This window comes from Quercus suber, unplaced genomic scaffold (assembly GCF_002906115.3).
Source record: "Quercus suber isolate HL8 unplaced genomic scaffold, Cork oak 2.0 scaffold_240, whole genome shotgun sequence".
Taxonomy (NCBI): domain Eukaryota; kingdom Viridiplantae; phylum Streptophyta; class Magnoliopsida; order Fagales; family Fagaceae; genus Quercus; species Quercus suber.
The window spans coordinates 356,096-465,618 of NW_027069697.1; the positions used below are offsets into that span (position 1 = coordinate 356,096).

A 109,523-nucleotide genomic window follows, 5' to 3' on the forward strand; every position below is an offset into this window, starting at 1 on the left:
CAGATATTCCTTCCCCCCCCCCCCCCCCCTCTACACAATTACAGCTTATAAATGTCTTCCAATTAGTCACAAACAACCCACCACTCACTAAAGTCTTAACTTTAGTATTAATCCTATCCCACTCACTCATAATAGCCCACATTACTCCATTCATGCCTTATGCACACATACTCACAAAAATCTTAGTTTAATACTTGCTGCACTGAGCTGGGATCTCTCTCTCCTTTCATATCATGCCAAATAACTCATTTTTCATCACTATGCAACCACTAATATTTACTTATTGTTTTACTATGAGATGCTATAATGTGTTTGAGACTTTTTTGGAATTTTTTCTTCATATTAATGTAATGATGGCTGCGAGTACTGTGGACCCGATTGAACAAATACACAAGAATCTCCTCAAGTTAATGTTTTATTAAATTTATTTAATAATTGAATATAGTTTACCCTATTGCAATTACTCTACTATTGGAGGACTGATTTGAACTATGATGCTGTAAGAAGACTAATAATATAACAAACTAACAACAGTAACATGTTTATTGGGCTTTATTGTTGTCTTCTTGTCAAGATGCAGCCTTTATCTCTTGTTTGGGCAGGCTTACACGACACTGAAAGCCTTTGGGCTTTATTTCAAGAGCCCATTATCGAGTTTCTGCTTGGCTACCTCATATTCTATTTGAAAACATCAAAATTTTACCCTCAACAACATACAATCTTATTGGTTGAAGGCAGCAAAGACAACATAATAGATAGGTGGAGGAAGTGAGGAACTGCATTTCAATTTAAGAATAGAAGTGGTGTAATATTTTAGCTAGCAAGTGATGCCTAAAAGCACTACATATGTATTGCCATCCATGAAGTTCTCTTTTCGCTTAAATCATTTAGGTTAATTGTTGTGATCACTATCACTAGTAGTGAGGAGGTTGCCAATTGCTAAGAAGTGAAAAATGGGTTAAAGCATGGCAATTGGGGCATGGAACTTGTGCTAGACTATTATAACTAAACTAAGGGTTTGTTTGAGAACAATTTATTTAACTTCAGCAGTAGTGCCTAGCCGTAGAAATATCTCTACATTTTCTGGTGGCCTTGCTAGTTTTATTATTTTCTACTTTTTGAATAATTTACAACCTCCTTTTTTCCCTTTTGCTTTTGTATCTGTATTTGTCTATAGAATAAAAAAGAATATGCTTTATTTTACCCAGCAACACCAAATAGTCAGCCTCTGTCAGCATCTTAATCCAAATTGTGGACTTAAGTAGCATAAGTTGAAAAATTAGCTTTTAATAATCAAATTGAAGAATAAGAGTGTCCAGAATGACTAAAATCAAACTTGGGTTAAAATTTGGTAAGAAAAAAACGAAAGGCTGAAACTTGATATAGCAATCATTCAATATTTTGTTTGGATTTACCATCAGACAATTTTCAAGCTTACAAACTGGCATGTTGCATGGCTGAGTGGCAAAATTAATCACCCTTACAAAAAATTCACTCTACACTACAAACAGTTGTAGTATGCATAGTGATAAAATCATTAGATAAATCATACTATTAAGTTACAGATAATACAAAAAACATAATGAAACGTCGTTTTGCAAATTTTTTCATGGGTGCATCAGTTTAACCGATCAGTTAAACTGATGCACCCATGAAAAATTTGCAAAACGATGTTGGGGAATTAAAAAAAAAAAATTAGATAAAATTCGAATCTAGTAGAAAATTAGAAATTGATCGAGCTCTATCTGGGTGGTACTTTTTGTTTTCAAAGAGAGAGAAATTGAGTGGTAAGTTTCCCTTGCCCGCACCATTTGTAAACTATGAATGAGAATATTTGAAGGACCTATCAAATGATGACTTCTCTCTCTCACTCTCTTTGTGAAGGGAATTTTAGATGCAAACTGTGAAGAACGCACAATTTTATGTGCAATTTTGATCCGGTGAACTCAAGCATTTTTTATTCTAAAAATTTTCGTGCTTGTTAGCTCAAACTTAAAAAGGAGTTAAGGCTTACCACAAATTTCACATAAGTGATTTAATTTGATTATTCAATAAATGATTACAATTTAAAATTTGGTATGGTATTCCAATTTCATCAAAATTAACTTTCAAAAACCAAAAAATTAAACTAACTAATTCAAATTAAATCTCAAAATCTAAAATAAAGCATTCAATTAATATAAAATACAAAAAATTTAAATTATTAATAATACTATAAGTTAGTATTTTTCTTTGTAATTCAATCATTATTGGATATTTGAGACCATATTGTTTTTTTTTTTTTTTTTTTTTTTATAGATTTGATAAAATTTTAATCTATAGCACCCATTCTATGATGATTGCTTTTATCATTAAACTAAAAACACTCATCAATTTTTTGTGAAAATGGAATTCAAACACCAAATGTACCAAATCTCTTATTTTACAAAGAATTCCACAATGATTGTTTTTATTATCATGCTAAAACACTCATAAATTTTGTGTGTACGAAATTCCAACTCCAAGCGTGCCAAATATCTTATTTTTACAAAGAAGATGAGGTAATGCTAGTAAACTTCAACCGTGTTCACTGTGCGATAGTTCTAAATTCTAAGGATATGTTTGGATTAGAAAGAATGAGAGGGAAGAAGGGAAAAGAAGCAAAATTGGAGTGAAAACATTTTCGTGGGGCCTAGTTGTTTGCTATTAGACAAAATTAGGCGGAAAGTGAGAGAGATATCATAGGACTTTTGACATTTATATCATCAAAATTACTAATATGCCCCCCTCATATTTTTCTCATTTTCTTCTTTCCTTTTTATATTCAAACACACCAAAGAGAAATATTTTCTTCTCTCTCTCTCTCTTTTTTTTTTTTTTTTTTTTTTTTTTTTGTGTGTGTTCCATCAAACATGTGCAAGTGTTTAGGAAAAAACAAAATGCAAATGTGCAGCCCATAGAAACAGTTTTTGGTAATCACGGGAAAATGGCCTGCACCGCACTGGTATACAAGCGACGCATGGAGTGTTTTCTGTGGCAATCTCGAAAAAGATATATATATATACGTGGCATGCTGATGCTGATCAGGAATTATTATTATTATTATTTTTATACAAGATAAAAATTTCACCCTACCTTAATTTAATTTAAATGTATATAATTGAACTTAAATTCTAGACTTTATGTTCACACCTCACAAAAATATTATATTTATATTATTTTTTTATCTACTGGTAACAATTAATAACAATTTATCAACTATAAATTATTATTAACTCCAAATTTTGTTTACAATTTCAAGTTTTCAACAGTATTTTCAAGTCATTTTCGGTATTTAATCAAATTTTTATTCATTTTTACTAACTGGCCCACAATAACTCGCTTTCTTGCAATGCTTGTTGACATTCCCATAGATAATTACCATTTGCGAACTCGCCTATTCAGTAGCTGCTCCGTGAACTAATCAGTGTTTGGGCAAAATCATTTGACAGACAGTGAGAGAAAGAGAGAGAAAAGATGACGCTGGGTCTGATCAATGCGAACCCCGTGGTTCACGCTAAGAAAGAAAGAGTCGCTCGCACCGAAGATCCTCACGGCGACGACGCCGTTGATCCACTAGAAATCTATGATATCCTTCTTCTTCTTCTTTTTTTATTTTTTCTTGTTTTCAATAATACCATACTATATAGTCTTCTATCTAGGTTCCTTTCTTTCTATACCTCAGCTAAGCTAAAGCTATTTACACTTCGTATTTTGAGATCAGTTTAGTATCTTGGTGCTGATTATTATTTATATATATATTATATTTAATAAAAGAAATTGGTATCTTTGACTCGTATTGGTAAATTTCGTGAGGGATATAAGAGATCCGGAGCATCCGTACTCTTTGGAACAGCTCAGTGTTCTTTCCGAGGAATCAATCACCGTTGATGAAAAGCTCGGTCGTATTCTGTGAGTAGTTCTAATCCATCACCTCCGATTTCATTTCTTTAGCTTCTTCATCAGTTTCAGTACAATTGAAATTAACTAACTTGTCGTTTAGTATTCAGATGCATGAATCATGATCCAGTATTCAATTTTTATTATTATTATTTTTACTGTTTATTAGGAATATTATATTTTTCATTTTGCAGTACTAAAATTTCATATATTTTCTTAATAGGATAACTTTCACGCCAACCATCCAGCACTGCAGTATGGCAACGGTAATTGGTCTGTGCCTGAGAGTGAAATTAAAACATTGTTTTCCTCCTCATTATAAGGTCAGTTTCTGAATTAAATTCTTCATTCAAACTCAAAATTTTTCTGTTGCTTTTGTTGGGTACTGTTTTACCAATGTTATATTTTAAAGTTTTAAACACCGACTAACAAACTCGTTGGTAAACCCATTTTCACATGGAAAAAGTTTGGCTCCAAATGGGCTCGAACCTAGTTATGCTGCAATTAAAGAGACCATTCATTAGTCAAATGACTCTTTTGATGAGTGATTGATTGTTCCAACGAGTTATGTGACTTGTTTAAATAATACACATAGATAGTCTAGCTCCAAAAAATGTTTGGAGCCAAACTTTGTCCTTTTCACATTATACCCAAAAGCTAATATTTTAGTGGATTAACTTATCAAAAAAATAAAAAAAATAGTGGATTGATTCATGGTGCTAGAATATACATGATCAAAATTGAGTCGTCTACTTCAAAGTTCTTAGAGAAGTACTTCTTTACGAAATGATAGTGTGAGGGAAAGTAATTAAAGGCGCTTTTTGAAATATATATCCTCATTAGCATGAGCAAATTGATTGCAACTCTAAAGTGGAAACTCTCTCATACCTGTCCTTAAGTTTCAAAAGAAGTAGGTGGTTTCCTAGTATTTGTTTAAAAAATAAAATAAAAAAGAAATAGGATAGCTAATAGTATCATAAACGTGTAGCCATTGGAATATTATTCAATACTCGAAGGGTACAATGACATGGTAGTGTGAGACTCCCTCCTACATAATAGTGTGTCCTACTAATTAAATTTATGGTAGGATTTACCATTCATATGGGAGGATGGAGTATCATGTTCGTGTTCCCGAATTATCTAATAATTTTTGAAGTGATTGAATATATAAGGATATTGCCATAAATGTGTAGACTATGCTTTTGTAGAATACCATGGGTTACTGTGGTTTGAAGGTTATCATACAAAGCCTAATGTATTCCTACATTGACCAGAAGACTGAGACTGTGCAGAGACAGGAGCCATGGGTTGGACACTCTCAATGTTAGCAACTGTAGCAGCAGAAGTAGAAACAGCTGATTTGTTGCGCTGATAGCAAGTCTCAATATTATGGCCAAAACGTTTGCAAAATTTGCAAAAACGTTTGATGGAATGGCAGCGACGATTGTTGCAATAAGAAGAAGACCTGTCCTTATTCTTCATTTAGAAGCAAAATATGCAAAAATGGACTGCAAAAATGAAATCTACGCGAAAAACTGGGTAAGGAGCACCTGAATTGCAAAAGTCAACTCTGGCAAAAAGTCAACGGTCAACTCGGGTCAAAGTCAACGGTCAACGGTGGCTAAGTCAACAGATGACGTCAGCAGGCTGACTGTGAGATGACGTCAGCTGATGACAAGGCGCAGACGTCAGCTAGGGCTGACGTGGAGAGCAGTAACGCGCATGAGGCGCGTGGCGCGCGTGAGTGAGCAGACACGGCGCGTGAGAGCGCGTGAGGACGCGTGGCACTGTAGGGTCGGCGCGTGGGGGCGCGTGAGGAGGAACCCAGCTATGCAGTGGCGCGTGGGAGGCGCGTGGAGTGCGTGCGTAGCGACGCAGAACCTTTGAGTGGCGCGTGGGGGCGCGTGCCGTCTCCGATGGCTTCGAGGCTTCCACGAGTGTGTAGATCGGTGCAAGAGGATCTCTGTGGTGCCTTCACAAACTTTATCGGAGCAATATTGCGGCGGTGATGCAACAGGCAGTGGTCTTTGTAGCGCAAGACTCCTCAACAACGGCGGCTGCAGGTCCGGAATCCAAAGATGACGGCTGGAAGACGTCGGAGATTCAACGGCGAAAGGCTGCGGCGGCTGCTATGATGGCGGAAGCGATGCTAAGAATGGAGTCACCAATAAAGACAAGACTGCTAAGAAAATGTCAGAGCAGTGGCTCTGATACCATGATAGAAATACTGAATAATTGTATTGTATTTCTTGATAAAAGAATGTACATAGGTGCCTTTATATAGGAGGCATATGTGTGCAGTACAAGTAAATATGTGTGCTATACAAGTAACCTAACTGGGCCTAAAGCCCACAACACTATATACATTAACAAACAGGAACGACAAAAGCCTTCCCAGATTATTACCTGCCACCTGGATGTTGGGGGCCACATCAAGAGAAATGCTAGCAACGGAAACACAAATGTATTGATAAATAACAAGGAGATAACAAAAGAAGAGCTTTGGATGCTAAAGGTTGGTGTGCTCAATTCAGTCGGGTTGTTTTGGATTGTAATGCGCTTTTTAAACATGTAAGATCGATGCTGTTCTTATAAATGTTTACAGTCGGCTGGGGTGCCGTGTGAAGGAAAGCCTCACTTTTCGGTGAGAGAAGACGGGACATGCCAGGAAGAGGGGCTGATTGAAAAGGGTAAAATATGGGACATGGTAAATTTGCATACTGATGCACATTCACATGCTTGTTTTACCCAGTTCATCTTATTACACTTAAATAATTGTGCAAATACTCTCTTTACAGACTAGAACAAAGCTATTTTGTGCAGTCTTGTCTCTGCCAGTTCCTCCTCGTTCTGAGAATCCTTCTCGGAAAGAAGTGAATGGAGAAATCCGCGACAACCTTGCACAGAAATCTATTCATAAATTTCTTTTAGTTGGTTATGACAAATCTGGCACAAGTACGATATATAAACAGGTAAAATATTCATATACGGTAAATTAAACTTTAGTGAACATCTCGTAGCTTAGTTCTTTATCCTCAATACAATAATACTCAACCAATTTTATAATTATGTTGAAATCCTTGTGAAATGTGATGGCAAAGGTTAGATTAGCGTATTGTGGCAGTAATTTATTTCTCCCTATTTGAGGATTATATGTTACCATAAACTAGATTAAAACTTATTATGTTTTATTCATATTCTTTTTGTGTATACTATTCCATCAAAGTCAATTAACTAATGCAGGGAAACATTGATGATAACCAACAATTTCTCTAGTGGTGTTAAAAACACCAATACTGAAAATGTGGTTTTGATACAGTTAAACCTTTACATTCATTTGTATTGTTAAATGGTGTTTTAATTTTTGGTGACAATGGAAACACTGTTTTTGCTTATATTAGGCCAAGATTATGCATGGTATTCCTTTCTCCGAAGATGAGCGCCAAACTATCAAGTTTTCGATCCAAAGAAAGTTATTTGGATATCTCGCTATACTTCTTGAGGGACGAGAACAATTTGAAGAAGAAAGTTTGCTTGAGAAAAGGAAAAGTTGTGTTATTGATAGGTCTGGACCTTCAGGTATGATAAGAGTTGATTCTACTTAATTTTCTTTTTTATAGAGCTTAAATGCTAATACATGGGAGTTTTTAATTCCCCCCTAAGCAGGGTCCAATACATGGGAGTTTTTAATTTTTGAATGGGAGAAAGAGTGGAGACAAGATTCAAACTCATGATCACCTACTATGATACAATGATAAACTAACTCTTGTCCAAAAGCTTAAGTTGTTTGGAAATTATAAATTTGGGCACATAACTATCATTCTAGCAGTTACCATAAAAGCATTTAAGTCCTTCCACCTGTTCTTCTAGAGTTCTGTCTCACAGAGCTTTTCCAGGAATAAAGAGGAAACAACTTGTTTATTATTAATTATTATTTTTATTTGGGATATTTATTTTCCCCTACTGTTTCTGTTACAATTTCTCCATTTAACAACATGACTAGTGGGAAATATTTGCATAGCTACATGAATTGGATTCTTTGAATCCCCAATTTAACAGAACCACATCTTGACCATCCTGTACACTATAGAAGCCGAGTGGTTGATCACTGGACTTTTTCAATTATTCCAAAAAAAAATCTTATTCTTTGTTTTCTCATTCTTCCAACTTGAGAAAGTACATAGAGTACATGTCAAGGATGGACTCAAGAATATCTTGAGATAGCTATCTATTTGAATTTCTCTGTGATCCTTAATTACTTGGCAATCGGGGAGTAGTTGAACACTTTGGTGATAGTCTAGGATCCAGCAACAGGGAGGTTTGTATCTTAGTAGCATGTGTACTTTCCCTCTAGTAAATAACCAGAGGGAAATTGGGTACGTCTTGAACAATTTAAGGGAAATAAAGGTCAAATGCAAAATTTGTGTTTAGATTACCTTTTACCGCATGTAGCTGACAAATTTCTAATGCCTTTGTTGTGATTTTTATGCGTATAATACTGATCACTAGAGGTTTCCAAAATAATCTGTCCAAATGGCTAATTATTTAAACAGCTCAAAACCAGTTCTATTGTGGTGGATTAGCGCCATGCTCTTTACAAATACTTTTGATGTTCCTATTGGTTCGAAATCCTTTCCTTTCCTGTCATGTGAAGTTATGGTGTACCTTTTGTTGATCAAATTACATTATTATATTACTGTTAAGATTTTCCTTCAGGAGTTTATTGTAAAAAACTGAGGGAAATCTAAATAGAATTGAGAGGATTTCATTGATTGAGAGAGAATTACAAGAAATGGAATGAATGAATCAATACATACTATGCTCTGTTTTATATACACAGAAAAATATAACTAACTCCCTAAAGGCGCAAAAAGCAGTTATTTGAAACTTCTAGAAACTGTACATGTGTCAATCTTTGAGCAACCACCTCCTAGATTCACGGAACTAACTTCTTCAATGATCTTGGATGAAGAATTCATGATGTGGCATTGCCTCAATTAGTTCCAGGACTTCTATGCTATTCAAGGCCTTTGATGCAAGCCTCATGGTCTGAGCAATGCACTCCTCATCTGCAAATGCTGCTCTGAGTGCTACCCTTGTGGCTTGACCAGTTCTTCTATCATCAGCAACTGCTGCACTGCCTGCTACCCTTGTGGCGTGGCTAGTGCATCCCTCATCAGCAGCTGCTGCACCACCTGCTACCTCTGTGGCTTGGGTTATGCAACTCTGCTGTGGGATGTTGCTTGCACTTTTAACACTTATCTAGAGTATAGTCTAAATTATTCTATTCTCAACAGGTGACACAATTCAGATTGATGATACAACAATCTATTCCATCAGGGCAAGAGTGAGAGCTTTCTCAGATTGGCTCCTCCAAGTTTTGCAGTCAAATAATTCGGAAGCCATATTCCAGCTGCTGCTTGTGAATATGCACCTTTTATTGAGGAGATGTGGAAGGATGCAGCCATTCAAGCCACATACAACCGGAGGACTGAATTACAGATGCTACCTAGAGTAGCTACTTATTTCCTAGATCGGGTGAGATTATTCTCTGTGCCCTCTCTCTCTCTCTTTCTTTCATTTCTAAGACAAAACCTCCAATAAGTGTTTTTTTTTTTTTTTTTTTCCTTCTTTTTTAATTATTTAAATCCCCTATGATGAGTTATTGATGATTTCTGGTTGAATTTACCAATCTTCACAATTATAGCTTGTTTCACAGTGATAAGTAGAATAACAGTATAAATTCTCTTGTATCAGTTTAAATTATTTTGTTACTTTAAAGTGCATCATCCTTCAGCTTTTAGATGTAGCTGCTGCATTAGTAATCTTGGGGTGTGCTAATTCTTGCCAGCCATTCTTGATTGTTTCAAGGGTCATTAATGTTTTCTTGTATCCCTTGTTCCTAATATTGGGTATGAATCATGTGTTTGGAATAAGGATTTTATTGTACATCATAAGTTCTGCAGTTGTAGCAGAATTTTTTGGGAAAGGGAGAGGATGCTGTGTGGGGTTTGGGTTTTCTTGTTGGTTTGAAATGAAAATTAGAGGGGATATAGAGATGAACTTGAAAGCATTAGTTCTGCTTTTTTGTTAAAAATTTGAAAGCATTGATTGTACTTCTCTTTTAGTACACCAGCGGTGTACTAGGTATTTTTTATTTCTAATGAAAATATTTCTTTACTTATTACAAAAAATAAAACTTGAACAAGGCACCCAGTTTGACTGAATTGATCCAGTCATGTTTAGAATTAGATATCGAGGTTATGTGAATCCAATTAATGCAAGAAATTCTTGTTTATTTCTGAAGCTTAGATTTATACAATTAACAGTGTTCTAGTGGTCATTTTAATATTGACTATGACATTCAGATTGTGCATTTTGATGGGAATATGGCAAGTGTATCAACTATGATTACTAAGAAAAAATTTTGTAATTATTCTTTTTCTAAATAAGTCTTCCAAATGCAGGCTGTTGAGATTTCTAGGACAGATTACGAACCCTCTGACATGGACATCTTGTATGCTGATGGGATTACCTCATCCAATAGCCCTACTTGCATGAAATTTTCATTTCCCAAGTCAACACAAGATGATTCACTGGATCCTGCTTATCGGCATGATAGTTCACTGAGGTCGGTTCTCCCATTTTTTTCATTGATTATTTTATGTATGAACAAAAACGCCTTGATCCTTATCAAGATTGATTGACTATGGTAAAAATCTCCTCATGACTGTTTTTAACCATATTTCTGTTAAAAATGTTTTGGGCAATGCAGTTTTAGTCAGCTTCAACCAAGAACTAGTCATCAACCATAGAATCGAAGACATGGTCAAGATTGAAACTTCTTAAATATTGGAAGATATATATTTTTTTGTGCCCATTTGGTGCAGTTTAATTTTCAGCCTTTTAAAAATGGGGTTATTTGAAAAAGCTGTACCTAACAGGCACAAGTCTTTATGATCTGTTCTGCCATTACAGAGGAAACTATAAGAATGAAAATTCTGTTCTTACTTGTATTGATGCTACTTGATTCATAAAACGTTAAACACAAGGAACTGCAACTTCAGCCTTCCATATCATGATCTTCATTTCAGTTTATCCTTGCCCTTGCATTCTCATAGTTCTTGAAAATAAAAGGCTCTAGTTTTGATGTCAAATACTTAAACTTCGTGAGTGGTCGAATGTTGAAACACAAAAAAACCTGGTTCAATTTTAGTTTCGTTTGTCTTAGTTCATTTTTATTTTTTCTTAAACAGAAACTTAGAGGATATTCCTGGAAACAAAATATCAATTAATTATCCCACTAAACTATGTATGTTTTAGTTGCATTGAGAATGGAATACACAGTGCTTTATTTACTTACAAAGTGCTATGTTATCCCTTTTTTTATAGGTGATGAATATTGTTTGTCATTTATTTTCTTGAGCTTTTTTCATGATTTATCTTACCATAGTTTTTCTAAGAATTTTCAGGTACCAACTAATTAGAGTGCATCCCAGAAGCCTCGGAGAACACTACAAGTGGTTGGACATGTTTGATGACACTTATATTGTCCTGTTTTGTGTTGCCTTGACTGACTATGACGAATATTCTGTTGACCGTAATGGAGTTTTAACCAACAAGATGTTGGCAAGCAAAGAGCTCTTCGAAAGCATAGTCACTCATCCAACATTTGAGAACAAGAACTTCCTTTTGATTCTCAACGAGTTTGACCTGCTTGTGGAAAAGATCGAACAGGTCCCTCTCACACATTGTGAATGGTTTCATGACTTCAAGCCTTTTGTCGGCCAGAATAGTCCCAACAGCACTAATCCCTCGTTAGCTCAACGGGCCTTCCACTACATAGGAATGAAGTTCAAGACACTTTTCCGTTCTCTTACAATGAAAAAGTTGTTTGTTTCACTAGTGATCGGGTTGGAAAATCACACAGTAGATGAAGCTCTTAGATATGCAAGGGAGAATATCATGTGGGATGAATAAGAGGAACCCTACTTAAATAACGAGTTGTTTTCTACTCAGTGAGGCAAGCTCATGTTTTTTGCTCGAAAATGACTTGGTAGTCTAGTAACATTTTTTCGCACAATTTTGTACGTACTCACACAAAACATGTATAGGAGAATAAAATAAAATCTGTTTAGATATTTTTGACATGTATGAAAGTTAGATTTTTTTTTTTTTTTTTTTTTTTTTTCAGAAAGTTAGAATTGAACTATATTTTTGACATGTATGAAAGTTAGATTTTTTTTTTTTTTTTTTTTTTTTTTCAGAAAGTTAGAATTGAACTCTTGTAGGACCTTGCAGATTTAACAACTAAAAGAATCTGTTCTTATATGTCCTTAATGCTGACCCTTTGATATTTTAGAATGGTCACAAATATCTATAGGAATCTTCAATATTGTACGCATACGTCTTGCTTGTGATGATTTCGCATTATGGAGGCAACGTTTGTCCTTATGTATGCTTTCACAATCTTCCAATCTACGCACACAAAACACTAGTAGAAGAAAAAGGAGGAAAAGCTAATGAACAAAATTGAAGAAGAATTTGTCCCGTTACTTATTCACTCATCTGGATGATTTTATAGAGGATCCATAGATGAATTGCCAAGCACATTAGGGTGGGCATAAAAGTTACAAGGGTGAAAGAAAGAAGAAAATCCAATAAGAACTAGTGCCGTAAGCATTTCCAATATCATGGAATCTTCATTCTGCCTAAGCAAATTCTTTTCCACCGGCTGTTTAGAAAGCATGGGTATTTCAAATTAGTGACCATATATTTATAAAATACTTCAAACTAACATTTCATATGTTTAATGATTTTTATTTAGAGATTAATTAGTTGAATAATCTTTCAAGAATTGATATATCACTGACCTATCAACCAAAAAAAAAAAAAAAATTTGACATATCACTCTGACCTTGTCATGTAGTATCATTTATCCTGTATCCATATTGGCACTTCCATATACTAGGAGGTCTATTAGTATTAACACCAAGCTCAAAGGTAAAAAATTATCCTACATTAATACAATCTAAACAATTTTATAATAAAAAAATAATTTCAGAAAATCACTTTTGATCACACAAATAGACCAATTTAACTATCAACTTAGCAGTTTCCTATTTAATAATACAACAACAACATTCTATTGAATAATACTACAACAACGGCCACTACTACTTAAGCCTTAATCCTCATATTTTGAAATTGATAATGAACCTTCATCAAACTAATCGTGCATGACTGGTCATATGTATTCTTTTACTATCATTTTATTCTATTCTAAGTTATATACACGGTAATTTCCTTAATTGAAATTTCATCTTTTGTTACTTCTACAATTCTACTATTGCTAATTTAAAGTCTTTCTTTAACATTTTTTTATTCTATCAACTTGAATTAATTCACTCTTCCTCACTGATGAACTAATTGTTCTCCTTTGTACACTTGCACCCATTTTAACCGACTCTCTTTTTCTCATCTTTTCCTTCGCAATAATGATAAAATGGTTTGAACACATCTTTAAAATTGAAAAAGAAGTCACGGGTACCAGAAAATCAATGATTTCATCAAAAGTAATCCATTCTACATGGCCCAAGAAGAAACTTATGAACAAAATCTAAACTATTAGTACATACAAGCCAAAACAAGATCATTCAAAATCCATGAAACAAAAAAGCATATGGATTAAAAATATATAATTCCGATCTTGGTTCTTCTCATCCTTTGCTAGCAACCTCTCCTTGGTATACCTCACTTTCATGATCAGCCTCACCAAGGAGTAAACCTGTCCATAAGCAAACAAACTGTGGTTTCTGACAACATGTTTTCTCTTTGAACCATTCTTGCTTCCTTGGTAGCACCTTCCTTTTCTTCTACAGCTTCTTCTTTGGCTTTTGCAAATAATGGCTTCTGGCCCTTAACCATAACCTTCTCTTTAAGCTTTGCTAGCTCCCCTATCCACGTTTCCACCACTGCAGCCATGCTAGTTTCGAGTACTTTAATCACGTAGAGAACAACTTTCTTTGTATGAAATAACTTTTTCTTGTGTTTTGACTTGAGTGAATGAGTTTGTGAAGCAGAGCATGTGGGTTTATATAGAATGACAAGAGGGAGAGAGGCTGTGGTTTTTGTTACAAGCAAATGGTTCACTTTTGTTTTGGTTTTGTGTTCAAAATCGAGGTGCGGCCGTGTTGTGTGGGCGCACCTTGGATTTACGTGGTAGCACACAGTATATAATGTAGGATATTCTTTGGGAGTCTACAACTGGCTGTGCGTTCTTTTGTACAAAGTTAGAAAGATTCCTTACCTGTGGGTGCACTTTGTTTAATTATACATGTGGTGATTAGGAGGGTTCTATCTATAATTCTTAAAATAACTCCCAGTTTTCTAAAACATTATTCATCGTCCATTTTGTAATGATGTTTTGTTTAGAAAATACTTCTAGAAACATTTTATGAGAAAGGAAAAAAACAACTAATTTTTTTTTCAATTTTTTATACTTCCCGTAAGAGGAGTATCAAAAATTTTCTAAATAATAATTCATAATTTCATTAACAAATAATTTTAAAACACCTGACTCTTTTTAAAAGGGTACTTGATTTTGCCACATCATTAATGAATTTCTTTAAGTCAAAGTTTGGCAATAAACTTAGTTGTAGCCTAAGGCTACAACTCCACTCTTAAATGTAAATTTTGACAAATCAATTAATAAATTATATTTTCTTCTTATATCCTTAATATTTGTAAAATTATCAAATATTAATAGTTATGTCATCAATTAAATGTTTAAATTTTAAATTTTTGTCATCTAAAACTATGCATAAAAAATAAGTTTATAGAGTGTATAGTAAATAACATCCGATTGGTAAGAAATTTGAAATGTGCATTAAGAACATAAAAAACGTGCAATTCAACAATTAGTTTTAAAATTATGTAGTCATGTTAATTTTATTAGTGGGAATTGTAGCATTAGACTACAAGCAAGGTTATAGCCAAACTTTTTACTTATTTTATATTAAATAATTGAATTTTTTTTAAAAAAAATAAAAGAGAGAGATGTGAATCCTTATGTTGGGAATATTAAAAAATGTTAGTTTAGTTGCAAGATTTTTGATGGCATCATTGATAGTTACAATGGTTATAGGATTTTAAAAATTATTTAAATATTGATGAAGTGATAAAATTTAATGTATTTTTTAAAAATATATTAATAGGATTTTAAAATCTAAAATAATACTAATTTTTATGGGAAAAAACAAACTTCTAAAAAGGATAACCATTGACTTCTAGGCCGATTTGCATTCACGTCAATTCTTCTTTATATGTGAGTTCACATTCAAAATCCGTTGGGATAAAATCCCCCCTTTATGTAAATAAATATATAAGAGTAGAATTAGTGGGATCAAATCAATCCACTTATGACTTATCCCTTTGGTTCACTTATTTAATGAAAGAGAAAGGGACTCCAATATTATGTGATATAGTCACACAAATGATAATGAGTTGATTGTAATGGTATATTTATATATTGTCTGTAGATTATCATAATCATCATCATCATCATTATTTTCTTTTGAGTTCAAAGAGTTTCAACCTACAGCGTATTCTTCTGATAATTGTGCTCTTTATCGTCAAAATACAGCGTCAGACCAAAATACAGCGTTTCAACCTACGCCTTGATATGAGCAAGGCATATGACCGTGTTGAATAGGTGTGCTTGGAGAAGATTATGGAGAAACTAGGGTTTGATTTTAGATGGAGGAGTTTGATTATGAGATGTGTGACTATAGTTTCATATTCTTTCCTAATTAATGGGAAGATTAGCAAGTCCATTCAGCCTTCAAGGGGACTTCGCCAAGGTGATCCTTTATCACCTTATCTTTTCCTCATTGTGGCTGAAGGTCTATCTGCTTTGATTAAGAAGTCAGTGGAGGAAGGGGTTCTAGAGGGTTTTTCGGTATGCAGGAGGGGTCCTACACTTTCACACTTGTTCTTTGCCGATGATAGCCTTATTTTTTGCAAGGCCACCCTATCCAATTGTGGTTCTTTACAACAGATTTTCCAAGTGTATGAAAAGGCATCAGGTCAACATCTCAATCGTGCTAAGACGTCTCTATTTTTTAGCACCAACACCTCAAGAGAGATTCAGGAGGAAATCAAGAACAGGTTTGGAGCACAAGTTATTAAGCAACATGAAAAATACTTAGGATTGCCATCCCTAGTAGGGAGAAATAAAAGAGCCAGTTTTAATGATATAAAAGATAAACTTTCCAAGAAGTTGGCCGGTTGGAAAGGTAAACTACTTTCAAAGGCAGGAAAGGAGGTATTGATTAAAGTGGTGGCCCAAGCCATCCCAACGTATACCATGAGTTGTTTCAAGATCCTGGATTCTCTTTGTGATGAGCTTACTAGTATGATTAGGCAATTTTGGTGGGGGCAACGAGGAGAGGAAAAGAAGATGGCTTGGTTGAGTTGGGATAAGTTGTGTGAACCGAAGAAGTGTGGTGGGATGGGTTTCAAAGATTTAAAATTTTTCAACTTGGCCTTGCTAGCTAAACAAGGCTGGCGGCTTCAAAGTGGCCACAATTCTCTTCTATTCTGGGTCCTCAATGCTAAATATTTTCCTAATGGTGACTTTTTGAACGCTACTCTTGGCAGCAACCCCTCTTATACTTGGCGTGGTATTTTTTCGGCTCAATACATTGTCAAGCAGGGTGTTCGTTGGAGGGTTGGAAATGGTAAGGATATCCGTATTTGGGGGGATAAATGGTTGCCTCAGGGATCAAGTTATGAAGTTATTTCCCCCAGAATTTTCCTTCACCAGGATACCAGGGTAAGTGAGCTTATCCATTCAGTGAGGAAAACATGGAACGAAGAGGTGATTCGCCAAATCTTTTTACCGGTTGATGCCGATACTATTTTGGGTATTCCGCTGAGTATCAGATTGCCTGGGGATCGTATTATTTGGGTGGAAACTAATAATGGCTGCTTTACAGTTCGTAGTGCCTATTGGGTGGCCATGAAGAGCCATCGTAGTGCCCAGAATGCTACAGTTTCATCAGACAGTTTGCATCGGAGTTTTTGGAGAAAATTATGGCGTCTTCCCATCCCTCACAAGGTTCGCCACTTCGCGTGGAGGGCTTGCCATAATATTCTTCCTACAAAAGACATGTTGTTTCTACGTAAGGTACTCACGAATAATCGTTGTGACGAATGTGGTTCTGCTACCGAATCAACGGGTCACCTGTTTTGGTCTTGTCCTAGAGCACAGTTGGTCTGGAGTTGCTCGAAGCTTCCTAGTTCACTCAGGTCGGGCCAGTTTCATTCTTTTTTTTGATCTGTTGTGGTTCTTGTTGATGATTGAAGCGTTTGAGGAAGAGAAGGTGGCTTTGGTGGTCACGATCGCCTGGTCGTTGTGGAGTAACCATAACTTGGTTCGACATAGGGGTCTTAGGAAAACTCCTGAAGCTATTGTTCAATGGGCTTCTCATTATCTGCAAGATTATGCAGCAGCGACGGATTCCTTACCAGTCATACTTGAGTCTGTTTCGGTCACTTGGTCCCCACCACCACCATCTGTGGTTAAGATTAACGTGGATGGCGCCTTAGCCAAGTCCAGATGCTCCGCGAGAATTGGAGTTGTGATAAGGGATGAGGCTGGGCATATCGCGGCAGCTATGGGCAAACAGTGTCATGTTCCTTTAGGCCCACTAGAAGTTGAGGCAAAAGCTTTTGAAACTGGCCTTCAACTAGCGTGGGATTTGGGTCTTCAAAATGTGATTTTGGAAGGAGACTCTTTGGTGATGGTACGTGCCCTCTGTGGCCAGTCCGTCCCCCCCTCATCTGTTGACTCTTTTTGCCTTGGGATCCAGATGATCAGCTCGGAATTTCATTCGGTTAATGTTTCTCATGTTCGAAAGCAGGGGAATCGACCTGCCCATTTTTTAGCTAAGTTTGCACTTAACTTAGATGACTTATGTGTCTGGATTGGAGAGCCTCCTTTTTGTATTGTACAAGAGCTCATCCAAGATTCTATCACTGTTTCTCTTGTTTAAATAAAAGTGATGTCTTCTTATCAAAAAAAAAAAAAATACCAATTGTTTTTTTGTTTTTAATTTAAGCGAGGATTGAACCTCAGATTTCTTATTCAACCATTAGAGACTTTACTAATTAAGCTAACTGGAACCCACATCATCATCATTATTATCACATTAAAACCAAAGAAATGTTAACTAAGAACATTGGTTTAGGAATTATTTTTAGATACATTTTATAAAAAAATGATAAAGTAATTAATTTTACTAACAGCTTTTTATATTTCTCATAAAAGTAATGTCAAAACTTTCCTAATATGGTTTATTAATAAATACCCTAAGGCACCCATTAATGTAACCCTTAAAATTAACATTTTAGCTAAGGAATCAAAAACAAAATGATAGCTGTCAAAAACTCTTGAAATTGATAGGATGTTACTAATCAAGAAAACTACAATTGAAAAAGATAGAATTCGTTGTAATATTGAAATGCAAGCATTGAAGGTCAGGAGTAACTAAGGGTCTGTTTAGATACTGTTTATTGTTGAAAACTAAAAACTGAAAACACTGTAACAAAATAATTTTTAAATATGTAAATAGTGCCGTGGAACTCAGTTTTAATAAAAATTTTGCTGAATTCCGTACTTGTGTGTCCCATAAACAATGCACAGGACCCACTGTTTAAAACGCAAACACGCTAAATTTTCTTTTCAGCGCAATCCAAACTAACACTAATTAAAAATTCGACAGGGGTGTGAATTTTTTAATTCCTCAACTCTACTAAGCTAACATATACATATATTATCTACAATAAATATTTTGCAAAGAGACATTACACATTCTCAAATCTCAATTATTTATGGTGTAGACATACGTACTAAAACACAATAATAATCACGTCTTAATCCCAAATTTTTTTAAAGTCAATTATAGATCTTCAAATGACTAATCAAGATTGATCACATGCATGGACACACATATTGAAAAACAAACCATAAATTTATGTTTAAAATTAAACCAATAGCTATTATGAAAATTCGAAGATTCTTGTTTAAAACACTCAAAATCAAACCATTCAAAATCATCCAATGGGTTGTTAATATTGTTTTGGCATTTAGTTATGGAAGACTAGTGTACATTGTTGTGTGTCTTCCTAATTGCCATCGTGGTATAATAGAAGCCCAGTCTTTGAGCGCACAAAGGAGACTGCCAAAGTTTGAGGTGTACTTGTAAACCGCGTGGTGCTATTATTTTCTCTTTCAACTTGCCCGGTGTAGATTCATCCCAAAAAAGTTCAAAAAGACAAGAATGCTATTTGGTCCACAAACCATATCAAACATTTTAAGCCTTCAATAAGATCCTTGTTTTTTTTGTCCAATGGTTTTTGCTATTTGGTAAGGATATTCTCTTCCTCTCCCATTTGTCCATCAAGATAACATTCTCGTGCAATCACGTGGATGCCACCACTAAAAATGTGACACTTCATACTTGCAAAGTAAACTGGGTGAAGGGCTGGCCCAATGTGTCATCGAGAAAAATTGGGCAACAATTTGGCACTATCTTCCAAAACTCTCATCAAAGCTCCGATACTTACATTTGGAGAACTATGATTTTAAAAATTAGAACGGTTAAAGAACACATTTTAATTAAGCCTAGCCGTATCAGTAGGCTTTGATTAGGCCTAAGCATGTCAAGTATGAGACAGATTTTTTTATAGATCCAAACTTGGAATCAAAACTTTTTTCCTTAAACTAATCCCAAGTAATGAAGCCTTTTTTTTTAATGCAATTTAAGTGAGAGAAAAAAGATTAAATCCCTAAACATCTTTGTTGGAAGGACTAACACTAACAAGTAACAATTAACAAATACTATCATTTGACCTAAGATCATTAGCACTTATGACCATAAATCTTGCCTTTTTTTGTTTTGGTAAAAAAAAATCTTGCCTTTTTAACCAAACTGACGGGCCATGGACAAAAAAGAGGAAAAGAAAAAAAATACAATGTGGCATTACATATCAATTCTCAAGCACTCAAGCACTCAAGCATAGAGACTGAAACCTCAGAATACAACACCACAGGCGAGTTGACTCGCATGAACCGGCTAAAAGCTGGGACCAACCCATTTGAGCTCTCTTGCTTGGCTTGAACCCTCTGGCTAGACTCAGCATTAGTAAGGCTCGAGCCATTAGAAAACATGGCTTGATCTTTTTCTCTCAGCTTGGCCATCTCCCTAGTCCACATATCCACCAGGCCAGACATGACTAAAAAATCTTTCTTAGTATTAGCAAAAACAGACAAATCGAAGGAGGAGAAGTTGTAAAAAGTGCCTTGAAGATATTTGAAGGTTGTGAATGGATGATATATTGAGATGTGAAGTAAAGTTTATATAGTAGAAGGGTTTTAATAATTGATGGATTTTACTAACTAAGGGCACACCATATTATACCATTTTTGGAATAAAATTTTTCCTAAAACGAATTTGTTAAACCGGACCCATAATTGATATACAAAGCGCACAACTTCTTGTTTATCCGTGCGCTTCGTAATAGACACGTTAAGGCTGGTTTTAGTCTATCTTCTTTGTCCCCACAGCCACAGGAAGTTCCAAAACCACAGCAAGCCAGTGGTATATTTATGTACTTTTATGTTAAAATAATGTTGAATCTCCAAGTTCTGTGCATATCTGATAAGGTTCAGCATACGACTATTATATAAAAAAGAGAAAGAAATAAAAAGGGCAAAACTAGGGTCAAGAGCTCCACTGGACCGTTAATACAGTGACATGTCTACTTTTGAAGCATCATCATCCTAATAAGTTCAGCTCAAGTCTAAAATATTAAAACCTAATGATTCTTGCGGTTTTGAAAAAATAACTAAATAAATTAAGTGTTAATTTTAAATTCATCAATTAAATTCAAACACCCGACTATTGACTTTTGCAGTGCAAACAACTTTATCTATTTCCACAATAATTAAATTTAAAAATGTAGTAATTTATTGACCAACTTAACTATACATTTGAATTTAATTGAAGATTTGTACATAAGTTTTATCGATAAATAAATAAAAGAAAATGTTATCTTCACAATACTTTTATAACAAATCCTAAATAATAGGTTGTTACAGATTGATATTGATAGAGCAAATTAAAAAGTCATTTCAGTAGTATATTCAAATTAAAACCAATTACAATTAACTATCTATAATTTATTGTAAAAATATTGTAAATATATCATTTATCATAAATAAAACACATCTTCTATAAATATCCTAGAATTACCTTATATTTCGAGGAAAAAAAAAAAAAAAGGCTAAGACCATGTAAACAAGAAAATACAATTTGTCAAAACCGTTATCTAATAGCCGGAGCCTTGTAGCTCCAAGGGCATCTTGATGTTTTCAATGTAAATATTCATGATTCAAATCCCATCTTTCCATTTTAGCTATCTAATTTATCAAATTCTCGTAAAGCTATTATCCAGCAGCTGCAGATGGCAGAAACACCATATATGCCAATTGATATATTGAACCACCATTAATAATTAAATGTTGTGTATTGAATAACTACATATGAGCATATGGCAATAGGATAACATGGTACTCGTCAATAATTAACTGCCTCTGCAGATACTGTAAATTTACCAAAACGCGAGAATGTTACACTATGGTAGAAAGCAGTACACTGTACATTTCATTGTATTTTCTCCTTCAGCTATCAAGACAATAGTGAAACATAGTACAATATCATTCAAAATCCATGAAACAAAAAAAAAAAAGCGCATGTGGATTCATATATAATTTCAATCCTGTTTCTTCTCTTCCTTTGATTGCATCTCTCCTTGGTATACTACACTTTCATGATCAGCCTCACCAAGGTGCAAACCGTTCCATAAGCAAACAAATTGTGGTTTCTGACAACATGTTTTCTCTTTGAACCATTCTTGCTTCCTTGGTAGCACCTTCCTTTTCTTCTTCAGCTTCTTCTTTGGCTTTTGAAAAGAGTGGCTTCTGGGTCTTAACCTTAACCTTCTCTTTAAGCTTTGCTAGCTCCCCCATCCAGGTTTCTACCACTGCAGCCATGTTAGCTTCAACTTTTTTTTGTGTTTTGAGTGAATGAGTTTATGAAGCAAAGTAGGTGGGTTTATATAGAATGAAAAAAGGAGAGAGGTTGTGGTTTTCTTTAGAAGCAAATGGTTCACTTTTGTTTTGGTTTTGTGTTGAAAATCGGGGTGTGGCCGTGTTGTGTGGGCGCACCTTGGATTTACGTGGTAGCACACAGTATATAATGTAGGATATTCTTTTCTTTTCTTTTCTTTTTATAAGAATGTAGGATATTCTTTGAGAGTGTACTACTGGATGTGCTTTATTTTGTACAAACTTGGAAACTTGGAAAAATTCCTTAAAATAATTTATTGCCAAACTGTGGGTGCACTTTGTAATAATACATGTGGTAATTAATTAGGAGGATTCTCTATGATTTTTAAAATAATTCCCAATTTTCTAAAATGTTATTCATCAATTATATTATTGGATGTCCTAGTATCATTTTTTTATGAAATATTTTTAGACATTTTTTATAATTAAAAAAAAAAATTGATTTTTTTGACAATTTTTTTTATATTGATATCAAAACTTTTCTAAAATAATTTATTAACAAATATCCTAAAACCACTTTACCCTTTTTTTAAAGGAGTACTTGATTTTGCTACTTTATTAATCATTTTATATATAAAAAATAATTAGACTGATTTTATTATTATATAGAAGAGAGTGACTTGAATCTTTACGTTGGAAACTTTTTTTTATACAAAATAAAATTCTATTATAATTTAATCTAAGTGTATATGTGTATAAATCTTCCTCTTAAAACTTAAATCTTAACATTTGTTCCCACACTTTACAAGCATTTATATAAAATTTTTAATTGCATCATTAATAGTTACAATAGTTATACCGCTGTTGGATTTTAAAAGTCATTTAAATATTGATAACGTGATAAAATTTAATATATTTATTTTAAAATACATTAATAGAATTTTAGAAACAAAAATAATGGAGTACCAATTTTATGGGGAAAAAAAATAGGAAAAAAAATGGAGAGACTTCTAAAAAGAATAACCGTTGACTTCTAAGTCAATTGGCACGTCCAATTCTTCTTAAAAAGTAGTGGGATCAATTCACTTATGCTTTAGTTCACAGAAATATTATCTGTAGATTGTCATACATCATCATCATCGTTATTATCCCTTTAACATCCAATCTTTGGGCTAAGGAATAAAAAATAAAAAACAAAACAAAAACTAAATGACAGCGGTCAAAAAAAAAAAAAAAAAAACTCTTGAAATTGACAGGATGTTACTAATCAAGAAAACTACAATTGAAAAGGGTAGAATTCAATCAATTCATTGTAATATTGAAATGCAAGCTTTTAAGTCAGGTACTAATTAACACATTCTCAATACTTTATGGTATGGCATACATGCTAAAACACAATAACAATCAAGTCTAAATCTCAAAAAATTTTAAGCCAGTTTTAGATCTTAAAATGACTAATCAGTGACATAGACACACATATGAAAATACAAACCATAAATTCATTAGCAATTATGAAAATTCAAAGATTCTTGTTTAGAATACTCAAATCAAACCATTCAAAATCACCCATTGGATATTAATATTGTTTTGGCATTTACTTATGGAAGACTAGTGTACATTGTTGTGTATCTTCCTAATTGCCCTCGTGGTATAACAGAAGACTAGTCTTTGAGCACACCAAGGAAACCGCCACAGTTTGAGGAGTAATTGTAAACCGCGTGGTGCTATTACTTTGTCTTTTTTCAACTTGCCCGGTGTAGATTCATTCCAGAAAGTTCAAAAAGACAAGAACACTATTTGGTCCCCAAACCCTATCAAACAGCCTTCAATATGATCCTTGTTTTTTTTTTTTTTTTTTTTTGTCCAATGGTTTTTGCTATTTGGTAAGGATATTCTCTTCCTCACCCATTTGTCCATCTAGATAACCATCCTTATGCAATCACGTGGAAGCCACCATTTAGAATGTGACACTTCATACTTGTGAAGTGGTGAAGGGCTGGTCTAATGTGTCATCAAGACAAATTGGGCAATATTATTAGGCACTATCTTCTAAACCTCTCATAAAAGCCTGGTCCATTTACATTTGTAGAACACGTTTAGATTGAACCTACCCAATTCATATCTTTAGGCTTGATTGTTTAGGCCTAAGCGTGCCAAGCATGAGACAGATTTTTCTATAGATCCAAACTAAACTTTTTTCTTTAAACTATGCCTCAGCACTTAGCAGTGAGGGTTTATACATATATATATATATATATATATAATAAAAGTTGGGCTTAAACGTCATAGTTGCGCCAAGTGTCTTCACCAAATTGCAAAAAATTTATTAAATTTTTAGATTTTTAAAGAACTAAAAATTCATTCTTATCATTAAGCAGTTTATCTCATGAGGATTCTAATTAATTCTAGATAAGCTCATTTTTCTTTTTGTTCATATCAAGTTATTTTCTTCCCAAATCCTAGATCTACTAATATTCCTATACACTAAGCTATTTAGTACTCCTATCATTATGTGAGCTCATCTCCACAAAAAAGCTGATTAACTTCGTCCATCACAAAAAATCTAGAAAATGCAATGCAATGGCTTAAAAAAGTAATCAACTCGAAGAACAAGAATACATTGACAGAGAATAGTGGTGGTGGGATTATGAGCATTAAAACCTTTGAATCTTTGATTCTCTAAACCAATTTTCGGATATAGAATTTCACCATATGAGTCAGGTATACCCACCCTTCTTTTGTTTTGTTTTATTTATTTATTAATTTTGGGTGTGAGGATGAGGTAAAGAAAAAAATATATATTTGCATTCGAAAAAGAGTACAAATAAGCCGAGTTTGATTTTTTTTTTTTTTTAATGAACTCAAGTAGTTCCCAATATAAACAATGCAACACAATCGCCACAAGCTTGATCCAATGACTAGGAGGAAGAACAAGATGAGGAAGAGGACCATTAAATGGTAGCATCAAGGTATTAATCATTACCAATTTTTTTCAAATATAAATGTAATAATGATCTTAAAATAAATAAACTTATATAATTTTCTTTGACTATATCTAATTATATATAATGATTTAATTAAGTAAATAAATCTATTTATTTACTATTTCTTAAGTTTAAATATTACTAAAAAAAAAATACTAAATGATGTAAGCGGAAAATTTTTAATTCTCTTGAACGGTTTAAGACCCCTTAAACAACCAGATTGCGTAGCCTAGATTAATTAGCCAAGTTGTTACTTAGTCAAATTAAGCAATTCTAGGTTAAAACAATCCAAACAATCATATCAAGAATATAAAGCAGCGGAAAATAAATAACACAAGATATGATCACCCAGGAAACCACACGGTAAAAACCTGGAGAGGATTTGACCCACCGATCCTCAAGGCTAACCTGAATTCACTATGAAAGAATTGAAGTTCGTACAAAAGGACTACAAACTCCCTGCTCGACTTCCTAATACTACCCACCAGTAGAACTTCCTGACACAACCACACGCAGGCTCCGAATCCACGGACTACTTCTTTCTTGAATTCCTCAATCAGCTACAAGCTCCCCGCTTGCTTTTCTTTTAAGTTCCAAAGGTTGCAACAGTAATGATCTTCAAGATGTTGAAATCATCTCTACCATGAAAACCCTAAGTTTTGTGTAAAGGAAAGCTCCTCAAAGATCTCACAAGAGATTCACACAAAACAGCAATGTATGAGCAACAATACAATATGGACAACCATCAAAAACGTGGCTAGGGTTTTGTTTATATACCTAGGGTAAAAACATAAAACCCTAAACGTTTAATGAAGTAGGGCTGAGTTGGAAATTCTGCAGAAAATTCAACCTGTGCGATTTTCGATCGATCGAGCCAGGCCGAAAGTCCCAAGTACTTCTGCAGCCACTCGATTCCAACTTTACAATATTAAACCAACTTTGAGCAAGTCTAAATAAGACTAAATACAATGTTTTGATCATGGTTTGCCAACATTACAAATTAGAGTTCTAAATACATAAAATCCTAAGACCTTAGAACCTAACATCTCTAATTTAATGAAATTAATTAGGTTAGAGAGAAAATCTCGTTGGAACCATATAAAATATTTAAATGAAATAAGATTTTTCAATTTTAGATTTATAGATAAACATTTTGTTATAATTTTTTTAATTGAATCTTTTACTAAACCATGTTTTAAATTATTTTATAGATTGCATTTATATATTCAATCTTAGGCATTTTCATTTATATCTGTGTGTATATTGTGGTTTTTTATGTTTTAACTTAAACTAAAAGAGTACTTCACTTCCAAAAAAAAAAGTAAAAGAATAATTTATTTTTATTATCTATTTTATTATTTAATTTCAATGAAACTAAGAAATATTTTCTTATTTCAGTTTACATGCAATTCTTGATTAAGCCCTATGCATCGTACGAAAATTTTTGTACTTTCTTTTATTGAAAAAAAAGATATAATTTTTTTTTCTTATCTTCTTCTCCTATAATTTCTAAGTTGATAAATTGGATTACAATCCAAATTCTTCATCTAATTCTTTTATTATTAAGAGTAAATAAAATCCTATCTCCAAAATAAATGGATTGCAACGCCATCATTTTGTTTAGTTGATATTTTTTTGAAGCCAACCCCATCGTTAATATATAATTAACTTCACAAAAAAAAAATTTATGAATTGTATTAATCTCATTTTGGATAATAATAATAATATTATTATTATTGTGGGGGGAAAAGCCCAAAACTACTCAACGGGCCCAAAACCCACTGATTAAGGGCCATGGTGTCTCCGAGAATTAATAGATAGTTCGGGCGGCCCACCTAAAGCAGGAAGCCCTGAAGCAGAGGGGGAGTGTCGTCTGAGGAGGCCACCATTTGTCCGAGGATGTCTTTCTCCTCGGCTATGATGAGCTTTGATCAAACGAATGTGTGAAAAGTCCGACTAACCTCCCCAACGATCCCAACGGTGATGATGGACTCTGGGTGGATCTGGAAATGATCAAAACTAGAAAATATATGAAGGAAAGGCTGGTACCACCGCATTTAATACGCTACAACAACTTTTCTGACCGCATTTATGTGGAGAAGACCCCTGAATAGTGCAACCTCAGCTACCGCCACTCACAAAGAATTAAAGTAGACACACGACATGACATGCACTCGAGTGGACGCGTGGATGAAGAACAAGTGGACGATGGAGATTATAGGAAGGGATGCTATATAAAGAAGAAGGGTCTCTGATAATAGAGAGGAGAAGAAAGAGAGAGAGGGAGAGAGAGAAAAGCTTTATTGTAACTCTAAGCGTTGTAATCGCTGTTTATTCAATAAAACACCTCTTCGGACATTCATTCATGGAGTTATCCGATCTTTAGTTCACGCTATCATTGTTGCACGTGACCCAGCTGACTGTTCTGTGCTTCATAACTAGCCCAGCTCTTTCGCCCACTCTCTACAAATTCATTGTTCTGGGTTCGTTGGGCCCGCAACCCATATCCTTTGGGCTTGGGTGACAAAAACTGACCCTACAATTATTATTTTAGTCTCACATAATACACATTCATTATATAACTTAAAAGAAAAATATTAATTTATTTTTATTTTCTATTTTATTATTTAATTTTAAGTAAATTAATTATAAATTATCTACATATAAATTTTGATTAAGCCGTGCATCGCACGAACATAATGCTAGTATATAATACAATTAAAGTGAGAGAGAAAAGATTCAAATAATAAGGGCATGTTTGGTTTAAAGCTGCTTTGGATTATATCATTCAAAACTCATAACTAAGTTATCAAAATATGTGAGACCTACACAAATTTTGTTGTTTGGCTTGATTTTCACATTGTATTTTCATCACTCAAAACTCAAAAATTTTGAATTAGAGTGATGAGTGATGAAAATAGAAAACAAGAATCAAGTGTTTTCAAAAACTGAGATACATAACTCAGTGACACCATTGTAAATTTTCAGACTCTGTGGAGCCCACAGCTTTTGTGTTGTCAACTCCACTGGCTTCCTCTTTTCTTTTTCTTTTTTTGCTTTTCTCTACTTCTTTCCTTTTTCTTCATACCCACTCCACCACCAACAACTTTTTTGTCTTCTTCTTCTTCATTCTTTCTTTTTTTTTTCTTTTCTTTCATCTTCTACAAACTTCCACCGGCTTCCTTTTTTTTCTTTTTTCTTTTTTTCATATCGTGAGGTGGGGGTTGCCCAAAAAAAAAAAAAAAAAACTCCTCTTCTTCTTGGTTTTGTCTTTCTTTCTTTTCTTCTTTTTCTTTCTTTCTTTCTTCTTCAGACCCACTCACCATGTTCATCCACGCATAAATATATACCCAAAAACAAAAACCCACTCCTCATTTTCATGATTTTGGTCTTCGATCTAAGGATTCCTAGGTTTGGATTTGGGTCTTCTGTGTTTGTGGGTTTGAGTTGGCAATTTTGGATCACCGATTTGAAGATTTTGTGTTGGTGTGTTTGGGTTTTTTGTGTTTGTAGTTGTGGTTTGAAGCTTGGGCTGTGATGGAGGTGGGTTTGTGTGGTTGGTGGTGGTATTGATGATTGGAAATTTTTTCTTTTTGTGGCTGTAGCTGATGGTTGGATTTTCTTTTGGTTGAGTTTTTTTTTTTTTTGGCCGTTGGAGGTGTTGACAGTGGTGGGTGCTAAGTTTGTCATTGTATATGTGGTTTTCGGTCTGTGGGTAAGAGGAAAAAAGAAAAAAAAAATCTAAAATTTGGAATAGGGAAGAGGGAAAATATGTGCTATAAGTAAGAGAAAAAATTCATGGAGAAACAGTGCTGGAAGTGAGAGGGAACCAGTCTCTTGCTGGGTTATGTAAAATGGATTTTGTGGTGTACAGATGCGTGAAATCAGTTGCTAGGTTTTGTAATGGGAAGGAAGAGCAATAAAATGAGGAGAGAGAATGTCGGGTAACCATATGACGGTTCTGTGTAGTGTCAGTGGGGGGTTCTACGGTTTTAAGGAAAAATTGTAGAGACATGTAACTAAGAATTAAGTTCAAACATGTATTTTGCAATCTTTGAGTGAAGGTTTGAGTAAGTAGTAATGAGTTTTGGGTTTGAGTTTTGAGTTTTGAGTTTTGGAAACTGAGAGTTATAAAAATTGAGTTAGCTTTAAACCAAACAAGCCTTTAAAAAGTATCTTTATTGGAACTAAAAATAGATCTAATTTGATCCAAAGTTTATTAGCATAAGCTGCATAACTAGTAAAATATCTTATTATCAAATAATAGATTTGTACTCCAATTTCCGTTAACACTAAGAAACCAATTAGAGTCTTGCTTTAATAATATTAATAAAAAAAGCAATTATCAACAGCCGATTAATCTTTCCTTCTTTTGAGCATGCGGTTGAGAAGCCATACTTCCATTTCAAAGCGTAGGTTTTTTTTTTTTATTATTATTAAAATATTAACACCGACATTTTTACACATCTTTTTGGCCCACATAGACTCATTTCACTACTGAAGGGCCAAAGACAAAAAAGAGGAAAGGAAAAAAAGACAAAGTGGCATTAAATTTCAATTCTCAAGCACTCAAACACTCAAGCATAGAAACTGAAGCCTCAGAATATAACACAACAGGCGAGCTGACTCGCGTGAACCGGCTAAAAGCTGGGAACAACCCAGTTGAGCTCTCTTCCTTATCCTTGGCCTGAACCCTCTGGCTAGACTCAGCATTAGTAAGGCTCGAACCATTAGAAAACATGGTTTGACCCTTTTCTCTCAGCTTGGCCATCTCTCTAGTCCACATATCCACCAGCCCAGACATGACTAAAAAATATTTCCTAGTAACAAAAACAGACAAATTGTGAAAGGAGGAAAAGTTGTTATGAGTTCCTTGAAGATATTTGAAGCGTTTGGATGGATGATATTTTTGAGATGTGGAGTCAAGTTTATATAAGAAGGCTGAGAATTGTAGAAGGGTTGTAATAATTGATATAAAAAGCACACATCTTGTTATCTGTGTGCTTTAGTGCATATAGACACATTTTGGCCGGTTGATTTTAGCCTATCTTCTTTGTCCCCACAGCCACAGGAAGCTCCAAAACCACAGCAAGCCTGTGGTATATTTATGTACTTCTATGTTAAAATAATGTTGAATCTCCAAGTTCAATGCATATCTGATAAGGTTCAGCATACATCAACTTTATATTGTTAAAAAAGAGCAAGAAATAGAAAGAACAAAGTTTGTCAAGAGCTCCACTGGTCGGTTACCATGGTGACATGTCTACTTTTGACGCGTCATCATCTTAATAGTTGTTCGTTCAATGCACTAGAGAACTAGACCTAGTTCAAGTTTAAAATATTAACTTAATGATTTAGAGAACTAGAGAACTAGACCTAGTTCAAGTTTTAAATATTAACTTAATGATTCTTGGGGTTTTGAAAAAACAACTAAATAAATTAAGTGTTTAGTTTAAATTCTTCAATTAAACTCAATCACATGACTATATTGACTTTTGCCGTGTAAACAATTTTATCTATTTCCAAAATAATTAAATTTACAAATGTAGTAATTTATTGACCAACTCAACCATATGTTTGAATTTAATTGAGGATATATGCCTAAATTTATTAATAAATAAATAAAGAGAAATATTTTATCCAATCATAAGTGGCAAATTGTTACACGACAAAAAAGTTCTTTCAGTGATAGGTTCAAATTAGAACTAACTACAACTAACCACCAATGATTTATTTTTTGTTATGAAAATATTATAAACGTAACACTTCGCATAAATAGAACACGTCTTTTATGAATATCCTAGAATTGTCTTATAAGTTAGAAAAATTGAAGGAGAAAGGTGAAGAAAAGTGGAAAAAGACGGAAAAGCTAAGACCATGTAAACAAGAAAATATGGTTCGTCAAAACTCTTATCTAGCTAGCATCCGAAGCCTTATAACTTAACTAATATCTTGTTTCACAAGTCAAATCCCATCTTCCCCATTTTAACTATCTAATTTGTGAGCGTTTGGATTTAGCGTTTTTTGCTGAATCCTGCGGCACGTTTCTTCCCTTTTTTTTTTTTTTTTTTTTTTTTTTTCACGTGGGTCAAAGACAGAAGTTACTGTGTAGTTACTGTTTATGAGAAAAAATACTGTTCACGCACTGTTTTGATACTGTTCACGCACTGTTTATGGGACCCACAGCCACTTTATTCAGAAAAAAAAATATTAAAAATGGGTCCCGCAATACTATTCATACATTTAAAAATTATTTTGCTACAGTGTTTTCAGCAACAATCAGTTTTCAGCAACTTTCAACAATAATAAGTTATATCCAAACGGACCCTTTATCAAATTCTCATAAAACCGTTATCCAGCAGCTGCAGATGGCAAAAGCATCATATATGCCAATTGATATATTGAACCACCTCCACCTTTAATAAATAATTAAACGTTGTATAAGGAATAACTACATATGAGTATATCTGTATATGGCAATAGGAAAACATGGTATTCGTCAATATTTAACTGCCTCTGCAGATACAGTAAATTTACCAAAACGAGAGAATGTTTCACTATGGTAGAAAGGTACGCGAACTAAAATCCTCCTTGACAGTACATTAATTCATGGTATTCTCTCTTTCCGCCATCAGATAATAGTGAAATATAGTACAAGATCATTCAAAATCCATGAAACAAAAAGGCATATGGATTAAAATTATATAACTCCAATCTTGTTTCTTCTCTTCCTTTGCTAGCAACCTCTCCTTCGTATACCATACTTTCATGATCAGCCTCCCTCACCAAGGTGAAAACCGATCCAAAAGCAAACAAACTGTGGCTTCTGACATGTTTTCTCTTTGAACCATTCTTGCTTCCTTGGTAGCACCTTCCTTTTCTTCTTCAACTTCTGCTTTGGCTTTTGAAAATAATGGCTTCTGGGTCTTAACCTTCTCTTTAAGCTTTGCTAGCTTCCCTATCCACGTTTCCGCCACTGCAGCCATGCTAGTTTCGAGTACTTTAATCACGTAGAGAACAACTTTCTTTGTATGTAATAACTTTTTGCGTTTTGAGTGAATGAGTTTGTGAAGCAAGGCATGCGTGGGTTTATATAGAATTAAAAAAAGGGAGAGAGGTTGTGGTTTTTTTAGAAGCAAAGGGTTCACTTTACCTTGGATTAACGTGGTAGCACACAGTATATAATGTATGATATTCTTTGAGAGTGTACGACTGGTTGTGCATTATTTTGTACAAACTTGGAATAATTCCTTACCTGTGGCCTGTGGATGCACTTTGTTTAATAATACATGTGGTGATTAGGAGGATTCTATGTGATTCTTAAAATAACTCCCAATTTTATAAAATGTTATTCATCTTATATTATTAGATGTCTTAGGAACATTTGTTTTTAATAAATACTTTTAAATACTTCTTATTGGAAAAAATATGGACAAAGTTTAGCTACAAAATCAATTGTAACCTTAGGCTACAAACTCACTTAATAAAATAAATATTACTGCATATTTTGAAAATCTAACCATTGAATTACATGTTCTTTACGCTCTTAATGCACATGTCAATTTTTGTATCAATCAGATATCATTTATTATATAAACTATAATATTATATTTTATGTATAATTTTAAATTACAAAAACTTACAATTTAAAAATTTATTGATAACATAACTATTGATCTTTAATTTTCTTGAAATTTTGCAAACATGGAGGATATAAGAAAAAGATGCAATCCAATGGTAGATTTGTCAAAATTCACCTCCAATAAAAAGATATTGAGTGAGTTTGTAGCCTAAGGCTAAAATCGATTTTGTAACTAAACTTTGTCCAAAAAACATTTAATTTTTTTGAATTTTTTTTTTTGGTAAAAGTGACATCAAAACTTTTTAAAAAATAGATCATTAATAAATATTTTAAAAGTACCTGGCCCTCTTTTTAAAAGGCCCTAGCACTTTCTCACATAAACAATAAGAATAGAAATTGACTACCTCTCTTTTCTCTATTTTCTCTTATGCGGCTGCACTACTAGGTTAATAGAATTCTTGATCTTTTTTTTTTTTTTTTTGAGAGTTTCAATCTGTGGTGTCCGCTCTAAACCTCAAATCTCTTATACAACTATCAGAAATTTTACCAATTAAGTTAACTGAAACTCAAAATATCTCTATTATTTATGCCGTTTGACACAAACGTAATATATATATATATATATATATATATGTTATAGGTCGGCAATTACTAGGAATTATATTCCTAATTGTATTCGGTCATACTTAACCGACATACAAATAGTGGGCTTGTGGGCTCCAGTGGCAATTCAAGCCACCCACGTCAACACATTCAAAATCTGTGATGAAAGAGATAATGATCGACTACAGTATTATGTGATGATATAGTCACAGAAGTGATAATGAGTTGATTGTAATGGTATATAATTATCTATAGATTATCATCATCGTCATTATTATCACTTCAAAATCTAATCTTTAAGCTAAGGAATCAAAAAGACAAAAACTAAATGACAGCGGTCAAAAACTCGACATTGACAGTATGTTACTAATCAAGAAAACAACAATTGAATAGGGAAGAATTCAATCAGTTCATTGTAATATTGAAATGCAAGCTTTAAATTCAGGTACTAATTAAGTAATTCAAAATGCAAAAGGGGTGTGAAATTTTTGACTCCTCAACTCTACTAAGTTATTTGAATACAAATGTCATTTTGGACATACATCACTGTAAATTTCTTTAAAAAACATTCTCTCATTTCTCTGTGTATGTGTTAAAAATACTTAGTATTCTAAAAAAAAAATATTTATTTGAATATATATACATACGTGTGTGTATATATATATAGTCTATTTTCCATAAATATTTTGCAAAAAGTCATTACACATTCTCAATACTTTATGATGTGTCATACGTACTAAAACACAATAATAATTAAGTCTTAATACCAAAAAATTTTATGTCAGTTATAGACTCTCAAATGACTAATCAAAATTGATCACGTGCATAAACATACGTATTGACATACAAACCATAAATTCGTTAGCAATTGTGAAAATTCGAAGATTCTTGTTTAAAACACTCAAATCAAACCAATCAAAATCAACCATTGGGTGTTAATATTGTTTTGGCATTTAATTATGGAAGACTAGTGTATATTGTTGTGTCTTTCTAATTGCCACCGTGGTATAATAGAAGACTAGTCTTTGAGCACACAAAGGAAACTGCCACTGCCACAGTTTGAGGTGTAATTGTAAACCGCGTGGTGCTATTACTTTCTCTCTTTCAACTTGCTCGGTGCAGATTCATCCCTAAAAGTTCAAAAAGACAAGAATGCTATTTGGTCCACAAAACCCATCAAAAATTTTAAGCCTTCAATAAGATCCTTGTTTTTTTTTGGTCCAGTGGTTTTTGCTATTTGGTAAGGATATTCTCTTCCTCTCTCCCATTTGTCCATCTAGATAACCATCCTCATTTGCACGCGGAAGCCACCACTAAGAAGGGGACACTTCATACTTGCAAAGTGAAGTGGTGAAGGGCTGGTGGTCTAATGTGTCATCAAGACAAATTGGGCGATATTATTAGGCACTATCTTCCAAACCTCTTATAAAAGCTTGGCCCATTATTTTTGTAGAACACCTTTTGATTGAACCTACCCAATTCATATCTTTAGGCTTGATTATGCCTAGGCATGCCAAGCATGAGACAGATTTTTCTATAGATCCAAACTTTAGAGTTTAAACTTTTTTTCTTTAAACTATGACTAAGGACTTTTGTTATTGAAAAGTTTTAGGAAAGTTGTAATATTATTTTCCTAGAAAATATAAAAAAGTTGTCAAAAAAGTCAATTACTTTTTTAGTCCATAAAATTTATAAAAATTAAAAAATTAAAAAAATTAAAAAAAAAAATTCTGAACCAGTGTCAATATCTATTTAACTTTTCTCTTTTTTTTAATACAATTTAAGTGAGAATGAGAAAATTGGAACCCTATATATCTTCATTTGAAACCCTAACAAATATTATTTCACCTAAAGGTCGTTAGCACTTAATGAAGCCATAAATCTTTAACTTTTTAACTATGCGATTGAGAAGCCATACCTTCTATTTCAAAGCATAGATTTTTTTTTTTTTTAATTAAAATTTCAAGACCGACATTTTTACACATCTTTTTGGCCCGCATAGACTCATTTCACAACTGAAGGGCCAAGGACGAAAAGGAGGAAAAGAAAAAAAGATGTGTAAGGCTCGAACACTCAAGCACTTGAACACTCAAGTATAGAAACTGAAGCCTCAGAATACAACATCACAGGCAAGTTGACTCGCATGAACCGGCTAAAAGCTGGGACCAACCCAGTTGAGCTCTCTTCCTTTTCCTTGGTTTGAACCCTCTGGCTAGACTCAGCATTAGTAAGGCTCGAACCATTAGAAAACATGGTTTGACCCTTTTCTCTCAGCTTGGCCATCTCACTAGTCCACTTATCCACCAGCCCAGACATGACTAAAAAAATCTTTCTTAGTAACAAAAACAGACAAATTGTGAGAGGAAAAGTTTTTAGAAGTTCCTGGAAGATATTTGAAGCTTTTGGATGGATGATATTTTGAGATGTGAAGTCAAGTTTATATAAAAAGGCTGGGAAGTGGTGTAGAAAGGTCGTAATAATTGATATACAAACCGCACACCTTGTTTATCTGTGTGCTTTACTGCTTTGTAAAATAGACACATTTTGGCCGGTTTTAGTCTATCTTCTTTGTCCCCACAGCCACAGGAAGTTCCAAAACCACAGCAAGCCATTGGTATATTTTTGTACTTTATGTTAAAAAAAATGTTGAATCTCCAAGTTCTATGCATAATTGCATACCTGATAAGGTTCAGCATATATTACACTGACTATTATATTGTTTTAAAAAGAGCAAGAAATGACAACTCTACTTTTGATGTGTCGTCATCCTAACTATTCAATACACTAAAACACTGGACCAGCCAAGTCCAAAATATTAAAACCCCATTTGGTAATGATTCTTGGGGTATTGAAAAAATAACTAAATAAATTCAGTGTTTAGCTTAAATTTTCCAATTAAATTCAATGACTTAACTATTTTGACTTTTGCAATACAAATAATTTTATCTATTTCCACAATAATTAAATTTAAAAGATGTTGTAATTTATTGACCAACTCAACCACATGTTTGAATTTAATTGAGAAATTGTATCTAAGTTTTATCAATAAATAAATAAAACATAGCTTGCATGAATATACTAGAATTATCTTATTATATTCAAGACAGTTAAGAAGAAGGGAAAAAAAAGTGTAAAAAGACTAGAAATCTATGACCATGTAAACAAGAAAATATAGTTTGTCAAAGCCATTATCTGGCAGCCAAGAGCCTTGTAGCTCATTTAATTCCTTAATATTTCCAACAGAGACGTCTAGGATTCAAAATCACTTCACGGCGTGGGCAGCAGTTATGCAAAGTCATCACGTCAACATAAAGGCCTTTTACGCATTGGAAGGTCGCCAAGCAAGTCCCTTGTGAAGCTGCGAAACAGAGCTCATTTAAGACTTGAGTCTGTTGTGCGGGTGACGAGCAAATCTTGCAAGGGACTTCGTGATAACATGATATGTCTTGGAGAGGATTGGTATATGTCCTGTGCTTGAAGAACTCTGACCCCTTGGAAGGGAGGCTCGGGCAAAACAGAGCAGCACCATCCAAGGGAGCTCTTTGTAATTCATGGCAAATCTCTTGCTGATGATGCCCATGGCTCCCTCTCTCTGTGAGTAAAAAACAGCGGGTTCTGAAGCCAAATACTGGGCTTGCTCAAGCAATATAGGTCAGGAGGGAAGCAAGAGATGTGAAGCCAAACATGGGGCTAGCTGACGTAACATCAAAATAGGTGCAACGACTTCATTGTAGGTAGGCAAATTTTAAAGACCCCAAGTGTCTGTCTTTTTGCATAAGTGAGTAAAAAAACCCCTGACATGCCTGACATTGTATCTTGAACAAGGTAATTTGAGATCATAGCTTGTATCTATAGCACATAGGCTCCACAAGTTCAAATCCATGGTGTCCAACCCTCATACATGTTGCACAGATTATCTATGCTTGTGGCTTGCCTAAGTAGATAATCCACTTGCTCAGCAATACTAATATCCCTGGAAGTCCAACAAAGGTGAACTGTTAATAAGGATTATAACTCAAAACCCATTAAAGAGTTCCAAATAAAGCAAATACCTGTTGTCACCAACATCTCGACCGTCTAGTTTCATCTCAATTCGCCTCAAAACGGACAATGCATAAGCATTTTTACCTAGCAATGGCAAAAAATACAAATAAGAAAGTGACAACTTGGTCCTCTTTTCCCAATTTTTTCTCAGGTAAAAATTAACACCCAACAATCAAAATACTGTTAAAGACTTCAGTAAGCAGCAGAGAAAAGCCCACAGATAATGAAATGCAGAAATAATTTTATTTCCCGGGTGACTGAATGCGTGAATCTTATAGAAGAAAAAATGTCTTGCTCTAGTAATAATTTGGGCATAGGGAGGGATGAGTTAAAGTTTCAACAGAGACCTTGTTTAGTTTTCCATACTATATAGATTTTACTCAGAAAGACGAGCAACAAGGAAACAAGTTATATGAATAATTTGATAGGATAAACTTTGTACTTACCCTGACCTACTCGACTACCACCATGCATATTAGGCACAGGAGCGTCACGATCTTCATCTTCAGTCTTAACTTTATTTGATGCAAATATCTCATCCTTAACACCAGCCTTCTCATCTGAGTTCTCATTCAAAGAATGCAAACTGTAAGAAGGGACAGTTTCAGATTCATTGCTTGGTGATGTCCCAACTTTGAGACTTTCATTTGGCTCATTCACTACTGACTTTCCAGAAACTGTATCAACAACATTAACCTCCACATACTTGGATTCTAATTGCCCAAAATGTGAGATTTCTCGGAAGTCAGTTTGAGAAAATGGAGCAGTATTTTGACCTGTGGCACTAGACCCATGTAAAAGTTGTCCCATATCTTCAGCCAGCTTATTTAAGCAATCTGGAACAATTTCTTCAGCTGGGTCAAGACAAGATTCTGAGATGCTACTGCAGATGCTATCTGGTGGAGATATCCATCCTTTATCTTGCAAAGAAAGTACAGTAACACCAAGAAAATTCTCAGTGCTTCCACTGTCAGATATGGAGAGGCTTCCACCCTCCTTGTCAGCAAATTCAGTAGCATCACCAGCAAGATCTGACCTCGATGAATTAATTCCCTGTGATTTTACTTCCTGGCTCTCTCCTAGTCCTTCAAGAGCCTGTCCAAGAGAGAGAATATACTCACGTTCATTAATCTTGCTATTCTCAAGATATAGTAATAATAACATATAACCGACATAATTAATCTAAAAAAGGTTACAATACTTTGTGAAGATTGCCAGCATGTAGACTTGCAGTTCGCGCAAGCCTGGTCAACATGGAATAGAGTCCCTTCACAGAGGATGTTAGTGATGGTACCAAGGGTTTAAAGGTCTGACAAGCCTCCCTAATTCTTAAAAAGTAAGACTGGTATATGGCCTGTCCATGAATGGGAGGTATCTCTTTACTGCTCTCCTGTTCCCTAAACATAGCACCAGTCATTGCAGCTACATCTATAGACAGAACCGCTTCGAGTGGAAGAAGGATAGCATTTGCCTGCACAGGAAATTAGAAAATCAAAATATATTGTTGACTTGAAACCAGACCTAGATCAGCAAAGTTCCTAAAATGATAGGTTAAATTTGGTGATATCTGGAAAGTGAGTCGCATGTAACAACCTATTTACTTACAAAAGCATGAAATTAGTGACAATGCAAACTAATGAAATCTTTTTTTTTTTTAATTGAGAATGGTAAATAATAAACAAATTGAGAGACAAAGAAAACCTTAGAAAGATCTTCCATAAGAGAGTGGTGTACTGCAGCAGACTCCTTTCCCAGACTATGAACATCCTGGAGATCGTCTGTTATAGCAAGGACCTAAAAAGTACGAAGCATTAGTGACATACAAAAAGCAACAAGATAAAAATGTTGGTTATCTTTGAATTACAATTCATAACTGGCCCTGAAAAATCAAATATTGCAAAAGAATAGGAAAGAAACATAATAGAATAGATATAAGGGCCAATAAGAGAAATGACTGATGTGCCAAGAGCCTTGTATCTCAACTAGTTGGTAGCTTTTGGTGTTTCCAACGAAGACATCCAAGATTCAAATCCCCCCTCCCATTGTAACTATTAAATTATCAAGGAAAAAAAAAAAAAAAAAAAAGGAACAATTTTTCTGTCATTATTTAACTCCAAAAAGCTAATAGAATGATATAGTTTAAAGCATCCATAAAAAATAAAATGCTTAATTAAAAATTTGGATATATTCATTTAATCATTAGACTTTTTTTTTTTATATTAGAAGTTAAATTATGGGTTGAGGTAGAAAAATTAGTAGGGTCTGCCAGATATCCACACTTGATCAAAACTAAAATATTATCATTCTTCTAGTTCACTGTTTTATTAAAAACAAAAATTTCTTCAGTGCATATCTTTGTTCCTTTGTTTTAAACTTGATAACCTAAAATTTTTCTAATGAAGATAAGAAGTACATGAGGAACATAGCTGGCTCAAAAATATTGATAAGCTGTCAATATCAGACTAAGGATATTAGATGAATCAGATTACTATTTGATTTTGCTGGATCACATGAATAAATTGCATTTTTTCACCTTTAATTAAAGTTGAACCAAAGTACATCTATGCCCCCACACTCCAAAAGAAGCCCCCCCCCCCCCCCCCCCCAGGTATGAATAAAGTAAGGAAAAGTACATAAACAGTGATACAAAATTTTCAATACAGGAACTTAATCTTAGGCCACCCACTGTAAAAGCAATAAGCCTACAAAGCTTCTCAGCAAACTCTTGTCTTCCCCTTTTGACATGTTGCAAATTTCAGAATGGTTAATGATAGAATTTCTTTTACTGCACGAAGTAATTAGTAAATGAAAAAATTAATCATAATAAACTTAGCAATCCCAGGTCAGGAATATATTAAGCTACTCGACGGTAAAAGACTCTGCTCTGAAGGACATGATTCACTCATTACCCTTTTAGGAATTTACTGTGAAAATCAGGCCTAAAACAATTCAGAAAACCCAAAAACTGCCATGTGTCATTATGCCTGAGGAAAGCTATGAACCACACAACTTCAGGAGGCCCAATCTCATATGCTCATGCATCCAATGATATGTGAGAACATATCTATAGCAGCATATCCTCAATCATGTAATTCAGAATAAAAAAAGTTGAAATCATATTCCACATGACAGTATATATAGACACATGGTAAAAAGAGAAAGAATCATCACAAGAAATTCAATTGGCATCAATTATCATAAAGGCCACACCTCTTCAAGCATGGAACCACATTCAGAAGTCAAAGCAGTATGGGTCTTTGAAACACGACAAAATGCAGATAATGCAACACTGGCTTCATATGCACAATCCCTCATAGCAAGAACAGTGCTATGCAGGTCACCTGTAAATGCAAGAAATCAGAAAGTTTTACATAATTGGTGTAGCAGTGATGAAGGTGAGTGTCTGTGTGTGAGTGTGTGTGTGTGTGTGTGTGTGTGTGTTAAAATCAATGAATGCATCTATGCCACATATGAGACGTGCATAAATATGTTTGTAATGAAGTGATGTTAACATAAGCTTGGTAACCTGAAGCTGACTTTGCTTTGAGAGAGGCAATGCAGAGTTCATTAGTTGCAGAATATAAGCCATTTGAAGCAGCTTCCATGGTGCGTTGTGCAAGTTTCCATTCTTGTTCAGAACCTAACATGAGAAACAAGAAAGGATAAATTTATCACTCATATGGAACTGCAATTAATGAAAAAAAATAAAAATAAAGCTCTGAGGAATATTTTAAACTCACGCATAAAAGAATGATAATTCTCCTCCAATTTTTCAAGCGCATTCAAGTAAGCTTCCTGCCATGTCCTGCCATCCCCGCCAGGCCTATAAGCGTAAATCTCTCCTGGAAACCGGAAAATGCCATCTCTTGATGCTTCAAAATCCAATAATGACATGCAAATTTTCATAATATCCGATGCCTTTTCTTTAGTTTCCCATAGCAGTTGCCGTCGCTTCATCAGATGGTCATGGAACTCAGGAGGAATTCCTGAACTCTTGGCTGAAGCATTTCCAGTTGCACTAGAATTTGGGCCACCACAAGCCCACCCCATTGCTCTCTCAAGCTGTGCTTCTGCTGTGACAGAATTTCGTTCACAAGCCTGCAGGCCCTCCTTTGATCTAGCTATCTTTGACACAGCAGATTGCATACTCTCCAGCAATTTAGCTCTGCTGAGATTTGAAATGATAGGATAAAGGTTATCATCACTAGGAAGGAACTTCTGGAATGTGACCCTAGTATTGTGGGAGGATGTCAATGTAATATCATGCATCCATTCCATCTGAACAATCTCTAGGCCAGTCTTACGAAGAGCCTCTCTGAGTTCATTCACCTGCCTCTTCATAAGGGAAGCCGCTGATCTTGCTGCTCTAGCTGTTTCATGAGCATTGCAGTATTCCTCCAGCATGAGTTGAACCCTTCTCACAGCCCCAACATCTCTTTTTGCTTGATCAAAAGCAACATTCTTTGTTGCCTCTGTTAATTGCTTCAGATGATCATTTTCTCTCTCTAACAAAGCCACTAAAGCAGGAACAACTCGTTCCTTCAGGTACTGGCCAATATGTTCCTGAAGTTGGGCCTCTAGCTTTTTCTTTACAACATTGAAGAGCTGGTCAAATCCTAAATTTTGATCAACATATGAAGCTACATCATGTATGCATGAATCAAGAAAAGAATCCACAAGAACTATTTTCCAAATGAAAAAAGAATGGCTATCCAACAAGCCCCCAAACTTCCAGATATATTCAGACATTGGGTCTCCAGAACTCATCAAATCCACCAAATTAGGAATGTCCTTTGAGTGAGAAGTAGCAGAAACACCAAATGAAGACAAAGATTTATCCATAGATTCCAATTCAGAGAAGGGCTTAACTAGTGTGGATAATAGCATTTTTATTGTCACATTATGCTGCTCCCTCTCCTCATCAACAGAAATTAGAGACTGGAAATGGCGTTCTGAAGAAACCAAAGCATGTTTTATGTCAGCTTCTCTTTTTATGAGTGAAGAAGTGCGTACATCCCTCTGGCTCCAAGTTCGATGCAGTTGGTCCAGCTGTGCCCTACAAGCCTCTTCCTGGGATGCAAGCTCCTCTGCCTCCTCCCAAGAGAGATGATCCCTGCCTTTCACAGCAGCTTCTTCAAGAGCCAACTGCTGCTCAGTAATGTGGCCAACCTTAATAAAGTAGTTCTGCTCCAGTTCAACCAAAGATGCCCTCTCCATTTCAAGCTCAAGGAGTTGCTCTAGTGCCATGTCAACAGAACCCCGAATTTGTGAGATTAACCCAAATGCATCCATGACTTCAGAATTAAATGAAACAGCAGATCTTATAACATCTGGTAGAACAACTTCAGTCATTTGCCCAAGTAGACTCTTACAGGAATGTAAACTGGTTCCAAAGATAGAAACCCAATTTCTTTCAGAAAAATATTTTGAATGGCCTTTGTCTGCATCAATGCTAGGTATCTCCCTACTGATGATATGTTGTATTTCATTAACAAACCCTGCCAAGAGAGCACATTTCTCAACTTGCTCTTCGAGCTCAGAGAAAATAGTTCCGAAATCATACTGCATTCTACTGTTTACACTTCTTCCTTTTGTGGAATCCCTAAACATGTTTAATATCCTACTTTTAACATCAATGTACAAAGAACTTAGAGCTGTATTCAAAATAGATAACACCTTCTCCTTCTTCTCTTCTAGCTCCCCTCGCAATCTTGCATCCCTTGTCCCATCATATTTAGACTGTCCTGATTGAATAGAAGACATGGAATCTTCCTTCCTTACCAGACCAGCAGCCTGCATGTATCTCATAAAAGCAGACAGAACCCGATCCTTAGCTTTAGATTCAGTTTCTGAGCCAATTGAGTTGACTAACTCAGCACACTCTTCTTCGACTCTCTCTATCTCTACTGCATACTTCTCCACTTTAAGGCACAAATCGCCATGACTGTTTTTGACAGAATCAGGATTATCCCCATTTACTTTCTCCATCAGTTCTGAAGCCTGTCTTAGGGCAAGAGAGAGGATATCAGAGGATAGTGCATTAACTGCAAGTTGCAGAACTTGTGCCCAGCCATGCACTGCACTAGTTGAAAGGTAATTTAGGGGGAGGATTCTTTGCAAAGCCAAAGAATATGCTTGGAGTGCAGTTCTGGCAGAAGAGAGTCCATCATCTAATTCAGCTATGAGCTGAAAAACTTCCCTATCTATATCATGACATTGTACTTGTGTGGGCTCAGGAACAATAGTTAATGGAACCCCTGCCACCAGAACAGCAGATGTAAGAGAAAAATCTTCTTCCATGCCACTCAGATTTATGGAAACATTTATTTCAGTAATCAAATTGCTGCGTAAAGCATCAATGATCCTTCCATGCTGCTCCATCCAAGTTGCTGCCTCTTGAGCTTTTTCAGCAACCCTAGCTTTTGATTGGGCGAATTCTTGAGCCTTACTTTCAAAGGATGCACGAGTATTTTCTGAATTTAAAGTTGCATCAGAAACAATTGACTTTGCTGATGTCTCATGCAGAATAAGCTTAGATCTCTCTTGATCCGCTTGAGAAAAAAGAGCAGAGACACTCTCATATCGATTTAGAACATCAGCAAATCTCTGGTACACAAATCATCAAAGTCAAAATAAAATAAAAGGCTCAAAGGTTGTAAGCAGTTAAAATTTGTTGGTTTTATAAGTGCTCATACCTCAAGGGAAGATTCAATGGCTGGTAGGGTGGCCAATAAAAGATCATGATGTTCCTGGTCACAATTGAAGAACAATAAGAAATTTTGAAGTTCCAGATAAAGATATGACTGACAGAATAATAAACATGTCGCATGCAAAGTGATAAATACCATATTTGCTGTTATCAAAATAAATGCAGACTCTACAACTTCATGATAACGCACAAAATATGAATAATTCAATACAGTCTATCACAAAGACATTGCAATGAATGTGTAAGATGTGTTCCAGGCCCATCCACCAGGATTGAAAAGGAAAAAGAAAACAATGAGTCCATAAAATAATTTTTTGCACAGTTTCTATTTTCTTTTTTCAATGAATTTCAGTACTTAAAAAAAATGTTTACACAGTTTACAAGAACATACTTTGAATTTTCTTCACACAGAGGAATATACAAGCCCCAGTTTTCAAATGATACATACCTGCAAGGGAACACGAATTTCCTGCACTCGCGAGGCAAATAAACTCAAGCTGACAGCCAACTCCATGCCCTTTCTTTCTTCACCACCAATCGCTGCATCATCATGAAAATCTCCCCGAGTCCATTCTTCCAATGGATCCCAGACAAACACTTCTAGTAACATCAAGAGTACATCTTTATTCTTTCTAAGAACATCAACAACTGCTTCACAACTTGATCTAAAGGTGCCTTCTATTCCAGTCAGCCCTAAAGCTGCTTCTATTGTCTGGGTAAGGCGGAAAGGAACAATCTCTGGAACTTTTAGTCTTTGCCCTTTATCGAAACAAACATTGTAATCAATATGTACTATATCCCCTTTAGAGAAATCTATAAGAATATTATCCAAATGTCTATCCCCCAGACCCAAAATGTGGCCCACCATGCTCATGGCTGCAACACTTCCAGAATACCTAAAATTCAAAATCACAATTAATAGTTGAAATATTTCACAATTTATGATATATATAAATGGAGAAATTCAAGACCCACTGAGTGCGTGTAACTTACCAATAAAAACTCTATAAAATGAGATATTAATTCCATAAAAAAAAATCACAGTAGAAATTATTAGTGCAAAGTTTATTACCCAACTTCCAAAAAATTTCATCTCTTCCATGAGTTAGCCTATTAAAACAAGGAATTTAGATGAAAATCACAAGCTCAGTAGCCTAGAAGCACATGGGATGTCTCTATGGGGAAGCCCAAGACATTTTGGACTTGATTGAGAGAAGAGAGAGCAGCTATGGTTGACATTGGAATGACAATTAACCACAATCTAATGGACATAGTCAGACCATTTATTAAAGATGCAACCACAAACACAAAATAATGATGTGCTCAAATGGTACAATGTCGCAATAAGTATATGTGACATCAGATGCTTTAGTGATCCACCATCCCTAATAAATTAGGTATCAAGGTGTAAATCATCTCTAAATCTGTTGTCCAACCTTGGTTATTAGATATGTAAAACTCAAGCATAGTTTATTTATTCAAATAAGATGAGGAAAAAAATGGAAATAATTATTCAGAAACCAATTGGAATATTGGATTGTGAAAAATCATAGCTAAACTTAATGACGAGTTTCCTCTTCCGCAGAGAGTTCAAAGCAAGAGCATTCATTTATTTATTTATTTTTGATGACATAGTCGGCAAACCCATTAAGGTTTGCTTGATTAATACCCAAAAGAAGAGATATTGCAGGCATTTTATGTATAGATCTTTCAAGACTTCAAGAAGGCATTCTTCAACCCCAATAATGAATTATGAAGAGAGGATGATCTGGACCATCATTAGAACCACAGGCAGAAGGTAAATGTGGGAGCCAATGAAAAGGGAATTGAGAAAAATGCTTTTCCCCTTGTTATCTCTAATTATTTTCTCTGATGGGAAAACAAACTCCAGCATGACATAGGACCAAATGTGTTACTCCAAGAGGACCATTGGAGTTCTATTTCTTTCTTTTTCCCCCAATTACGTTCCTCATCTCTCCTGATATCAGTAAGGTCTATATTTTGAGCCAAGATGTTCATCGAATGGATTCCTTTATCTCTAATAACCAATGGCTACAATCATATATTGTAAGAATTGGGATTGTACTTTTGAACAAAAAGTTCAGGATCAGGGGCATGAACTCCAATTAGTAACTGTAGGAATTTATTTGAAGGAAAAATCACTGATAATTACAAATAAAAAAGACCATGCATAAATTCATGTTATGCAGATACGTATTCATATGTAAATAACATATATGTCAATTTAGACCATGCATAAACATATCAGCACATTTGGATTTACTCACAATGACTATTATTTACTGGAAATTGTGTAATTAATATAGACCATGCGTCAATGACATGTTATTTACTGACAGATTACACAAATTACAGGTACATATGTCAATATTATTTACTCACGGTACCTATGTACCTGTAATGAATAAATTATTACATGTGTGATTTAAAATCAAATTGTCACATTTGGGCTCTATTAGGCAAACTTTGGGTTTTTTATTGATTTATAAGAGGTTTCCTTTCAAGTAACCATGAGTTAGGCTTATCATAATCTTTCACACAGCCAGTCTAAATGATACACTGCCGATGTAAAACATAATGGCACACCTTGTGCACGTCTATATGGAAGAATCTGCATGCTTTGTGGTACTCAATGTAGGCAATGAAGAAACATATTCAAATGGTAATGTAGTCATGATAAGGATGTTGAAATTGATGATTCAGCAACATGCATGCCTGGTGTGGTATTATCTTGAATTGTATGTGTTTGTGTGTGGATTTGGATTCGGAGGTGTTGGCCCTGTTGGGTGGACACGAGCTAAACCCCACATCAAATGTTTACTAGGTTGATCTAGGCTACAAGAGCAATTATGTGCGGCTCCAATTGGAAGTTGTGACTGGTACTGTTGATTTAAAGCACATGCAACAAATGCTTTCCTTGGGTCATGACAGGTATGGATAAGTAATTGATTCAAGTTCACGAGGCCAAAGGCAAAAGAGGAAGGCCAAGAGAACATATGACTCAAGGCAAGGACGAATGACATGATGACCATGATTTTAGAGTATATTGCATTAAATAAAACTTCATGGCAAAAAAGGTATTCCATCAATGGACCCCAAGTGATGGGGTTAAAGCTTTAGTTCAATTAGGTCAAGTATATAGATTTAATGAATTAAAGCTTTCGAAAAATCAAAGGGCTTCTATGTATTCCTTGGAAGATACCTCTTCAATTTTGAGCTAAAAGCTTTGAATCCTTCACTTGCACACCATAGTTCTTGATGAAGAAGCTGTCTGGGAGCCTCCTTCATAAGATCCAGAAGAACTTTACGCTTGACTTCATGAGGCCAGTCTCTTCGTGAAATTACTCTCCTAATGCCTTTTTCTTTGAGTGCTGGTATGATTTTACCATAGAACATATCACTTGGTCGGGGAACGGGTGGAGGAACTGAATTTGTTGCATTTCCAGCAGCCAGTGCTGAGAGCTGGGCCAGCTGGACACGATTTTGCCAAGACTTAAAAACACTGTATATGCTTATTACATTGTCCACCCACTGGATTAGACCAGCACGACCACTAATTGGAGTCACAGAATAATATCTAATGCCAAGAGAATGACTACGAGTTGCAGGAGTTGAATGTAGAAACCCATTAATAGCTTGCAAAAGTTGCATGATTCTAGCATCAAGGCGCAGATCTTCTCTCCCTTTCAAAAGGTATGTATACTTTTGACCATCTGAACCCAGTATAACAAGCTTCTTAGGTTTGGTCTTGGTTGACAAGATTGCCACTTGTTCAGAGAAAGAAGCAATTGTAACAATTCCTTGGAGACTATTAGTGAGACCTATGTCAGATTCAGAAAGTGTGACATGCTTCTCAAGACCAGGCATTGGCACATCAGAAGATGATAAAAGAGCCAGTTGCGGAGCAACTTCCTTTAAAGAAACTGACAATTTCCTCTGGTATGATGCTAAGGATGCAGCAATATTATCGAATGGTCTCCACACATCTCCAAGTGCTGCGGCAGAGGCAGGAGGAGTCTTAAAGATCACAATGGCTGATTTTATTTGTTCTTTATACTCCTCATGGAACCATAATTCATGAGGTGTTTCAGGTTTTCGAGAAGTTGAAGCTAGACGACGTTCCAATGCAACTACAATGGGAGCCATCATGGCTGAGTATTTAGCAGCATTAATCTTGTTCTTCTCACTCTGGCTAAGAGTGACATTTTCTGCAATACGGGCAGCTTCTTCTTTCAATACATTTATGCGCCTCATTACATCTGCAAGAAAGTTTTGTGAGACAGTACAGACCAATATGCTGTGTGTGTTTAGGGGGGGACAAAAAAAATATTAGCTAAACAGCAGTAGGTGTGAGCAAAAACCCCAAAGTCATGGGTGCTAGTAACATTTGCAATTATGAGATCATGATTTTGCAATAATTTCTGGTTGTGATATAAGAGTTAAAAACCCTAGTTAAATTAAAGAGTTAAAAATATCCTAAAAAGTACAGATCGATGAGTTAAAACATCCCAAGACAACCACCCTCATTAAAAGTTAAAGTCATGTTGAAAACACCAACACATTTGTCTGGTGTACACACCTTCAAGTTTCAACACACACATTGCAGTTCATTTTGGGTTGAATTTCACATATTAGACACCATGAGCATATTTAAGTTACATGATGCATAAATACAATAATTTTACCTTGTAAAGACTTCAATACATAGGATCATGAAAGAAAAATGAAAAAGAAATGTGTCCAAATTAAATGGCATGAGGCAAGGATACCTGTGTGAAGATCCTGAAGTGTGCTGAGCCATAGTTCCTCCCAAAGAACAGTCATGTTTCCCAGCTCATTAATCATCAGTTGAACATCTTGAATCAACCTTGGATAGAGCTCTGTCTGCGTGAAATAAAATTATGTTTTAATCATCCCATGATCCAGATAAACCAGGACACAATGAATTACATGAAAAAAGTATAGGATTATCAAGCCCAAGATTTCCAAAAATTCTTTAAGTTCAAAACATAAGGCAAAATCAAATGAAAGAAAAGATGAATAGCTATAATAAAGTATTGGAAAATTGATGTTAGATGGAGCACTTACACACACAAAACAGTAAATTGTATTTCATTTGGTACTTTAGATCATAAAAATAATGGGATGAAGAAATTAACGATACTTCTTTATCTTTTGACTTTACTTGATCTAGGATGTGTGATGTATATGCCATTCCTTGCCATTATTAATTCTGTCTAATTGAAGACATTTAACACTGTAGGGATTTCCAATTCTGACTGATTAGGGGGGCTTAAGGAAATTCAACAAATTTGGAGGGGAGTTAAATCGCTACATTGTGGAAATTAATAATGGCAGATGGCTATTTGCAATTATGAGTGAAGCTAGGGGGTCGATTGCTAAATTCTTTGGAAATAGAAAGTTCCACCTAGAGTTGCTTTCTTTTCTTGGACTGCTGCTATGGGTAGAATTCTCACTGTGGATAATTTACGTAAAAGACAAATTATTGTAACAGAGTGGTGCTATATGTGTAAGAACTCTAGGGAGTCCATGGATCACCTTCTGCTTCACTGCCCTCTAGCTACAGAATTGTGGAGTGGTTTTCAGAATGTTTGGGTTTCAGTTGGTTATGCTGCTAAGAGTTTTTGGATATGTACTCTTCTTGGTGAGGTTGTTTTGGGCATCATTGAAATAGAAGAATATGGGAAACAGTCCCTCATTGCATTATATGGTGCCTATGGTGTGAACGAAATGCTAGAAGGCTAGAAGCTTTGAGGACCAAGAAAGAACTATTCCAAAACTAAAGATGATTTTCCTTACTTATCTTTTTGCTAGGCTGCCTTCATTGGCTTTTTATTCTTTTTCTTCTCTTTTAGATTTCATTGATCATTGTACTCTACACAATGATTGATGGTCTCTAGTATACGTCTTGTATACATTATTTTTTTTTCTTTCAATAAATTACGTTATTTATAAATAAATAAATAAACAAAAATTATTATGCATATATCATAAGCACTTCAAAACTAAAAGGCATGTGTGACGCAAGACCAAACCAAAACAGATGCAACAACAAAATTAAAGAACAGAAAATAAAAAGATAGATAACCTCAGGGTCAGTACCAAGCAAGAGAGAACAAACCTAGGAGTCAACACCTAGGGTTGACTATAGTCAACACTAGACCATTGGAAAAAACTCCAAGAGAAATTTTATTATTAATCAAACCTGTCTCCAAAGGTATACAATAGCACACTTATATGGACTACTAAAACCATACCCTAATTCTAATTGACTGAGGAAAGACAAATTATTGAATTACAAAAATACCCTTGACTCAAGAAAATTTAAATAAAATACTGATAACCTAATTAACTACCAAGACTTAATATCAAATAGACCAATAAAATACATTTGACCACGAAAATTAAACAAGAATAAACTGGAATAATATTTTCTTCGTGCATCCTGCATCAATGTGAGAAGCCACATGCATGGGAAACACCACATACACAATACACCCTACCACTATTGAAAATTATATTTAGTTCCATCTTCCAATGAACTTCATCCTTCTTAAAAGCAATCCAAGAACCATAAAATGAGCACAATGTAAATGAAAAATGGTTGTTCTCCAATAAGAAACAAAAGGGCAATAATGGCAATGGCTTAGAATATGAACAAGAATTTAAGAAAATTAGCACACCATAGAGTAAAGCAGCAAGTGCTTATCGAGTCAAAAAATTATCCCAACCAAACAGCTAAAATGAGATACTTGGTGAGTTCTGAAGCCACCACAAAAAACTGACATTTTCAATGATAAAGTGACTATCATTACAAGAAAAATATATGGACAGACCAGAATCACAAACCGTGCTGTTACAAACTCTGCATTCAAACATGCCATATTATAACCTCGATGGTATAAAAAATGCACACAAAGGCACACAACTAGTGTCAGCGGTACGAACGAAAGAGGGTTGGATTAGTTATAGGTTTATTAGTATAAGGACAATCTTGAATACTTTTATGCCCAATCGCCAAATGATGGATTAAAAAAATATTTATATTAGACATATTGCAATGAACCAAATGCACAAAAGTTTTAAGCAAATAAAGGAAAGTAAGTTTCATTACCAAACAACCCATTATGTGCTGAAGTTCCTCTGAAGGCTTCTCAGCATAAGCATTTACGTCAACTAATGTTGGGTACACTATGGACCAAGGAGATTGTTTGGCAAGCATCATCAATAATCCCTCTAACTGCTTCCGGACCACTTGCTCAGGATGAGAACTTAAACGTGCAAATAGTTGGGGTGTTACTTCCTACAAAATAAGATTGTGATCAGAATGCCACAGTGCCACTGAATAATCTTCTACCAAAAAAGAATAAAATAAGAAAAATAACGCAAAAGCAACATCCCACCTGCCATGGCCACAAAGGAATCGTCAAAAGAGCAGGTACAAGAGTATCCTTTAACTCCACTCCATAATTGAGAAGAATATGTAGGACATATAATATAGCCCTCAGGGTATAGCTGCCAGTTTTTTGTTTTAAAGACTCACAATCAAAGCCAGTCAACTGACCATGGCAAAGCTTAGCAGAAGAAAATGACAAATACTGTATAAAACCATGAGCTGCATGCCCAAAGAGGGACACTCTTCTCGTCCTCAAAGACAACCAAACATCAAGTAAATCATCAACTATAGATAATATGTCAGTTTCATCCAAGCCAACATTTGCACATAAGAAGAAAAACTTCAACTGAGAAGCTATTGTAGCAGAAAGGCATTCACCACTAGAATTTTCAGCACCTGGTGCCCCAGCTGCAGCTTCAATAATATTTACTGCTTGCTGCACCAAAGCCCTTACAGGACTGTCATTGCTTAAATTAAGTTCAGGAGAATCAATTGAAATATTCTGTTCTCTCTGTTCATCTGCAAAACCTTCTGCATCACCCTTATTCTGGAAAAGCTGCAAAATCAAAGATTTGACTCTTACAATCTCAACGTCATTTAACTTAAATCTCTCAGGCAGAATTTCTGTAACCAGAGCAGGAGAAAACGAGCATGAGTGAAGGATTGGTTCATGTGGGTTAAAAAGAGAGTCTTTGGCTTGATTAAAACACCAAGAGGCATATGAAATCCATGACTTGCCCATAGTGGGGCAAAGATGAGTGGACAATTTCATAGCTGTACCCACAATTTCTTCAATAATAGGACCCAGCTTAGGTCTAGACGCTAGGTCCTCATTGCTACAAGAGGATCCATCTTGGCCAAGAAAAGAGCTATCAGCCATGTCAAAATCTGCTCGCATCTTGAGAACAAAGATATCCAGATTCACATCTGAATGATCCCATCTCAGCCAATTAGCGAGCTTCAAGCAAGCCTTGGCCTTCAGAATATTATCATCAGCATTAGAAACTATAGATGCAGAAGAAACCATGAAAGGCCGCACAAATGACCAAAGATTTGTAAAAGCATCTTCAAACTTGTTTTCAGCATGCATGAGCAGGATGCCCTCATACTGCAAATTCAAGATAAGGAAATCACGCAAACTCTCCTCAGGGTAACTCAACACATGATCTCTGAGAACACTGTTTAGACGGTTAGCCAACATTAGGTTTCCTTGTTTACGGGTCAAACTCAACAAATTCAAACAGATTTTAAGAGTAACCAGTGAAGTTGGGAAAATGGTTTGATAAACCCGAAGAAGTTTTAACCATGAATTACAATCTTGATGAACTCTACTAATTGGAGATTGCAACGATTGGACATACGAACTTAATATTGACTGAAGCTGTTTGGGCTTGTCTTGGCTGCCTTTAAGCTTGTAACCTTCTTCAAAAGCAAAGATGCAGTGCAGTTGAGTAGCGTGTGCTGCTGCCTCTGCTAGATCATCAAGTGGGAGAACTGATAACATTTCCTCTAGCATTGACTTGGCCTTCTGCAATTCATGTGGAATCTTGTCTATTTTTCCCTCATTTTGGAAGAGCATTGCCTGCAAAAGCATCTGTTCACTCCTTTGCAAGGCCAGTTTGGGATCAAGAGTCAGTTCGCTGCTACTTTTAGGTGTTAAATCAAGGTATGACCATGCTGCCGGAAAATCACCCTCATCAAATCGTGCCAAGGCATGAATTGCATTAATTTCATTGCCTGCTGTAGTTAGAGCACCAGAATAACTCCTCCCAGCATGCTTAGCACGAAGTGTTTGCAACTCTAATAGCCAGGATTCTAGAGACTTCCAATCAGATACAGCAGTATAGCTCTCAATGATACGCGCAATGGCAAATTGTACACCGTCAGAACCCATAGTACTTAGTGATTCATCACTCTGAAGCAAGTGAATAAAATGAGCAGCAGCCTTTTCATATTGACCTTGAGCCTGATATACAAGGCCAGTGATCCAAATAAAAGGTCCCATTTCCCCACTTTGACTATGAGTCTGGTTTTCCTCCATGAACAAGGAAGAAAATGCCATTGAAACCCATTTTTGTAGGCCAATTAAAGCATCTGCTTCATGATTCTTACACAGAGCCAGTGCCATATTCCGTAAGACCCGCAAAATGTCTCCAGAAAATCTAGCCCTACTATTATGGAGGCTCTCTGCCAATTGGGTCCTAGATTGGTCCTTCAAAGCTGAAGCCACAAGATTCTTGAGATCCTGTAAGCGCAGAGAACAATATTGAATTATAGCATCTTGGCATTGTAGTGCCAATCCAGCATTCATCATTGGTTCACAAATACGAGAAAACCACTCCTCACAGACTTTTTTGTTTGCCCGAAAGAACAAGGAACTCTGGCGAGTAGCTGATGGTAAAACAGCAGACCCCTCATATGCATTATATACATTTTTCTTTAGGGCCTCAACAAAATCCAATAATAACCTCATTGGTAGCAAGTGAGCACCAGAAGACCCTATCATACTTAAGTTCCCATCAATTTGCTCACTATCAAGCTGTAGCAGGTGTGCAATGTCCAAAAGCATTCGCTCTAATGCTGCAAAAGTCTGGGTGGGCCCACCAAGGTTTGTCCTAAGGCGCATAGCAATACAAAACCTAGCCGCTTCATGTACAGCCCACCAGGCACCAGCCAGATTATTAACAGAACAACTTCTTTCAAGAATATCTTCATCCACTTTGATGTCCAACCATACACCAGTGGAACCAAAGTTTCCTGCTTCCTCAGTTTGATTAAAAACAAGGTCCTTTGACCTCCGACAATTATGAATGAGCCGTTGGATCCAAGAGGAAAGAGGCACCTTCCATCTTTGAGAAATGTAACTCAAAATGGAAACAAGTTGTTGTGAGTGAAGTTGCTGACGCAGCTGCTTCAGGGCAAACACTTGCTTCCAGTGCAAGTTAGAACTACTGCCTAACCTAAGAATGCCGGGATTAGATGTGGTAGGTATCCCATAGTTGTGTAGACCACATGAATATATTGTAGTAGGAAGGACATGGGCAAAAAGCCTCACAAATGTGTATTTTATATCAGAATCTGGATCACCAAGTTTTTCTAGGACCATTTCAGCAATAGGATAAAAATACATGGGATCCACCAGTCTTGCTTGCAGAAGCAACTCCAAAACTAATGCAACACGCAACCTCACTTTTGGTTCCCTGTCAGACACAGCATCTAAAATTGAGAAAACAATATTCCCAACAATACCAGCATATTCAAATGCTTCATAGGAATAAGTCTTCGTGTTTGAGTTCTCATAAGTAGCCATAATATTCTCACAAAATTTTTGCATCCAATCTAAAGCTACCTCTTTAACTGCAAGAGGAGAAGAAACATGGAGAGCTTTGACAAGGAGTAGATTGTACTTTCTAAGATGATCAGTTATAACAGATGAAAGCCCATCCCTGTGATTGTCTGCTGGGACTTTTTCAGCAGCAACATCCAAGGAAGTTTTCCCATTACTCTGATATCTTAAGGAGCACTTGCTTAAAAATTCAACGGTAGTTAGTGTTTCCAATGTCTTAATAATATTGACCTGCATCTCCACAAAGGCCTGAATGCATGAGTCAAAAGGATTCAGTTTCTCAATAATAAAAGACACCAAATTCTCTGACCTCTTAAGATACAAGGTGGCAGTGTCTGGTTGGCCAACCAAACTGCCACGCCCACCTAAGGAAACACAGGTCAACAAAACTTTCAAATCAAATTTAATCAATGCAAATAACTCATTTTTTGAATAAGATTTAGTGTCTAAAATACTATTGACCCCATCTCCATGACCCAAAGTTTTTCCCAGCATGCCCTTTAACAGCTCCAGCTCCTCACTCAATGAGGCCACTGCCTGTTGAACAACTTCATTATTCCCATGTTGAAGCAAGAAAATATAAGTGGCAGCAGAACTTCCAGTGACCAAGTGATTTGGATGCAACCGCATCTGAGATACTGGAGCATCAAATTGCAGTACCTTTTGCACAGATGATGCAAGGAGGCCAAGCTTTTGAAGAGATAATAACTGAAGATTAGTTTTTAGAACCCCATGAACTTGAAAGGAGGTGATCTTCCCTGGGCCCATCAATTGGTTAGGATGATTCATTTCTAGGCTTTGAAATAAGATGTCAACTGCAAGAGGATAAAAGGGGGAAAATCGTTCACATAATATTTCTGCCAAGAGAGTCAAACACTTCCATGAATCCCCAATCCATTCTGACCATCCAAATTTGCGTCCTACCATAGCTAAACATCCCAATAACCTTGGAAGCATTCTGCTTAAGGGTTCAGTTATTTGTTGAAGTAGATTAATTTCCAGCAACCCAGAAGCAGCAGACTGCAAAACTGTTGAGAAACAAGAAAGCAATGCAAGCAACCTTCGAAATTGTTGCGGTGTTCCAGGACTCCCATCCTGAAGCAATACATCCATGTCACCCAAGAACTTTGACAAAAGCCCCAACGAGAACTGCAAATTACCCACCCAATGTTTCTGAAACTGCAAGAAACTGTCCATAATAACACGTCTATCTGACTCTGAAAGGTCTGGTACCAATGCCCACCCAAGAAGCAGATCAACAATGTCAAGAAAATGGGGTTGAAAGCATCTACTAAACTTCGAAGAAATCAAAGTCAACACACCCAGAAGCCGGTGTAACAAACTCAAGGAAGTTCTCTCATCCTCAAGAAGTACTTGGCATGCTTTGAGAATCGGCAAAGCATATCTCTCAATTCCACCAACATCTCCAACATTAAGAAACTCCCGTAAGCTTTCCAATGCCAATTCTGTAGTCCCATCAGCACCACTGAAATTGTTAAGCAACGGCAATGCCCAACCAATGAACCGCTCAACCATACTTCCAAGTATAACATGATTCTGTCTCCCATTCGAAGTTATAGGAATTGAACACACCACTGCACAAAGTGCCCCATATGCTATTGCTGCTGCTTGTCGCACTGTATATGATCTGAGCCACAAATTTCCCAAAAAAAAAAAATGAAATTCTGAAACTAAAATTGATTTTGATTTTGCTAAATGGAAAATGAAATTCACTAGTCTCCTAAGACAAACACTTGATTAGGCAAGTAGAGTGGACCTCATTGCATTGTTTTCTCACATCAATTTCAATCATTTGTTTTGAAATTGAACTTGTTTTCTCAGAATTCAATCATTTTGCTTTCTCAACAACCAAACAGATTATAAAACAAAATCAAAACTAATCTACTACTTCACACATAAACCACCAAACCCTATATTTACGTAAAATTCAAACTCAGAGAGAGAGAAGCATCAGTATTACTTGTTAGAGAGGAGCTGAGAGAAGCCCTGGGCGAGGAAAGTAGCGGAGTGAGTGACGAGCAGCGAGTTCGGCGGGTAAAGAATCGCGCGGTGGAGTGAGTTGATAGCGCCGAGCCGAGCCGAGTCGTCTCCCTCTCCTCCTCCGTCCGATGCTGCGGCGGCGGTGGAGGCAGCGGCGGCGGCGGCGGCGGAGGAGGAGGAGGAAGAAGAGGAAGTGGAATCGTCCTTTGGTAGCGCGACGGAGAGGAGCGCCGCCAGTTGCTGCTGTTGGTGATGAAGCCCTTGCTGCATCATAAGTACTGTTGATATCTCTACTTTCTTTGTTGTTGTTATCGCTGTGAATTCGGATTTCTTCTGCTCTCTCTTTCTTTCATTGTTACCAGTTGTAACTTTTTCTTGTTTTGCTCTTGCTTGACCATTATTTGATATTTTCTTTCTGCTACTGCGAAAAAGATTTTCCACTCTGTTTGCCCGGGAATGCAAATTCCTGGGGTAAACGAAGTACTGGAGGAGAACTTTGTTGAAGGAGGGGAATAAAATGAAAAGGGAAAAACGCTGCGTTTTGAGCAGACGATAATTTTGATTCTTGGTGTTTTATAGTGGTGATATGTATCGACTTAGAAACAGGTAAAAATGAGAGTTACGAAAAACCATCTCATTGTTTTTTTTTTTTTTCACTAAAATATATATGTAAAGTGATTTGGATTATATATGGAAGTTGAATTAAAAATCTATTAGATTCTAGATTAGATACTAATTGCACTTCAAATTTATACAAATGTTTTTTTAATTGAACTAGAATTTGATGATAGACAACAACTTAAATTTTTTTTTTTTTTTTTTGAGTAGGCATGAAGTATGTGTATTGGTATTAGCACTATATCATGCAATTTCAAGTTTGCAAACACATATGGTATAATGAAATTACTATAAATAAAATAATAAAGATTACAAATTTTTACAAGTAAAATTATTGAAATATTTTTATTTACAAATGTGCCAACCAAATGAGCTCTCTTTGAAATATTTGACTGGGGTAACGGATACTTCTATCTGTCAAAGCTCAATATGTTTGTTTATTTGGTGTTAATTTGTTTTTTTTTTTTAGGCCCTGTTATGACCAAATTCACATTTGCTTTTAGAGAAATTGGACATACAAGGAAACTCTTCGATCACAGGTAGTAATTCTTGTGTGTTTGTTAGTATTGTTGTTATTGTTTCTCTTCTTACCCCAGTTCTGTACTGTAATTTTGTGTTGCTTACTGACCATTTGGACAACATTTGGGAAGCAATCTTGATGCTGTTTCATTGTTTCTAGCTTCTACCATCTTCCATATATCATTAATTACAGAACATTATATGCCTTGTTTTATGGAATCATTTTTTTTTTTTTTTTTTTTGGGATAGGGAATGCATAAACTTTTCTTTACTAAGAAAACATAAAATTTACATCATGGATGAGGGCTTGCTTAGCAAAGCAAGGATCCTCTTCAACCCATGTCATTAATACTACTATAACCATTTTTTGCTACTAAATGAGCTGGCATATTCTCTTGCCTCTTGACATGAGAAAACTGAATTTGTGTAAACCCCATACATAACTCTATGACACCTTGAATAACAAAAGCCACAGCTGAGGCAGGAGATGAAGAACCCCCCGCCAAAGCATTTACCAATACTTGTGAATGTCCCTCCAGCACCACATTAGTAAAACCACAGCTCAGGGCAAACAAAATTTTTGCTTCAAATGCCTTTGATTCAACTTTAAGTGGATTGAGAGGAGCTTCCAATTTTTTGCATAAATCCGCTGCAACCTGCCCCAAGCTGTCACGGATTACAATCCCAATACCCGTTGATCTTATATCCTTGAAAGTGGCAGCATCAACATTTACTTTGCATAATCTCGGTGGAGGTGGAGACAATTCATCTTCTAGACTGTAGTGCTAGAAAGCTCGTCACCCTCATTAGCCGCAAGAAACTCAGCCTAGTACTGCATTGCGCCAAACACCAACAACTTCCCAGATTTCATCACACCATTAAGACGCCATTCATTTCGACTGTGCCATAACTTCCATGCTACCATAACCAGCCGAGAAACACAATCCAAATTCACATTTTCAGCCAACAGCATCTGCCACAAGATGTCCAAAAAAGAGAAATCATCCCTTCTATCTAAGCTTAGGACCAACTTAGAACACTCCCACACCTCTTGTGCTTTCGGACAACCCCACAAAATATGACCAGCAGTTTTGGGCTTCACTTTACACCATTCACATGAATCATCTGTCAAAACCTTCCTTCTCTTTAGATTTACTTTTGTAGGTAACGCTTCTCTACATGCTCTTCATGCAAAATGCCTAACCTTATGGGGAATAGGAAGCCTCCAAAGACTTCTCCAAAACCTTCTCATCAAGCTACAATCTGAAGCACTCCCTCTATTTTTCGAAAATGATATTCTCACAGCCAAATGATAAGCACTTTTGATAGTAAACTTACCATTAGCCGTTTCAGCCCATAGCAATTTATCTGAAGGGAAACAGACACTCAAAGTGATACTTTTGATTGCTTTCGAACAACTTAATTGAACTCTAATTTGATGATACAAAGTATCCCTCCAATTATTTATAATTAGTTGAATTTCTGCATGATGTGCGATGTAACTTATTATTAGTTTTCTCCAATATTTCGATAAATTTTGCCAAAAATCTTATACCTCAACTGATTGGCACCTCAATTTCCAATAGAAACATTCAGGATTCAGATCCTCACCCCTAAATATCGATATATAAAAAAGATATTTCAATAAATTTCATTGTAAAAATTTGTAATTTTAGTTATTTTATATATAGACAAAATAGGAATATAGTAAGAGTAGTATAGTGATTTGATCATACTATATATGTATATATATATGTGTGTGTGTGTGTGTGTGTGTGTGTATATATATACAAATTGAAAATTGCATGATATAGTAGTTTCATGCCTACTAAAAATTGCATATATCTTTCTTTCTTTTTTTCATTCTTGATTGTGTTACTAAAAAAAATTTCCCCTTTTTGTTGGACATGGTTTCACTTGTTGTAAAAATAACTAAATTTGAGTAAAAATGCCATATTTCAAATCAATTTTTTCTCACATTAAAAAAAAAAAAAAAAACTATTAGAGAAATGATATTAAAATTTCATTGTGCTAAAAATAATTAATATAACAAAATAAACATATTTATTATATTAGTAATTTTTCTAATTACATAGAATGCATACTATCGTGTTAGTTTCACACAAACACATGTGTTTGCGCACACACACAAAGGAGTTATGAAACTTAAAGGATTAATATTAATTTTAGTGAATTCACAAATATTTAATTTTACAATTAAATATAAGTAAGAATGTCATATTCTAAATTTATTATTATTATTCCAACTAAAAATTATTTTCTATATAGAGTTTATAAAAATAATTTAAAAAATTGATCTAAATATAAAAAATTAATGCACAACAATTGATAATTAATATATACATTTACTCTATTGGTTAATTCAATGAACTAATACTTTAATATAAATGCAAATTTTGTTGAAGTAGAAAACTAAATAAAGAGAACTTCACAAAATGCACCACATGGCACAACCTCATACTCTCTAACATAAGGTTTCTACTTTTATATATATATATATATATATATTGATATTGATTGATGATTGATTGATTTTGTATCAATTATATATCATATGCAAATTCATGCATCTAAACTTAAAAATATAAAGATACTTAATTTGAATTTATTATGTTTTTATGTAATACTATAAATTTATTGCTTGCTAGTCAAAAACAAAATGGCATAAGTAGTAATAAGTTATATTCTTTTTGGCACAAAAGATTGAGACTATTGGAAGTTACCATTAAAACCATAGTTTTAAAAATTAGATCGAACTAACTGTTTCAATTGGGTACTGAACCTTTAACCTGCCAAATAAAACTCGTAAAAATCAATGGTTCCACATAAATAAATAAAAAATAAAATACCATCAAACCATATTACGGTTCTTTGATCGTTCCTTTTTTTAAAACCACAATTATAACCAATTATTATAATTATATAGTTTTGTTTGTATCGTAGTTTGAATTTTAAGTGTGACTTGAAACTTAGGTGTTTGAAATATGTTATTTTATTCAAATTTTTTTACAATTAAAAAAAAAATTATTGGAATTAATGTGTTGAGATTAAAAGCTTTGTAGTTTAATGGCTCTGCGTAATTCAAATAGTCAACTACAATTAGTCTAATTCTATTTGGGAGTGCTTGAAATAATTTGATTTAACCGAATGTTTATGTTAGTGTTAATAAGCCATTTCGTTGCATGAGCGGTAAGTTGGATTAAAAACCCCTCAGACACATACCCCTACCAATGACACTATTGCTTTCTTCACCCGAAAAAAAAAAAAAAAAAAAAAAAAAAAAAAAACTATTGCTTTGAAGATATCGTTAGGAGTGCAATCCACAATTCTTGTGCATAATGCAACATGGATGTTCAGTTGTTAATCTCTTCACTATATATTAAGAGGATTAAGAAAGTTAGTTACAGTTTCAAAAAATGTCAAAAATATCTCTAATCTAATTAGATAATCTTTATTCTTAAAAAATAAAAAATAGGGTTAAAATTGTAATTCAACAAAATTGGAAAAAAAAAAAAAACTACTAGATAAACTTTTTTTTCTTACAAATTAGTGTGAGAGACTGCAACTTCTTGAGATGGTGCTCTCAAAAAATAGATTTGGGTGCTTTGAAGGTCACTTCTCTTTTAGGGTAAGTGGTGTGGAGTCGCTAGTTATTTTTTATACTAAAAAATAAGAAAAAAATTAAGTACAAATTTACATGACTGAATTGTTCCATTCTCATTGATTGAATAAAAAAAAATACAAACTTGATAAATTGAGTATTACATGGCTTTCGGTCCTAGTTACAAACTACCAAAGATACATGACTTTTTGTCCTAGTTACAATCTACCCAAAAAAATATTTAAAAAAAAAACAAAGATGAAGCCTAGGTCTACCTGTCCAAAGATACTAAATTCAAAAGCTAGGTTACGGAATGGAAAGGTGTTAGTCACCCATTCCGCCCAGACAGAGTCTGGTCTTCTAAACTCTCATGACCAATGTACCCATTTATGCATGCTATGAATGATATGTTGTACACATGAAACACTTTAACCAAACTTAAGTCTCATGAGTCTATTTATGAGTGTATCCTCTTCTTTGTTTAGAAAAATTCCAAATCCATTTTTGTGAATAAAAAAAAAAATTGATTTGATTCATTAAAAAAAAATAAAAATAAAAATAAAAAAAAATCAGATCTGTTTGGGTATAAAAAACATAGCTTTGGTGAAGAAAAAATCAAATCTGTTTTGTTAAAAAATGGTCTTCTGCTTAAAAAATATCAGATTTGTTTTGGAACAAAATAAAAATTGTTTTTTGGTTTATATGAAAAAAAACAGATCTGTTTTGTAATAAATAATAATAAAAAAAATCTAGATTTGTAGAAAGCTTCTAAAAAATCATATCTGTTTTGTTATGTGAAATAAAAATAAAAATCTTTTTTTCTTTTTTAAGAAGAGAACTACAATCATGAAATAAACCTACGCTACTTGTATCAAACAAAACAAGCATGACATTACTACTCCTTACTATCTTTTTTATTTCAAAATCTACTTTGTTTAAAAATTAAGAACTATATCTTAAAGAAAATATAGATCAGTTTTTAAATAAAAAAATTCAGATTTGCATCTAGGGAATATACAAATCTGCTTTTGATTTAAAAAAAGAAGATCTGCATCTAAGGAAGATGCAGATCCGTTTTTATTTTGAAAAATTCAGATTTGCATATAAGGAAGATATAAATAAGTTTTTATGTAAAAAAATTCATATTTGCATCTAAGGAAGATGCAAATCAGTTATTGTGTTAGAAAAAATTCAGATCTACATCTAAGGAAGATGCAAATCAGTTTTTATGTTAGAAAAAATTCAGATTTACATCTAAGGAAGATGCAAATAAGTTTTTGTGTTAGAAAAAATTCAAATTTACATCTAAGGAAGATGCAAATAAGTTTTTGTGTTAGAAAAAATTCAAATTTACATCTAAGGAAGATGTAAATCAGTTTTTGTGTTAGAAAAAATTCATCTAAGGAAGATGCAAATCAGTTTTTATGTTAGAAAAAATTCAGACCTGCATCTAAAGAAGATGCAAATTTGTTTTTGTATTAGAAAAAATTCAGATTTGCATCTAAGGAAGACATATTTATTTTTATGTTAGAAAAATTCAGATCTGCATCTAAGGTAGATACAAATCTGATTTTTTGGTTTTGAAAAAGATTTGTTAATGAGCTGATTTTTGAAATTCAAAAGAAAAATCATAACAACAAAAGAATTAAGAGCATGTTTTCAAGGAAAAATTTAACAATACATGGCATCCACATTAGAAATTAAAAAAACATCCTAAATCTATTCATGCATCGCAAATCAAAATTAATAAAGAAGATTAAAAAAATAAATAAATTCACTACCTCTTGCATGTGTGCTCTTTGTTGTGAATGGATATTTTAGGATTCAAATAAATTTATTCAATTATCTTTGAAGCCTAAAATATTTTGCTTACAATAAAGAAATTCCTAAGGCAAGAGCCTCCAGAACATCTCTAACGTAAGAGAGAAAATGAAAGAATCAGAAAGAAGGGAAATCTCAGAGCCTAAAAAAGTATGCTGAATTTTGAGATCCAGTCTCTATTTATAGAGGTTGGGAGGCTCGAAAAAAATAGCTAGTTGATCAAAATACGAACTAGGACGCGTCCTTATCTCTAAAAAATCGAAAATGATGTAATTCAGTTTAATCCAAATGCCCTCAAGTCGGGGCTTGATTTTATGCCATTCCAAGTGCCGTTCGGCATTCCAAAAGTGCCGACTTTTTGGGTGCCAAGCCCGCTTTCGAGTTTCAGTCTGTTTTGGACTCATTTTTTGAGATTTTTTGAACCGGGACTTGCACTTAGATGCGTTTTTAATCCATATTCTAAAAATTAAACTCTTTTCTGGATAATTCAGGTCTTTTTAGCAACAATTATCTTGTAGATAAATACTCTAAAAAAAAATCTTGATTATCCTCAATTTTGTAATTATCTGATTATCCCCTTTATTCCCATGCAAACAAGCCTATTTTTGACACTAACTAACAACCAATCACAAAATCATTTGATTAATTTAAATTGTTTAACCAATCAGAATTAATTTAAATTAATTATGCATGGTTGATTTTACCTAGACACAATGTATGCTAACCATGCAAACTTAATCATGCAATATCTTTCAATCTGACTGTTCGATTTGGAAATCGGACATACCGTCACGACTGTTAGAATTTCAAGATCATTTTTATGATATGTAATGAACAAATTAATGCATGTAATGCAATAATGAATTTTGGGTACATGAATGGTCATTCTAGTTATCTTCCTTAATTAAATAATGGGTGCAAAATTGAGTGTCTACAATTAGCACTCTTTTTATTTGAATATATCTCACACACGTTTAATACATTTTTTTCCTAAAAAGTAGCACGCATTAAATCTAGCAGTTTACTTACTTTCAAATCCTAAATTTTAATTTCTTAAAAATTCTTTCCTATGTAATCTCACTAAGTTACTTATTTTCAAATCCTAAATTTTAATTTCTTAAAAATTCATTCATGTGTAATCTCACTAACTATAGATAATTTCAATTTGAAAACTTACATTAAACTCAAAATAAAAAATTAAAAAAGCCCCATCACACTCACAAAGCACATGCGATGAGGTTAGTAAGAAATTAATATACTACATTGCAAAAATTAAACTGCATGCTTATTGTATTTTGCATCACAAGTATGCAATGACATATGAGTCATATTAAAGTAAAAGATTTGCAAAGTCACATGCAAAAATTGACCCCTACAAATTAAATAGCATACCTCAACTATGTTTCATGTTCACACTCCTCCATTCAAGAGAGGAGATGAATTTCACTTGATAACATCTTTTTTATTAAAAAAAATATGTTTGATTTGAAAAGTACACAGGCGGGGAGTTTAATTCTTAAGTGACATAATTTGGGTCTCAATTAACCTAACTAGTAAAATTTATTATCTCCTACAAGTACAATAATTTTTTTTTTGGTTCTAAAAAAAATTAGTATTTTTTTAATATTTATTTTTTATAAAATTAATTGGTGTTTTATACTAAAGAGAAATTATCACCAAGGATTTTATAAAAGACAAAGTTTAGCTACAAAATTAGTTGTAGCTTAACACTATAACTTTACTCAATAAAATAAATATTATTACATATTTTGAAAATTTAACCGTTGAATTGCATGTTATTTATACTTTTAATACACATGTCAAAGTTTTGTATTAATCGGATATTATTTATTATATGATCTATAAGCTTATATTTTATACATAACTCTAAACTATAAAAGTTTGCAATTAAAACAATTTATTGATGACATAACTATTGATTTTTAATTTTCTATAAAATTTTTGCAAATATAAAAGATATAAGAAGAAAATATAATCTAATAGTAAATTTATCAAAATTTATTTAAAAAAAAAAAAAAGGATATTGTGCAAAATTGTTGCTTAAGACTTCGTGCTTTCACAAATCATTCTATCCTTACTTAAAATATTATCCTATTTAAAGAATAGGAAAAAACCGACATATAAATAACAGTCCTCGTGTTAGGAAGGGGTAAATCCGGAACCCTAACCGCCCTCTCGGAGTATTGACGCCAACACAGAGAGCGAGAGTTTCTTAAAAAAAAAAAAAAAATCACAGAGAGCGAGAGGGCACGCAAGGAGAAGAGAAGGAAGAAACGATGTCGTACGACGACGTAGAGATCGAGGACATGGAGTGGAACTCCGAGCTACAGGCTTACACGTATCCATGCCCTTGCGGGGACCTGTTTCAGATCACAAAGGACGAGCTCAAACTCGGCGAAGAGATCGCTCGGTGCCCTAGCTGCTCTCTCTACATCACCGTCATCTACAACCTCGATGACTTTCTCGCCGATTCCAAAACCAACAATAACAGCAACAACAACACTCCTAACCAACCTATCGCCGTTGCTTAATAAGTAAGCGATTCTCTCACTTTTATCAAATTTTCTGATTCTTTGTGGAAGCTTTTGATTTTCTGTTCAATTTAATTTGTGGGAAATTTGTGAATCGTTAAAACGTAATATGAGGAAAATCAGTGTTGCTTGCCTTTGCAATTTGTAGTTTTTTAATTATTTGAATCAGTCAAAACTTGCGTGCTCTGTGTTTGTAAAAAGGCCTGAAAGTGAGTGTGGGTATTTGGGTTGATAAGTTACACACGCACCCAGGGGTCTTGAATCCACAGCCTCACCCACAATCCCATCATTTATCATTATGGGTGGAGGAAGGTGCCAGTTTATCTATAGTTCATTGGCTGGTGTGGTGTGGTGCGTTCCTGAGAATTTGCATTACATTTATTAATAGCAAAGAGGATTTTTGTGTATTAACTCATGCCTAATCACTGTTATTACAAGTTTTGTTTGCTTGAGATTCATGGTGGTTGTATTGTTGCTCAAAGTGGTAGAATGGAAGATATTTACTTTGATCATTGAAGACACATTTGCTCATGACTTCAATGCTTGTGTGTTGCAGATTGTCTGAGCTGTGTGGGTGAAAAGTGCTAGAGAGGAATGAGGATATTCTTTCACAACTAAGTTTTGTCCGGGCTTGACAAATCATAAGGTGTACAATTGATGAGTGAGGATTTTTGGTATTCTACCTGAGAGTTTGTTGACTTTGAAATTATAGCACATTTATAGAAATTGTTGTTAGTGTCATCAGGGAGAAGTCCTTTTGAATTATGACATCTTTTCCTGGTTTTGACTGACACTTATATACACGTAACATAATTTGTGTGATGATCTCTCTGTTGATGTATGACAATGTGAAATCCTTGAACGGTTGAATGTCAATGTTTATGCATGTGGTTTGGGGCCTTTGGGCGGGCTCCATGTGACTTCCATATTTCCATTACAAAGGATCTCCTCCCATTTAAACCCTCCAATTTCCTCCACTAATCTAGATCTAAGACACCTGACATTAAAAAAAAGCCCAAGTAAACCATGCAAAATCAAATAAATGTCATGTCTCTCACATTTTGCTAAAAATTGGAGGGTTTAAAATAGGAGATGGTGCTACTATCCCTTCTATGAGAATGTTATCATCCCAAATTCTTAAAGTTACAACAACTTGTTGAATGTTATGTTGAGAATGAATCTAATGTATGCCAGGGGTTTCATATTGATGGACAATACACTGGTCGCTTAATGGATTTAATCATTTAATGTCCATCTTGTTTATTTTAGGAAATGTGGTGAAAACCACAAGTCCAGCCACATATTGTTTTAGACCGTGATTATTTAGATGAGGCAGAAGAAACGGTGATGGCAGAGTTTTTTCGGTGTTGGTTTCATTCAATTAGTTGTGCGGCATTCTTATTCGTTCTTTGATAGGCATACATAACCAGAGCCCAACCTCTTGATGGGCTGTAACATTTTGAAAACATCAGTAGTGATAGGCATACATAACCAGAGCCCAACCTCTTGATGGGCTGTAACATTTTGAAAACATCAGTAGTGTTTTTCTTGCTTGCTTATTTATTTTGTTTGTTAGTCTGGTATCAGTCAAAGACAGGTGATGCTCAATGTTTTCATCTTATTTGCATGGTTAAGCAAAGAAATATCAAGGAAAAACAGAGCAGCTATACCAGCGATTTCCCTCCGTCTTAAGAGGAAAACCTTTATGAGTTAGGCTAATTTCTCTTGTAATGTTATATTGCATTCGTCTCTTGTAGGAATCTCAAGAACTTCCTGAATGATTGGAAACTTGGAAAGCAGCACAAATTGTCTCTTTTTTTTCTTTTTAAAATTATTATCATTATTATTATTATTATTATTATTATTTTATGGCTACAAGTGAACACAGACTAATCCCTGGGAAGTAAAGGGGGACTAAACCACCTGGGAGGGGCATGGAGTCAGCATTTGAGCTGAAGGCGATACCAGAATTGTAACTGCATTATTTGACACACTGAATGAGAAGATAATGGCTATAAAATAATTTGGACCTCGCTCAGTGGATTGCTTAAGGTTTCCCCTTTCTATAGGCTCTCCTCAAAGTATCTTATAGATTACTTGAGAGCTTGCAAGTTCACATTTTGAACTGGAAATATCTATTATTTAGTGTAAAACTAAAATTAGGAGTAGTTAACTTCAATCCAAACCCAGGTTTGCATTTTATTTTGCATCTTTTTTCTTTCTTTTTATTTATTTATTTATTTTATCAATAGGCTAGTTCGAGGGGAGGTGGGATTTGTACCTATGGGAACCATGAATGATGTTATTACCACCGAGCTATCACTTGGATCATTGCATTTTGTGTCCTACTCTTCCAATTATATTGTAGTAATAATATAATTGACAATGCTAAGACCTAATTGCATGGTATGTCATGTAGTACACAAATGAGATGTCATGTAGTACACTAATGAGATTTTCAACTGGTTTTGACAAAAATGTTGTGTGCTAAGAGCCTTACAACTTAAGTAGCACTTCTTTGTATTTCTAACGGTTGCTCTTCCCAAATTATCGAATTATTAAATAAAATAAAAAAAAGTGGTCTTAACAAAGTGATTGAAGATGGAAACAATGAAACTGCCATTTCAGTAGACATTTTCCTTGATAAATAATTAATGGATAAAGTCTCCTAACATTGAATAAGAAATTCAAATTCAAATCCCGTTTAGACCAAAAATCAATTGGTGACTTATCTTGATAATAGAAAGCAGTCATCACGGAGTAGATGAATTTGAGATTCTATTGTATCTATTAAACAAAAAATAAATAAAAACAAATAAACTAAGGTTTTAGAATGATTATAAACATATTTGTGGAATGGTGTACTTTGACTCCCCTCCATAATTAATCTAGGTGGTGCTTCATCACTACATGAAGTGAAAGAAGTGCTTCACATATTGTTTTGTTTTTAAATACACACACACATACATATATATAATTTAAGTGAGCGAAGAAATGATATTCGAATCCTAGATGATTCTCTTGAAATCAAGAAATGTCATTTGACCTATAAGTTATTGGTTTGAGGTAGTTTATTAATATTTATTGGATTTTTAAAATTTCCAATCACATGCTGTGGTATTAGGTTTTTCTAATCAATTAGTTTCATCTATTTCAATGTTTGACGAAAATTAAATCAAATGAGAATAATTGAACATCACAAGCATGTGATTAGAGAGAAAAGTATAAATGAGTAAACGAATGGGATTACTTGATTCTCATGTGATCGGTTTTTGTTAATGATTATATCAGGAAGCAAAATCAAATAGTCAGTTAGAGCGAAGGATGTAATAGAAAATTTTGAAAATTCAATAAATGTCAAGTATAAAGAATGCACATACAACTTAAGCTAAAATATAATTATAAAAACATTGTTAATTTATTTTTCTTCCAAAGAGTCAATGTCAAATAGTAAGGACTTGTTTGGTTTGCATTTCCTAATTGTGTTTTTAAAATGTAAACAAAAAAATATTTTCCAAAATTAGAAACATCTTTTTAATGTTTATAAAAAAAAAATTGGAGATGTAAAAAACAGGGTTCTTAAAAAGATAAACAACAAAAATTCCTTTTTAGAGTTCCAAATTTGTTAAAATTGTGATTTGGATCTTATTATTCTACTTCAATTTAACTACTAGGATGGTTTTAAGGTGACTCACAAGTCCCAACTTAGAATCATGCCTAAAATTATTAGGATTGATTAGGATTTAAAGATCCTATGATCTCAAGCTTATTTTATTTTTTATCTTCATCTATTTTGGCCAGGTTAAAAAAAATATGGACTCATTATCTAAAAGAAAAATACATTCCATTTGTCCAGAAAATGTGCACTAAATGTTCATTTTGGTGAGTTTATTTATTTATTTAATAATTTGCTGTTACAAATTTTTTGTCTGAAAAATACGTAGGACAAAAAAAAAAGTACAATTATAACTAAAGAAAATAAAATAAATTTTAAAAAAAAAAGTAAAGTTTTAAAAATAGCAAATAAAAGCCAAATAAGTTAAAAGTTAAAACTAAGGAATGTGATGGTTAAATAAGAGATTTAAGAGTTCAATTCTCGGTTACACCAAAATTCGATAAAAAATTATTATCAAGAACAGATTTTATAAGTTGAAATTAAAAAAAAAAATTAAAAAAAAAAACGTCTTTCCAAAATTTAAATAAAAAAAAGAAAAGAAAAGGTCAGCCCAAAGGGCAAAAAAGGTCTTTGCAAAATTTAAATAAAAAAAAGAAAAGAAAAGGTCAGCCAAAAGGGCAAAACCCTTCATAAGCCCTTAAACCCCTGTTTGCCCAGGCATTTGCATTTCCCCCAAATTCACACTTTTTGGATACTCAAGCTCAAGGTGAGCCTATCGAGCCATCCATTGCTTTACCCACCCAGCTCAGCCGACAGCCGCTGGCATCTTGCCGATCGCTGTCGTCGTCCCCGTCGCTAGTAGGTATGTTTTTGTTTTTTGTGAGTCTGTGTTAATGAATGAGTTAGGAAAAGTTAGTGTTTTATGTTTTATTCAGTGTTAATTGAACTTTTGAAGTTTCTCTCTTGTCTATGATTTCCAAAATGACAGGTTGTTGGGTTTAAATTGTTTTGTGTTCTTCAGATGAGGCAGGGACAATACCGTATGTGTCTTCTTTTTCCAATTTCGGAGTTTTTTTTATTATTTTTTTATTAATTTTTTTTTTTTAAGTTAAGGAAAAAAAAAAATTAAAATCAGTCCAAAACGCGTCGTTTTCGAGGTCTTAACGGCAACACTGGACGGCAGTTCGTTTTGAAACTTAGAGGACTGGCAGCACGGACACTACATTTAAGTCGCCTTGCCGTGTTGTATCGTGTTGTGTGTCTGTCATACTTTCCGTTTTATGTTATAATTTTTTAGGAATTGCTTGTTTTATTGTGTCATACCCGTCTCTGTGTCAGTGCTTTCTAGACTGAAATGTATTGCTAAATTGCACTGTTAGAATTGATCAATCAAATTCTCCCACTGTCCCACTTTCCATATATTGAGTTTGTGAATGTGTTTGTTCCACTTCGGTTAATCTAATTGAGCTTTTTAGAAAGTGAAATGAACTTGGTCATTCTTTTTAATGTCTTCCTATGATTTACTCCTTTTTTTTTTAGTTGAAATGAGGTTCATAGGTTTGAAGTAGTACTTCCCCAAATGCTTTTGAAGATGATACTTTTGCTGAGACAAATATAATATTTATGATTTTTTCTTAGCAAGTGTAATGTTCTTAACATTGTAGCATGCAATGTCAATGGGGCAAAAGGATGATGTTTAAATTTTATTTCTTTGCACTGCCTTTACTTGTGTTATATATTTATTATTTCGTATTGTGATGTATTATATGCTTATATTTTACAGGGAATGCATTGCGCATCACCACCTAGAGCTCAATAGGCACAGTTAACATGTGTATTGCCCATGCTAGTCAGACTATTAATAACAAAAGAAGGGGTTGAAAGTTGTAAACTGAAGCCCATCCAAGTCTTGAAAACACACTTAGGTTTCGCAATCATCTGTCCTTCTTGCCAAAATGATGCCCTACAAAATACTCAATTTGCAAGCATTCAAACACCACAAGCTCAAGCCCATCCTCTTCTACATAGATTCATCTCCCTCCCTCGCTCTTTTCTCTTCAACCCCTCAACCAAACAGCTCCCCACAAACCCAGACCCTCCCTCAATATGCCACAGCGAATGCTCCACCAATCACCCTGAACTACCTCCAAAACTCCATCCAATCTTCTCAATGGCATTTGATCAAACACCTTGCGCCAAACCTCACTCCCTCTCTAATCTCCACCACCCTATTCAACCTTCACAAAACCCCGCAGCTTGTTCTTGAGTTTATAACACACATTGAGTTCCATCGTCTTGATATCAAAACCTGTTGCCTTGCCATCGCTATTGTTGCCCGCCTCCCATCACCAAAGGCCACTATACAATTCTTAAAGCAAGCCATTTCTTGTGGCATCGCTTCAATTGGAGTAATTTTCAATGAGTTGGCGCTTGCTCGTGATAGTTTGAGTATAAAAAGTAGTATTGTTTTTGATTTGTTGATCAGGGCTTGCTGTGAATTGAAGAGGGCTGATGAGGCTTTTGAGTGTTTTAATATGATGAAGGAAAAGGGTATTGTACCCAAGATTGAAACTTGTAATGATATGTTGAGTTTGTTGTCAAAGGTGAATAGAACGCAGGCGGCATGGGTTTTGTACGCTGAGATGTTTAGGTTGAGGATAAAATCGAGCGTGTATACATTTAATATAATGATTAATGTGTTGTGTAAGGAAGGGAAGTTGAAGAAGGCAAAGGAGTTTATTGGGTTTATGGAGGGTTTAGGGATTAAGCCTAATATTGTCACATATAATACGCTAGTACATGGGTTTTGTTCTAGAGGGAAGGTTGAAGTGGCTCAAATGATTGTTAAATCCATGAAAGGCAAAGGTGTTGAACCAGATTCATACACCTATGGTTCGCTTATTAGTGGGATGTGTAAGGAGGGAAAGCTTGAGGAGGCATCTGGGCTACTTGGTAAAATGGTGGACAATGGGTTGGTTCCAAGTGCTGTGACATACAATGCTTTGATTGATGGGTATTGCAATAAAGGGAATTTGGAGATGGCCTTTTTTTATAGGGATGAGATGGTTAGAAAGGGCATAATGCCAAGTGTGTCAACTTACAATTTGTTAATTCATGCATTGTTTTTGGAGGCTAAAATGAGTGAGGCTGATGATTTGATAAAGGAAATGGGAGAGAAAGGTTTGGTTCCTGATGCCATTACATATAACATCTTGATTAATGGGTATTGCAGATGTGGAAATGCAATAAAAGCTTTTAGGCTCCATGATGAGATGATGACTAAAGGGATTCAGCCTACAGGGGTTACTTATACCTCACTCATTTATGTTTTGAGTAAACGCAATAGAATGAAGGAAGCAGATGATTTATTTGAGAGTATACAACGTAAAGGTGTGTTGCCAGATCTTGTAATGTTCAATGCCTTGATTGATGGTCACTGTGCTAATGGTAGTATGGACCGTGCATTTTCTCTTTTGAAAGAGATGGATAGGATGAAGGTTCCTCCTGATGAAGTGACTTACAATACATTAATGCAAGGGCACTGTAGGGAGGGGAAAGTTGAAGAAGCTCGTGAACTTCTCAATGAGATGAAGAGAAGGGGGATCAAGCCGGATCATATTAGTTACAATACTCTCATTAGTGGCTATAGTAGAAGAGGTGATATCAAGGATGCATTGAGAGTTCGGGATGAGATGTTGAGTATAGGTTTCAATCCCACACTTCTTACTTACAATGCCCTTATAAAAGGTCTAAGCAAAAACCAAGAAGCCGATCATGCTGAAGAGCTCCTCAGAGAAATGACAAGTAAAGGGATAACACCTGATGACAGCACCTATCTCTCTTTAATTGAAGGGATTGGCAAAGATGATAACTCTGTGGGAAATGGTGATTGTTAAATATTTTCTTTCTGCCCAGTGTTTAAAAGTTTCACATAGAAAGAGGTTTTCTAGAAGCAGAGATTTTTTTGGTCACTTCTTGCTTTGAGCGCTGGCTTGTTGGCATGCTGAGCTTATAAGTCTACATTATTGACTAGATTTGTAACAGTAAGTTCAGAAAAATTGAATCTGGTTTATGGAGCAGCAGCATTGCCTTCTGAAATGAATCATTGTAAGATTATACAACGGGTTTAGTTTCATACGCATCCTTTATTTGTTATACAGCCCTGAACATTACCGTTGTATATACTTGATGTTGTAAAAGGAATAAAGTATCATGCATACTTTTGACAGAGACCAATTTTGTAAAGCCAAACAATAGCTGGGAAGATTTTCAATATTTTGTGATAACTCTAGATTGGAAAATTGCTCTAGCTAGATTGAATGCTAGACGCCTAGAATGCAAGAGAAAAAAACTCAGCAAAATAATATTTTTCCATCTTTCTTTGCAGTAATGTCTATGCTATAATTTCCTTTGTCAATTATAGCTATTTTGTATTGCCAATGCGCTCTTATAAGTTCATGTGAGTTCTATGGGAAGGGTTAAGATTGTGGCTTGTGGGTTCTCAAAACTCATTGGGTGTGTAACGTACCAATAAAAAAAATATTATAGCTGTTCTATTTTGTTACCCTGGGTTCACTGAGTCATGATGTCTGACAATAGTAATTAGAGGACGTACCCAGGTCCTTAATTGTTTTATTAATTTGATCTCCAAAGCTAAATTCTAACTATCGTGAAAGTAATGGTTGATGGAACAAGGCCTACAATGGTTCTGTTGTTGAAGTGGTTTTCACATTGTCTGGGAAGGATCACAATGGTTCTGTTGTTGGGTGCTTTTCCTTTTTTTGCTTTATTATTATTATTTTTTTCAGTGAAAGCTTTGATGCAATTCCTTAACTTTGTTAGATTAAGAATTTTTTGCTCAAATGCTATTCTCATGACTTCCTTAGCCACAGTTCCAAATAGCATATTCTTTTCCAGGTGCCATAGAATTATCGGCTTTTCCTATTGCATGGATTTTTTATTCACTGATTCACCATCATACCGCTTTACAATCATTATGGCATCCTTTAGTCAAATACGATCCACTGGATTTCTTTAACAAGTGGGGAAAGCCTTATTGGGCGTGATATATTGGAGACAATGCTCTCTCCACTACATGCAGATAGGGAAATCACTCGTGGTCCTCTCACAATCCTTAAGAGTTGGGCGTGGGCCTTATTAGCAAACAGGTTGTCTCATATGATGTAATTAGTGGAATCCCACCTTGGTAAACATAATAGTGAATGACACTGTCCAATCGCCAATCTTTGTAATTAAAAACTAGTTCTCTTTGTTTAATAAGGTTTTGGGTTCATCTTATGAGAAACAGAGGTATACTTTTATTTATTTTTTAATTTTGGAAAAATTTCAAAATGCATTCCCCTTCCCATCAAAAAAAAAAAAATTTGTATTCCCCTCCCCCCTTTCCCTTTTTGAGGACTACCTTTCACTTTCAGTGTAGCTTATTGTTGCTGTTCTCAAAAAATAGTAAAAAGATTATCATGACCTCCCAAATCAGCAACATTTTTTACCAATAAGACTCAATTTTCATGGTTCTAAGTCACCATCAGTACTAACCCCCCAAAAAAGAGTAAAAGATATGATAACACCGCCAGCGTAGCAAGAGGAAAAAAGAAAAAGAAAAAAGCTAAAAGCATCAATCTTTTTTTTCCTTACTAGGCTTTGAAGCTTTTACATTAGTGCACATAATTGGATGTCATTCATGCAATCTTGTTTGTGGAAATCCATGCAACATGCACCATGCACCAAATGTTTGAATAGATTATCACAATGAACTAGTGCCTGCTTTTAGAATTGTCTGTTGCAAGATATCTGCAATAGCTTCATGTACTTAAGGTCTGTGTGGGCATTGCCAGAAAGGTAAGGCTCCTCCAATCTCTGAAAACAGGAGCTTCAATGGGTACATTTGTTGGGCACATAGTACCTGGTTTGGCACTAACTCTCTTAGGTCTATGGCACACCATCAACACAATTAGAGCCTACTTTCTCAAAGGCCCTGCTAACTTCAGAATAAGGTTTTGGTACCCATTTGGTGGCTCTCTATCCAAATTTAAACACCTGGAGCTCATTTTCATCCTGTCTTTTTCAGTTTTTGCAATACTTATGCAAATTCTAGACTACCCTTTCTTTCGTTTTGCTTTCAGGCTTGACAGCTTTGAGCATGCAACCATGTTCCTCCACCTGGTTATTTTTGCAGGTTTTACCCTTTCTGCAGAGCTGACTCATTCATTAGAGATCCTCTCTGGAGTTGTTGGAACCCTTGCAGCCACTGTATTTGGTCAAGAACTTTTTCTACTTCATTTCCACTCTGCTGACCATGTTGGACTTGAAGGCCACTACCATTGGCTATTGCAGCTCATAGTGTTTATCTCTTTCATGGTAGCTCTGGCAGCAACTTGTTTTCCCACTAGTTTTCCTGCAGCTCTTGTTCTTTCGATTTCAGTTGTGCTCCAAGGCTGCTGGTTTATGATTATGGGAATTATGCTGTGGGCTCCCCAGTTTGTCCCAAAAGGCTGTGTTATGGTTTTGACTGAGGCTAGCAGTGATAACATGCTTGGAGCAGTCAGTTGCAACTCTGATGAGGCTGATACGAGAGCTAAAGCACTGGCTAATTTGCAATTCAGTTGGATGCTTTCTGGAATATTGATATTTACAGGATGTATTTGCTTGAAATTAGCTGGAAAATGCACCCTAAGGGGACAGCCAACTGAGTATGAGCAACTTCACAGTAGAGGTGTGGATCTCCCTGTATTATTTGATGGCTTCAAGCAACCTCATCCATAACAATTGAAGTATGTCAAACCTTGCAAGTCACGACCTTTTAAGGTCACAGAGCACTTAACATATAGATTAAATTAGAGTTGCCATTGATAAATGTGAACTCCAGAGGCATATCTCTAAAGATTTGTAGTGCCCCCATGAATAATTGTATCGGGAGTTGTATCATTATACTGGTGGTATACTATATGATGTAATATAACTTTTTTAGTTACTAAGATGATACTCATCTTGAAGCGTGTGGAAAAATTTGAAGGGCAAAGTTCATTTATGACTCATTTAGTTTGAAATATGAAATGACAAAGGGCCAATATGAACTCTAGCCTAATTGGCATCGCCTCCCCTTGCAAGGGTTAGGTGGAAGATGAGATTATGGGTTCAAGTCTCATTTTGATTGCGTGTAATTTACCACTCCAAGAGAGAAAGAAAAAAAAAAAAAAAAAACGACAAAGTCCTTCTGGTGTGAATTCAGGTTTGCTGCTCAAGTTGTCTTCCCGATAATTTTTGCCCCTCACTAAATCCAACTGAGGTTGTTACTATATTTTTTTATAGGCTAGAGTACCAAGCCTGTTGAGACTCATACCAGTGACACCTGAGTGAATTTTGGAATATTAGGGCTATAATCTTCCCAATCATTTTATGTTTCCATAGAATAGTAAAACATAGCTTAAATTCTTTAATAGCTATACCTTAAGTTGTCCAATAAAATTCAATCACGTGGCTTTGGAAGCTATAATTTTACAAGTGCATTGACTAATAAGCCAACAAGTTACATTACATAGTTGTTTTGTATTAATCAATTATTAACCTAATATAAAAATGTACCTAAGTTTTACTCTCTATAGAGAATAGAGGGTAGCCATGCAGTAATTGTATCATCTAATTTAACTGTTTTAAGTCAGTTAGTCTTGGCTTTCGGCTTAATTCCCAATCATTTATTACTTGGTTTATAAAATTAGAAAATCACAAGTTGTTTGTCTCAAACAATGTTGTCAACACCATACAAAAGGCTGTTTCAATTTGATTAGGAAAAAAAATATTTTGGTACCAATCAATATTAGTGTACCATTACAATAGTATTAATTGTATATATATATATTCATTAAATTAGTAAATTTTTGTCGAATTCCAAATAATTTGTCAAGAATGTTTAAAATTATAATTCCATTCCTTAATTAATATGCCAATCTCTAACTTGACATACTAACCTAACAAAAATATATACCTAACAATATACTAAAAAAAAAAAAAAATCAAGTAGAATTTAAATAATGACAGATTCATACCAGTTAAAGTAGCAAACATAAGAACTTAGCAAATAAACCCTTTTCATTACCATCAAACTTTAATCAAACCTCTTCTCAAAAAAAAAAAAAAAATAATAATAATAATAAATAATAATAATAATCAAATCAAAAAAAAAAAAAAAATCAAGTAGAATTTAAATAATGACAGATTCATACCAGTAAAAGTAGCAAACATAAGAAATTAGCAAATAAACCCTTTTCATTACCATCAAACTTTAATCAAACCTCTTCTCCAAAAAAAATAAAATAAATAATAATAATAATCAAATCAAAATAGAAACTTGTTTATCATCCTTCTCTTTGATATGTGTTTTAAAAGGAAGCTCAATTTGCAAATTTTGTTTTTGTTTAATATCCAAAAGCAATTCAGTTCTACATCAATTGAAAGAAAGACTAAAGAGAATTCCAATCTTGATGAACAAAAAACATAAAACAACAGAAGTTGTTAAAAATAAAATTCTCACTCAGACTCTTCAACAAAAGCTTCAATTCGAAGAAGAACAAACCCCACTGCCACTCCAACAAGAGTCAGCCCATTCATGATGGCTGCAATCTTGAATATCTCACCAGCAGCATTACAGGTAGAAGATAGAGCTCCCCCACCTCTACCTTTGCTCTTTGATGGAGCTTTCAAGGAGCTCACAACCTTTGCAAAGGATCGCTCAGTGCATATTGGAAGGCCTAGTGAGGCTACACTGTTGTGAGCCTTCAACCCACCAAAAGAGTTCAGCCCAGTTATGTAATTCACGTTCTTCTTCATCCTCCTAGAGCTGGCAATGGTAGTGGTAGAAGTAGCAGTAATGGTGGGTGGAGATAGTGTGGCCATTGTTATCTGAAACAAAAGAGAGCAAAAAACTAAACTACTTATTACACAAGATGCAAAAAGATTAGTAAGGAAGTGTTTTAGAATGATAAGATTATACCTTTTTCTTTTGTGATGGTTGGTTTATGAAGAGTTGTTTGTAAAGTATATGGAAGTAAATGATAGTGGGAGGGAGGGAAGAAAATGAAACTTTGTATGGTGAGAGATGGAAGAAAATGGATAAGGTGGGAAAGAGAATGGCTGGTAGACAAGCCAAGCAGATGAGGTTATTGAGAACAAAAAAGGAAAAATAGTGCCACTTTAAATGCTGGCCAAGAAAAAGTAAAGAGTAAATTGGTTTGCCAATAAAGATAAACCTCTTATCCAATCATTCTCTCTCTTTGCTTGCTTCTTTTTTTTTTTTTTTTTTTTTTTTAAAATCATTCTCCGCTTAATCAATTTGGACCATTTATTGAGTCAAGGAAAATTATTAGTTTACATTTCTTTTTTTCTTTTTTTAATGTAAAATTTACATTATGGGCTAAACATATATATATATATATATATTATCAAAAATTACTGCAGCATTTAAAAGAAATCAAAAAACAGTCTGGTACAAAATGTGCAACTATATGCACCAATCACATTTTGGATAAAATATTTGAAATTTTTTGTGTCACAATGCTTACGATAGTTAACAAGCTGCATCAAACTACAAATATCATACAACGTGGTACTCCAATAGTCCAATTAGAGAGACTGTAAGCTGCATTATTAGCAATAGTTTGAAAAAACAACCCATATGGGTATGGCAGTATAGAATTCCGCAGTCTTCTCCATCTTAACCACACAGAAACCTAAAGCAAAATGTAAATTCAAGTTCACAACAAAGATATTGCGTTTCATATGTTAGCAAACATATAATAAAAAAAGCTCAGGGCTCAACTAATTGAAACTACTGCAATTTCACACAAGCTTTGGGACTAGCATTTCATTGCTTTTCTCATCTCCTTTGCCTTGGGTTTGGTCTAGTTCCTGATCCCATATGGATAATATGGACCTGTATGATATGGCCACATTGGCCTTGTATAAATTCACAGAGCACCTATCTTTTACACACATTGATCTTGAATCTTCGCTACTAACTTTCTCATCTTTTTGCTTCACGTGCATAATCTTCAATTTTTGATAGCTAGCAGTGTTCTTACACTGATATTGAATCTTCACAGCACCAATTTTCCTAAACCTCCTGAATCAAATAAAAATGTAGGTTATATGTTGATAAACACATTCACAAACTAGCAGTCACACATATTGAATGGAATATTCATAAGAGAAATGTAATGCTTACTACTGATTTTCCAAACAATCTTTTTCTGTCCTCTATCACAATATTTAGTCCATGGCCTTTTCTTGCGGATATTTTTTTCCTTTTCTTCTTGTTTCTCACTTCATCCTCATATCCTCATCATCATCATTGTCACTATCATTTTCTTCCACTTCTGTCTCCTCTGCTTCCTCCTCCTCCTCCTTTAAGTATTCAATTCATTATTAATGCTTACATGAGTTTCAATCTTTTCTTTCTCACACCCAGAATTCCCAAATATTNTATATGAGCAATAATATAAACCAATAATTGTCCATTGTGTTAAATTTTATTGGGGTGGAAGAATGCAGTCTAAAGTCTAAACTCGTAGCCTAAATAAATGAAAAACCAACTATGGGGACCACATCAAAAAAAAAAAAAAAAAAAATTTGACATTGCCACGCTTGGATTTGGATGCCTGAAATTACACGAAGCATAACACAAAACAATTAAACAAGGGAGAGGGAAGGAAGGAAGAGAGAGGATAGGAAAGAGAGGAGAAATGATAGTAATATTTTTCTTTCACTTGTTTGATTAAGGGAGAAATGGATGGAAATATACTTTATTGGTGAGTCTACCATAAACACATTCTTCTCTCTCCTAATTGGGAGGAAAGAATATGGTGGGCTATGAGGAAAATGAATCTCTCTATTTTCTTTTCCTTCGCCTCAATCCATCTAATTATAGAAATGAATTTATTTCCCTTTCCTCCTCTTTGTTTCTTTTCTTTCCAATTTCTCAAACCAAACATAGCTTAAGAGTTAACTAATAACTTAGCCAATCCCTCAAACCAAACATAGCCTAATAGTTAATAATGAAATCCAATTACAAGGGAAACACTAAACTAGCAATGTTAGGAACATGACTAAATTTCTCTTTGAATTCTCACACCCAGAATTCCCAAATATTTTGAAACCAAACACATCATGACCATTGTATTGGAAAACCAAAAAATCTCCTAGCTCTATAAGATTATCTTTAACAAATTCCTGCCAACCATTTAGGAAAAACACACCATCACTAATTTTTCCCACCTTCACATGCCAGATTTTCCTATTACCACTTCTGAGTATGGCCTTCTTAGGCACAGATCTGTCTAATTGTGAGACGAAAGCATCTGGAATACGCTGTAGAGAAACATAGTTACAGGGTAAGTTATAAAACAGACAAATTCACACATAAAAATCATTTTAAATATTTGCACTAGTCCCTTACAGTTTAATCATCTTCAAAACCCTTACTTATATATTAGAAAAAAGCCCCAGTAATTTCCCCATTCTTAAATCAATTTCAATTCGAAGCAAGTTATGACAAGATAAATTTGCACTAATAAGCTCTTAACCGACAAAATTTAAATCTTTGTTATTATCATGCCTTCAAACCGTAAAATGATTTTCCACGCCTCAAGTAGTATTATTAACCGATTTTCTTTAAGTCACATTTGTGCTATAATTTATGAGATTATAGACATTTCACATGATTTCTGTTCATCCTCAGCTTCTCCATTATTAAACATCTACAAACAGCACCTGTTGAGACGGTTGCAACACCTCTAGCAATACACAACAAACCATCTAAATCTTTTGTCCCCCATTTTTTCACTGTTTCTGTGTTTCATGACTCCTAGGCTTCTCTCTAGCATGTTTATGTCTAATGTTCTTATTAATATGGCCACTCATATGGCACATTTAAGTCTTTGGTATTTCTGATATTTAAAACAAGTTACTCTGAAAAAATTGGCATACATTAAATATGAGTTTGGTTTCTTCTAAGTAAGCCTGCCATCATATTTTGCAACTCATGGTCAAACATAAGATGGTAAAGCAAACATCTTGTTCATCAAGCAAGCTTTGTAAATCACAAATCAAACAAAATCCATAAACATTTGAATATAAAATCAAGAAAAATAGAGAATTTAAAGCTTCTAACAAAAAACCCATATCACAAAGACTGAAATTCAGAGCATAGATTACCATTCTCTCGGAGCAGTACTCTGGTAGGAAAACTTTGAAGAATCTAGTGCATCTCTTTGTGGTGGTGCTGCTCATGTTCTTCACCATTTTCTCTCAGGATGAATATCAAAAACATTGAGCAATCACACAATGTGAGCAAAGAGTGTACTTTCCATTGTGTTATTTAAGTCCACAACCCAATTCCCACATGCAGCGCGTCTAGGATACTCTCAGATCAAAGATATGATAGGCACTCGGTTGGGTTGCACTAGCCATTGATTGTGAGTGGGGGAGTGTTTTTGGAATCAAGAAAACGACTCAAAAGTCAGAACTGTAGGATGGGGTCTTTAATCTTTATCAAGTTAGAGAATGCAGTAGACATTTCCAGTAAAAAGTGTCTGCATTTTGAACAAGTTTTACATCCATTTTTGGTCATTGGGTCCACTTTATTGCTACTTCTCTCAACTCCCTTACTTCATCTTACACATCTTTTAAATATTCTCTCTGCTACCAAATCCCATCCCTCTCTCCTGTCCTAAATTGCTATCTTTTTTATTTTTTATTTTTGGTTACATTGATAGTAAGATGTAAACATATAGTTGTCTTTAGTAAAAATATCCTAAATTGCCATCAAAACCTCTAACTATAAGGTAATAAATTACCGCTAGTCTTAAAAAGTATAAGTTATTTAACCATTATTTTAACACTCTGCTCTTGTGTGAGTTTAAAGTCACTCTTAAAATAAGATCCAAGAGATGGATTCAACATATGAGATAAAGTAAAGACATAATTCAAACTCAAACCAGATAATCCGATACTTTAACCCAAAATGAGTTATTAGAAAACTAATTAATGTAATCATTTAACAATTATTATGATTCAAGGAGTCTAAATACATAAAACATCTCACCATCTAAAACATAAACTGAGACCTAATTAAGATCCTCTGTCCTTGGAGCCTGACATCACATCACAGCAGCTAAGCAAGTCTCTCACCTAACCATTGTGGACAGAAAAAATGCTAAGAGGCTAGAATCACAACTTATGTCATAACTTGCTACTTTGTGAGTGGTGAAGAAAAAGTAGTATGTCTACACATCTACCACTCATAACTTGATATGGAAAGAATTGTGACAAAAATTGTGTAATAAATTATGGTCCTAACATTGTTCTTGTGGACACTGGGAATCACCGACAGCCTTAAAATTTTGACAGCAATAGCATTCAACCCTCATCATGCCAAAATCACTAATGAACTTAAACAAAGTACCCCTGCTAGAAATATTGGATTAAGTTACATCTCTCAATGGGGTATCTCTACTGCAGATACTACATTAAGCTACATCTCAATAGGGGTACAAAGTACAAACCCCACCCAGAGACCCCACCTTCCAAGATAACCCAAATGAAACCCAACCTCAAAATACCAAAACACACAGCCCAAACTTCATCAAACAGATCAAACCCAAAAACCTATACATCCTCAATCAAGGACAGTAACATATCTAGGAAATAAAAGACCCAACCATCCCACCACAAAACAAAAAAGTGATTAAGAAATTTATTTATGTGGCACAATTCACATTTATTTCTGTCGATCATTATTCCTTTTACAGTAAAATTGTAGATAGCTAAAGCTTAGCATTATTAAATAGATATATCATCTATGAAGCTCCTGCTCTTCTAGTATCAACCACTTATGCTAAGGGAAATGTGAAAACTTTCCACTTTCCAACTAACCAGATTCGATGCTATGGTCTAAGTTCAAGATTTTGGTAATCTAATAGTCTATCAACCGCAAATTTAACCATGCAAATTAGTCAAAAGACACAAGTTAGTGGAGTCATACGACAAGATTCACTAAACTGTCGAACTTTGGAATAAAACACATTTCAATCAACCACATATGAGACAAATAGGTAGATATTTAAGTTAGTTCTACAAAACCAACAACATAAACCACGAATTTTGGCAAGTCATGTCCAAAGTTTAAAGCCTTAAGTTCTTTATAATTTAAAAAAAAAGAAAAAAGAAAAAAAAAAAGCCCACACATTAATTTACATCCCTGAATAATCAATCGCACGAAATATGTGAACTTCTAAGACAATAGTCTCCCGGTTGATCAGCTCAAAGACAAGGACATCTCCTTCTTCCAAATCATGTTCCCTAGCAAATGTAGCCCATCCCTTGCCTATACTCCTTCCTGCACCTGAACCCTCTCTATAGAAGCATCGTGCAGGGAACCGTTTTCCCTCAGAATCCTGAAGTGCGATGGACTCTGAAGGAAGATACTTCATAGCAAATCCAGCAGGCACATACTACATAAGCAAGAAAAATATGAAACTAAGCATGTTGCAACTAAATCACATATCTTGGTGAAACTTAAAATCAGCACACAAACTGTAACTCACCACAAAACTATTATATATGTTATGACGCCGCAAGATAGCTTTGAAAAAGGGATATTCAGACTGAAACATATCGGCAGCTTTTCTTGCCCTTTTCCTTGCTGCTTGGATCGTTTTAGAAAATTTGGAAAACCCTGAAGTTGCTGAAAAGTCATCTACTTCTGCGGTTAGCAAACTAGCCATGAGAAGAATTATCTAATAGCATGCCACAATGTAAAAGCATATATGTAATTTTATAGAGCTTACTATATTTGGATTTTGGATTCCTTTTGCCCGAAGAATAGAACCTGTCTTCCTTAGGAGTTTTTGCGGCTTCCTCATCAAATTTTGCAAATTCACTTTCTTTGTGATGACCACATTTATCACAGGATTGAGTAGCTGCTTGTCCACCACTACATGCACCCTTTCTTATGTGCCTCTTCTTTCTATCAGTCCAAGTTGTATATTTATTACGCTTTTTGAGTACTCCTTGACTAAAATACTCGTCAGAAGACCAACTTTCTGAAGAGTTCTGGGAAGGGCTATAAGTAGTTGAAACCGATATATCATTATACCCAAAATCTTTCTCCTCTTCTTCATTCGCTACTGAATTAGGTTCCGCATCGCTACTTAGACTGTCAATGGGATAATCAATCTTGCCAGCAGTCATATCGAACATAAAAAGAACATTGAAAGATGAATTTCCTTCATATTTGAAGATTAAAATATGGCCATTACTGATAGAGTGGTAATCCAAAAACTTGTCCCACCCATCACTAAACCAAGTGCCATTTTCATCTTTCTCCAAACCCAATTGCCAAACCCGACCATTGGGACCATTGACTGTAGCAATAGAAGAAAGTTGGTCCCCAAATTTCTGTAAAAAAATTTCTGGCAGCCTCTGCAGCAGGTACCAAATGAAATTACTCCTAGTAATTGATTTATTATATATTGCAGATATGACTTCATCACTCATATAATTGACAAAAAACGTAAGAAATAGTAGTTCATCAACAAAAACGTAAGAAATAGTATGGATACACAAACAAAAAATTCAATACCACTTGCCCCAAATGCTTGTGTTATTAGTAAATGTATCTCAAAAAGACTGTTAGGAAAGAATAAATTTAATCATTTAACTCTTATTCTAAAATTTGTGGCCATGTGTAGGCTCAAACTCTTCCTTAATAGAAGGTGTCCAATACTATGGTACTATGATAAACTAGAAAACCACTTGTTCCAAAAGCTTACAATGTTAGTAAATTTAATCATTTTCCCATTATGTAATTTTCTCTTATAGAATCAAGTGACATCAAGAAGGCCCATGCATCTGTTAAAAAGTTCTCATCATGGAAAAAATGTATCATTTTATTTAAATCAAATATATTCCACTGTTTTGGTAACATGAAGCATTCCCAATAAAAGGATTATGCATGGTTACTCAATGTGTTACACCAAATTAGTCTCTCTTTTTTTAATGGAAATGGAATAACAAGACCCAATTTTAAACACTCATCATCTTCTTTGGTTTTCTCAGAAACCAAACAGAAAGTTAAGTAGCCTCAGAAAACAGACAAGTGTAAAGTAACAATCTTTATTTTTTGTTTCTCCACTATTATGTTTTATTCAAAGAAACAAACAATGTAACACTTGTACGTACCTACGTAACGTAAGAGACCTCAAAGTGTTTCATTCAAGAACAAAACAGAGAATGACCCAGAAAAGTTTTGAGGAACAAAAAACACATACAAGTATCTTTTCGTTGAGAACAATCTTGAAGAAAGTCTCGGGATCCCTTGTGGGATACTTGCAACGCCGTTCACGCTTGTCTGTGGACTCCACTCCCATGCGCCGAGTCCTTGGCCTAGACGCCATAGCAAAGCAAAGCACTCTCAGTGTCAGAGATTGAGAAACAAAGTGAAAGAGAAAGATGGTGGAAGAAACTGAGTATATAGAGACACGTTTCACGGAGTCAGTTGCAGAGTGAGTGTCATACCCTCTCTGTGTAACGCCACGTTCATGTAGTTTTCGGAAATACCGTTGCTTTTTTTTTTTTTTTTTTTTTTTTGAGGTTTCTTTGTTATTTTTTTTTATGGGTTAATTAAGCTACTCAAAAAATAAGATATATGAGTAAATTTAATATTAAATTGATTAGAAATAGATAATAAAAAAATTCAAAATAATATCAAAAAATTCAAATCCCTCGTACAATTCTAAAATCCCACTACCAAGTCTTCCAACTGCTAACAAGAAAGAATTGTGGAATATGCATTCAAATCAGTTTTTGGATAAATTAACATAACTGTTAATAAATTTTTTTTAACATACCTATTAGTTTTTCAAACTTAAAGAAGAAATTGATACATAAAAAATAAAAAAAAAATAAAAAAAACTATTTCTTTTAAACAATGAAAAAAAATCACATTCATAAATTCAAAATTTCAAACTTCACTAATAATTGATTTTGTTAAAACTACTTGTCATTTTTCTATTACTATACAATGAATTTTAAATTTTACAAAAAATAATTCAATTCAAAGGAAAAACGTTAGGTATTTTAATTGATACATTTGTATACATTGAATTTTCTGAATAAATGAGACTATCTTTTATCCAAAAAAAAAAAAAAAAACTGCTACATAATTTGAAAAGAGTTTTGTAGTAATTCCGTAGCACTTGTTTAATCTCTTTTATTAGAACTAGGTTCGAGTTTCCCTTCTACTACTTATTGTCAGTTGTCACAAACTAATTATATACTCCAATTTATAATCCAATTTAATTTCTTTATCATATTAGATTAAATATAAGTAGAGTCGTCAATCGAGCTTAAGTTTGAATTTTTTTAACAAAGTAAAGGAAAATAAAATAACATAAGAAGAGATCATACCTCTACTTGGCTTTAAAAAAAAAAAATATTGGGGTTTGCTTTGCATTTATGGTGTTCATGATTAACCTTGCAAATTTGAAAATAAATTATCAATGTTTGATTTTGAGTTTAAGTTGGATTTGTTAGAGAGATAAAATTTCACTCATTGTTAAGTTTGGATTAAACAAAAATTGTGGGGACCCGAGGGCCGAGGAAGGATACAACAAGTTGTGACTATTATTATAAAAGCATTCTAAGCCCGAGAAGGGGATTCACCTGAGGATAGGAGGAGAAGGGACAAAATACTTCTTGGAAGTCCGAACGGAGAGGATAGTGTTCAGAAAGAGAGTCAAGGTAGGTGAAGGAAGTTTCCAGTGAAAGCTAACCTATTGCCTCTGCATTAAATGACTGGCAACAGTTTTATCAGCTGTATTGATGAGGAAGTAACCTGAATAGTAGAATTTACAGCTAAACAGCTTTTTTTACCACCTTCAACAGAAGTTTAAAGGGACAAGTGTCCTAAGGAGAGTCTGGAGGATTGTAGATGGAGGGCTAGGATGCAATAAGCTTGGGAGTATATAAAGAAAGAGGACTTCCAAATGAAGGAGGTTAGAGAAAAATAAATAAAAATAAAAGGAGATTAGAACAAGAACAGTGATAAAGAGAGGGAGAGAGAGAGAGAACGGGGTACATCCTTGTGCAAGAACATTGTCATCGAACGAGATTGTAAAGAACCATTTATATACTTAATCTTTGACTTTCATTCATTCCCTCTCTGTCTGAATCCTCGGGCTAAGCCCAACTTGTTTTACCCCACTCTCTTTACAAATATTTATTGATTTGGGCCTAGCTGGATAGCACAAAATTCACTATTCTAAGTGAGTTTGGGCCGCCAGATTTCCGTGCCCCTACAAAAATAATTTTTTTTTTTTAAAATGATAATGATGAGTTTGAATTTGAGTTGGATTTATTAGAAAGATAGATTTTCACTCCTTGTTATGTTGAGACTAAACAAAAAAATATATATTTTTAAAATAAAATGATAATTTTTTTTAAAAATATTGTGCTGATATGGAAAATTATGAGAATTTCAGAGGTTTCGATTTATATATACTAGCTTGTAACCCATGCTTATACATGGAAACACTTAAAGATATATAATAAGATGCATAATATAATTCATATATATATATATATATATAATTTAAATGCTATTGATAATCATTTTATATTTTGTCAACTCTTTAAAAAATTTGTAAGTATATTATTAGGTATAAAATGTAAATTATCCATTTTTTTTTAAAAAAATTTATTGTGAAGCATTTTTTTGTAAAGATTCATTTATTCTAGACTCTTTTGGTTTTTGTACTTAATAATTCACTTGGATGAATATTTATGATGTGGTCTACATCATATCATATATTATATAATAAAAGTTAGGGTTAGACGTGGTTGCACCAAGTGACTTCACCAAATTGCATAATTTTTTTTATAGATTTTTAGATTAAAATATATATATATATATCATTTTTCTTCTCCTATAATCTCTAAATTGATAAAAATCTTAATTTGATTATAATCCAAATTCTTCATCTAATCATTATTTTTTAAGTGAGTGTATTATAAAAAAAAGCAATAACTTTTTTTTTTTTTAATTACTACACTAGACGCTCTAATGCATCTTTAACTGCATAATTTTTTTTTTAGATTTTTAGATTTAAATATATATATATATATATATATTTTCTTCTCCTATAATTTCTAAGTTAATAAAAATTTTAATTTGATTACAATCCAAATTCTTCATCTAATCTGTCTAATTCTTATTCAATTTTAATTTGATAACAATCCAAATTCTTCATCTAATCCATTTAACAAGCAAGTTTAAGTTTAAGTAAGACTCTTATTCTATTTGTTCTTATCGACTTATTTGGATAAAGTAATAATAAGTATTGTATCAATTTTTTTATAAAGTAACAATTTTACTTTTAGCCTAATTTAAACGTTAATTGTCGTTGTTTTTTTTTTTTTTTGGATAAAGTATCAAATGATAGCTAATATGTATTAACATAATAAGTTTAAGTTTAAGTAAGAATCTTATTTGATAAAGTAACAATAAGTATTGTATCAATTTTTTTTAAGTAACAATTTTACTTTTAGCCTAATTTAAACATTAATTGTTGTTGTTGTTGTTATTGTTTTTTTTTTTTTTTGGGATAGAGTATCAAATGATAGCTAATATGTATTAACATAATAGGTTTAAGTTTAAGTAAGACTCTTATTTGATAAGGTAACAATAAGTATTGTATCAATTTTTTTTAAGTAACCGTTTTACTTTGAGCCTAATTTAAGCATTAATTGTTGTTCTTTTTGTATGTGGATTAAGTATCAAATGATAGCTAATATGTATTAACATTAACATAAACGTAATTAAAAAATCTAATTTAGGTCCAAAAAAAAAAAGGATAAAGTAACCCAAAAAAAAAAAAACTAATATATATATATATATATATTAATTGACAAATTTTGCAAAAAAATAAATAACAAATTCAAATCCACGTAAGTTTGAGGAAAAGCATACAAATTTTGTTTCATGATATTGACAAAAATAATATAACAAAAAAAAAAAAAAAAAGGAATTGTGGGGGACAAGGATCCAAAGCTATTAATTAAATGCACGAGGGTATTTCCAAGGAGGTAAACTTTGCNTAATTATCGACGTTAATTGTCGTTGTTTTTTTTTTTTTTTTTGATAAAGTATCAAATGATAGCTAATATGTATTAACATAATAAGTTTAAGTTTAAGTAAGAAATCTTATTTTGATAAAGTAACAATAAGTATTGTATCAATTTTTTTTAAGTAACAATTTTACTTTTAGCCTAATTTAAACATTAATTGTTGTTGTTGTTGTTGATTGTTTTTTTTTTTTTTGGATAGAGTATCAAATGATAGCTAATATGTATTAACATAATAGGTTTAAGTTTAAGTAAGACTCTTATTTTGATAAGGTAACAATAAGTATTGTATCAATTTTTTTTAAGTAACCGTTTTACTTTGAGCCTAATTTAAGCATTAATTGTTGTCTTTTTGTATGTGGATTAAGTATCAAATGATAGCTAATATGTATTAACATTAACATAAACGTAATTAAAAAAATCTAATTTAGGTCCAAAAAAAAAAGGATAAAGTAACCAAAAAAAAAAAAACTAATATATATATATATATATATTAATTGACAAATTTTGCAAAAAAAAATAACAAATTCAAATCCACGTAAGTTTGAGGAAAAGCATACAAATTTTGTTTCATGATATTGACAAAAAATAATATAAAAAAAAAAAAAAAAAAAAGGATTGTGGGGGACAAGGATCCAAAGCTATTAATTAAATGCACGAGGGTATTTCCAAGGAGGTAAACTTTGCAAAGGATCCTTAAAAAGAGCTTACATGACTTGTAGAGAAGTTAAGCTGTTGCATTTAATAATGGCTCTGAGGACTCCCACCCAACCTTGGAGGGACGAGAATCCATGGTAAAGGGAGCATAATGCAACCTGAAGAGAGAGAAGAGTGACTTGGCATTGAACCAGAAAGAGAAGAAGGAGGAAGGACATAGAAGTCATCCCCTCCACATTCAATGCATTGCAACTACTTGCCTGCCGCATTAATGGAGAAGTGATCATGAATAGTGCCTACATAACTAAAACTTCAGTGTAAGCCTTCTAGTAAGGCCTTGATGGGACAAGTATCAAGGAAGTGTGATCCTAACCCTCCAAATATAGAGCCCAGATGCATTTTGGCTAACTATATAAAGCCAAGAAACATCTAGATCAAGGAAAAAAGAAAGGAGAGAAGAGAGAGAGAGAGAACAGGAGATAAATCAATCAACTATAAAACCCTTCCTCAGACTAAACTCGAGGATGGACACTTAGCTAATAAATGGCCTCCTCTTTTCTTTTGGTGTGCTCACTTCATACCACGAATTAATCTGTTTACTATTAGCTGTATTGTAGTTAGGTACTTAAAAGGGTTGACCTTACATTCCACCTCTAAAAATATATTGTGTGTGCAAAAATAACACGTTAGGGTCCACTTGGTTTTTTAGCTGTCAATTTTTGCCCATATTTTTTAATTTAGTTGACACCCCAAGCACAAAGAAGAGTTTAAAAGGCACTACCAAATTCTAGTAATGTGTCGATAGAACACTATAACTTAGGGGAGTGGCATGAGAAAAGGCCGACTAAAGCAGTAGCGATTCCTATGATAGCATTTATTGAGGGATGGATGAGGATTCCCATAGGTAGAGTTACTAGGATTTCTGAGTCTTTATAGACTTTGCCTCACTCAATGTGTTCTGAACATGTTTAGGATTTTAGGTAGTGCAGACACAATAAATGATAAGATGGGTATAAATCTCACTCATAATGACATTAACTGGGTGTATAGTTTTCAAAAAATAACGAGGCAGGATATTACCTAAAAACTAGGGTTCCGCCATTAGGTTAATTTCCTGCCTTTTCGAGACAAATAAAGGCATGGACAAGAATTTTCTTATTGTTTCAGGGGAATGGCATGATGAACTTCACTGCCCGATCAAAGATGGCATTCCAGGTGGGGTGTATTAGGGGTGTCTCTAAGACCTTTTGCTTTATTAGGATACTTAACACATACACTTTGTTTCTATTTTCCTATATTGGCCTCTCTCCTTATCTTCGCTTCATTTTTTGTTTTTAAGACAAAAAGGCTACCGCCAAAAGACAAATTTTGGTGAACTTCCCCTTGTCGAACCAAGTGTTGAGATTCGAGATCTTCCTTCACTGAGACGGCCAACTCCGAGCATACACATCATCCTTGGCTTCAAACCAATCTCTACTCACTTCTAAGTTTCCAAACATGTAATCAAGGCCAAAGACCCGCATCTGGGTTGGTTGACATGGTGTTGAAAGGTTCATCCAAAACCCCTCCTACCGGAACTCAGCTCGTGAAACTCCCCACCCTAACAAAGGCTCAACTCGAGGTTGAAGAAGTCATATCTTCTGACAAAGAGGTTGAAGTTAAATCCGAAGAACTTGAATAGGAATCTAAGGGAGAGAGTATCGAAAGTCTTGTTCGAGACGAAGATTTTGAAGTCTTCTACCATCAGGACAAGATCGAGGACGTAGCATCTGCTTCGATATCTTTTGCAATCATAGTAAGCGAGGACTAGGGGGCTATTAAGGTTCTGGAGGCAATTGTAATAGAAAAGAAGTTGCCGATTTACTATCCTTGTTGGAGTCTCACACTAGGGGCGCTACTCTTGAAATTACCGTGGTGCCCAAGCCTTGATGCCAGCCCCACCTCCTCCTACTCAAACCGAGCCAGCTAACAAAAAGCAGAAAAGAGATAAGAAGGGAGGCAAAGGGTCAACCGAAGAAGGGGAGATCTGGGAAGAAACTCCTCCCGAACAAGCAAAATAGTCAAAGTAACTCGATCTCAAAGAGGAAGGAGGAGAGACCTCGGAGGCAGTTCTAGAGCACTGTCCTTGTGTTCCTAACTGGAACCCCCTTCTTGTATTAGATGGATCCCCCCTCCTTGAGATTCGTCAATCCATAACTTAGGTAACGGAAGGGTGGGCTATATTGCCGATTCGATAGAGCATGCACTTCTTCTACCTTGGGATATGGTCGAGCTCCGAAATTTGAAAAAGCACGAGATGTTTCTATCCCTGAAAAGGACTTGGCTCTAGTAGATGCTTCTCCTTTTTTTTTTTTTTTTTTTTTTTTTTTTTTTTTTTTTTTAACATTATTGCCCCTCACTTCATTATTATAAACAACATTTTATTTGTCTAGATTCTAAACCTCTTTCTCCATCTGCAAATTTCTAGGCCACCCAGGCAGCTCACTTGGCCGAGGAATGGGTTGATCAAACCCTCCATGAAAAGAAAGAAGAGAAATCCAAACGCTACACTGCCCAAAAGGCCCAAGCCCAAACTGACAAAAAATTGAAGGAGACTTTCCTCAAGCTATTCGAGTGTAGCAAGGCACGGAAAAGTGCTGAGGCTTCAATTGAGAGTTCCAAGAGGTAGGCTCGGGAGCAATCATGCCACCTAAAAGAGGCAGAAAATCAGCTTACACATGCTCGGGTTAGGATTACTAAGCTGACTAAGGAGCTGGAACAGAAAGCTGATGAGATGAGCAAGGTCGAACAAGCAGTGTACAATCTGGGGCAAAACGAAATTGAGGCCCTAGATGCTACTGGAGTTGACCCCTCTTCGGAATTAAAAAAAACCTGGAGAAGGTGTTCTACCCTCCAGCCATCAAGGTAGGGGTGTGTCGGTTCGGTTTCAATCGATTTTCTAAGTGTTGGCCAACCAAAACCGAAATTTTTGATTTATGAAATTCTCAATCGAAACCGACTGAAGTAATTGGAATCAAATTAGTTTCGATTGGATTTCGATTTCGATTGGTTTCGGTGGGTTTTTTTGGTTTCCTTATCACTTATTTTCTAAGAAAAAAAAAACCCAAAATAAAAAAAAGAAAGGAAATTGAAAAAATAAACAAACCTAGAATATAAACAACCAAGCACATGGGTTTTTCAAAATCCTAATGTGACGTTTGGTACGGGGGAATCCACATTACTTATGGCATCCAGATTCCTAGGAATGTGATTCCTAGGAATCACATTCCTAAGAATGTAGGAATCACATTCCTAAGAATGTAGCTATTCCTATGTTTGGTTTATTCCCAGAAATCCTAAATGAATTATTTATTTTTCCTATTATATCCTTAGATTTGAATGTGAACTACCAAGTTATTTAAAATAAAGGGTTAAAATTGTCAATTTATAAAAAATACAATTTCCTTTAAGCCTGGGAATTTGGATTCCTACCTGTTTCAAAGGGAATCCACATTCCTATTGAGAGGGGTTTAAGGGGGGAATCTAGATTCCCTTGGCATTTGATTCCCTAGCATGATTTGCAACCAAACATGAGAATCTTTAAACATTCCTAGGAATCCTAAAACATTACCCTGTACCAAACGCCACATAACTTTATTTGCACATAAAAATTGAAAAAACAGCATTGATTCAATATTAAACAAACCCAGAATATAGAAAAGAGAGAGGAAATTATGGAGAAATTAAAGAGAGAGAGGGGGTCACCGTGGCTCGTGGATGTCGCCGGCAATGTTGTCAAAGACTGGACTCCTTGCCGGCCCAACACATTTGAGAAGCTCTGTTTGTTTGTGGGTTCACCATGCTTTTTCTACTTCAACTTTGCACATTACGGAGTGGGACCCACGGACTATGAGAGAGAAAGAGAGAGCGTTGGCGTAGAGAGAGGCATGGAAGATGGAAATCAAAGAGAAGAGAAGAAAAGAAAAGAATGAGGCTGAGGGCGTGAGGCACTGAGGGCTGAGGCGGCTGAAGTGAAATGTAGAGAGTTGAGTTTTTTATTTTTTGTTTTTTATTTTTTTTATTTTTTAAGTTGGCATAAGACGACGTAGTTTTGTGTTATAAGGAAGAAAAAATTAAAATGTTTTTAGCATGGTTTGAACCTGGGCCAAATATAGTCACACGCATGTCTTACCACTAGACTAGCAGTACACATCTTCAAATATTTTGTACATAGTTATATTTAATACATATCGGTTGGTTTCGGTTTGGTTAGGACTTTTATTTTCTGAAACCGAAACTGAAAATTTCGGTTTTCATTTTTGCAAACCGAAACCGAACCGTACCGAAACCGAATCGAAATTTTGGACATGGTTCGGTCAGTTTCGACCGGTTTGTTCGGTTCCTCAGTTTTTTGCATGCCCTTACATCAGGGTGCAAGTATCTGCTCCATCCTCCTTTGTCATAACTGCCTCTACTCAGCCTACCTGGGTCGAAGACCAACCTTCCAAACTGAGTGAGGGGGCCACAACAACCTCAAGTACAACAAAAAAGACTCCTGCTCCAGACAATGTCCCCTCCTCAGCTGAATTTGTTACCTCAGGATCACGACCTCTTGCTGAAGGGCAATCCACAAAGGCAGCAGAGAAGGAAAAAGGAACCGAAGACCAAGGAGCAAATTAGATGATAGGTTGAGATTCAGTTTTTTTGTTTTCTTCTGTACTTCTATATATTTTTTTTGTAAGGATGTTTGTTGGTGCTGCACCTTATTAGTGAAAGAACTCCTGCCCATCTTTTGCTATATGGTCTCTATTTCTGTCTTCATTCCTTTTGTCATTCTACAATAACTTTTAACATTATTTTTGTATTTACTACAAATTGTTTCATCCTTCTAAGCTTCACCACATATTAACATCTACTGTGCACATAGATTTGCTTCTAAGTCATCCTTTTTGGAGTAATTGTCACTCTGTAACCCTAAAATACTAGATCTCTCCAAACTGATAAAACATGAAAATGAGCATCCCCCAAGTTGCCCGTCCTCAGTGTCAATCTTCAGTTGAGATCACCCTAGAGCTTACAAAGGAAAAAAAAAAAAAGATCCAATTTTCCAAGGGTAAGTGACCCGAGGAATCAAACCTGTCCAAGGCTCTATTCAATCCACAGATAGCAAATTAGGTGTTAATTTACCTAAGGCAAGTGATCCGAGGAATCGAACCTGGCCGAGGTTCTATTTAACTCGTAGTTTACAAATGAGGTGTTAATTTACCCAAGGCAGGTGATTTGAGGAAACAGAACCTGGCCGAGGTTCTGTGTAACCCTTAGTGACAAATTAGTGACAGTTTTAATCAAGACAACAATAATAGAGCTGATTAATACATCTGTTTGAATATACGTAGGTAACTACTTACAGGACTTCAAACTAGAAATAATACTTTCATAAGTTACTTATATTCCCTGGTTGAGGTATTACAGATCCATCTAAGTCTTCTAACCAATAAGTCCCTATTCCAGCTACTGAGGTCACCCAATAAGGCCCTTCCCAATTTGGACCGAGCTTTTCCCACAAAGGATTCTTCATACTTCCAACCACTTTTCGCAAAACGAGGTACCCTAGAATGAACTCCCTTACCTTTACGCCTTTCTCAAACCCTTGTCTAAGTCTTTGTTGATATTGCGCTAATCTCACTGTAGCGACCTCCCTTCTCTCTTCAGCTAGATCAAGGGCAAGGGATAGGAGCTGTTCATTGCTGCTACCAAGGAACTGATCAGTTCTCAATGTTGGAAAGCTAGTTTCTGTAGGGATAACTGTTTCAGATCCGTATGTTATAGAAAATAGGGTCTCTCTAGTGGACCTTCTAGGAGTCGTGTGATACGTCCACAAAACGTGAGGAAATTCATCCACCTACTTTCCCTTAGCCTCCTCCAGTCTCTTCTTTAAACCATGCACAATGACTTTATTTGTGGTCATTACCTGGCCATTGCTTTGGGGGGTATGACGGGGTAAAATATCTATTTTTTATTCCCAAATTACAACAATATCTCCGAAAGGCCTTGCTAACAAATTAAAGCCCATTATCTACGATGAGAGTGTTCGGTACCCCAAATCTTGTTACAATATTTCGACATATAAATCTCTTCACGTCTTGATCTTGAATGTTTGCTAATGGCTCGGCCTCTACCCATTTGGTAAAATAGTCCGTAGCAACAAGTAGATACCTTCGATTCCCTATCACTTTTGAGAATGGTCCAACAATGTCCAGCCCCCATTGTGCAAAAGGCCAAGGGCTACTTAGTGATTCAAAACTCCCCCTAGCTGATGGATATTAGGAGCGTATCTCTGACACTGATCACATTTCTTCACACAGTCCTGGAAGGACTTTTGCATGCTCGGCCACCAATAACCTTGCGTTAAAGCTCTATGGGCAAGCGATCTACCCCCCGTGTGACTTCCACAAATCCTTTCATGCAACTCTTCCAATAAGACTTCCACCACCTCAGGATGGATACATAACAAGTACGGACCTAAATACGAGCGCTTGTATAATTTCTGATCCTCGGACAACCAGAATCTCAGTGCCTTTCTTCAGATTTTATTCACCTAGACCTTGTCCTCGGGCAGGGTTCCATCCACGAGAAATGTAACCACTGGGTCCATCCAACTGGGACCCACCCGTGTAAAGTGTACTCGAACCGGAACTTGTGCGTCGTATGTAGGGGATACAAGATCTTCCACTAGTATAATCTTAGGAAGTTTCTCTTTACCTGTAGTGGCTAGGGTTACTAATGAATCAGCATAAGAATTTTTACTTCGAGGTACTTGTTCCAAAGTAAAAGAGTGGAAGCCCTCTGACAAACGCTTAATTTGATTCAAGTACCAAAGCATCCGTGAGTCCTTTGCTTCATAGTCACCTCTGACTTGTCTAGCTACGAGCATTGAATCACAGTACGCCCTAACAGATTTACCTCTGAGCTTTTGGACAACATTTAATCCTACTTGTGGAGCCTCGTACTCTGCCTCATTGTTCGTCATTGAGAAGCCTAGCCTCAAAGATTTTTCCAAAATAATACCATTCGGCAAGATTATCACAATTCCAATTCCCAACCCTCTCTGATTGGCCACGCCATCGACAAATAACTGTCATGGCTACTGAGTCAGTATTGAACTCACACCTACTACTTCCTCGGGCTTCCTTGCTTCTTCGGAGTCACCTAACTCAATGAACTCCGCGACCAAGTTTGCTAAGATTTGCCCTTTCACAGCCATTCGAGGCAAATATTTAATGTCAAACGCACCTAGCATAGTACCCCATTTTGCCACCCTTCTAGTGTAATCCAACCTTTAAAGTAATGCTTGCAAGGGCAACTGGATTAGGACGATCACCGTGTGGGCTTGGAAGTATTGCGGCAGCTTCTTGGTGGCATGAATGATAGCCTGTATAGCCTTCTCAAGGTGTAGATACTTGACCTCAGCCTCTTAAAGGGATTTTCTGACATAGTACAGCGGTTTTTGAACTCTTTCATTAACCCGTATTAGGACCAAGTTCATAGCATGCTGCGCTACAACAATATAGGCATACAAAACCTCCTCCTTCTTTGGTTGGGATAAAACTAGTGGATGGGCCAGATACGCTTTCAGATCCTTGAAAGCCCTATCATACTCTTCGGTCCATGTAAAAACCTTCCACTTATGCAACAGCGGAATAAACGGCCTACACCGATTAGCGGACCTTGATATGAACCTGTTTAGGGTTGCTGTCATCCCAGTAACCCGTTGCACCTCCTTAGGATTCCGAGGAGGGTGCAAATTATGAATAGGTTTAATTTGGTCAGGATTAATTTCAATCCCCTCATTCCCAAAAATTTTCCAGACTTTACACCAAAAGAACACTTAGCAACGTATAGGCGTAGCTTATGCTTTCTCAAGATTGTAAATAGTTCTTTAAGATTTGTTAGATGCTCGGACTCTTTTTTACTTTTCATTACCATGTCATTGATATATGCCTCCATGTTCTTCCCCAACTGGCTCTTGAACATTCTCGTCACCATTCTCTGGAACATAGATCCAACGTGTTTTAGGCCAAATGGCGTTACTTGGTAATGGTAGTTCACCGTTTAAGTGAGAAAGGCCATTTTTTCCAGATCTAACAGCGCTAAAGTGATTTGATGGTACCCTTGAAAAGCATCCAAGAAGCTCATCCTAGGGTGTCCGAATGTTGCATCCGCTAACTGATCTATCCTTGGGATGGGAAACGGGTCCTTTAGGCAGGCTTTATTAAGGTCCATAAAATCCACGCAAACTCTCTATTTCCCGAACTTCTTCTTTACTACTATAGTATTGGCCAACCATTCAAGGTAAAATACATCTTTAATTGCCCTAGCCTGCTTAAGTTTTTAGACCTTATCCTTTACAGCTTGGAATACTCTTTAGACGAACACCGAGGTACTTGCTTCTTCGGAGTAGCCCTAGGATTAACATTTAAGTGATGGCAAATGAACTCGAGATCAATCCCAGGTGCTTCATATGCGCTCCAAGTGAAAATATCCAAATTCCTATTCAAAAAATCTACCAACTGTTTCTTATCCTCTATTGGGAATTGAGTCCCAACATGAAAGTACCTTTCCACGTCCCACTCAATGACGACATTTTCCAATTCCTCACATGATATTGAACAATCTAAGGAGAGTGGCAAACTGAGCTGTGATTGCTATAAGACAGGTTCTGTCTCCAAAGGACTCATCTCGGGAGCATGATGGTTAACCGCTGCCACCAAACACTGCCTGGCCACTACTTGGCATCCTACCAGCTCGGCTACCCCCTTGCTAGTGGGATATTTTAACTTTACATGCAGAGTTGAGGAGACCACCCCCATAACATGTAGCCATGGTCTCGCGAGAATGGCAGTATATGGAGAAAAGGCCTTAACCACTATGAAATTCACACTCACCACCTTCTCCCCTGTCTGTACACGTAATCGGATCATACCTTTTGTAATAGTAACTTCCCCATCAAACCCGACTAAAAGAACGTCATAGTTACTCAAATCCTCCAATTTAAGCCCTAGACCCCTAAATAGATCAGGGTACATAATTTCAGTCTCACTACCTTGATCAATCATTACTCTTTTCACGTCGAATCCCGCTATCTGCAAGGTTACCACCAACGCATCGTCATGCGATTGAATTGTCCCTTCCTTATCCTACTTTGAAAATCCCAAAATTGGCTATTCCGAAATCCTGGGTTTCTTGCACAGTGCTTCTTTTTCATATCCATCCAACTACGAAGATATTGCCATTAGCCTACTGACTGAATCAGAGTATTCCCTTGGGGTCGCAAAGATGACGTTTATCGTTCCCAAGGATGATCGGGGAGCTCCATTTCTTTGCGACCATGTGGCGAGTTGACCTCTTTGACCATCTAGCTGTTGTAAAAATTGTTCTAGTTTGCCAGCTTTGATTAACTGGTTAAGGAAGTCTTGTAAAGTCCTACAGTCCTCGATTGTATGACCTTAGTCTTGGTGGTATTGACAATACAAACTCTAGTTTCTTTTAGTGGGATCTCCTCCCATTTTGTTCAGCCACTTAAAGTAAGACTCACTTTTGATCTTCTTTAATACTCAATAAATCCGCTCTTTGAACACCGAGTTACTGCCTAAGGGCCAACAAGGCTACAAGATGCCTGACTGAAAAACTCCCTCCTCAGTTGAGAGGATGTGAATTGACTCGATGAGCTATCCCTTCAATCGGGATTGAAGACCTTGGCTTTTCCCTTGCTAGAGTTTTGATTATCCTCAACCTTTATATGCTTTTCAATCCGATCCATCAGTTGATGCATACTCTGAGGTGGTTTCATAGTTAGTGATTTCCACAAGTTGAAATGTGAAGGAAGGCCTACCTTAATGGTTCTCACAACAACGTCTTCGAAGTCTCCATCAATCTCATTATAAACTTCCCAATACCTATCCGAATAGTTCTTTAAAGTCTCTCCCTCTTTCATGGACATTGACAGTAGAGAGTCTAGGGGTTTAGGGACCGGGCTACATGTCACAAACCTTGCCCCAAAGGCCCTGTTTAGCTTTTTAAAGGAATGTATGGACCCTTCCTCAAGGCTATTAAACCACCTCATGGCAACCGAACCTAGGCTTGAGCGAAAGACCTTACACATAAGGGCTTTATTTTTGGAGTGGATAGTTATTCTTTGATTAAAGTGACTAACATGTTCAATAGGATAGGTCCTACCATTATAAATGGTAAAGGTAGGTTGGTTGAAGCGACAAGGGAGCTCAACCTATTCAACACGTCGAGAAAAAGGGGAGTGGGATATCTGAAGGAAAGCCTTTCCCATGGCATCATGCCCCTGGCTCCTTCTTGGTGGAGTTTTGGACCTTATACGATATTGCTTTCGTCCAGAAGTTCGATGGGATGACGACGTGAATGATTCACTAGGCGGAGTTCTACTTTGTGGATAGTAACTTTCGTCGCTTCCCGTACTTGAATATTGATTCGGGAAAGGCATTCTATCCTTCCTTACTTGAGCTCTGCGATAAAGACGTCGACGTAATCATTCCACTTTTTTCTCCAAGTTATGCACCTCCTCATCACACGAATGGTGACTGGCTTCATGCTGGCCAGTTCGCTCAAAATGAACAAAGGGCGCCTTTTCGCTTGAAGTATGAGCCACCTGACGGTCCCTCCTTCGCTCAAGATTAACAAAGCGTCTCTATGCTGAGAGCCCATGGATTCCAACGATCTGCTACGCCTGGGACCGGCCATAACAGTAAGATTTTTGCAGGGGTACCTTAGGAGACCTTCCCACAAACAGCACCAATTGTGGCGGACAAAAATTAACAGCTAAAAAACCAAGTGGACGTTGACGTGTTATTTTTGCACACACAATATATTTTTAAAGGTGGAATGCAAGGTTAACCCTTTTAAGTACCCAACTACAATATAGCTAATAGTAAACAGATTAGTTTGTGGTATGAAGTGAGCACACTAAAAGAAAAAGAGAAGGCCCTTTATTAGCTAAGTGTCCATCCTCAGGTTTAGTCCGAGGAAGGGTTTTACAGTTTATCGATTTATCTCCTGTTCTCTCTCTCTCTCTCTTCTCTCCTTTCTTCTTCCTTGATCCAGATGTCTCTTGGCTTTATCTAGTTAGCCATAATGCATCTGGACTCTAAATTTGGAGGGTTAGGATCACACTTCCTTGATACATATCCCATCAAGACCTTACTAGTAGGTCTTACACTGAAGTTTTAGCTGTGTGGGCACTGTTCAAACTTAATGGGGAAGTGTGAACACTACTAGCTTTGTAGTATTCACACTTATTATTATTATTAAATATAGACACACATACAGAGTAGTGTGAATACTACTAGCTTTGTGATCATTTAAAAAAAAAAAAAAAAATTCCTGACCTCTTGCCTAATCAAATTCCTTTCTCTCTTTCTCTCTCTCACTTTATGAAGATAATAATAAACAAAAAATAATGATTGATTATTTAAATAAAATAGAAGGTAGAATAAATAATCTGATGTAGATATTTTTGAAAAATGGTTGTACAAAATATAAAAAGTAAGTCCTTACATTAAAATAGACAAAAATATGTGCACAAGCTAATGTGAATGCTTACAGTGCATTAGAAATATTTTTTCTTTGCAGCAACATAAAACACAATGCTAGAGCAATTGCAGAATCCTGTATTCATTTGGGAATTCTGCATTCATTTGGGAACTGGAGTGAAAAGTGTAACTTTGAAGAATGATGCAATTCGGACATGCTGTTCTGGTCCAGCCAAATTATTGGGGAAATAGATTTATAGCCTAAGTCAATACACAAACACCTGCATATAAACCAGCTAAGTTTATTTAAAAAAAAAAAAAAAAAAAACCCACAAAAGAGGAAAAGAGTTAACTAGATTGCTTTGGTTGTTGCTAAAATAGATTATAACCACTGGCAAAGTACAGAGAAAAGTTTTTTTTTTTAAACACGATCAGGAGAATTAGTAGCAAAGTTTCAATATCTTCACTAGTCTAATAAATATATCATTACAGGAAAACTATTACATTCGGCAATTTACATAGCAATTGATTGTTATAATTGATAAGACAGTTCTGATATCATATTAGAAAAGAAGATGCATCACATTCTAGACTAAACAAGTCGAATGCAAAGTTTTTTAGATTGGAAAGTCCAAAACCAATCTAACAATAGATAGCATGAAGAGAGGTGCCTAGCTATGCTCTTTTCATTTCACATATTTGTAGAATGTATCCCTTCTCACCTTGAGAAGATGATGGCATTTGTGCAAAACACAGTCAGTGACATTTGAGTTTTAGAGTGCAGATGGGAGAACTTTATTAGTGATACTCTCCAACAGAATTGCTCTTTCAGAAATATGGAAATCAAGAGAAGAAAATGCAGGACTGGTGTCTACGTTTGTAGATTTAAAACTTCCCAATAATTTCCTTGAAACAACATTGTTACATGCAAACATATTCACTATGTAGACTTGAAATGTAGGATCTTGGAGCAAGAAACAACTCTGCTGGACCAATTAACCAACAATAGCCATTCCATGTCCATTCATCAATGCATTCAACAAACCATATTTGCCAGGGTTTAAGAGCTTAGCATAGGGAATGAGACTCTGTTTTGAGTCAACATATAGCATTGTGCATCTCTTCTACATGGAATACTGAACAAGTTAAAAAGTATTGCTGTATTTTCACATGGAAGTGAGAGAAGTTTAGAGTTTGTTAATTACAACATAGAATACTATAAAAGTAAAAAGGACTTTTATCTTACTACCCCAGTCATTCCACAGATTCAAAATCTTTCCCCATCAAGTCCAGTTGATAAACAAAAAGACAGCAAGTTCCTGCAAATAACCAAAATTTTGACACCATAAAGAATGATCAAATAGCCAGCACACATCCAAATTCTTTGATTTTTTTTCCCCGCTAAAACCAAAGTCTTCTTAATTAAGCATAGAAGGCATCATCTGTCTTTGTTGCAATGTCTACAAAGCCAATATATATATATATATATATATTTAGTTACCATGAAGGCAACAATTCCTAAAATGTTTTTGCATTTACCAGTCAAAGCTAATAAAAAATTCTATTAGCCAATTCCTAACATGTTTTGGCATTTCCTTGGAAAGTCATTTAGTTTTCCATTTTATTGTGTATGTCCAAATTCTATTAAACCGGGTCATCACCATTTTACTGTGCTTTACTTCTTAGTAATTTCTTAAAGAACTGCAGATTTAAAATTGGTTTGGTCCCTAATAATGCCAAGAGGCAGTACCTTATTGGATCACTTGCCTAAATCTCACATCTTCTAGAACCCATCTAGGAGATGACTAACAAATTTTGTCCTTGCCCCCAAGCTTGCATAGCCAATTTGGTTCCCACGCACAACCAAATTTCCCCTCTTTCCCTCTACAAATTGCAAGCTATCCAAAGGCCAAAGAAAAGGCTATCTCACATTCCATGTGACCTCACCATCTTTTCTTATAAAATATGGGACACCCCTCCCATGCAAAGCAAGCTTCATCACCTCAAAATTTTCCAGAAACAACCAAAAACCCAAAACATACACAACTTCTCACAAACAGAACCAGAGGAAAATACCCAAAAAATCCCTCAATCACACAAACCAAGCTCTAAAAACCTGCAAACTTCATAGAGAAACACCCAAATTCCCAGCCAAACACCACCAAAATACACACACATTAATTTACATCCCTGAGTAATCAATAGCACGAAATATGTGAACTTCTAAGACAATAGCTTCCCTGTTGATCAGCTCGAAGACAAGGACATCTCCTTCTTCCAAATCATGCTCCCGAGCAAATGTAGCCCATCCCTTGCCTATACTCCTACCTGCACCTGAACCCTCTCTATCGAAGCATCGTGCAGGGAACCGTTTTCCATTAGAATCCTGAAGTGCAATGGACTCTGAAGGTAGATACTTCATAGCAAATCCAGCAGGCACATACTACATAAGCAAGAAAAATATAAAACTAAGCATGTTGCAACTAAATCACATATCTAGGTGAAAGTTAAAACCAACAACACAAACTGTGACTCACCACAAAACTATTATATATGTTATGACGCCGCAAGATAGCTTTGAAAAAAGGATGTTCAGACTGAAACATATCTGCTGCTTTTCTTGCCCTTTTCTTTGCTGCTTGGATTGTTTTAGAAAATTTGGAAAATCCTGAAGTTGCTGAAAAGTCATCTACTTCTGCAGTTAGCAAACTAGTCATGAGAAGAATTATCTAATAGCATACCACAATGTAAAGCATCTATGTAATTTTATAGAGCTTACTATATTTGGATTTTGGATTCCTTTTGCCTGAAGAATAGAACCTGCCTTCCTTAGGAGTTTTTTCAGATTCCTCATTGTCAAATTTTGCAAATTCACTTTCTTTGTGATGACCACATTTATCACAGGATTGAGTAGTTGCTTGTCCACTACTACATGCACCCTTTCTTATGTGCCTTTTCTTTCTATCAGTCCAAGTTGTATATTTATTACGCTTTTTGAGTACTCCTTGACTAAAATACTCATCAGAAGTCCAACTTTCTGAAGAGTTCTGGGAAGGGTTATAAGTAGTTGAAACCGATACATCATTATACCCAAAATGTTTCTCCTCTTCTTCATTTGGTACTGAATCAGGTTCGGCATCGCTACTTAGATTATCAATGGGATAATCGATCTTGCCAGCAGTCATATCAAACATGAAAAGAACATTAAAAGTTGAATTTCCTTCATATTTGAAGATTATAATATGGCCATTACTACTGATAGAGTGGTAATCCAAAAACTTGTCCCAGCCATCACTAAACCAAGTGCCGTTTTCATCTTTCCCCAAACTCAATTGCCAAACCCGACCATTGGGACTGTTGACTGTAGCAATGGAAGCAAGTTGGTCCCCAAATTTCTGTAAAAAAATTTCTGGCAGCCTCTGCAGCAGGTACCAAATGAAATTACTCCTAGTAGTTGACTTATTATATATTGCAGACATGACATCATCACTCAAATAATTGACAAAAAACGTAAGAAATTGTATGGATATACAAACAAAAAATTCAATCGCACTTGTCCTGGTACCAATAGCTTACGTTGTTAGTAAATGTATCTTAAAATAAAATAAAATTGTTAGGAAAAGAATGATTTTAATCATTTAAATATTATTCTAAAACTTTTGGCCATGTGTAGGCTCAAACTCTTCCTTAATAAGTAGGATCCAACACTATGGTACCATGATAAACTATAAAACCACTTGTTCCAAAAGCTTAAAATGTTAGTAAATTTAATCATTTTACCATTACATAATTCTCTTATGGAATCAAGTGACAACAAGAAGGGCAATGTGCTAAAGGTTCTCATCATGGAAAAACTGTATCATTTTTTATAAAAATCAAATCTGTTCCTCTGTTTTGGTAAAATAAAGCAAACCCAAGAAAAGGATTATGGTCACTCAAATGTGTGTAACACCAAATATAACAAGACCCAATTTCAAACGCTCATCTTCTTCCCGGGTTTTCTCAGAAACCAAACAGAAAGTTAAGTAGCCTCAGAAAACAAACAATGTAACACTTGCATGCAACAACGTAAAAGACCCCAAAGTGTTTCATTCAAGAAATCAAAACAGAGAATTAATCAGAGAAAGACCCAGGAAAGTTTAAGAACAAAAAAACACATACAAGTATCTTTTCATTAAAAACAATCTTGAAGAAAGTCTCCGGATCCCTTGTGGGATACTTGCAACGCCGTTCACACTTGTCAGTGGGCTCCACTCCCCTGCAGCGAGTCCTTGGCCTAGACGCCATATCAAAACAAAGCAATCTCAGTCAGAGATTGAGAAACTCAAAGTGAAAGAGAAAGATAATGGAAGAAACTGTGTATATAGAGACACGTTTCACGGAGTCAGTTGCAGAGTGAGTTTCAAACTATCTCACAGTTTAAGCCACGTTCATGTAGTTTAACGTTTGTAGCAACGAAAAAAAAAAATTTTCAGGTTTCTTTGTTATTATTATTATTATTATTTATTTATTTATTAAGCTTCTAAAAATAAGGTATATAAGTAAATTTCTAAATTAAATTTATTAGAAATTGATAAAAAATTCAAATCCCACATACAATTTTACAACCCCACTATCAAGTCTTCCAACAGCCAACAAGAGAGAATTGTGGAAAATCATTCAAATGCATTCGGTTTTTGTATAAATCTATCAGTATTTCAAACTCTAAGAAAAAAAAAACTATCTTTATCAACAACAACAAAAATTATCAAAAAAGAAACTGTAGAAAAAATACTATATGTTGCTTTCAACGTTTTCTTAAAAGAAAAAAAAGATGAAAAAAAAAACGAAATGCACAAATTCAAAATTTCATACTTCCCTAATAATTGCTTTTGTTAAAAACTTTTTTCATTTTTTATCAAACAATTGCTTTATAAATCAGGTAAACTATGCGAGTTTAAAATTCCCTCTACCCTATCTAATACATTGAAAACTCCCATTAAAAAAATATTTTAAAAAAATCTTTCATCCTTCACCTCATTCAATGGCCACTACAAAAAGGATTACCAGGGGTGAACCTTAGCGCTGCACGAATTGCCCTCCCTCTTTTTTCAGCTACAGCTATCGAAACTTTTGCCCCAGGCATTCCCACTTCCACATTAAATTCTGCTGATGATTCATGTTCATATATTTATTCTTCAAATCAACAAGGAGAAAATCAATATAGAGCATAAACAGAGGACATAAGTTCATAGACCTTACTAGCTTCGGTACTTTGCTTTCTTCTTTTGGCACTTTGTCGTGCTTCATCCCAGTAACCTGATCCAACTTCACCTGCAGTCCTGGTAAGCTCGCTCTCATTGAACTGGATGCCTATTTCTCTAGTAGATTGAACTTTTGCTTTTAAGGTATCTGCATCCTTTGCTAGATGAATGTTATCCCCATCAGGCCTATGCATTAAGTTCTTTAATGCAGTCCTAATGCAGCTTTTATAGAGTTTCTGTTGATCTACACGTTCATCAGAGACATTGTTTCTCCAAGGCATAGAAGTTGGGCGTGGAGGGAAAGAACCCAAGAATTCAATTGAGTCATCATCTTCTATTTCTTTTCCATGCAGCACCGGATGGTGCTTGCCATGGCTGGGTTCTTCTGCACCCAAGATTTCAATTGAGGCATTATCTGCTACTTTTCCAAGAGACACTGGACATTGCTTGACATGATGGGGTTCTTCAGAACAACTTGGAATATTACATGATTCACAAGCTGTCAAATTGAAGATATAAATATCAAAGTTTGAATTCCCTTCATATCGAAAGATCAAAAGATTTCCAGCATGAATGCAGTGGTGCTTTACAAATTCATGCCAGCCGTCATGAAACCACAACTTCTGGTCAGCTTTCCTTAGTTCCACAAGCCAGTCACGACCACTGGGAACAGAAAGTGTAGCAACACTAGAGAGTTCATCTCCAAATTTTCTAACAAACTTATTTGGGACCCTCTGCGGACGCAAAAATTAAGTTACATTGTTTCAGTTGAAATGAAATAAGGAAAAAAGTTTGTCCATAATGTCATAGAGAAGGTTTCATATCAGCAGTTCACCACAGGCATAGCATCAGTTGGTAATGTTATTGATAAATTAGAACATGAGACCAATAGGGATGGTATGTCATCTCATTTTAATTGGCACGCAATAAGTTAATTTTGGACTTGGGCTGGGTTGGACTGTCAAGACTCAAGATCATGACACGTGGCCAAAAGTGAACACGTATCGTAATGAAGGGTCCAGTTCACAGGAGCACTGGACCCAATCTTTGCCCGTGAATTTCAAGAATTGATACTATTTAACAAAAACAAAAGAAAATTTAATCCATATAAGCAATATATAAGTGAAAACTTTCTAGCAGAAAATATTTTCCTCAAACACCAAGGTTATTAAACCCAGTTTAGGTAGAGGAAATGAGAAGAACAAACTTTTAGTATTTCTATATTGTTCCAAAGGTTTCTTTATAGGGGGGTCTTGTAAATTGTAATAGATATAGGTCAAGGGGACTCTAGGAGGGGATTTTGTTTGGGAAACAAATGAAGAACAAAATAAAGGAGTGGGACCTAGGAATCAACACCTAGGGTTTGCTTGAAATCAACTTCAAGTGAAAAAAATAGTTGATAAAACCTAGGCATCAACACTTAGGGCTACTTGGAACCAGCACCAAGCATTAAAGAAAACTCCCAACCCAAATTTTATAAAGCCATAATCAATTGCTTACAATACACCATTTTGGGCTTTTAAATAGGACTCCAAAGTTACATACTTACATCATAGGGGGACAAGAAATAAATTGCTAAGGAAATAACTTGTAATCTATTACATTAATTTCAAAAATAAAAGAAAATTAAATCCTAAAAGTCTCAGCATCCATTAGCATCTATCACAATCAATCAGGTCCAACAAAATCAATCATCATTAATAGATCATTTTCTTTTTTGTGTCCACAACAGTAATTGTTAGATGTTAGTGATTTTACTTGGATAAAATCATTGGGGTATCACAAGAATGACTCATTGTAACCCAATTGATGGTCACTTGCTAAAGTTCAATCAATAGAGAATCGCAAGAATGACTCATTGTAATCCTTTTTTGATAAATGACTCATTGTAATCCACTTGATAGTTATTTGCAAAAAGTTTGAGCCCCAAAATTATCGCAGCCACTTTTCAATGTAACCAAGTGCTTTTGAAATTTCTTGTTGGTAAAGAGTATAAAAAGGTTGGGGATGGGTAGGGGCAGAAAGCATCAATATTGAAAGCACATATCCAACGGCCAACAAAGAAAAAAAAAAAACATGATGATCGCTTAAGCCAAAAAGAGAGAGACAGAGAGGGAAATAAAAAATAAAAAAGATAACTTGGGGCCAAAGAGAAAAGCAAAAGAACGTCACCAAAAGCCAATAGAAAAGTAAAAGAAGATCATTTTAAAGAAGAAAAGTAAGGAAAAAAAGACTCATTAAGCAGTACAGGGTTCATAACCAAATTACAACATAAGACCAATTGCATGCAGTCCAAACAATCCAAACTATCAAACCATATTCAACATTTCAATCTTCTCACCATGACCACATGGAAAAACAGCTACTTTTGCAAACATAGCTCTCTT

At 35.0% G+C, this 109,523-nt stretch overlaps 8 protein-coding genes and 1 pseudogene across 11 annotated transcripts; 5 read left to right on the plus strand and 4 right to left on the minus strand.

Moving 5' to 3' along the window:
• Nucleotides 1–3,386: 3,386 nt before the first annotated feature.
• On the plus strand, nucleotides 3,387–4,875 carry LOC111998786 (protein AE7-like 1). The gene is made up of 3 exons (XM_065780584.1): nucleotides 3,387–3,607; nucleotides 3,825–3,930; nucleotides 4,142–4,875. The coding sequence occupies exons 1-3, from the start codon at nucleotides 3,496–3,498 to the stop codon at nucleotides 4,251–4,253; spliced, it is 330 nt and encodes a 109-aa protein (XP_065636656.1). The 5' UTR covers nucleotides 3,387–3,495; the 3' UTR covers nucleotides 4,254–4,875.
• Nucleotides 4,876–5,926: 1,051 nt separating this feature from the next.
• On the plus strand, nucleotides 5,927–12,119 carry LOC111982991 (extra-large guanine nucleotide-binding protein 1-like; annotated as a pseudogene).
• Nucleotides 12,120–36,233: 24,114 nt separating this feature from the next.
• Nucleotides 36,234–57,304, minus strand: LOC111987130 (uncharacterized). The gene is made up of 15 exons (XM_024018840.2): nucleotides 56,739–57,304; nucleotides 51,419–56,405; nucleotides 51,130–51,318; nucleotides 48,764–48,878; nucleotides 47,197–48,253; nucleotides 44,422–44,869; nucleotides 43,960–44,013; nucleotides 41,005–43,870; nucleotides 40,791–40,904; nucleotides 40,475–40,605; nucleotides 38,966–39,058; nucleotides 38,466–38,735; nucleotides 37,711–38,359; nucleotides 37,273–37,348; nucleotides 36,234–37,193 (listed from the first exon to the last, which is right to left on the minus strand). Exons 1-15 carry the CDS (start codon nucleotides 57,029–57,031, stop codon nucleotides 37,094–37,096), a joined length of 11,442 nt encoding a protein of 3,813 aa, XP_023874608.2. The 5' UTR covers nucleotides 57,032–57,304; the 3' UTR covers nucleotides 36,234–37,093.
• An 8,195-nt stretch (nucleotides 57,305–65,499) lies between these two features.
• Nucleotides 65,500–66,712, plus strand: LOC111986964 (diphthamide biosynthesis protein 3-like). Its single transcript, XM_065780585.1, has 2 exons — nucleotides 65,500–65,893; nucleotides 66,447–66,712. The coding sequence occupies exon 1, from the start codon at nucleotides 65,636–65,638 to the stop codon at nucleotides 65,888–65,890; it is 255 nt and encodes an 84-aa protein (XP_065636657.1). The 5' UTR covers nucleotides 65,500–65,635; the 3' UTR covers nucleotides 65,891–65,893; nucleotides 66,447–66,712.
• Nucleotides 66,713–70,190: 3,478 nt separating this feature from the next.
• On the plus strand, nucleotides 70,191–73,736 carry LOC111986890 (pentatricopeptide repeat-containing protein At2g15630, mitochondrial). 2 transcript variants are annotated; one of them, XM_024018578.2, is made up of 3 exons: nucleotides 70,191–70,368; nucleotides 70,495–70,546; nucleotides 71,290–73,736. In XM_024018578.2, exon 3 carries the CDS (start codon nucleotides 71,462–71,464, stop codon nucleotides 73,400–73,402), a length of 1,941 nt encoding a protein of 646 aa, XP_023874346.2. In that variant the 5' UTR covers nucleotides 70,191–70,368; nucleotides 70,495–70,546; nucleotides 71,290–71,461; the 3' UTR covers nucleotides 73,403–73,736. The 2 variants fall into 2 exon arrangements, with proteins under 2 accessions (XP_023874346.2, XP_023874345.2); XM_024018577.2 differs by lacking the exon at nucleotides 70,495–70,546.
• A 1,445-nt stretch (nucleotides 73,737–75,181) lies between these two features.
• Nucleotides 75,182–76,532, plus strand: LOC111986914 (uncharacterized). The gene has a single exon (XM_024018615.2). It carries the CDS (start codon nucleotides 75,402–75,404, stop codon nucleotides 76,287–76,289), a length of 888 nt encoding a protein of 295 aa, XP_023874383.2. The 5' UTR covers nucleotides 75,182–75,401; the 3' UTR covers nucleotides 76,290–76,532.
• A 1,386-nt stretch (nucleotides 76,533–77,918) lies between these two features.
• LOC111986957 (uncharacterized) lies at nucleotides 77,919–78,703 on the minus strand. The gene is made up of 2 exons (XM_024018650.2): nucleotides 78,514–78,703; nucleotides 77,919–78,422 (listed from the first exon to the last, which is right to left on the minus strand). The coding sequence occupies exon 2, from the start codon at nucleotides 78,414–78,416 to the stop codon at nucleotides 78,051–78,053; it is 366 nt and encodes a 121-aa protein (XP_023874418.1). The 5' UTR covers nucleotides 78,417–78,422; nucleotides 78,514–78,703; the 3' UTR covers nucleotides 77,919–78,050.
• Nucleotides 78,704–83,654: 4,951 nt separating this feature from the next.
• Nucleotides 83,655–85,996, minus strand: LOC111986905 (B3 domain-containing transcription factor VRN1). Its single transcript, XM_024018603.2, has 4 exons — nucleotides 85,847–85,996; nucleotides 84,365–84,998; nucleotides 84,122–84,279; nucleotides 83,655–84,028 (listed from the first exon to the last, which is right to left on the minus strand). Exons 1-4 carry the CDS (start codon nucleotides 85,970–85,972, stop codon nucleotides 83,768–83,770), a joined length of 1,179 nt encoding a protein of 392 aa, XP_023874371.2. The 5' UTR covers nucleotides 85,973–85,996; the 3' UTR covers nucleotides 83,655–83,767.
• Nucleotides 85,997–103,030: 17,034 nt separating this feature from the next.
• LOC111986780 (B3 domain-containing transcription factor VRN1) lies at nucleotides 103,031–109,473 on the minus strand. 3 transcript variants are annotated; one of them, XR_010631762.1, is made up of 7 exons: nucleotides 107,135–109,473; nucleotides 106,951–107,041; nucleotides 106,055–106,169; nucleotides 104,673–105,312; nucleotides 104,431–104,588; nucleotides 103,644–104,336; nucleotides 103,031–103,212 (listed from the first exon to the last, which is right to left on the minus strand). XR_010631762.1 is itself a non-coding variant. In XM_065780588.1 (6 exons), the coding sequence occupies exons 1-6, from the start codon at nucleotides 107,415–107,417 to the stop codon at nucleotides 104,076–104,078; spliced, it is 1,545 nt and encodes a 514-aa protein (XP_065636660.1). In that variant the 5' UTR covers nucleotides 107,418–109,473; the 3' UTR covers nucleotides 103,031–104,075. The 3 variants fall into 3 exon arrangements, 2 of the variants coding, with proteins under 2 accessions (XP_065636660.1, XP_065636659.1); XM_065780588.1 differs by having other exon boundaries at nucleotides 103,031–104,336; nucleotides 106,951–107,038; XM_065780587.1 differs by having other exon boundaries at nucleotides 103,031–104,336.
• Nucleotides 109,474–109,523: the final 50 nt, after the last annotated feature.

What these genes read in the sequence shown, in the direction of transcription:
- LOC111986914 (XM_024018615.2), top strand. Translation starts at nt 75,402, where the DNA reads ATGGGTACATTTGTTGGGCACATAGTACCTGGTTTGGCACTAACTCTC.
- LOC111986890 (XM_024018578.2), top strand. Translation starts at nt 71,462, where the DNA reads ATGATGCCCTACAAAATACTCAATTTGCAAGCATTCAAACACCACAAG.
- LOC111987130 (XM_024018840.2), bottom strand. Translation starts at nt 57,031, where the DNA reads ATGATGCAGCAAGGGCTTCATCACCAACAGCAGCAACTGGCGGCGCTC. An exon ending in TTCCTTTGTGGCCATGGCAG is followed by an intron (nt 51,319 to 51,418) that starts GTGGGATGTTGC and finishes CTTATTTTGTAG; the next exon opens with GAAGTAACACCCCAACTATT. An exon ending in AGCACATAATGGGTTGTTTG is followed by an intron (nt 48,879 to 51,129) that starts GTAATGAAACTT and finishes TATTTCACGCAG; the next exon opens with ACAGAGCTCTATCCAAGGTT.
- LOC111986905 (XM_024018603.2), bottom strand. Translation starts at nt 85,972, where the DNA reads ATGGCGTCTAGGCCAAGGACTCGGCGCATGGGAGTGGAGTCCACAGAC. An exon ending in GAATCCAAAATCCAAATATA is followed by an intron (nt 84,280 to 84,364) that starts GTAAGCTCTATA and finishes TGCTAACCGCAG; the next exon opens with AAGTAGATGACTTTTCAGCA. An exon ending in ACATATATAATAGTTTTGTG is followed by an intron (nt 84,029 to 84,121) that starts GTGAGTTACAGT and finishes TTGCTTATGTAG; the next exon opens with TATGTGCCTGCTGGATTTGC.
- LOC111986780 (XM_065780587.1), bottom strand. Translation starts at nt 107,417, where the DNA reads ATGCCTTGGAGAAACAATGTCTCTGATGAACGTGTAGATCAACAGAAA. An exon ending in GCAATTCGTGCAGCGCTAAG is followed by an intron (nt 106,170 to 106,950) that starts GTTCACCCCTGG and finishes TATGGCGTCTAG; the next exon opens with GCCAAGGACTCGCTGCAGGG. An exon ending in ACATATATAATAGTTTTGTG is followed by an intron (nt 104,337 to 104,430) that starts GTGAGTCACAGT and finishes TTGCTTATGTAG; the next exon opens with TATGTGCCTGCTGGATTTGC.
- LOC111998786 (XM_065780584.1), top strand. Translation starts at nt 3,496, where the DNA reads ATGACGCTGGGTCTGATCAATGCGAACCCCGTGGTTCACGCTAAGAAA. An exon ending in TGATCCACTAGAAATCTATG is followed by an intron (nt 3,608 to 3,824) that starts ATATCCTTCTTC and finishes TCGTATTGGTAA; the next exon opens with ATTTCGTGAGGGATATAAGA. An exon ending in GAAAAGCTCGGTCGTATTCT is followed by an intron (nt 3,931 to 4,141) that starts GTGAGTAGTTCT and finishes TTTTCTTAATAG; the next exon opens with GATAACTTTCACGCCAACCA.
- LOC111986964 (XM_065780585.1), top strand. Translation starts at nt 65,636, where the DNA reads ATGTCGTACGACGACGTAGAGATCGAGGACATGGAGTGGAACTCCGAG.
- LOC111986957 (XM_024018650.2), bottom strand. Translation starts at nt 78,416, where the DNA reads ATGGCCACACTATCTCCACCCACCATTACTGCTACTTCTACCACTACC.